This window comes from Neofelis nebulosa, chromosome 3 (assembly GCF_028018385.1).
Source record: "Neofelis nebulosa isolate mNeoNeb1 chromosome 3, mNeoNeb1.pri, whole genome shotgun sequence".
Taxonomy (NCBI): domain Eukaryota; kingdom Metazoa; phylum Chordata; class Mammalia; order Carnivora; family Felidae; genus Neofelis; species Neofelis nebulosa.
In genome coordinates, this window is record NC_080784.1 from 124,093,614 (window position 1) to 124,214,527 (window position 120,914).

General features: G+C 38.7%; 2 protein-coding genes, 1 long non-coding RNA gene and 1 pseudogene across 5 annotated transcripts; 3 read left to right on the top strand and 1 right to left on the bottom strand.

Annotated features, from left to right (window-relative positions):
• The first annotated feature begins 6,277 nt into the window (after positions 1-6,277).
• On the top strand, positions 6,278-7,380 carry LOC131507293 (uncharacterized). Its single transcript, XR_009259431.1, has 2 exons — positions 6,278-6,968; positions 7,022-7,380. It is a non-coding gene; the product is annotated as an uncharacterized LOC131507293 (long non-coding RNA).
• A 13,667-nt stretch (positions 7,381-21,047) lies between these two features.
• On the top strand, positions 21,048-36,742 carry ADH5 (alcohol dehydrogenase 5 (class III), chi polypeptide). The gene is made up of 9 exons (XM_058721838.1): positions 21,048-21,175; positions 25,574-25,675; positions 27,271-27,412; positions 27,925-28,012; positions 31,694-31,913; positions 32,065-32,325; positions 33,238-33,373; positions 35,974-36,112; positions 36,432-36,742. Exons 1-9 carry the CDS (start codon positions 21,164-21,166, stop codon positions 36,454-36,456), a joined length of 1,125 nt encoding a protein of 374 aa, XP_058577821.1. The 5' UTR covers positions 21,048-21,163; the 3' UTR covers positions 36,457-36,742.
• A 4,489-nt stretch (positions 36,743-41,231) lies between these two features.
• On the bottom strand, positions 41,232-103,864 carry METAP1 (methionyl aminopeptidase 1). Of its 3 annotated transcripts, none has more exons than XM_058721839.1 (11): positions 103,600-103,859; positions 74,827-74,878; positions 67,720-67,832; positions 66,713-66,773; positions 65,459-65,550; positions 64,233-64,316; positions 61,696-61,834; positions 60,054-60,185; positions 56,804-56,947; positions 52,210-52,275; positions 41,232-47,368 (listed from the first exon to the last, which is right to left on the bottom strand). In XM_058721839.1, exons 1-11 carry the CDS (start codon positions 103,711-103,713, stop codon positions 47,205-47,207), a joined length of 1,161 nt encoding a protein of 386 aa, XP_058577822.1. In that variant the 5' UTR covers positions 103,714-103,859; the 3' UTR covers positions 41,232-47,204. The 3 variants fall into 3 exon arrangements, with proteins under 3 accessions (XP_058577822.1, XP_058577823.1, XP_058577824.1); XM_058721841.1 differs by lacking the exon at positions 41,232-47,368 and adding an exon at positions 48,870-49,017 and having other exon boundaries at positions 103,600-103,864; XM_058721840.1 differs by lacking the exon at positions 52,210-52,275 and having other exon boundaries at positions 103,600-103,864.
• LOC131507295 (small nuclear ribonucleoprotein G-like) lies at positions 71,322-71,698 on the top strand (annotated as a pseudogene).
• Positions 103,865-120,914: the final 17,050 nt, after the last annotated feature.

Below are 120,914 nucleotides of genomic sequence, written 5' to 3' on the forward strand. Positions count from 1 at the left end.
TCCCCTCCCCCATAGTCTTCTGTTAAGTTTCTCAGGATCCACATAAGAGTGAAAACATATGGTATCTGTCGTTCTCTGTATGGCTTATTTCACTTAGCATAACACTCTCCAGTTCCATCCATATTGCTACAAAGGGCCTTATTTCATTCTTTCTCATTGCCATGTAGTATTCCATTGTATATATAAACCACAATTTCTTGATCCATTCATCAGTTGATGGACATTTAGGCTCTTTCCATAATTTGGCTATTGTTGAAAGTGCTGCTATAAACATTGGGGTACAAGTGCCCCTATGCATCAGCACTCCTGTATCCCTTGGGTAAATTCCTAGCAGTGCTATTGCTGGGTCATAGGGTAGATCCATTTTTAATTTTTTGAGGAATCTCCACACTGTTTTCCAGAGTGGCTGCACCCCAGTTTGCATTCCCACCAACAGTGCAAGAGGGTTCCCATTACTCCACATCCTCACCAGCATCTATAGTCTCCTGATTTGTTCATTTTGGCCACTCTGACTGGCGTGAGGTGATATCTGAGTGTGGTTTTGATTTGTATTTCCCTGATGAGGAGCGACGTTGAGCATCTTTTCATGTGCCTGCTGGCCATCTATGTCTTCTTTAGAGAACTGTCTATTCATGTTTTCTGCCCATTTCTTCACTGGGTTATTTGTTTTTCAGGTGTGGAGTTTGGTGGGTTCTTTATCGATTTTGGATACTAGCCTTTGTCCAATATGTCATTTGCAAATATCTTTTCCCATTCCGTTCATTGCCTTTTAGTTTTGTTGATTGTTTCCTTCGCAGTGCAGAAGCTTTTTATCTTCATGAGGTCCCAATAGTTCATTTTTGCTTTTTTTTTTTTTTAATTTTTTTTTTAACGTTTATTTATTTTTGAGACAGAGACAGAGCGTGAACGGGGGAGGGTCACAGAAAGAAGGAGACACAGAATCCGAAACAGGCTCCAGGCTCTGAGCTGTCAGCAGAGAGCCCAACGCGGGGCTCGAACCCACGGACCGTGAGATCATGACCTGAGCCGAAGTCGGACGCTTAACCGACTGAGCCACCCAGGCGCCCCTCATTTTTGCTTTTAATTCCCTTGCCTTTGGAGATGTGTCAAGTAAGAAATTGCTGCAGCTGAGGTCAGAGAGGTCTTTTCCTGCTTTCTCCCCTAGGGTTTTGATGGTCTCCTGTCTCACATTCAGGTCCTTTATCCATTTTGAGTTTATTTTTGTGAATGGTGTGAGAAAGTGGTCTAGTTTCATTCTTTTGCATGTTGCTGTCCAGCTCTCCCAGCACCATTTGTTAAAGAGACTGTCTTTTTTTCATTGGATATTCTTTCCTGCTTTGTCAAAGATTAGTTGGCCATACTTTTGTGGGTCCAATTCTGGGTTCTCTATTCTATTCCATTGGTCTATGTGTCTGTTTTTGTGCCAATACCATGCTGTCTCGATGATGACAGCTTTGTAGTAGAGGCTAAAGTCTGGGATTGTGATGCCTCCCGCTTTGGTCTTCTTCTTCAAAATTACTTTGGCTATTCGGGGCCTTTTGTGGTTCCATATGAATTTTAGGATTGCTTGTTCTAGCCTCGAGAAGAATGCTGGTGCAATTTTGACAGGGATTGCATTGAATGTGTAGATAGCTTTGGGTAGTATTGACATTTTGACAATATTTATTCTTCCAATCCATGAGCATGGAATGTTTGTCCATTTCTTTGTATCTTCTTCAATTTCCTTCATAAATTTTCTATAGTTTTCAGCATACAGATCTTGTACATCTTTGGTTAGGTTTATTCCTAGGTATTTTATGCTTCTTGGTGCAACTGTGAATGGGATCAGTTTCTTTATTTGTCTTTCTGTTGCTTCATTATTAGTGTATAAGAATGCAACTGATTTCTGTACATTGATTTTTTATCCTGTGACTTTGCTGAATTCATGTATCAGTTCTAACAGATGGTGGAGTCTACCGGGTTTTCCATATATAATATCATGTCCTCTGCAAAAAGCGAAAGCTTGACTTCATCTTTGCCAATTTTGATGCCTTTGATTTCTTTTTGTTGTCTTATTGCTGATGCTAGAACTTCCAACACTACGTTAAACAATAGCGGTGAGAGTGAACATCCCTATCGTGTTCCTGATCTCAGGGGGAAAGCTCTCAGTTTTTCCCCAGTGAGGATGATATTAGCTTTGGGCTTTTCATAAATGGCTTTTAAGATGTTTAAGTATGTTCCTTCTATCCCAACTTTCTCGAGGGTTTTTATTAAGAAAGGATGCTGAATTTTGTCAAATGCTTTTTCTGCATCAATTGACAGGATCATATGGTTCTTATCTTTTCTTTTATTAATGTGATGTATTACACTGATTGATTTGCGAATGTTGAACCAGCCCTGCAGCCCGGGAATGAATCCCACTTGATCATGGTGAATAGTTCTTTTTATATGCTGTTGAATTCGATTTGCTAGTATCTTGTTGAGAATTTCTACATCCATATTCATCAGGGATCTTGGCCTGTAGTTCTCTTTTTTTACTGGGTCTCTGTCTGGTTTAGGAATCAAAGTAATGCTGGCTTCATAGAATGAGTCTGGAAGTTTTCCTTCCAATTTTTTGGAACAGCTTGAGAAAGATAGATATTATCTCTGCTTTAAATGTCTGGTAGAATTCCCCAGGGAAGCCAGCTGGTCCTGGACTCTTATTTGTTGGGAGATATTTGATAACTGATTCAATTTCTTTGCTGGTTATGGGTCTGTTCAAGTTTTCTATTTCTTCCTATTTGAGTTTTAGAAGTGGGTGGGTACTTAGGAATTTGTCCATTTCTTCCAGGTTGTCCAGTTTGTTGGCATATAATCTTTCATAGTATTCCCTGATAATTGCTTGTATTTCTGAGGGATTGGTTGTAATAATTTCATTTTCTTTCATAATTTTTTCTATTTGGGTCATCCCCCTTTTCTTTTTGAGAAGCCTGGCTAGAGGTTTATCAATTTTGTTTATTTTTTCAAAAAACCAACTCTTGGGAGGGGCGCCTGGGTGGCGCAGTCGGTTAGGCGTCCGACTTCAGCCAGGTCACGATCTCGCGGTCTGTGAGTTCGAGCCCCGCGTCAGGCTCTGAGCCGACGGCTCGGAGCCTGGAGCCTGTTTCCGATTCTGTGTCTCCCTCTTTCTCTGCCCCTCCCCCATTCATGCTCTGTCTCTCTCTGTCCCAAAAATAAATAAAAAACGTTGAAAAAAAAAAAAAAAAAAAAAAAAAAACCAACTCTTGGTTTCGTTGATCTGCTCTACAGTTTTTTTAGATTCTATATTGTTTATTTCTGCTCTGATCTTTATTATTTCTCTTCTTCTGCTGGGTTTGGGGTGTCTTTGCTGTTCTGCTTCTAGTTCCTTTAGATGTGCTGTTAGATTTTGTATTTGGGATTTTTCTTGTTTCTTGAGATAGGCCTGGATTGCAATGTATTTTCCTCTCGGGACTGCCTTTGCTGCATCCCAAAGCATTCGGATTGTTGTATTTTCATTTTCGTTTGTTTCCATATATTTTTTAATTTCTTCTCTAATTGCCTGGTTGACCCATTCATTCTTAGTAGGGTGTTCTTTAACCTCCATGCTTTTGGAGGTTTTCCAGACTTTCTCCTATGGTTGATTTCAAGCTTCATAGCATTGTCATCTGAAAGCGTGCATGGTATGATCTCAATTCTTTTATACTTATGAAGGGCTGTTTTGTGACCCAGTATGTGATCTATCTTGGAGAATGTTCCATGTGCACTTGAGAAGAAAGTATATTCTGTTGCTTTGGGATGCAGAGTTCTAAATATATCTGTCAAGTCCATCTGATCCAGTGTATTATTCGGGGCCCTTGTTTCTTTATTGATCCTGTGTCTAGGTGATCTATCCATTGTTGTAAGTGGAGTATTAAAGTCCCCTGCAATTACCACATTCTTATCAATAAGGTTGCTTATGTTTATGAATGTTTTGTATATTTGGGGGCTCCCGTATTCGGCGCATAGACACTTATAATTGTTAGCTGTTCCTGATGGATAGACCCTGTAATTATTATATAATGCCCTTCTTCATCTCTTGTTACAGCCTTTAATTTAAAGTCTAGTTTGTCTGATAGAAATATAGCTACTCAGCTTTCTTTTGACTTGCAGTAGCATGATAGAGAGTTCTCCATCCCCTCACTTTCAATCTGAAGGTGTCCTCAGGTCTAAAATGAGTCTCTTGTAGACAGCAAATAGATGGGTCTTGTTTTTTGATCCATTCTGATACTTTGTGTGTTTTGGTTGGAGCATTTAGTCCATTTACATTCAGTGTTATTATAGAAAGATATGGGTTTAGAGTCAGTGTGATGTCTGTAGGTTTCATGCTTGTAGTGATGTCTCTGGTACTTTGTGGTCCTTGCAACATTTCACTCACAGAGTCCTCCTTAGGATCCTTGTAGGGTTGGTTTAGTGGTGACGAATTCCTTCAGTTTTTGTTTGTTTGGGAAGACCTTTATCTCTCCTTCTATTCTGAATGACAGACTTGCTGGATAAAGGATTCTCGCCTGCATATTTTTTCTGTTCATCACATTGAAGATTTCCTGCCATTCCTTTCTGGCCTGCCAAGTTTCAGTAGATAGGTAGCAGACCTACTATTCTTATATATCTACCTTTGTAAGTTAGAGCCTGTTTATCCCTAGCTGCTTTCAGAATTTTCTCTTTATCCTTGTATTTTGCCAGTTTCACTATGATATGTCATGCAGAAGATTGATTCAAGTTATGTCTGAAGGGAGTTCTCTGTGCCTCTTGGATTTCAATGCCTTTTTCCTTCCCCAGATCAGGGAAGTTCTTCGCTATGATTTCTTCAAGTACACCTTCAGCCCCTTTCTCTCTCTTCTTCTTCTTCTTCTGGAATTCCTATGATACAGATATTGTTCTGTTTGAGTGCATCACTTAGTTCTCTATTTCTCCCCTCATACTCCTGGATTTTTTATCTTTTTCTCAGCTTCCTCTTTTTCCATAATTTTATCTTCTAATTCACCTATTCTCTCCTCTGCCTCTTCGATCTGTGCTATGGTCACCTCCATTTTATGTTGCACCTCATTTATAGCATTTTTTAGCTCTTCATGACTATTTCTTAGTACCTTGATCTCTGTAGCAATAGATTCTCTGCTGTCCTCTATGCTTTTTTCAAGCCCAGCAATTAATTTTATGACTATTATTCCAAATTCTTGTTCCATTATATTGTTTAAATCGTTTTTGATCAATTCGTTAGCCGTTGCTACTTCTTGGAGTTTCTTTTGTAGAGAATTCTTCCATTTCGTCATTTTGGGTAGTCCCTGCAGTAGCTCCAAACTGCAGGGCACTTCCCTTGTGCTGTCTGGAGTAACTTGTGTTGGTGGGCGGGGCTGCAGCCAGACCCTATGTCTGCCTCCAGCCCACTGCTGGGGCCACAGTCAGACTGATGTGTACCTTATCTTCCCCTCTCCCAAGGGCAGGACTCACCCTGGAGTGGTGTGGCCCCTGTCTGGGCTACTTGCACACTGCCATGCTTGTGGTACTGCTTCGATGGGATGTGGTCAAAGGCGTATTAGCCAGGGTGGATCCTCAAAGTGCACAGGGGCTGGAAGGGCAGGCTTAGCTAGCTTTGCCATCAGTGTTCCCCTGTGGGAGGGGTCCTGGCAGCACCAGAAGGGAAGAAGGCCTGTCGGAGGGATGGATCCACAGAAGCACAGCATTAGGCATTTGCGTGGTGCAAGCAAGTTCGGTGACGGGAACTGGTTCCCTTTGGAATTTCAGCTGGGGGATGGGACAGGGAAATGGCACTTGCCAGCGCTTTTGTTCCCCCACAGAGCTGAGCTCTGTCTTCCAGGGCTCAACAACTCTCCCTCCTGGTTTTGTCTCGCCCTCACCGCTCTCCTAGAGCAGAGCTGTTGACTTTTAACATTCCAGATGTTAAGTCCCACTGGCTGTCAGAACTCACGCAGTCTGGCCCCTCCACTTTTGCAAGTCAGACTCGGGGGCTCTGCCTTGCCAGACGGGCTGCCCCTCCACCGCCTCGACTCCCTCCCGCCAGTCAGTGTAGCGCGCACCGCCTCTCTGCCCTTCCTACCCTCTTCCGTGGGCTTCTTGTCGACACTTGGCTCCGGAGAGTCCGTTCTGCTAGTCTTCTGGCAGTTTTCTGGGTCATTTAGGTAGATGTGGGTGGAATCTAAGTGATCAGCAGGATGAGGTGAGCCCAGAGTCCTCCTATGCCGCCATCTTGCCAGGTTTCCTCTGCACTAAGTATTTTTAATAATCAATGAAAGTGGCAAACAGCAAAGTACCTATAATAAAGTAACGTAGTAAGTAAAAAGTTACAAGATATAACAGACAATAAGATTTATATAGGCTTTTGAGGCAAAAGAAGGGAAAAAAGAAGATTTCTATGAAAAGCAAAATGAGCGTTTTCAAACAATTATAGTCATAGATGCTACAATGGACACGTTAAGGATAAGACAGATAATAATTTTGTGAGTAACAAAGACTAGGTATTGGTTCAGCATAATTCCTGAAACTCACTAGTTTTATTTTTAAATGTTTACCATGCTGAAGTCTGAGAAAAGATAAACTTTTCTGAAGCTCTGGCTGAGGAGGGTGATATTATCTCAAAGTAGAAACTTACATTCCTGCTTACTTAAGATTCTCTTTTCTTAGAAATGGAAGCCAGTTAATCTGTCTGTAAATGCTTCCTCTGTTGGCATTGTGGGGAGTAGGGCACACCCCACAGGTGACTCCCTTTTTCCCTGTGTCAGCTGTGTTCTGTCTCCTCATCCCCTTGCCTCCTGCCCTCAATCATTCCGCAGCCTAGCTTGAGACCCACCTCTTTTTCAGCACTTGGCAGCCACAGAGCTGTTTTCCTTCCCTGATCTCCTTCAGTTCTTACTGTCTTTATAGAAATCTTAACACGTGTTGCTTCCATTGTTAATTTTTCAAGTATATATTTGTAAACTGCTTGAAGACAGAACAATGTTTGAATTAACAATGTTAATTTTTCAAGTATATATTTGTAAACTTCTTGAAGACAGAACAATATCCCTCTGTTAGAGATGCTCAATAAATACACGGTGCTTGACATCCAAGTTTATCCTCACAAGTATCCAGTTTATATTAGCCCTTCTGAATGATATTTTTCCAAAACATTTTCTACACTCCTCTTACAATAGGGAAACACAAAGTTAATCCCAATAACTCAGACAGTCACTATGAGAATTAATTTTTATGCCAAGTTGTGACACAGTAATTTCTCTCCCTCCCTCCTTCCCTCTATCTCTGCAATCACTCCTGCAGTCAGTGGCCCCTGCCTCTATCAGTCTTCTAATTTTCCAAGTGTGGTTCTGTGATTTGGAAAACAAAACAAAATAAAAAGCAAAAAAAACTCAATTTTTCTTCACAAGGCTGTTAAAATTACTTACATTATATATTACAGAATCAGTGAAAGCCCAGAGTGATATGTATGAGGTTTAAAGCTTAACCTTGAGGACTACCTGGGTAGCTCAGTCAGTTAAGCCTATGATTTTGGATCAGGTCAAGATCTCACTGGTTCCTGAATTTGAGCCACACATTTGGGCACTCTGCTTTCAGTGCAGAGCCTATTTGGGATCATCAGTCCCCATCTCTCTCTCTCTCTCTCTCTCTCTCTCTCTCTGCACACCCCCCTGCTTACATGCCCACGTGTGCAGCAAAGGCCTTTCTTCTAATCCATGCATCAAGCTGAAACTCTTAATAAATGTAGTTACAGTATAATTCTTCGAAATGTACACCTAATGCCTAAGTTACCCAAACGTCTCTCTCTTAAAATGAGAAATGATGAATGATGGGGTACCTGGGTGACTCAGGCTGTGATCTCACGGTTCCTGAGATGGAGCTTTGCACCAGGCTCTGTGCAGACAGGCAGCACGTATTCCCTCTCTCTCTGACCCTCGCCTGCTTGTGCACACATGCACTATCTCAAACTAAATAAACTTTAAAAATGAGAAATGAATGCTGAATCTATATGATACTCCAGGAACAACCAAAATCATGTACAAGTAATGCATTTGGCAATGTGCAGAAAACTTCCATTTAAAAACTGCACACTAGAAAGACATAAAAAAAACAAACCTCCCAACTACTGACAATTGTCTCTCCTGAGGGCTCTCACATTCATTCTTCAATTTTAAATGTTACTTTTTAAAATAATAGGGGCACCACACAGTATTTCTAGGGTGGCAAGTTACTGAAACAAAACTGGAATGGAACTTGACCATCCCAAAGGGGGAAAAATTATTTTAAAGGTTTGGATTCTCTAACGTAGTAAGATATTCAGGTGTATTGTTTTAATGTTTTTGGGGGGCCTGAAATTATTACAAATCTTTAAGAATGCCTGTTAATAGAGTGAACAGTACTTGAATTTAAAAGGCAATACAATCACAGTCTGTTCTTCTGACAATAAAAAAAACAGTTTTAAGATATATTCACGGTCTCTTCAAGCATCTTAGACTATCGTTTCCTAAATGCTACTATAGCGCCCTCTGGTGTTTTCTAAACATTTTTCCCATCTACCAGATCCTATTTTCTTGGAGAAAATGGATTCAGGGAGAGAATAACAACTTTCACTTATATCATAGTTGACATTTTAAAAAGTACTTTCATGTGCATTATTCCATATGATTCTCCAGAATTTTCACTGGACCATAAATTCTTGAGGACAGGGACATTTTTCATATTCTTTGTGTGCCTTGCAGATAGCAGGCCCTCCAGCAATGTGCCATATGAGGTAGGCAGGGCAGAATTTACTAACCTCATTGAATAAACCCTGTGTTACAGGAAAAAGTAACACAAGATTATGAGAATGAAGATTATGAGAATCTTCATAAGCAAGTCAGAAAAAATCTTGAAGTTCAAGTTGAACATTACTTTAAGGATGTTGTAACAGGTAAAGGAGTAATCCCTATTAGGAGATACTTGCTGAAGAATTAAGAGGTAAAGTTCATGAGACTTGCATTTTTTTTTTCAAATAGTTCATCAAAAGGGCTCCTGGGTGGCTCAGTCAGTTAAGCATCCGACTTCCACTCAGGTCACAATCTCTCCCTTCCCAGCTTCAGCCCCGTGTTGGGCTCTGTGCTGACAGCTCGAAGCCTGGAGCCTGTTTCAGATTCTGTGTCTCCCACTCTCTCTGCCCCTTCCCCCACTCACACTCTCTTTCTGTCTCAAAAATAAACATTTAAAAAATTTGTTTTAATGGTTCATCAAAAAGTACGTGTGTGAAAAAGAAAGTAAATGTGACCAAAAAATGTTAATTGGTACACCTAGGTGAGAAACAGAGGTGTCCATTGTCCCGTTTTTCAAATTCTGAAATTGTAAAACTTTTCATATTAAAAGTTAGGTCCAGTAGGATGGATATTTTCCAATTCCAAATTAAATAATTAAATCACTTTTTAAAATTGTCTTACAGGTGGTCAGTGAACCCTAGGTTGAACACCCTCATAAGCCAATTTTTTTCTTATGGTTAAAGCTAAGATCTGCCTCCCTAGTTTGCTCTCTGGAGAATCAAAAAGTTTAGTCCCTCTGCCTGCCAACTGAAGACAGCTGGGATAATCCCTTTCTCCTCTACCACCATGTCCTCTTTCTTTCTAATTAAATAACTCTATACTTAAAGTCAATATTCCATATGCAGTATGAATAATATACCAGTAAATGCAAGCTGTATTCATATGTTCTTTATTAGTCTTCTCCATCATTGACAAATATTGAGCTGTATAAAATTCCTAAATATTTCCTCTCTGGAATTCTACTAAACCAGAATGCTATTATTCTATCACTTGAACCCAAAGATAGACCATTCATCTTCTCTGAAATTTCAAGGTCTTTTAAAAAGGAAATTATAAGTAAATAGGCATTTCATAATATAGAAGAAAAACTATACCCTCTATTTTACTGCTAATAACATTTTTTATCCTTTCTGCCAATAAACTTCTGTTTTATAGACCTACTTATAATGTAGCTAATAAAATTTGAGAACCTGACCTTAAAAATAAAAATGCTTTTTTTTTGTTCCTGCTGAACAGGGGTCTGAACAGCTGAATGTTCTTGCTGAACAGGCATCTGATTGCAGATATGAAAAAAATATAATAAAGTTATATGTTATAAGCTACTTTTAAAAATCTGATTTGATAAGGCATTAAATTAAAAAGGTTTCCAAAAGAGACTAACCAAAAAACTGACTCTTAACTACAGAGAAGAAACAGGTGGTTACCAGAGGGGAGTTCGGTGGGGGGCGAGGGGGGGGGCGGGGAATGGGTGAAATAGGTGAAGGGGATGAAGAGTACACTTATGTTGAACACTGAGTAATATACGGAAGTGTTGAACCACTATACCGTACACTTGAAACTAATACAACGCTGTATTACATTAACTACACTGGAATTAAGATTCTCAAGTCTATTTTCTCTGAAAAAATAATAATAAATTTTAAAAGTTGCCAAGAATATCTGTGGGTTCTCCTCAGCAATATGGAGATATGTGTGAATATTCACAACTATTACTAGAATGTCTTCTGGTTTTTTTGTTAACAAGAAATCCATTCTCAGTTAATGTTATTTGAACTAAAATGTCTTGTAAGACTCCAAAGAATTTAGGGGCACCTGGGTGGCTCAGTTGGTTGAGTGTCCAACTTCGGCTCAGGTCATGATCTCAGTTCATGAGGTCAAGCCCCCATTGGGCTCTGTGCTGACAGCTCAGAGCCTGGAGCCTGTTTCAGATTCTGTGTCTCCCTCTCTCTCTGCCCTTCCCCGCTCATGCTCTCTTTCTCTCAAAAATAAAAAAAACATTAAAATTTCTTTTTTAACTTTTAAAATGTTGCCTTGTCCTGTGAAAATAACCTCAAAGAGGAATCTGCAATTCTGAGCATCTTATAGCCAAGACTTTGACCTGGTAATAATTTGTAAGTGATATCTCTGTATCTCTAAGCAGTCTTTTAATTTTTCTGCCAAATTAAAAGAGAATCCTTAGCACATTCCTTTTCTCCCCCATGCACAATGTGGAATCATGAACTATTCCATAATAATGGAATAATGGAGTAACTACGCCTTTCTTATATTTACTTTTTTTTTAACCTGAGAATCTGAATCTATGTTTCATTTATATTAATAAATCCATGGATGATGGCACAAGTAGAAAAATAGTAGACAGGGAAAACAATGCTAAGTCCAGAATAAGGGTTGATCCCATTGAGAACAAATTCCTGCTCCCTGCTTGATGAAAGGAACCCAACGCAATCAACCTGTCACAGAATAGCTGTCTAATCCCCCTTAGGTATTATTATACCCTATTGGGGACCCAGGATTGTTGGGCATTGCTATCAATCTGAACATTCAGCAGGGCAGAGCCAGAACCCACTTGGTAAGGAATGTTTATGCTGTTGGGCCTATGCCCTCTATGGGCATTACATTTATAAGCCCGCTGAGCAAGCACTTGGGGGACTTGCTGAACGGTATCACCAGGCTGTGTCACCTTGTTCACCTGGTAATTGATAATCTCTTCCAAAATCAGATCTTTTGGTGAGATTCACATGGAGCATAAATTTTGTCACACACAGTGCCCAATATAAAAGGCCCAGCCACATACCTCTTCTTCAGGCTTCCTTATTACCAATCTAACAATCTCATTCCTTCAAAGACCCTGACCATGTGACCAAATCATTAATTACCACCTATCAATCAATGTAGATCCATACCTCAGGCCATTTCATTCTTGACAAAGAGGACTTAAAGAGATATAATATACTCCCACAAGATTTCCCAAATCTACCTCTACCAACTGCCAGAATATTGTGCAGAGTATTGTAAACCATGCTGAAATTCTCTTCCTCCTCTATAAACTGATTATATAGGGGTAGAAGTGCAAAAGGAGTGTGAGTCAATTTCTCAGGATCTGCTTGGATCCAGTCCTATAGACACACATCTGCTTGATAATGCTATCCTCCTGGGTGTATCCAACCTTATAATTCTATACATCCAATAATAACCAGGTCATGGTGAGAAACTCAGCATGATCACCTAGCATCTCATAGTTAGGCATCTTCCATCACAAGCAGGACTGAAGAGAGCATGACTTTGCTCTAAAATACTTGGTTCTCCACCATAATTCTACTACTGGAGCTTGCATAGGTTCCATGCAACATCCTGACACAGAAACTTTTTTTTTTTTTTTAATTAATTAATTAATTAATTTATTTATTTTTTAATATATGAAATTTACTGTCAAATTGGTTTCCATACAACACCCAGTGCTCATCCGAAAAGGTGCCCTCCTCAATACCCATCACCCACCCTCTCCTCCCTCCCACCCCCCATCAACCCTCAGTTTGTTCTCAGTTTTTAACAGTCTCTTATGCTTTGGCTCTCTCCCACTCTAACCTCTTTTTTTTTTTTCCTTCCCCTCCCCCATGGGTTTCTGTTACGTTTCTCAGGATCCACATAAGAGTGAAACCATATGGTATCTGTCTTTCTGTGTATGGCTTATTTCACTTAGCATCACACTCTCCAGTTCCATCCACGTTGCTACAAAAGGCCATATTTCATTCTTTCTCATTGCCACGTAGTATTCCATTGTGTATATAAACCACAATTTCTTTATCCATTCATCAGTTGAAATCAGGAGACTATAGATGCTGACACAGAAACTTAAAAAACATACAGTACATAAAAGAAAAGCATCAAGCTTGCTTTCATAGTGGTCTAGACCAGCTGGAGTTCTCTTGCTCTAGGTTCTACTCAAAGCTGGCACATTTTAGGTCATTCCATAAATAGGTGAGAGCTGCCCAAAGATGGTGTTGCCAACACTGGTTTCCAAATCATTAGCCATTCCTCACTTCCTTACAAAAATAACCCCAATTTCATCCAAGAAACAGGCAATAATGAGCTCAGGGAAGGTGGGAGTCTCCCTTAGCCCCAGGAATTAAACTATGAATGGTCTAATCCCCTTCTCCTTTGCTAGTGACAGATTTGGGGAAGACATATGACTCTGTTCTAGTGAGACATAAGGGGAAGTCTGCTAGAGGGCTTTGGAGAGTGATTTCTCTTTTGATTTAAAAATAAAAAAAAGAAAAGGAGGGTAAAGTGAAGACATTTCCCTTCCTACCTTTGGATATTGTCATATAAGGACATGAGAGGCTGGAATGTAGCAGCCATCTTACAACCATGATGGGGAAAACAAGAGAACAGCAGAGCAGCTAAACTAAAGCCCTGACATTATTGAGCAACAGAATTTACCATTCTCTTTCATTAAACTGTCAGCACTTTTAGAAACAACCATCTACCTCCTCCAGCTTTCAATGACTTGTGCACTTTGATACACTTCTATGGCAAAATCTGTGTAGTCCCCAAGGCTTTGCCTCCCATACGTACTTCATTCCAGAAAATCAGAATTGATTTTTTTAATTAACTGTTCATCCCTGCATACCTAGAGACACTCTGCTCATTAGAGTCAACTGAATTTTCACTGCTTTAAGCCTCAACTAGGTCAGGTAATTAATCCCAGATTAACCCACTGATGGTCTGTTTTCGTGCAAAATTCCTGGTACTGTTTTTGACTGATTTCATAGGCAAATCACAGAAATCAATTCTGACTAATTTAAGATGATAAAAAAATTTTATTTAAAAGATATTGGTTAGGGGGCGCCTGGGTGGCTCAGTTGGTTGAGCGTCCGGCTTCAGCTCAGGTCATGATCTCACAGTCTGTGAGTTCACACCCCACATCGGGTTCTGTGCTGACAGCTCAGAGCCTGGAGCCTGCTTCAGATTCTGTGTCCCCTCCTCTCTCTGCCCCTCCCCTGCTCATGCTCTGTCTCAAAAATAAATAAAAACATTTAAAAAAATTTTTTTAATAAAAAAATAAAACATAAAAAAGATAGTGGTTAGGTCACAGTATTATCAAGAGGACCTGAAAACACTTTCAGAGATATATAGCTTGACATTTAGGTCCAAGCCTATGCAGATCACCATTTTCCTTTTCCTCAGGCTCCAGATGTTACAGACTGAACCACAATACCACCCCTAGGCACAGGACACCACCACTGGCTTGGCTGCCATTGCCGCCCCAGAAAGTTAAAACTGCAGTGGGGAAAGAATGAGAGGTTTGCTTCTTTGCACATTCATGCTCCATTTCTCCCACCACTTGCCAGCTACTGCTTCAAGCCCCTTCCATTGCCCAGACTTGAAGGGAGGAAAAATTTGGAGAAATAAGCTATATGCTACACGGCCAATAAGTACTATTGCAATCTGATACTGTTACTCTTTGGATGCAGCACCTTCTAGATACTGGATTCCTTCTTGAGTGGGGATTTTCTGTGGGTTTTGCAAAGAACTCTCTACCCCAGTGGGGACCTCCTACCTGCAATTCCCTTATAGGTTGGATTTTTCCCACAACCAGCCAACTAAAACTCTGCCTTCAGCCCTTGACTTCCACCAGGGTCACCCACCCTCTCCAGGTGGATCTCTTTGGTGAGGTTTCTTTTAAGATTATCTACAACTGTATCCCTTCGCAGGGTCCACATTTGCTCCATGGGAAAACCCACTGTGTGTCTAACTTCACTAAACTCTGCTCTACTTCATTCTGCCACCAAACAGATTGCTCTAGCCAGCCTCTAGCCTGACTTTTTTTAATTATTATTATTAAAAATGTCCCAGACAGGGGCGCCTGGGTGGCTCAGTTGGTTGGGCACCAGACTTTGGCTTGGGTCATGATCTCATGGTTCACGAGTTCTAGCCCCACACTGGGCTCTGTGCTCACAGCTCAGAGCCTGGAGCCTGCTTTAGATTCTGTGTCTTCCTCTCTCTACCCCCTCCCCCTCGTGAATTCTCTCTCTCCCTCTCTCTCTCTCTCTTTCAAAAATAAATAAATAATTTTTTTAAATGTTCCAGACAGAAACTCTGGAGGCTCTGGAAAACCTGACAGGCTGGAGAAATACAAGGTATAATTTCATGATTAAGTATAATAGAAAATTAAAAGGGCATTTTTTATATTATCTCAGTTTTGACCAAGAACTCCAAGGCTCAGGGCATGTGGGTGGTTCAGTCCATTAAGCAGTCAACTCTGGATTTTAGTTCAGGTCATGATCTCACAGTTCATGGGTTCAAGCCCCATGTTGGCCTGCTTGGGATCCTTGCTCCCTCTCTCTGCTCCTCCCCCCTCAAAATAAACAAATAAACTCCCCTCTACCTGGTCAGGTTATTTCCAATCTAGTCTACATGAGCAAATTCCCTAATGAAACTGAGGGCCTCTGACTCCACTTTATATCAATTTTTCCTTTCCATAGAAAATAGTTACGGCTTACACATCTACTTGTAACTCTTTAACATACTTTATTTTTAGAAGTTTTAGGGTTCACAGCAAACCTGAATGGAGTTCCAATGTACCTACTGCCCCCCCCCCCACACACACACACACACACAACCTGCCCCACTATCAACATGTCCCACCACACTGGTACATTTGGTACAACTGATAACACTGACACATCATCATCACCGAAAGTCCATACTTTATGTTAGGGTTGATTTTGGGTTTGTATATTCTATGGGTTTTCACAAATGTACAATGACATGTATCTACCATTATAGTATCATACACAGTAATTTCTTAATTACTTCTTATCTATTAAAAATCTTCTCTATTCTACCTATTCACCCTCCCTCCCCCAACCCCTAGCAACTACTGATTTTTTTTTACTGTACCCATAGTTTTGTCTGTTTCAGAATGTTATATTGTTTGAATCATACAGTATGCAGCCTTTTCAGATTGACTTCTTTCATTTAGTAATATGCATTTAAGATTCCTCTATGTCTTTTCAGCCCTCGACAATATTACACTGTCTAGATGAACCACAGTTTATTCAACCATTCACTTACTAAAGGATATTTGGTTGAATCTAAGTTTTGGAAATTATGAATAAAGCTCCTATACATAGCCATGTGAAAGTTTTGGCAATTATGAATAAAATTGCTATAAGATTTGTGCAAACATAAGGTTTCAACTCATTTGGGTAAATACCAAGGAACATGATTGCTGGATAGTACGGTAAGAATATGTTCACTTTTGTAAGAAACTGTCAAACTGTCTTCCAAAGTGACCATATCATTTTGCATTGCCACCAACAATGAATGAGAGTTCTTGTTGCATTTGGTATTGTTTTGTATTTTGGCCATTTGAACAGGTATGCAGTAGTACCTTCTTGTCTTGATTTGCAATTCCCTAATGAGATGTTGAATACTTTTTCATACTTAATTGCCATACATACATCTGTGACGAGGAAATTGTTCAAATCTTTTGCCCATTTTTCAACTGGGTTGTTAGTTTTCTTATTGAGTTTTAAGAGTTCTTTGTATATTTTGGAAAACCATCCTTTACAAATATTCCTTGCAAATATTTTCTTCCAGTCTGTGGCCTGTCCTATTCTCTTGACAATATCTTTCACAGAATATAAGTTTATTTTCATGAAGTCCAGCTTATCAGCTATTCCTTTTATGGATCATACCTTTATATTTATTATATTTAAATATCATTGCCATACACGGTCATCCAAATTTTCTATGTTACCTTGTAGGACTTTTATAGTTTTACATTTACATTCACATCTATGATTAGTTTTGAGTTAATTTCTGTGAGGGATGAAGGTCTGTATCTAGAATCATTTTTTTGCATGTATATGTCCAGTTGTTCTGGAATCATTTTTGAATATACTATTTCCTGTATTGTGTATTGTATATTTTTTTTGCTATGTCATCAAAAACCATTCACTATATTTATGTGGGTCTATTTCTGGACCCTCTATTCTGTTTTATTGATCTATTTATCTATTTTTGCTGATAGCACACTGTCTCAATGATAGCTTTATAGTAAGTGTTGAAGGTGGGTAGTATGAGTCCTCCAACTTTGCTCTTCTTCTTCAATACCGTGTTGACTTATTCTGGATCTTTAGCCTCTCCATATAAACTTTAGAGTCAGTTAGTTGATATCTACAAAATAACTTGCTGGAATTTTAACTGGGATTGTGCTGAATCTATAGATCAAGTAGGAAAAAACAGACATATTGACAATATTGAGTCTTTCTATCCAATCTCTCACTTATTCAATTCTTGTTTGATTTCTTTCATCAATTTTATAGTTTTCCCCATATAAATATTGTACATATTTTGTTAGGTTTACACCTCAGTATTTCATTTTTTCACAAGCTAATATAAATGGTATTGTTTTTAATTTCAAATTCCACTTGTTCATTGCTGGTATATAGGAAAGTAATTGACTTTTGCATATTACCTTGTATCCTACAAACCTGCTATAATCACTTATCAGTTCTAGGAGCTTTATGTGGATTCTTTGAGATTTTCTACATAGGCAATCATGTCAATTGTAAAGAAAGACACTTTTCTTTCTTCCTTGTCAATAACTATACCTTTTATTTTATTTTCTTGTCTTACTGCATCAGCTAGGACTTCCAGTAGATATTGAAAGGGAATGGTGAGAGAAGACATACTTGCCATGTGGCTGATCTTAGCAAGAAAGCTTCTAGTTTCTCTTTATGAGTATATTGTTACTTGTATATTTGCTGTAGATGTTATTTATCAAGCTGAGGATGTTATCTTCTATTCCAAGTTTCCTAAGAGTTTTTACCATGAATAGGTGTTAGATTTTTTCAGATGCTTTTTCTACATCTACTGTTATGATCATGGTTTTTCTTCTTTAGCCTGTTGGTGACAGATCATGTTAACGGATTTTCAAATGTTGAGCCAGCCTTGTATATCTCAACCAAATCCCACATGGTCATGCCATATAACTCTTTGTATAAGTTGTTGGATTCAATTTGATATCCTTTTGTTGAGGATTTTTGCACCTAGGTTTATGATATTGGTCTGCAGTTTTTTCTTGTAATGGCTTTGTCGAAATTTGGTATCAGGGTAATGCTGGCCTCAAAGAAGTAATGAATAAATATCCATCTTCTTCTACCTCTATCTTCTTGAAGAGATGGTAGATAACTGGCATATTTTCTTCCTTAAACAGTTGGTAGAATTCACCAGTGAACCCATCTGAGCCTGGTGCTTTCTGTTTTAGAAGGTTATTAATTACTGATTCAATGTCTTTAATAGATATAAGCCTATTCAAATGGCTTCATTTTCTTTTTGAGTTTTAAGCAGATTGTGTCTTTCAAAGAATTGTCCATTTTACCCAGGTTATCAATTTTGTGGACATATAGTTGTTCATAGTATTACTTTATTGCCCTTTGGATGCCCATGGGATCTGTAGTGATGTCCCTTTTTCACTTCTCATGTTAGTAATTTGTGCTCCTCTTTTATTCTTAATTAGCCTGGTGAGAGGCTTACCAGTTTCATCCATTCAAAGAATCAGCTTTTGGTTTAGTTGAGTTTCTCAACTGATTCCCGTTTTCAATTTCATCAATTTCTACTCTAAATTTTATTATTTTTCTCCTACTTACTTTGGATTTTATATGTTCTTCTTTTCCTACTTTCCTAATGTTGAATGTTAGATGATTAATTTTAAATCTTTCTTTTCCAATATATACATTCAAAGCTATAAATTAGCACTGCTATGCCTATTAGCACTGCTTTCTCTATATGCCACAGATTTTTTGTGTTTTCATTTCCATTAGGTTCAAGAAAGGAGCCAAAAAAAAATTTCCTTGCCTTCCTTCCCAACTGAGCAGCTTGCCCAAGACCCTGTTTCAACTCTAGTAGCTAAAGCCTATTTATAGGCCAAGTCCTGCACACTCCCTGAAGTCAAAAATGTGTGAGGACCCCCCTATGAGTAGATCTCTCTAGCGTAACTCCCAGACTTAATCCACACTAAGCCACCAGCAATTCATCAATTACACTTCACATTTTCCAAAGCCAATACTGGTTCCCCCAAAGGTAAGTTTCTTCTCCAATAAGTTGTGATTCTCTGCACCCATTTGACTCTCCAATTCTGGGGTTATTAGCTTGCTCTGTGATCTCAATTCTCTGACAGATCTAAGAAAGAGTTTTTGATTTCTCATTTGTTCAGCTTTTTACTTGTTAGGATGGAGTGACAACTTTCAACCTCCTTACATGCCAGAATAGAAACTAGCAAACTAACAAGGCACTACAAAAATGCAAATGTTTCCTCCCAAAAGATAGACAACATATCAACATTTGGGAAAAGAACATTAACTCTCTGTTAAAAGCTTTCTTTCACTAAAAAAAAAAAAAAACCACGCTTGCTACATTCCAAGCAGACATTCTATCACAACAAATGCCTGGAATCAAAAAAGAGAACAGTCCTCTTAAGAAAATTCAAGTGTTCCATAAGGTTGTTTTGAGATCTGTATAGTGGAATAGCAAAAAATAAGGATGTAGAGATAAGCAGGAACCATGTTATGTATGAACCTGACTGGCCCAGCTAGCATCTGGATTTTATCCCTCTCTCAGCCCTTGAAGATTTTTAAATAGTCGAATGACATTTATTTCCTTATAATCCACAGCACTCAAAAACTATAAAAGGTGAAAGGAAATGGCATGAATTCATGTATGTTTCAGAAAGATCACTAAGGGGGCATTAGTTGGAAATGCATTACATTCAGGGGCCTAAAAACAAAAACATCAGATAGGAGGCTTTTTTCAGAAATCCTGTTAAGACATAATGAGACCCTGAACTAAGGCAGCAGCAACAGTTGTGGGGGGCGGGGGACACAAAATGTGAGAGGTATTTTGAGTTTGGTGCCAGATTGAATGCAGGTGCTAAGGAATGCAGGGACAGGGAGAAGTGATTTCCAGGTTTCTGGCTGGGACAAGTAGGTGGATGGTGGGGACACAGAAAGATAGAAGAGTTCCTTTAAGGAGAAAAGATGACAAATGAAGACATATCTAGTAAGCAGTTGTATGCCCAAGCCTGGAGTTCACCACAGCCATCCTTGTTCATAACCTAGAAGCTGTTCTTAAATAAAAAGAAGTTAAAATTCAGAATGTAGATGAGAGGGTGGAGTGAAGGGAAAGATAATAGGCAGAATTTTTTTTAATGTTTACTTTTGAGAGAGAGAGACAGGCAGAGCATGAGCGGGGGAGGGGCAGAGGCGGCGGTGGGGTGGTTGGCATAGACTCCGAAGCAGATTCCAGGCTTTGAGCTGCATACACAGAGCCCAAAGCGGGGCTAGGACTCACCAACCATGAAATCATGACCGGAGTGGAAGTCAGACCCTTAGCCCACTGAGCCACCCTGGCGCCCCTGGACATAATTTTTTTACATCACCAGCCCTTAGGACTGAGCAGAAAGAGCCAGGAAAAAGACTGAGAAGCAGAGAAAGAGTGGTCTGGTAGACCTATCTTAAAATAATTCAGCATCCACAATAATCAGAGTTTAAGAGTAAACTGACAAATATTCCCCTCTTCCCTCTCTCTCCACTCTGGCCACTCCTAAACCACACCATATCAAACACGTTCACTTTCTGGAGGCTTTTCGTTCACTAGTACTCCTTGCAGGTTTCTTCCTGTGTTCTACCAACCTCTAAAAATCCTACTCACCCTTCAAAAGCAGCTGGAATAGTGCCTTTAGAAGTTTCCCGAATGGGTACCTCCATCGTCTCCCCTTTATCATTCTTCTCCCAACTCAGTTTTCCCATCATTGGAGAGTCCTTTGAAGGGCTCGATCTTACTCGTGCCCTCAAGTCACAGCGCACACAGTGTAGAAGGCGCACAGAATGGTGCAGTCCTCTTTCTCACGTGCTTCCAGTTAAATTCCTGGTCCCTCACCTTCCACATGTGTGCTTCATAAGCCTTATCTACGCTGCCTGGGCTAACGTTACACGGGGAAAACCCCTTCCTGACACAGATGTTTTGCATCCAGCCGGCAGGTTTCTGCCACAAAGCCGCCGCCCTCCAGCCTGGCGCAAACCCCTCCAGCTTTGGAGGCGACACCACGTGGGCGCGAGCTACAACGCCAGCGGCGTCACACTTCAGGCACTTCCCTTCGCGCCAGACTGGCCTAGCGAGCGCTGTATTCACGCTCCGCCCCCCGGAGCAGGCGGCGGCGGGACCACGCTGAGAGCACGCCCCGCCCACGCCGCGCCCCCCTGCGCTGGGCGCACGTCCCGCCCACATCCCCAGCCCCGTGCGCCCCACCCCGGATGTCCACCCCTCACTGACCGGAGTCCGAGGACATGGCGAACCAGGTAGGGTTGGCTGTGCAGCGCGACCGGGCCCAGGGAAGAGGAGAAAGGAAAAATTGGGATGGAACCCGGTCGCTTGACTGCGCGGGGCCTCGGCCCGTAGGCTGATATCAGCTGCCGGATCTGAAACGGTGCCTCGGGCAAGCTGCTCTGCGGGAAGGAAGGGAGAGAGTCTTTGGGCTCCTTACTTGAAAGGTTTCGAGGCTTTTGGGGCAGCCCGAGGGGGGAGGGGGCGGTAGAAAAGGTTTAAGAGCGTTCACGCTTTGTGTTTGCAAAAATAAGTAACTTGCACGGAGTCATCTTCCTGGTAGCAGAACTACAGCCAGAGCCCGTCCTCCTAACCCTTAGGTTGTTGTGTTTCATGACTATAATTGTTAATTGAATAATTATGGTGCCACTAAATGTATTTGGCGAAGGCTCTTGGGTCCCTTTCAGTAGTAACATTTTTGAGCACTTAAGGCACCAGAACTTTCCTCTTTTAATCCTACCGTGACGCTTCTGCGAGTATTGTCCCCATTTTGCACACCAAAAATTGAGATTTAAGAGGTTGGTCGACCTTAGTGGTCACATTAAGATAGTGAGCCAGGCCTGTCCCTTTGCAAGGAACTGTACCAGGTTCCTGAAATATACTTTAGACAGTAAAGAAAGGCAGAAATGCACGAGTAACGTGAATAATCAGGCTAAAGTTGCTTAGTGTTTTAATGTTTTGCAAACTTTAGAAAGATTTATGACATTAAATGTTGAGGTTGAAAAGAAATGGTAAACGCTAAACGATCTTTCATACTTAACAAACTGGCAAGTTGTTTTTCTTTATAACGAAGTGCCTTTATTTGGAGAAGGTGAAAAATTATCCTGTGATCATATTTGAAGTAGGGCAAAGTAGATTTAGGGTGGAGCTTTGTTTTAGAATTGTCATTAAAAGGAAAAAAATCTCTCAAGCATTCCTTAAAATAGGGGAAGGGAGTATAAAAACCTAGATTATTGGGGCACCTGGGTGGCTCAGTCAGTTAAGCATCTGACTCTTGGTTTGGGCTCAGGTCCTCATCTCACCGTTGGTGGGATTGAGCCCTACCTGTAGCTCCACGCTGCCAGGATGGAGCCTGCTTGGGATCCTGTCTCTCCCCTCTCTTTGCCCCTCTTCTCATGAGCTCTTTCCCAAAATAAATAAAATTTAAAACAAAATTTTTTTCTAATTTAAAAAGAACTTAGATTATGGATGAATTAGGGGCACCTGGGTAGCTGAGTCGGGTGAACATCTGACTTGATTTCAGCTCAGGTCATGATCCCAGGGTCAAGGGATCAAGTCCCCATTGGGCTTCCTCACTGAACATGGAGCCTGCATAAGATTCTCTGTATCCCTCTTCCCCCTTACTAAAAAAAAAAAAAAAAAAATTATGGATGAATTATATTTATTCTTGTTGCCTAAATTCTCTAGAATATGTGACTATTTTGAATTTGACCTTGTGATTTTGTTTTGAGATTTATGGTCAGTTGAGGTGAAAACATTCTAATGCAATGTCTGCATATTTTTACCATAAGATTTAGTATCTACCCTTTAATTTTAAAAATAATAATTTCCAGCCTCACCAATTTACACAAGCCACTCAGCTCTCTATATAGTTCAACTCTGCTTTTCCTCCACTCTTTGTTCTAGTTCTAATGAATACTATTTGTTTCTGCAAAGCTACAGTATGCCAAGCACTATATTAGTGAGTTTTTATTCATTTTCATTTACTCCTCACAATAGCTTTTTATATTTGTAGGTGTTTAATTACTATGATTTGTAACTAACTTTTTCTCATCCTTGGGTATCCTAGTTAAAAGTGAAGTTTTTTCAAACCCACCAATGAAAGTTAACACTCTTTCTCCACTTTGTGCCTCTCCCTTTAACTTACCCTTTTTGTAAGTGTTGACTTTCAGGTCTGTCTCCTATAAACCCAGCAGTTTGCATCCTTTATTCTGTCAACACGTTTCATAAGCATTTTGTGAACTGCTCAAAACTTTTGGGGGTGGGGGGAATGCAAAATAGGTGACAGGGATTAAGAGGTCAAACTCACAGATATAAAATAAAGATGTCATGGGGGTATAAAGTACAACATAGAGAATAAAGTCAATAATATAGTAATAACTGTATGGTGGACAGATGATAACTAGACCTATCATGGTAATCATTTCTTAATGTATATAAACATCAGATTGATATGTTGTCCACCTGAAACTAATACAATATTGTATATTAACTATGCTTCAATAAAAAAATTTTTTTTTTACCTTTCCTCATTACACCTGATGCTCTAGTAAAGGAGGCCTAGTACTAAATTCTAGTACTGACTAGAATTTCTAAGTCAATGCTATGCTTGAAGTTAGCATTTCTAGCTAATTAGCTTGGAATTTTTTTTCTAGTAGCCACATTAAAATTGGGTTAAAAATGAATAATAAAAAATAAAATTGATTAAAATTTAATCCATTATACAGTAATCCCTCCCTTATCCGCAGTTTCACTTTCCACGGGTTCTGTTACCTGCAGTCATTTGCAGTTCAGAAGCAGGTAATCTTCCTTCTGACCTATTGTCAGAAGGTCATTAGTAGCCTAACACTACATCACAATGCCTACGTCCCTCACTTCACTTCATCTCACCAGGTAGGCATTTTATCATCTCACATCAGCAGAAGAAGGAGTACATACATATAATGCAATAAGATTTTGAGAGAGAGACTATTCACATAACTTACTACAATATAATTCAGTTAATTTACTGTTTCTGATTTATAAATTAAACTTTATCATAGATATATTTGCATAGGAAAAACATATATATAGTTTCAGACATCCACGGGAGTCTGAGAATGTATCCTTTACAGATAAAGAGGAATTACTGTATTCAAATTACTGCCTTGACATGTAATTAATACTTTTTAAGTATTGAAATACTTTTACTTTTTTTTTTTTTTTTTAACTATGTCTTCATAATCTGTGTATCTTTTACACTTACAGTTTATATCAGTTCAGCTTGAAAGGCACACATGGCAAGGGGCAATTGTATTATGTAGCACAGTTAAAAGGGGTAGATAACAGTAATTTTTTAAGTTTATTTTGAGAGAAAAAATGTGAGTAGGGAAGGGGACAGAGAGAGAGGGAGGGAGAGTGAGAATACCAAGCAGGCTCCACACTGTCAGCACAGAGCCCGACGTGGGACTCAATCCCATGAACCATGGAATCATGACCTGAGCAGACATCAGGGAGTCAGATGCTTAACCGACTGAACCACCCAGGTGCCCCTAAATACAGTGTTTTAAAATTCTCCCATTCTGATCCTCCTTATGCTCCTTCCCACCTTGCAGTTTTGCACTAAACAGTGTTAACTTAAACCAGCTTTAGTAAAGGAATACCATAGGGTACGTGTTAAGCATTCAGAACCCTTGGATCCTATGGCAGACCTACTGAATCAGATTGTCTTAGAACCTGTATTTTTTTTTTAAAGTATTTATTTTGAGAGAGAGAGAGGGAGAGCAAGTATCCCAAGCAGGCTCCATGCTGTCTGCCTGACGTGGGGCTCAAACTCAGGAACCATGAGATCATGACCTGAGCCAAAATCAAGTGTCTGACACTTATCCGACTGAGCCACCTAGATGCTCCAGAACCTGTATTGCTCTTAACTTTTTTAAATATTTATTTTTATTTAGGGACAGAGCACAAGTGGGGGTGGGGAAGTGAGAGAGGGAGACACAGAATCCGAAGCAGGCTCCAGGCTCTGAGCTGTCAGCACAGAGCCCGACGCGAGGCTCGAACCCACAAACCACAAGACCATGACCTGAGCTAAAGTTGTACACTCACCCGACTGAGCCACCCAGGTGCCCCCAGAACCCGTATTTTTAACGTACTCCTAGAAGGTCGTTAAATATTTGACTAATAAAACTTAACCAAAAGAGGCTTTTACAACTGACCATGTAGTCATCTGAATTAAATTTTTTTAGTGAACATTACTTATATGAAATCTAAAAACATGCAAGGGGTGCCTGGGTGGCTCAGTTGGTTAAGCATCCAACTCTTGACATTGGCTCAGGTCATGATCTAATGTTTGGTAGGTTCAAGCCCCACATCGGGCTCTGCACTGAGAGTGTGGAGCCTGCTTGAGATTCTCGCTCTCCCTCTCTCTCTGCCCCTCCCCTGTTCACGCACACTTGCTCTCCATGTCTCTCTCAAAAAAAAAAAAAAAAAAAAATTTAATTTTAAACTAATAATCTTAAAAACATGAAAAATAATTCTCCATATCACTTAGAGGTTATGGTTTTTGTGATTCTGCGATATGTTTTCTAAGATTAGTAGTCAGGATCTAAATAAGTAGTTGATTATTAGTGCAGGAGGATAAACAACTTGCTCTCTTTTTTCCCTGATCTCAGGTTATCAAGTGCAAGGCTGCAGTTGCCTGGGAGGCAGGAAAACCTCTCTCTATAGAGGAGGTAGAGGTGGCACCCCCAAAGGCTCATGAAGTGCGAATTAAGGTAATGATATATTGAGGGCACTGGAAAAGGAGACTTACAATGAGGTCTCTGGATAGATGAATCCTCTGTGGATAAATCCCCAAGGACAGCGTTAAAGAGGAAGTATTGAAAGTCCTCCAACCTGGGAATCACAACATCCTCCTCTTACTTTACCTGCTTCACTTTTGCAGCACTCCTGTCCCTCTTTTTAGCTTTTGATGGTGAGCTAAGCAGTCTTCCCCATGGATCACTGGATAACTGCACTCTTTCTTCTGTAGCCTGTGTTTAAGATGACTTTATAGGATGCTCCCCCTTTCTGCCAAGCCCATAATTTAAAATGTATGATGACACATTAGAAACAAAAGAAATGGTCTTCAGTTTTGTTAGCGGAGGTTTCAAATAAGATTTGGGAAGAGGTTCCTGATTTGATTGGAACAACAAGCAAGTGAAGTCCGCTTGCTTGGAGAGCTTTAAAATGTACTGACCCTTGCAGGCAAGAGCAGGGTTCAGGGGATTCATTAGTCTAGTGCTTCTCGGCCTCTGCTGTGTCAGAGAAATGAAGTTACCCTTGGAGAGAACAGTATTGCACAAGGCAGCCAACTGGATATTTATAGCATTCTACACTTGTTTTGATGTAAAATTAATACTTTAAAGTAGTAACCGTTGAATGAAACTAACATCCTAGAAAAAAATAAGCTCTTTTTTGCTGTGAATTAGAGTATCCTTTCCCCATCCTACCTCCAAACAAATGCTCATGCTCCCAGGGATCAAATAGCAGGTTGCAGAGCCCAGGGCCAAATAATTTCTTAAGATCTTTTGCAACCCAGACTTATGACAGTTTATATGTTTTTCTTTAAGTTCAGAAATGAACCTGATTGTGATTTTGCCACTGAAAAAGAAAATGTGTCCTGGGATATACTAAGATGAACTGTATGGGGCGCACTGTCTTCCCTGGGAAACAAAACAAATGGCAAAGAATGTTACCTTGAGAGCAGGTACATGGGTGAGAGACAAAGAAGCATAAATATAAACACTCCAAGACTTCCTTTCTGTGCGTTAAATGGTTTGGAAAGATAACCTACTTAAAAGCCAGATAAGAATAAAAGGCTGTTTAAGTAGTAATTGTGTGTGGCTGCTAAAAAGGGAGTTGGTTTCACTAAAAGCTCTGAATTTTGGCCCTAATAAGCAGGCACGCATATTTCTGCAGTAGTCCATACCTTCTTAGGAGTCACATTTGCCAACAGTCACAAGGATCCCAGCAGTGAAATGGGCTCCTCCCGCTTTGTACACAGGTCATGTTCTCTCCACACCTGTAGGCACAGTGCCCATAAAATCACCTTGTTCACCTTCTTTTGCTAGCATGCACTGAAAAGGGATAGATGTACCATGTGTCTTTGCATATAAACACACCATTACTTTTATGTATCACTAAAAAAATGCTGCCAATTCCAATTGTTAAGATACCACAGATTGTAAACACTTGCTGATTTTAAAGATTAAAATATGAAACAAATGTATCTTAGAATCAATGAAATGTGGTATTGAAAATGCCTTTCCTTTGACCTGTATCTCTCTGGATTGCAAGCAAACACCCTTAAATGCTCTTGATCTGCTAGATTATCGCCACTGCAGTTTGCCACACCGATGCCTATACCCTGAGTGGGGCTGATCCTGAGGGGAGTTTTCCAGTGATCTTGGGACATGAAGGGGCTGGGATCGTGGAAAGTGTTGGCGAAGGAGTTACTACCCTGAAGGCAGGTAAGGAGGATATCTGAACCACTCTTAATTTTATAATTTCAATTTATTTCTACAAGGAAATTATTTTTATACATTGTTTCTTTCACAAACAAGTTATCACCTGAGTCATTTTTCAGGAAGAATTTTATTCCTTATCTAGGAAGCACAAATATTTGAGAGTTTTTTTTCTTTCTGATTTTGCAAGCTACTGTCATCTAAAACTAAGTATATTTCCAAAGCCAGTTTGGACCAATTAAACAAGAATTTTTAAAGATTTCATCGGTGAGTCAGTATTTTAAAGCCCATGACCTTGTTCTCCAAGTACAGTTTAAGAGCTTTATTTCAATAAAAATTTTGAAACTTGTGTTTTTTGCATAGTCAGGCAGTGTCTGAATGATGTTATGTAGGTAAAGTTCTGAGTTGAAGTTAACTTTGCAAAGCCACATGAGGAGTGGGGATTTTCAGAGGCTGATGTATCCATTTAGAAACAGATGTCACCTATTCAGAATAACGTCTTTGCATTTGTTTCCCAGGCGATACTGTCATCCCACTCTACATCCCACAGTGTGGAGAATGCAAATTTTGTCTAAACCCTAAGACAAACCTTTGCCAGAAGATAAGGTTAGTACCTTTGTTATTTGGTCCTTAAAATAATAAGTAATTGTGTGGCAGTCTATACAGAGCATTCTCCATGAATTATTTCATTCCAGTTTTATGGCAGCCTATCATTGGTATCCCCGTTTTCATAGATGAAAAAATGAAGATTCAAATTAAGTGGTGTGCCCAATATCATCAGCTATTAGATAAAACAGAATTTTCTGAACCCATTCTTCTTCCATAACATTTGTCTAAACTTGCCAAAACGTATATTAAGGAGGGACATGCTTAAGAAATTAAATAGAAGCTTTTTTATGAGCCATTTTATTATCCATGAAATCAAAGTAGTGAAACCCATAAGGTTACTAGGAAGACTACAAGAGATAACGTAACCCCTTGACACAGAAAAGCTAGTTACTTTATTGTAATAAGGTAACAGCACTTAACTATTTCTTTGAGGCAATTTAAGATGTTGTATTCCCCTTTTTACTGAGGTAAAACATATGTAATAAAGTGCTATAAACCTTAAGTGTACAGCTCAATGAATTGTTATGTATATACACACCTAATGGTTATAACCACCCAGATCAACGTAGAGAACCATTCCAGCACCCTACAAAGTCATTCATATCCCTTGCGCTTCAGTACCTGCCTCTCTCAAAGGGAACCACTATTCTGATATCTTTCACTACAGGACTTCATATAAATAGAATCACATACTGTGTGCTCTTTTGTTTGGTTTCCTCATAATGTCTGTGAAATGTGTTTAAGTTGCTCTGTGAATCACCTCTTTTTTATCATTCCAAATATACATCCATTTATCTCTATCCATTCCCCTGCTGATGGACATTTAAGTTGCTGAAATGTTTGGGGCTGTTGTGATTCACGCTGCTGTGCACATTCCTATTCATAGCTCTTAGTGAATATGTGACTACTTTCTCTTGGGTATTTTCCTAGGATTGGAATTGCTGGATGCAATATTGTGATTTCATTCAGATAACCAGATACATATTTCTCATATGTATTGGGGTCTTCTGCCATGGTTTCTGGCTCATAGCTATTAAAATTTAGTAGAATTTCCTGTGATGTGGGCTATAAAAGTGCCTTTGTTATGTTAATGAAGGGGACTTTTGGAAAGCCCTTAGGTAACCTAGGGGTGGCCTGACCTTTGGTAAGGAAAAGGAGGCGTGGAAGTTGAATCAGTCGATGGCCAGTGACTTAGTCAGTCATGGCTATAATGAAGCTTTCATAAAATCCCAAAAGGACTGGGTTCAGAGAGCTTTGGGGCTGGTGAACACGTGTAGATTGAGGAGAGTGACATACCTGGAGAGGGCATGGAAACTCCTCAGCCTTTCCCCATACTTTATCTTACGCATCTCTTCATCTAGCTGTTGATTCATATCCTTTATCGTATCCTTCAATAACTTAAAGAGCACCTGGGTAACTCAGTTGAGCGTCCAACTCTTGATTTCAGCTCAGGTCATGATCCTGGGGTCATGGGATCAAGCCCTGCACTGGGGCTCTGTGCTGGGTGTGGAGCCTGCTTAAGATTCTCTCACCCTCCCTCTGTCCCTCGCTTGTGCTCGCTCTTTGTCTCTAAAATTAAATAAGTAAATAAAAACTGGCATCTATGTGGCTCAGTCGGTTAAACCTCCAGCTCCTGATTTCGGCTCAGGTCATGATCTCACGTTTTGTGAGTTCAAACCCTGCATCAGGCTCTGCACTAACAGCATGGAGCCTGCTTGGGATTCTCTCTCTCTCTTTTTCCACCTCCCATGCTCTCACTTGCTCTCAAAATGAATAAATAAACTTTTAAAAATAATAACATAGGTGTTTCCATGAGTTCTGCGAGCCATTCTAGGACATTAAAAGAACCTGAGGAAGAAAATCTTTGAAAACTCCAATCTGTAGCCATTGGGGTCAGAAGCACTGGTAACAGTTTCTGCCTTGCAGCTGGCATCTGAAGTGAAAGGTAGGGGGCAGTCTTCTAGGACTGAGTCCTTAACCTGTGGGATCTGATGCTGTCTCCAGGTGGCTAGTGTCAGAATTGAGTTGAATTGCCAGACACCTTGCTGGTGTCCAAGAATTGCTTAATGTTACATATAAGGGAACACACCCCCGCACACACATTAGAGCTGGGTCCATGACTTAGAAGATTGGGTCATACATAAAAGATCGTGTGTTCTTGAATTTGTTTTCTAGTGCCATTGACAAAATTCTATTTTTGGGAAACAAGATGTCATTCACTATATAACAGAAGTCCAGTTAATTTTGGCAAAGCTAGAACCAAAATCTCATTTTGAAAGGTAATTTCAAACGCAGTCTAACAACTTGGGACATATCAAGTATAATAATGGTATTGGCCTTTTTGTGGCTGCCTGTAGCCTTTCAGAGGGACAAGTCCTTTCAGAGCATGAAATGTATCCCACATCACCTTTTGTTCAAGAAACTCCTCTGAGGTAGAAGTGATTTCTTGCATTAAGGAAGGGTGAACAAACTTAAGTTGCTCTTAAAGATACAACAGTTATCTGTGGTAGAGCTTTGTCACAGATTTGTTTTTTGTTTCTGGTCATATTTTTTTCTCAAAGGAAATGTATTTACTCTTGAGTCTAGAGGCAGTCTATTTTCATGTGTGTATTTATTTATTCCTGTTTATTCCAAAGGATTAGCCTAAGAACGAACATCAAATTATAGTGCATTATTTTGAAAAATAATAAATATTTAATAAGCACTCTGTGCCAGGCACAATGTTAATGCCTTCCATAACACCTCATTTGATTTTATAGCAATCTTTGAGATATGATTGTTTCTCCATTTTTTAGTGAGGAAACTAAGCCACAGAGGTTAATTAACTGGCCCGCGATCACACAGGATTTGACCCAAGTGTGTCTGACTTTAGGACCTGCACTCCTAAGCAAGACATTACATTACTTATTTAGAATATCAAAAACAATTTTTGATACTATTTATCATACCAGTTGCTTTTGTGAGCTTTTTTCTTTTCCTTTATCTTTTATTAGTGTTACCAACTACACAGGCAACAAAGTTATAGAGAAAGAAGAGATAACCTGAATCCTTGAGGATTGTTAGCCTTTTAACAAAGCCTCCTGAAAGATCTAAATCAGCCAGTTTGGCTATTTTCATCACCTAATCTGCATAATTGCTCATTATCTCTGTGTAGATTCTGGTTTGGGCTGTATGCTCTAAGAAGTTATATTTGCTCATAGTTTTTTCATGGATTTTTTTTTTTTTTAATGTTTGTTTTGAGAGAGCACACAGAGAAGGTGCAGAGAGCCTCACACGGGGCTTCAACTCACATATTGTGAGATCATGACCTAAGCCAAAATCAAGAGTCCGACACTTAACTGACTGAGCCACCCAGGCGCGCCGGTGATGGAATTTTCAAATTATTTCATCTGATCCATAAGTTGTATCTGTTAAATTTTATCTCAATACCCTGACAACAAGATCCAGAAGGATATTGAATGTTGGAAAAGATATGTAGGATTATAAGTCTTTTGTAAGGTTTTCTAATAAGGCATTGCTGAAAGGTGCTAAATTATTAATAAATACAGTAGAAATCTGACTTTGGGGCTTAGCACACTTTCCTGTCTACCTGTCATATTTAAAACTGTTTTTTTTTTTTCCTATGGGTTTTGAAAAACCTGATTTTACCCTGCCTTTCTCCTTTTTTATTTTCTTTAGAGTTACTCAAGGGAAAGGATTAATGCCAGATGGTACTAGCAGATTTACTTGCAAAGGAAAGACAATTTTACATTACATGGGAACCAGCACATTTTCGGAGTATACAGTTGTGGCTGATATCTCTGTTGCTAAAATTGATCCTTTAGCACCTTTGGATAAAGTCTGCCTTCTGGGTTGTGGAATTTCAACTGGTTATGGTGCTGCTGTGAACACTGCCAAGGTAAGAGATTGGCCCGGGTTTTAGCTTCCGCTTTCTAGTTTGATACATTGGAGCTTTGCTGGAATAGTGAAATTGGCCCAGTGTGTTAGAAACCTAGTGATTTCCTTGACTCTCGTGCAATGAGTGCCTTACAAACTATGTTCATTATTAGGTGGAGCCTGGCTCTACTTGTGCCATCTTTGGCCTAGGAGGAGTTGGATTGGCGGTTATCATGGGCTGTAAGGTGGCTGGTGCATCCCGGATCATTGGTGTGGACATCAATAAAGATAAATTCGCACGGGCCAAGGAGTTTGGAGCCTCTGAATGTATTAACCCCCAAGACTTCAGTAAACCCATCCAGGAAGTGCTCGTTGAAATGACTGACGGGGGAGTGGACTACTCCTTTGAGTGCATTGGTAACGTGAAAGTCATGGTAAGTTTTAGCTTCATTCCTTTTTTTTCTCTAGCTTACTTTATTGTAAGACTAGAGTACGAAATACATATACAGAATAGCTGGTAATCGACTGTTTATATTGCTGGTAAGTCTCCCAGTCAGCAGAAGGCTATTAGTTAAATTTGGGGGAGTCAAAAGTTAATGTGACTTTTCGACTGGGTAGGGGGTCAGCTTCCCAACCCTTGTGTGTTTTTCAGGGGTCAACTGTATATCTGCTTTACTAACCTTGAGCAACAGCTTCTCTACACCTCAGTTTCCTCAGGTGCAAAATGCACCTACTTGACATAAAGTCAATCCTCTGCAAAATAGTACTATTCTCCACCTTGCTTCCTTTATTAAAGTCTTTAGAATTTTTAACTAGGATTTACTTTTAAAACTAGACAGGAGGGCGCCTGGGTGGCGCAGTCGGTTAAGCGTCCGACTTCAGCCAGGTCACGATCTCGCGGTCCGTGAGTTCGAGCCCCGCGTCAGGCTCTGGGCTGATGGCTCAGAGCCTGGAGCCTGTTTCCGATTCTGTGTCTCCCTCTCTCTCTGCCCCTTCCCCGTTCATGCTCTGTCTCTCTCTGTCCCAAAAATAAATAAAAAACGTTGAAAAAAAAAAAAATTAAAAAAAAAAAAAAAAAAAAAACTAGACAGGAAATAAAAGCTTTAAATTCTTTCATTTTGTGTTAGTATTTAGCCAGATTAATACATTTTTTAATTACCTTATTAAAACTTGAATAAAATTACATTGACTAAGTATTCAGTTTGATCTTTTTGTTGTCATTTTTTGTTTTAAAAAAAAAAAAAGCTCTGTGCCGCCACCCTTCCCCCAAAAGTTACTTACTGGGGAAGCAGAGATGGCCGGCACAATGCACTAACTCCTGTGATTTGGTCCTCTCTTTCCTGCAGAGAGCAGCGCTAGAGGCCTGCCACAAAGGCTGGGGAGTCAGCGTGGTGGTTGGAGTAGCTGCTTCGGGTGAAGAGATCGCCACTCGCCCGTTTCAGCTGGTAACAGGCCGCACGTGGAAAGGCACTGCCTTTGGAGGTAAGTTAATGGGTGAGCACATTTTCTCTTTTGTCATTTCCATCAGCAGAATTTTAATCCCAGGCTGATTTTTTGTTTTAAGAATTTTCATGGGCTACCTTCATCATTAAGTTGTTGCATAGCTATTTTAATAGGAGGGCTTCACATTCAGTCAGTATTTACCCCTGGGGCTGGGGAGATACTCAACTTCCTCTGAAGCAGGAGACCCGCTTTTTACACACAAAAAATCAGTATCCTGTTAATGAGGAAATAGTTGGGGGTTAGGGCAGAAGTTAGAAGTAGGTTCCAGGGATACAAATAGCATTGTCAGCCACACTCATGTTATGGACTTAAAGAGGTTATCGGCATTTGTGCTCATTTTCCAGAGTGTCTGGTTGTCGCTGGATGTAATAATACCTCTCATCTAAATAGTACTGATTTCAGTAGTAACCAATACAAAGTCTTCAACTGAAAGTACTGTATTAGACAAAACTTTATAACAGAAATGAAAAGCTGCCAGACTGATCATTTTTCCCCTTTTGTGATCCTAAAAAACACATGGTGGTTTGGGGTTGCCTAACTACTGATAGAACGCTGAGAAACAGTTTCCATCTGTTTTGCTAGTTGCTCAGCTAGGAGGCACAGATCATGCCTGTATATTCCAACAAGTGTGAATGAATGAAATCTAAAGTTTTTGTAGGTTTTTTTAAAAAGTATATTTCTCGCCATCCTCTTAGGGAAAAAATCACTTAGCGTGAATTTTCAATAATCTGAACTTAACAAGGTGTTTCTTAAGATCCCCTGTCATGCCAGGTTTTTTGAAGGCCAGAGGAAAAGATCAAGAGGGTATGAGGGGGTTTGGCCGAAGTTTCTGCCTTTATACTATAGAATTCACCATAAAAAATGTCATGCAGACTAACCTCGCCTTTCCAACGAGCTGTACGCCTCACTTGAGTATATCAGAACAGACTTTTAAAGCCACACATCCTCTCAGGTCCTTAGCTGTATTTGAAAGGACATTTTAAGCCTGGGAGACTGAGCCAGGGGGTTGATTATAACCTCTCACCGAAGCCTCATCACCCCAGCACATGCTAGTTGGGAAAGAAGCTGGAGTATTGAGGTGTGATGGGTGTTGTTAAAATATGACCCACAGATGTAAATAGAAGTTTTGGACTAACAAATAGAGGTGGCTGTACTTGTCTCTGTTACCGGGGATTTAAAGAAGGGGGCACCTGGCTAGTTCAGTTGGTAGCGTATGTGACTCTTGGTCTCGGGCTTGTGAGTTCAAGCCCCACACTGGTCATGGAGCATACTTAAATTAAATAAATAATACTTTTTTTAAAAAAAAGGAGAAAGGAAAAGTCCTACGATTTGTAAGAGAAAAATAATTAGTAGAGGATATAAGGAGGGAGATTTGGAAAAGGCTCAAAAGAGGTTTGAAATGAGCTACAAAGTGTCCCTGGTGTAAAAGGTGGGAAGGTGTCTTTGTTGATTTATTGCTTCTTTCCATACAAGTGAAAGATCGAAGCACCAATTTTGTTTAAAATCTTATATAGTTAAGAATTTCCCACTTTTGTTTTCAGTTTCACGGTTTCTGGTGTGAGATGCTATCCCTAATTTCATTGTTGAATTTAAAACCAAAGAAATAAGAGGTGCCTGGGTGGCTCGGTTGGTTAAGCATCCGGCTCTTGGTTTCTGCTCAGGTCGTGATCTCACAACTCGTGAGTTCAAGCCCTGCATCGGGCTCTGTGCTGACAGTGAGGAGCCTGCTTGGAATTCCCTCTCTCCCTCTGTCTCTGCCCCTTCCCCACTCAAACTCACTCTTTCTCTCTCTCTGTCTCTCAAATGAATAAATAAACTTAAAAAAAAAAAAAAAAAAGCTTTAAAACCAAAGAAATAAAGTCCTGTATTACGTCAGGTTTGTTCTTCCTTAAATGTCATAATTATAGAGTCTATGCTGTTGTGGAGCCAAATAAGTTTGTTCTAAGACTTCAGAGTTCTATCCTGGTATCTTAGAAGTCTCACTTGGCTAAAACCTTAATAAGATTTTAGTAAATCTTAACACAGAAAAATGAAAATACTCAAAAGGCATTTACTGTTTTTTTAACTAAAGATGTACATTAAATTCTTCTTTCTCTGTATGCTAATTTTGAAGTTTTTCAGTCCTCTTTAATTGATGAGAAAATCAGGGGTTTTTTTTCTTTTTAATTTAAATTTTAGTTAACATACAGTGCAGTATTGGTTTCAGGAATAGAATTTAGCAATTCATCACTTAGATACAACACCTAGCATTCATCACAAGTCCCTCCTTAGTATCCATTAACCATCTAGTCCATCTCCCACCCAGATCCCTCCACCTTCAGTTTGTTCTGGTGGTTAAGAGTCTCTTGTGGTTTGTTTCCCTCTCTTTTTCCCTCCTTCTTCCCGAATGTTCATCTGTTTTGTTTCTTAAATTCCACATATGAGTGAAATTATATATTTGTCTTTCTCTGATTGACTTATTTCATTTAACATAATACATTCTAGCTCCAAAAATTTATTCTCTTAAATGTCTGTCACCCACTAAGTAAAAAGCATACTGCAAAGATTTGTTGGAAGAATACATGTGTGATTTCTTTTAGGATGGAAGAGTGTGGAAAGTGTCCCAAAGTTAGTATCCGAATATATGTCCAAAAAGATAAAAGTTGATGAATTTGTGACTCACAATCTGCCTTTTGACCAAATTAATGAAGCCTTTGAACTGATGCATGCAGGAAAGAGGTAAGCTTCCTCGTTAGCTATATATTATAAAATGTAATGACTTGGGGTTTATGGAGAAGGGTAAAAAAATACTTTTAGTGGTCTTAAAAGATATCATTTAGGGGCACCTGGGTGGCTCAGTCAAAGCGTCTTGACTTTGGCTCAGATCATGATCTCATGGTTTGGGAGTTTGAGCCCCACATCTGCTGTTACCACAGAGTCCACTTTGGATCCTCTGTGCCCCTTTTCTCTCTCTCTCTCTCTCTCTCTCTCAAAAATAAACATTTAAAAAAAAAAAAAGATATCACTGAAAACTGTTTATTGCTTTCTTCTCTTACAGCATTCGAACTGTTGTAAAACTTTAAATTCAACAGAGAAAATATGTCCATCCTTTCACCTAAATCTTGTGGTCCAACTGGAACAACCAGACAAGCAGGGAGAAGCTCTTCCATGATCAGTCTCTTAGACCTTCTCTACTACTACTTCTAGAGTAACCTATTCTAGGGAGTGATATTTTGTGTATAATTCATACATCTCTAATCAAGGACAAAGCTGATACAGTCCTAAATTAGCTTTCTGAACTCTCCTTCACATGAATAATTGCTAGCTTATTAAGAAACAGTCTAACATAATAAAAGTAATTTCCGCATATGTGTGAAGTTGTGATCTGTTTTATGCTGAATTCATTCTCATGGTTCCCGTACTTTTTATCTTCATTCTTTAAAAGAAAGCCAGAGAAAAAAATAAAAAAATAAATAAAGGAAAGCCAGAGGAAACAGGGCAGTGGTGAGTATCTTAACCTTGCCTTCTTCCATCCTCGGTAACTTGTGTTTAACTTTTAACGGTCTCTGGCCCGCTTACTAAAGAACATTTCTCGGGGCACCTGGGTGGCTCAGTCAGTTAAGCGTCCGACTTCAGCTGAGCTCATGATCTCACCGTTGGTGAGTTCAAGCCAGGCTCTGTGCTGACAGCTCAGAGCCTGGAGCCTGTTTCGGATTCTGTGTCTCCCTTTCTCTATGCCCCTCCCTCACTCTCTCTCTCTCAAAAATAAACATTTAAAAAATAAAAAATAACATTTCCCTCACCATCAGTGGCAAAGTTCATGAGAACCCAGGGCTGTCTCTGTGAGATTACATTCTTGAGAACAGATAACCATGTCTTGTTCAAACTTAAGAGACCCACCCCCCACAATTCCTAGTATGGCATCTGGCCCACAGTGGGCACTAAACATCATTGATGAAGCTACCCTCTGTGCTTAAGTAGGTGTATGTGTGTAGGTGGTGGCTCTATGAATTCTCTCAAGCATAGGAAAAATACATACTGAATTGCAAAGTTCCCAGCTGCTTTTTCAAATCTTAACATTTTACCATCTCTAGACCACCACATTGCCTTTCGTCTCCAGAAGTTTTTTGTGAAATACCTGTTTACATCCTTTCCTCACCACCCAGAATTTGGTGTTTTTCACTCATACATGTTGTCACACTTACTATATGTATCCATTAACTGTCTCTAGTCTTCGGCATTGAAAACCTGATAACTGTCCTATTGTGCAGCTTTCATTTTTTACTCATTGTGATTAATCCATGTGATGCTCTCATTCACTAATTTTAATACTGTGCATTAGTATTCACTTATATGAACTACCATAATTTACCTGCTGCCCAAATGATGGCCTAACGCTATTTCCAAAGCTGTTTCTATATTGCTGACGACACTGGTGAAACATTCTTGTACATCCTTCTCATGCTCACTGTGTTAGTAATCCTCATTACTTAGGATGTGTAGTTGGCCCTTGAACAACATAGGTTTGAACTGCACAGATTTCACTTATATATGGGTTTTTTACAGTATGGTTCTGTAAATGTATTTTATGATTATCTTCACTTTTTTTTCTCTAGCTTATTTTGTTGTAAGAATACCACTTAAAATATGTATGTGTTAATCAACTGTTATCAGTAAGGCTTCCGGTCAACAGTAAGCCATTAGTAACGTTTTGGGGGAGTCAGAAGTAATACGTGAATTTCAGATGCATGGAGGGTCAGCATACCTAGTCCCTGCATTGTTCAAGAGCCAACTGTATATCCTAGGATAAGCACATCTGTACTAGAAACTGCCAACATCGTTCCTCAGAATGGTTGGAAATCTTTACAAATTCAATGAGTGTGAAATGATACTTCATTACTTCAGTTTGCATTTCCCTCAGTTACTAAAGTACTATCATACGTCTGTATTTCCTTTTTTGCGAAGTATCTATTTACATCCTTTGTTCATTTTTCTGTTGGATTATCTTTTTCTGAGTAATTTTTAGGTGTTCTTGTAGATGCCAGTCCTTCCACCAGTTTTATGTTTTAATATATTTTATATTTTTATTTTAATATCAAATCTATCAGTCTTTTTGTGGTGCTGTTAAGTAACATTTAGGATTTTCTTTTATTCTGAGCAATATAAAGCAGCAAACAAAAAATGCTTTCTCTTCCATCCAGGTAATCCATTGACATTGAAAAAAAATAAACAAAAGCAACATATCCAAGAGTTAGAAAATTCAATTACAGAAAATTATATAAGAGCAACACAACATTCCCCTCCCACAAAAAAAAAAAAAAAAAAAAATGGTTGACTCCTAGAAAGTTTATGTATCTTCCCAGAAGTTTCAATTCACGGAATAGCACATATACATATCCTTTAAAACTACACAAAGGAATACTATTAACATTATTTTGCGCTCTTTTGGTTTTTCCACATGATAGTGTATTGCAGACTGCTGTTCTGTCAACACATCGGATATGCCACGCACATAGTTCTTTTGGTTGGATTGAAGCCATGTGTTTTTTTGTTATTTTAAAAATACTTTTGGGGCGCCTGGGTGGCTAGTTAAGCTTCTGACTTCAGCTCAGGTCATGATTTCATGGTTCATGAGTTCGAGCCCCGCATTGGGGCTCTCTGCTGACATCTCAGAGCCTGGAGCCTGCTTCAAATTCATTCTCTCTCTCTCTCTCTCTCTCTCTCTCTCTCTCTCTCTCTCTCCCCCTCTCTCCCTCCCTCCCTCTCTCCCCCCCCAACTCACACACTCTCTCAAAAATAAACGTTAAAAATAAAAATACTTTTGATTGATACGGCTTAATTGCTCCTGTAAGTGCTTGTGTTTCTGAGAGAGCACTATTTAGTTGACTTAAAAATAGAAAGGTAGCAATTATGGTCATGACCTCTCCTTTTTGGATACCTAGTGCCATTTGTAGAACCAGGTATTGCAACCTAGCTTCTCTCCCATTTTACCTTGGGGGCTGGAGATGCACTAGGGGTCCAAATGGCCCCAAATTACTGTTCTGAGAAAACTGGAAGAAAAAATTAAAACTAGCTTCTACCAAAGCTCTGGAAATAGGCTTTTAACTGTTTTTTAGCCTTAGCCTTCCAGGAACAAAATCTGTCACCTTGAGCAATCACACTAAGAAAATGGACAAGTAGTGTGATAATGTAGGAGAGCTAATAATTCTCTAAAAAGTTTTTTCCATCATTAGTTTTCTTCTCATATATGAGGTATATACATGAATGAGATGGCATTTTTATGCCCACCTACATGAAAAAGTAAAGCCGTTTTAACATAAAATAATGGGGGCACCTGGATGGCTCAGTCAGTTAAGCATCTGACTCTTGGTTTTGGCTCAGGTCATACCTCATAGCTTCATGAGTTCAAGCCTCGCATCAGGCTCTGTGCTAGCAGCGTGAAGCCTGCTTCGGAGTCTCCCTCTGCCCCTCCCTGACTCACTCTGTCTCTGTCTCTCTCAAATTAACAACAAAACCTTAAAAATGATTGCTTTATTTTTAAAAAATAATAAAATATCAAAACAATGTAACTCCAACTTTTGTAGCTGGCCAATGAGGGCGTTAAGTTTATATGATCCTTACTATAAAGATTCTTGGATCATGGGACTATAAAGCCTTTTCAAGATCCTTTTAATATATCCTCTTGGATGACATCTAGGATGTTGTGTATAATGTTTTTGTTTTTGGAAGAAATAGCATATACAGTTTTTGGAAGAAAGTATAGATAAAACAGGGCTAAAAGCTACTCACTATATGCACATCAGCAAGCCTATCCTGGTTATCCAAAGTTAGGAGGTCTACCACCTGAAAAGTATTGTTGGGAATTTAAGTATCTTTAAACTGCTTTCTTGGACAGATACATAATTTTAACACACAATGGCTAACCCACTATATACTTCATGAAAGTTAGTAAAATGTATTTTTAACTTAAGTACCTAAAATTTTACAGTATTAGGAACTAATTTTAAGCAACTTTTTACAGAAAATTTTTCCTGTACCTAGTTAGCACTTTTCAAATCTTGCTTGCATATTGTGCTATTCTGTTTAACCTGACTGATGTTCACTGGAGTAAGACAGTCCATTTGCAGACATGTCTGGGAACAAGTTCTTTATTACATGCAGAGAACATATAAAGTAGGAACCTAGGGAATGATGAGGTTTGGGGGGACGGAGATGGAAAAACTGCATTACATCCCAAACTGTCACAGTGAACCATTCATGTGTGTACAACTTACATCAAACAAAAAACACTCCAAAAAATATACATAATGCTATTTCTTTCCATTTATCCCATTTGAATGCAAACTTATAGTCAGTAAATTCTCAAAACGTGTTTTGATTTGGAAAAGAGGGAACATGTTTCCCATGCACAGAATGCTTCAGAACATTTTCTGCCTGGCTACCAATCTGCCAATTAGGCTGGTGATCAAAGTCCTGAAGTAACTGACAATTCTTTGGGCCTAGAGACACTGTGTGACCCAGGAAAAAAAAAACAACTGTAGATTGAGCCAATTTTGTTTCAATACACATGCCAGATTGGATTGTCAGCAAATACCCTTTAGAAAAAAGTATACCACATGGGGCGCCTGGGTGGCGCAGTCGGTTAAGCGTCCGACTTCAGCCAGGTCACGATCTCGCGGTCCCTGAGTTCGAGCCCCGCGTCAGGCTCTGGGCTGATGGCTCAGAGCCTGGAGCCTGTTTCCGATTCTGTGTCTCCCTCTCTCTCTGCCCCTCCCCCGTTCATGCTCTGTCTCTCTCTGTCCCAAAAATAAATTTAAAAAAAAAAAAAAAAAAGAAAAAAGTATACCACAAACACATCTGGAGAACATTTTATTATATTTAAAGAGATATTTAGATAATAAATGCATAGAACTAAGGGAATCATGTCTTTAAAGAAACAACTACAAAGTGAACAGGGCCATACAAAGTCCTCCATTATACAAATTTCTTTTGGTGGAACTTTATGGGCACTAAGTAGGTGGGATGGTTTTTAAAATGTGGACTGATTTTTATCAAAGTGGACATCATATCAGAATTCCTTGTGATGAGATAAATTTGCACAAGCCCCTTTCAAGAAAGGAGTGCTAGTCAACTACCTCCAGTTTAAAAATGGACTGAAGCTGGATATATTAAACCAGGATATATTAAGCAACATAAACAGTGAAAATGTGCTTTAAAGTAAGTATCTATTGCTCTTTCTCTAACATAGATCTTCAGACTAAAAGTTCTTATCCTTGGCTATTTTGTTTCCTCAGAATCAGATTGACTAATAAAGTAAAAATTCCGGCCTGAATTTTCTGTTGACCCCTGACCCAACTACTGAAATAAATTTGCTTTATAGTCACATTATATATAGAATAAAATAGTTGCTAATGGTATCATTCCACAAATAGGTCTCTCCATAGATAAGTATAGGGATTTGTCCTAGTCTTGCAACCAAATAAAAAACTGGAGAAATCAGAGCCCTGGGGTCCTGACTGTTGGTCCTGTGCTCTTCTCATGACACGAAAATACAAATGTACCTACAAGTTTTGGAAAAGTATTAGCACGTTTGTTCTTGAGGGTGAGGTGAGGAGGCCGAGGTAACATGAAAAGGGCTAAGCATCCAGGAGATGTAAGCGATGCCTCTACTAAAAGTTTTACAATGGTAAAAACGTTCTAGACATCAGTAAAAAATAATTACCAGAAGACTTTGAGCCGTAACAAACATATCACTGATACCTTTCCAGGAAGCCTTCTTCACTGCTCCACTGGACTTATTGGCACAGTTTGCTAAGACCCCAGCATTGACACATGTTGCAATATAACCACAGAATCGCTATAGACCGACAGCTGTGTTTTTGCTCCTCCACAGTCCCCAAAATGATGAGAGGCAGCCAAGGCCACCTTATTTCCTGCTTTCTTTTTCTCAAAATAACCAAATACAAAGCGCTATTTTTCTTTTTCATACTTAGCACCAAAAGGAAGAAGAGGTAAAGGAGAGGCTGCCACCAGAGGCTGCTTGCTCCTCAGGGTTCAAACGTGGGGGAGCCTGTGCTAAGCTAACCTTTCCTTGGGTGTTCATTTTTAAAATGAAACAACACATTAATAACTTTTAGGGTATTAGCAAAATGTAGCCTACATTGTGAAACAATCTGTTGCTAAGACAATAATGCCCAGATGTTTTTCTCTACTGGAAAATGGGCCACACATCTACATTACAAAGTGGTATCATGTGCTCCTCTTATAGCTCCAGAGTTTGGTAGAGGTCAAACACCAAATGTAGACAGAATCTTACCACACTATCTGAAACCTTTCCAATACTTCTAACTCCCAGATCACTATCCTTCCCATTCCTCTTACTGTACCTTTTGCCCCCAAGATGCACTGTATTGTCAAAAAGGAGCTCACAGTTTACGAAATTTAGGATACAGTAGGAATAAAATTACTTCAAGTAACAAACCAATAATCTATACTCCCGTAGTGAGACAGGTTTCAAGAATCACAAATTTTGCACTTAAGTTCACTGTTGGTAGTGATTTTGATACAGTAATTCTAAATTTTACATGTCTTACAGAATCCAGCAAATAAATATTAATGCTGTTCAGAACCAAAGTTCTCACCATAGGATAAAGCAGATATAAATATGAAACAGAAAAAGATGAGGAAGATTAGTGTTAGATTTGAAAGTATCAGAACGAATTCATGATTTATAAAAAGTACATTTCCTGGCTCTGTTCCCTGAAAGTGCCTGGCAACAAGGACACCCAGTAGCACCCAGATCCTCATTTCCAAATACCATTCCCCATGAAAAGGAACGAGGGCTCCTTGGAGAAACAGCCTGTCCCAGTGTGAGACAGGAAAGCTGTACAATAAACTTACAACATCTTGCTACAGCAAAAAGAAAGCGCTCAAAGACTGATAGGCGCAGGTCACAATGACACATGAATAAGCTTAAAGGTGCTTCTGCTGGCCAAATTTGGGACAATTACAGTAATTAAATAGAATTTTTAAGAATTGATGAGCCCACATTGACAACACTCAACGACTGTGGGTAAAAAAAAGGAGGGGGGAAAATGCTTCTTTGTAAAAGGGTGCCAGCTAATAAAATGTAAATGGAATGCTAGATTTCAGTCTCAATTTGCAGCCACCAATGTAATAAAATAATGGATTCTGGCAAGGATTATCAGTGCACGTTAATACCATTGAGTGAAAAGAATATCCAAATGGTCTTCAAGTATCTCCTCCCAGATTATTTGCTTCAGAAAAGAAAACTATTCTAGGGGCGCCTGGGTGGCTCGGTCGGTTAAGCGTCCGACTTCGGCTCAGGTCACGATCTCGCGGTCCGTGAGTTCGAGCCCCGCGTCGGGCTCTGTGCTGACAGCTCAGAGCCTGGGGCCTGTCTCAGATTCTGTGTCTCCCTCTCTCTGACCCTCCCCCATTCATGCTCGCTCTCTCTCTGTCTCAAAAATAAAATAAACATTAAAAAAAATTTTTTTAAAGAAAAGAAAACTATTCTTAAAATGGAAAGATCTGACAAAGCAAGTGATCAAACTTATATTGGCAATAATGTGACAGTAACATTGTGTCTCCTGATGTGATGTGACACAACGAATGAGACATACCACATACCATCAGTAGAGTCTTCTGCCAAAATATTTATCTTGAAATTTCTCATGAGAAACTCCCAGAGAAATACAGAAATTTATAAGCTAACTGGCCTGCTTTATTAAGTGTCAATTTCATAAAGCACTAAAAAAGGTAGAATTGTTCTAGAGTAAATAAGACTACAGATACAGGACAACCAAATGCATGGGTCTAGATCCTGGATTTAGAAAAGAGAGAAGCTTTAAAGAACATTTGGAAAAAAATTGAGACTCACATTTGAGTATATACTATACATTAGATAATTCTGTATCAATGTTAAATTCCTTGGGTGTGGTACTATGACAGTTCTTACTATGTAAGAAATGTCCTTACATCTTAACAGACAAGCTGCAATAATGTGAAGTATGATGCCATTTGTTTCAAAAGGAAGGTGCTTAAGAGAGAGATGTGGCAAAGTAATGATCGCTGAATACAGATAAGGGGTATATGATCATTTCCTTGTACTATACTTTCAACTTTTTTGTAAATCTGAAAATTTTCAAAATGCAAAGTTGGAAGTAAAAAACTTTTTTTTTTTTTTTTTTTTTTTTTTTTAAAAAACAGCTTACAGATACCATGAGGGTGCATTCTGGGGGCCTTAGCAAAAAGTAAAGCACCATGCCTGCAATATTAACCAAACACAAAGAAAAAAATAGTAGTTATAGGACAAAAGAATCAAGGTAAGAGGACAAATTCCTCAACCTCCTATTAAATTTCGACCCGTGGCAAGTGGTATTAAAGTGTCAGTGAATGGGTCCTAATGTACCTTAATCGACTACATCAGCAAAAGACATAAAATTTAAAGGCAAATGTTTCCCTGCTTCTAAATTATAATTCCAAGGGGGCTTAAGGACTGGCAGGAAAAACTGTATGTATTACTTTAAAAGCTGACACAAGGGGTGCCTGGGTGGCTCAATCGGTTTGGCATCCGACTTCGGCTCAGGTCATGATCTCACAGCTCAGGAGTTCGAGCCCCGCATCGGGTTCTGTGCTGACAGCTCAGAGCCTGGACCCTGCTTTGGATTCTGTGTCTCCCTCTCTCTGCTCTTCCCAGCTCATGCTCTCTCTCAAAAATAAACAAACATTAAAAAAATTAAGTTGACACAAAAAATAAAAAGTTAATACACTCTGAAAAGTTGGCAGAATAATGAAACGTGAAGCTTTCTCATCTAATAAACATTTTAAATTAGATATATACAATTAGACTAGAGCCCATACTGTTTTGAAATCTACCAAACCGAAAAAAGCATCATCACCAATGTTAACCTTTTTACAAAAAAATTATCCTATCAAGATATTTTTTCCTCAAGCTTATATTCTAATGATAGATATCAAAGAAGCCCACACTGTTAATTCTACCATCAGTACCTAAAATGATTCCCTAAATATTCAGCATTCTGTCTTGAAAGCTCTCAAAACTATGGTTGCATCTCAAATACTGCTGATAGGCTCTGGTGAACTAAACACAGTACTGAAATTATGTAGCCGTTAAACTCAAAAAACTCTTCACTCAAATGGTCATGAGTTTATTTTAGATTGTGAAATCAGCCACCCTACTCCCGCCACTTCCCTCTGAAACCCCAAACAAATGCAGCAAAGTTAATAACTACACGGGGGGGGGGGGGGGGGGGGGGGAGGGAATAATCGTTCAAACTTTTAATCTCCCTTTACACATTATATTAACATTCATATTGCAAGGCATTCCATTCACAAATATTACAGTTTGATAAAAAATTTCACACACATACCCCAAAAGTCTATACCAGATTCAGTCACTTCACTAAATCATTAAAATAATAAAAGTAATGAAAACATTATCATAATTCTTTTAAAGCAATAAAGGTCTGAGGCACTCTGGGAAAGATGTTCTCATATAACATGTCAGTGGTATCAAATTATCTTACAAGAAAGTTACCAGATACCCAGTAATCAAGTACACTCCAATGACAACGACTTTGATCTGATACGTGTTCCCTGGATACACTTCCATTTGGACTGAACTACTGAAAGGAACAAAGATATTGGGCAGCTGGGGTCATTTCTAATGAGGTTCCCAACCATGTCAAGGTAAAGTGTGTTTTCAACACACCACGGACAGCTGCATCTCTACTGCAAGGGAACAGTACAATCTTCAAAGAAGTTCCTTTCTCATCACTACCAGGTTTACTAAATGTCAGAAGCTAACAGCCCACCTGACTTACTCTGCTCACTGCCAAAAAGATTTCAGAACTGTCTCTTCCCATCAACCTCCACAGTGCAACCGTTCACCCTTCTCTGAATATCTCCAAGGTTTGCCCTTGAAATAAAATAGAGGGGAAGAAAGGGAGCTTTTTCCCTCCCATTTCGACCAGAAAGAGGTCTGAAAGAGCAATGTATCACAAAACGCTCATGCTCTGAAACAGCCAGCTATCATATGAAGCATGGCTATTTTTGCCAGAAACTAGATGTTTTTAAAACGTGACAACCCTTTTCCAAAGTGAATTTTGCCACAACCATTCACTGACAGAGTCCACACCGGAGAGGAAGTCTCACTGACCGAGTGCTTCCTTACACACAATTACAAGGGTAAATAAGTAGCATGGGGAAGGAGGGAGGCCAAATTCCCAACTGGGAAATAAATCACTGCAAACAATGGGTCCATTTATGACAGCATATAGCACTGGCAGGGCAGAATTAACACAAACCCAGGTCATATAGTGTTCAGGAATTACATACATGGAATTTAAAATGTATACATATATATTTCCATACATATATAATAAAAAAAAATCTGGAACAACATATGTTGCTAAAGTTTCAAGGATTCTCATCTTCCACATTCACCTGAAGAGCAGCTGGCTCTTGCTGGCCCAGTTGTGGCAGTGATAAAAGCAACTAGAAGCAGGTTTACGTAAAAAGTGCTCAAAGGCCAAGTGAGAAAACAGGGGTGCAGAGATTTCTGGAGGGAGAGGGGAATACTGAAAAGAGTTGAGAATGTTTCTTTTATTCTTCTCAGCTTTTTCAGACCCAAGTCAAGTTCTTGAGGACACACATCCAATGCTGTAGTCTTCCTTATCTATAGTCAAAACAAAACACGTAATAAAAATCTCCTCTTCCATTCTGTACTCTCAATAAAATGCATAGTACAGCCAGAAGGTATTACTGAGATGTGCCATCTCGGGAGAAATTAAAATTGGGACATGAAGTGAGGCCGCGTGCTATCAAGTCGCCGGGTCAGGATTTCACAGCCAGTGTCCGTGACCAGCAGGGTGTGCTCAAACTGAGCAGACCGCTTTCCGTCTCTCGTCACGGCGGTCCAACCGTCTGGCCAGGTTTCATCCTGCCATCCACCTTAAACAAACAAACAAAAACAATTTCTTAATTCTATCGCTCAGTTTTCTAAACAAACTCTCTAGATAAGTGTTTGCATATAGTCCTATATCCTTGGATATTACAGAAGCCAATTAGAAAATTCACTATTAAGACTCCAATTTACAAATGGTAGGCAGCTACATTCAAAAGAATGAAACTGGAAAAAAAAAGAATGAAACTGCATCACTTGCTTACATAGTAAGCAAATTACACAACACACAAAAATAAACTCAAAATTAAAGACTTGGGGGTGCCTGGGTGGCTCAGTCGGTTGAGCAGCTGACTTCAGCTCGGGTCATGATCTCGCGGTCTGTGAGTTCGAGCCCCGCGTCGGGCTCTGTGCTGACAGCTCAGAGCCTGAACCCTGTTTCAGATTCTGTGTCTCCCTCTCTCTGACCCTCCCCTGTTCATGCTCTGTCTCTCCCTGTCTCAAAAATAAATAAAAAATAAAAATAAAAAAGGTACAAAAAAAAAAAAAAAAAAAATTAAAGACTTGGAATTCCATGGAACTCCTTAAAGAAAACAGGCAGTAATCTCTTGGACATCAGCCTCACCAACATATTTATGAATCTGTCTCCTGAGGCAAGGAAAACAAAAGCAAAAATAAACTATCGGGACTACATCAAAAATAAAAAGCATTTGCACAGCAAAAGACGCCATCAACAAAACAGAAGGCAACCTACCGAATGCAAAAAGATATCTGCAAATGATAGATCTGATAAGGGGTTAATATCCAAATACATAAAGAATGTATATATACCTCAACACCAAAAACAAAAACAAAAACAAAGAATCCAATTAAAAATGAGGAGAGGACCTGAACATTTTTCCAAAGCAGACATAAGACACCTAACAGACACATGAAAAGATACTCAACATCACTAATAATCAGGGAGCTACAAATCAAAACTACAATGAGATTATCACCTCACAACAGGCAATAACATGTGTTGGTTGGTGAGGAAGTAGAGAAAAAGGGAACCCTTGGGGACTGCTAGTGTAAACTGGTGCAGCCACTGTGAGAAAAATTAAAAATAGAATTACCACACAATCCAGTATTTCCATTACTAGGAACTTACCCAAAGAAAACAAAAACACTCCTTCAAAAAGATATATGCACCCCTATGTTTACTGCAGCATTATGCAGAGTAGCCAAGATATGGAAGCAACTCTCAAGCGTCCACTGATAGATGAATGGATGAAGAAGATACGGCATGCACACACAACAAAGTATTACACAGCCACGAAAAAGGGTGAGATCATGCCATTTGCGACAACATGGATGGACCTAGAGGGTATTATGCTAAGTGAAATAAGTTAGACAGAAAAAGACAAATACTCTTATGATTTCACTTACATGTAGAACTTAAAAAACAAAACCAATGAACAATCAAACAGACTCTTAATTTTTTTTTTTTAACATTTATTTATTTTTGAGACAGAGACAGACAGCGAGCAGGGGAGGGGCAGAGAGAGAGGAAGACACATCTGAAACAGGCTCCAGGCTGCTCTGAGCTGTTAGCACAGAGCCTCATGCGGGGCTGGAACTCACAAACTATGAGATCATGACTTGAGCCAAAGTTAGATGCTTAATTGACTGAGCCACCCAGGTACCCCTGCGAAAGACTCTTAAATAGAGAGAACAAGCAAGTGGTTGCCAGAAGGGAGGTATATGGGGCGGGGTGGGGGGGGCGTGAAATTAGGGAATTAAGAGGTACAAACTTCCAGTTATAAAATAAATCACAGAAATGAAAAGTAGAGCATAGAGAATACAGTCAATAAAATTGAGAGGTGGTGACTACAGTTATCACGATAAGCACTGGGTAATACATAGTACTGTCAAATCAGTATATTTAATCTATACCTAGAACTAATACAATATTGTACATCAATTATACCTCAGTAATAACAATAATAATACTCCTATTTATACTTCAACTGTTTTAGTTTTTCCTCCAACTTAATTTTGGTTTTTAGTCCAATTAAGTAATGATGATATTTTAAATTTCCTTGGGTGTGTTACAACTTCACATTTTTTATGCCTCCCGAATACCAAATCAAGATGGTATTTCCAAAATAAAGGCACTGGGTATCATTTTAGAAAACATATTGATACAGCTAGGGGCGCCTGGGTGGCGCAGTCGGTTAAGCTTCCGACTTCAGCCAGGTCACGATCTCGCGGTCCGTGAGTTCGAGCCCCGCGTCAGGCTCTGGGCTGATGGCTCGGAGCCTGGAGCCTGTTTCCGATTCTGTGTCTCCCTCTCTCTCTGCCCCTCCCCCGTTCATGCTCTGTCTCTCTCTGTCCCAAAAATAAATAAAAAACGTTGAAAAAAAAAAAAAATTAAAAAAAAATAAAAAGAAAAAAAAAAAAAGAAAACATATTGATACAGCTCATTATAAAACTATGAGTTAAACACTGAATTAATAAATTTAGCTCTTTCCTGGTACAACTTTGGCATAAACTACAGCCAATATGTATTGTAAAGGAAATCATCTTTTTACACTTTTATTACAGCATTTTTTTAAATGTTTATTTATTTTTAAGAGAGAGACAGAGAGAGAGAAAGAATGCAAGCAGGGAAGGGGCAGAGACAGAGAGGAAGAGAATCCCAAGCAGGCTCTTCTCTGTCAGGACAGAGCCTAACATGGGACTCGATGTCACGAACCATGACCTGAGCCAAAATCAAGAGTCAGACGCTTAATCGAGTGAGCCACCCGGGCGCCCCTATAGCATTTAATTTCTAATATGATTTTTAAATGGCAGGCACACAGATGGTGACAAGAGATTCTACTCTGAAATTTTTGACCACACTCCTCTAGTAACCAGAAAAAAAGGGGCTAAGAGAAAGAAATAGGATTGGTGAAAGAATTTTAAAAAATTAGAATGAGGCAAAATAGATAGGGAGGGGCTAAAAAAGAAAGGAAACAAAGGGACAGTGAAAAAAGCCCCAGGACAGTGAAAGAAACCACTCTAGAGAAAGAGAGAAGGAGGGGAGGCAGAGGTAAAATGAGAAAATTATGCAATTCTGGATACTACTATAGAAGTGTGTTTATAGAGACTTTCTTGTCTCCAAATTAGATGTCAAAAAAAAATCAATACAGCCTTCATTTTGAGTAATCTTTACCAAAGATTAGGTCTCACTGACTCACACAAATCCTAGAACACATATATAAACTGCAGTGAAGTAACCTACTTTTACAATACTAAATCCCAGCCTAAAAAGAAAATATGAGGTAGCTTAAAGAAAGTTAATTCATGCTTTGTCAAACATGTAAAGATGACTATAACTGGGTATTTTCTTATGTAATGAATAACCTTTTCACAACTGGATTAAAGACATAATACTTATCTAACTTTACTGCGAACTGCTTACAAAAGGTTCTTTACCAATGTCAAGTCAAACATATCTGGATCCTATTCTGAGAAAATTCAAATTCTTCTTTGGATTTGAAACTTTCCACTCCAGAGCTAGGATTTAGCCTACCTGAGTTACACTGAAGTATGTATGCTATAATATGATGATTATCTGAACAGGCTCTATGAAAAGTTATTTGCTTATTCTTGGAAATACCACACTGTGTCTCACCAACCAGGTGCCAGTTAATGAAAACAGGTATGTAACCAAAACTACACTTTCTTCTCAGGGTCTTGCTTTTTTCTGCTAATATACCTCCCGCCTCAGACTGGTTCCACATGATCAGAACTTAATTCTTATTCCATGACAACCACAAAAACAGTACCTTGCATGTTTACAGCCCTTAAAAGGACACAAGGTATTTTGTGCTAATGTAAGTCGTCTCAATTCTTAATAGCTGCCCTGGGGAGCTGGCAGGTTAAAGACTGTAATTCCACTTTACAGAAAAGGCAACAAAGGATCAGGTTATAAGAAGGCAGCCTGTAGGCTGAATTTAGTGACTCACTTCTAAGGAAGGCAATCTGACAGAAGTAATGGGATGTCACTGCCAAGATCAGGTTATAAAAAAGACAGGAAGGATCCAGAGAGGAGGTATCCTTTAATGTAGGCCCCAGGACACACCAGCCCCACTACTATAGCCTCACTGCGTCCCCTAATCCCAACAGAGGACTGGCTGAGAAGAAAGGTGAAGAGAATATCCGACCATCTGAGCGACAAGCTCTAATCATGACACTGGGTCTTTATCAATGCTATGAGCCTGCCACGGGGAACAGTGACAGTGAGGACATAAAACTGCCAGCGTAAAGTATGTCTGTGCTGTGCTTTGTCCACAAGAGCTAAATAATGCCACCTGATGACCTGAGCGCAGACCCTGAGCAGGCAGAACAGCTCATGAGTTTGGTCTAAGTCAGCTGCCACGTAACTAGCTAGATGACTTCAGACGAGTTACTTACCTGCTTCAAGGATCAGTTTGCTGTTCTGTATGATGGGGATAGCACCTACCTCGTAAGTTGTGGAGAAGCAAATCATACACCCGTGTCTGCCTCGAAGTGAGTGGCTCTACTTCTTTTTCCCTCCCCCTGGACACCCATCAAAAAGCTACACAGGCTTAATGGAGGCTCCTGTTATTACAACACACCCTTTGACAGAATCTTTTATGGAAAGGGACCGGGATTCAAGTACTCCAGCATCTGACAGCAGAATTACCAGACAGAATGCACTGCTTTCTTGCCAGCCCTTACAGTTTTCAGTTCTCTACATGATACTGAATTGAGCTTGAGATGCGACTGGGAGTGGAAATGAACCAAAAAGAAAATAAACAGAGCAGACTACTGATCCGATCATGAGTGACCAAAAGTAAATTAAAATTCAATTCAAGAACATTATAGCATCCTTTTTTCTCACCTTCACAAATCATTGGCTCAATTGTAAATACATGGCCAGCTTTCATCACTCCAACTGCTTTATTTTCTGAAATTAAAGAAAAAAAAATTCTCAAAACCCAGCTAAAAACCAGCAGCATACTGCTGAACAGCTCCCTTGTCAGAGTACACAACTTACATTCCTATCAGTGATTCTTAAATTCCTCTCTCCTTTCCCAATTCCCCCTTCTTAAAGGGGATCATTCAACAAACAGGTATTTTGCAGATATCCACCTGCTGTGGGGCAGATACTGTCCTAGGCATATTTTAGTCTGCTTCTATTTTCTCTAGGAAAACACAGAGATGTTTGCAAAGTGATTTCAGATGTAGTTATCACTTCTATGAAATGAAAAGTACCACCATTTATGTTATACCAGGAGTAGAGTTGAAATCATGCAACCAAGCAGAGTTCCATTACTCACCCAGATATTTAAAGGAAAACAACAGATGTTCCAGATTATGCCGGAAGCCTCGCACCTTTTGGGCGGGTGTGTGGATGTGGGGTGAGGGGGGAGCAGGCACACAGCCCACAGAAACAATGGCACGATTCTCGTGAGGCTTTTATGTTGCCTTCTTTTTCTTATCTTCAAAAAGGAACAAAGCCTCTATGTATGAACCTACTTTTTTTTAATGATGATAAAACTATCCCTTTTTATCTGAAAACAGAAATTCCATTTTCTCCCCCAAATACTTTTTTAGCTTTTTGTTCACTAATATGAGAGTATTTTTCAGGACCATCATGAAAGACACAACGATGAGTTCAAGTATTCAAACTGGTCATCCTCCAAAAAAGGCCAAAAGGTAAAAACAGGGATGGACATTTTTAGATAATCTCAGACAAAAATGGAGAATCAGTTTAAAGTTCCAATTAAAAAACAAAAAAACAAAAAACTGATGTGAGCGTCAGTAAACAAATGACTGCATTTGCTCTGCTCAACCACCAGATGGCAACACCACTGGCTTTCAGGGTTTCTTGGTAAGGCTGGTCTTGGAGATGGTGGCTTTGGTAATGAATGACACGTGTCCAGAGGCTGAATCCACTAAACGCCATCTAGATGTGATCTAATCTCACCTGCACATTTATATTCCTACACATCCTTCCTTGTGAAAAGCCATCATGCTGCTTTTCACTCTCTTACGTGTTGCCAAAATACACGCACTGCAGATTCCAAATCTGGACTTTCTAAATCATCCTAAAATCTGAGAGGCAAAAAACAATGACTTATTATTTCTAAGAACTTTCTTTCCTAATGACCTGCAACTTACTACATATAAAGAATTGGTCATATTCCCCTGGGGATATGTATTTTTTTTTTTTTTTACTGTCAAAAGGGTAGCAGTGTGATGTCACAGAAAGAAAAAGGATAAAGGAATCTGGAACCAAGCTGTCCCACTGCTGCAGCACTGGAAGCATGTAGCCTCCGAGAGCACTTGCCAAGTGGCTAGTCAGAATGATGTCAACTGTTCAGTGTAAAATACATGCCGATTTCAAAGATGAAATATATATCTCAATCATTTTTACAATGGTTAAATGCTGAAATGCTAATTTTGTGAATGCAATGCATTACATAAAATATATCATTCAAGTTAATTCCACCTATTTATTTTTTTTTACTGACCACTAGAAATTTTTAAATTACATAGGCACCTCACAAGGTATTACTATTGGACAGTGATGAAACAGAGACTCAAAGTTCCACTCCCTTCTTCTGTCACTGACTCATTATTCTAGAAGTTACCACTCCTACTCAACTTGACTCATGGTTTCAGTTTCTCCATGTACCTCACTCAGCAAACATACATTATCTGATTGACCACACGACTGCAGACAGTACGCTAAGTCCTTCTGTAAAAAGCTGTACCCGCTCTACCATCTACCTCACAGATTATTTAACATACATTCCAAACGTAGGGTATTATCATTACCTCTCAGCCCTAATGACTTAAATAAAAGGAAATCAATTCTAACAAGGACTTCTCTAACACAGAAGGCGTGGAGGAAGTTACACAACAGTTTCCTAGTTCCACCTTCAGCTGGTTAGGAATATGGGGTTACAAGCCAAAGCAGGGATCATTTACACATTTCAAAAGGTCTCAGCTGCACAAAGACTCAGCAGTTTCCTTTTACACTTCCCTAAAGTGATCACAACATATTTTAATATATATATAAACCTGACTGAAACTGGACTTTCCATAAATGTATCAAACATATGAAATCAAGTATACCTGGCCCTTGCTTCTTTTTTCAGAACTGTTTTTTTATTTCTAATTAAATGGTTTTATGTATTTTACGGACACGATCATCACTGACCCATGTCCCCTTCTCCCATAAATTCTATCTTCTTCCATCTCTTTATATAATCCATATCTAAACCTGAGTCTGTCATTTGTCAATTCAGTAAGTAAAGGGAATTTTTTTCACCCCCCGCCCCCGCACACACTTTTTACACAAACATACACACACTCATGTATTCCTGTAATCAGAGTAGCCACTTCCATTCTGTTAATGGAATGCACATCAGATTACAGGGCTTACCAGGAAGGAATTAAGTTGGCTACTTATTTTCTGTTGCTAATTTTTATTTCAAGCACAATTCACAGCTTATATAAAGAAAACTTTGTGCTCTGCTAATAAATGTTTGCTGATATGTACCAAATGCTGTGCTCCAAACTACTTCTCCAGCTTCTCCCATTGAGAGGTTTCTCACTCCTTTCCCTTTTCTTCACAACTACTGACATCTAGAATCTTACCACCTCACACCTCGACTACGGCAACAAGTGTGCATCAGGCTGGCTAGACTAGCTCACACCTGCAATACACTCTAGACAACACTGCCAAATTTGTCTTCCCAAAATAGCAACTTCACCTTGTCATTCTTCTGCACGAAAATGTTTCCGATAATCCCAGCAAATAAAGTCAAATATCCTTGGTCTGGCACTGCCTCCTGCTGTATTATTAATATATAGTACTCAGCCCTAGCTCATCATGTCTCTGTTCACTCTCAACTTGAAACATCTATTCATGCTTCCTCTCCACCTGGAATTTCTTCCTCATCTCCACCAAGCCAAAATTTCAACCATTCTTTTTTTCTCCCACAGGAACTACACCAAACTGCTTTGGTCCTTACCAGGCAGCACAAAGTATGGGAATCAAGATTGCCTCTAGAAGGACAAAACCCAGGTACCACTCCTAGTCTTGGTATTTATTTACTAGTCTGTGTGAACCTGAGTAAATGAAGTACTTTTCTAAGCACAGAATCTGCATTTATTTCTTTATTTTGTTTATTTATTTATTTAGCAGAATCTGCTCTTTAAAATAGGGCTAAGAAATTATTCAGTTGTGATGATCAAATGAAATAATGTATATCCATCATTATCATCATCATCATCATCATCCTAAAAGTTAACACTAATTGCTTTCCATTTTCTATCTCACTTAATCCTAGTAACAATTCTAGGGTAAGTGCCACTCCCTACTGTTGTTCAAGATGAGAAAACTTAAGCACAAGAAATTATGTGAAAGTGCCTACACAGCAATAACTCACATATATTTGTTAAATTCCTTCTTAGGTCGCTTACTGTGGACAGCTTTCATTTCTAGCACTAAATAAACAGACTTATTCCTGCATGCCTTATTTCTCCAAGAGAAAAGGTTTCTGGAAGACATTAATTGTCCCACACTTCCTTTCTTATTCTATCAGATAGCACTCAACTTGAAGAAAAAGGTACTTCATCTATCTCCTTTATTTATACCAACAAATAGTACAGTATCTGGTATATACTACAAAATAAAACCAAGCCAAACCAATTTCATTTAAGGAATCAAAAAAGTGACAGCAGAGAATGCCTGGTGACTCAGTCTGACTTCAGCTCAGGTCATGATCTCATGGTTCATGAGTTCAAGCCCCACATCGAACTCGCTGGGTCAGCGCAGAGCCTGCTTCAGATTCTCTGTCTCCCTCTCTGTCTGCTCCCCACCCGCTCATGGGTGCACACTCTCTCCTTCTAAAAAATGAATACACATTAAAAAAAAAAAAAAAAAAAAGAATAGTGATAGCTGGACCCATGGCAGAGGCTGGTGACCAAAATTAGGTTACTTCTCTGAGAGTCCTCAGCTAGATTACACTTCCCAATCTCCTTTTCAGTTTAGTGTAGCCATGTGACTGAATTCCCACCAATGAAAAGTAAATGTAAGTGATCTATGCCAATTTCAGGCTGGTTCATTAAAACCTCCCAAAGATACCCCGCTCCATGCTTTTCCCCCTCCTCCCAGTATCTACAGATTAGAAGAATAACTCCCAAAGTGATCTTGAAAGGTATAGGTTGGCAATGACAGAACCTGGGTCACAGAATAACTGCCGTATCACCACCACCCCAATAGTGACCAAACACGTTTTGGACTGTTAGGTGAGCAAGATAACAAATGTGTATTGTGTATGAGCACATATACATTTTGAGGGTCCATTTATAACAGTTAACAGAAAAATAAATACAAAATAGTAGGTCCTGTTAAATGTTTGAATAAATACTTGTTAAATAAATGGTTAGCAAACAGCAAATCTTTGGGTAGTACTTACTGGCATAATGGGGTACATTAGGGGCTGTATGAAAAAGCTTGTGGATTCCATGCCCACAATAGCTTCGAACAACTGAAAACCCATTTGCTTGGGCATGCTTCTGAATAATGTTTCCCAATTCTCTGTATCGAACACCAGGTTTCACTGGAAGGAAAAAAGAGGACTCATGACAAAGTAATAGTAAGTGACACTTACTGCCAATTACTATCTATGTGCCTGGAACCTTTCCAAATGCTTTATATGCCTACATTACATGCCTACACATAAACATGTACTCATATGCCTATACATAAACATGTTCCTCACAAAACTTTCAGATGAGGAAACCAAGGGAAACAGATACTACGCTGCCAATAAATAGCAAAGTTGAGATTCAAACTAGTAGCACCTGTACTTCCTCCTTCGGTGCAGAAAGGGACACATGTGCAGTACTAAGAGGTTGAGAGACATACCTTTCGCTTTCTAAATAGACAAAAGAAAGGGGCGCCCAGGTGGCTCAGCCCACTGGGCATCCCAACTTCGGCTCACCACTGGTGGGTTCGAGCCCCACATCGAGCTCTGTGCTGACAGCTCAGAGCCTAGAGCCTGGGATTCTGTATCTCCCTCTCTGACCCTCCCCGGCTCATACTCTGTCTCTCTCTCTCCCAAAAATAAACATTAAAAAAAATTTTTAAATAGACAAAAGAATGGAAAACAGGCATCTCTTTCTCTCCTTCTCTAAGGTCAAGTGTGCTATCCTATTAAAGCGAGCAGAAGAAGTAAAGTAGGAAAGAGCACCAGGACAAAAAGCAATGTCCAGAAAGTAACTTGGACTTATCCTTAGTTTCAGAGTGATCAAGTTCTCAAAGGATTACTTCCCCTGGGCTTCTTTCCCCATAAAAGTGATCCTCAAATTACTCACAGTTGCCTCTGAAGACAGTCCTGAGGATAGGGTATAGAAAGATACTTCTCACTATATACTTCCTGCTCTGCTTAATTTTTATGACTTTTGCCACTATAAACCAAAACAAACAAAGTGGTTCTTGTTGTTGTTATGGCTGTCCCAGCACTGAGACCCCCAAGCTGGGCGCTGCCCAGACTCCCAGAGAACCTAGTCATGGTTCTGGTGCTCCAACTCCCTACAGTCTCCTAACTCTGCCTCCCTGATTTTCAACCTGTAGTTCCAGTACAACGTATCACCTCCAGCCAATCAAATCTCTGGGCAAACAGCTCCAGGAATTATTTCAATTAATATGTACTTGTTCTTAACTCTATGTTCCAGCTTGACTGTTTTCAGGGGTGGGAAGTTAATAATGTTGAGGAACAAGGCTGACTTGCATAATGATTTGCTTGCATTCCCATCCAAGCCTTCTTATCAGCCCCAGTCACGGGGGAGCAAAGCAAAACTTTAACCCATTTTGTGCAATATACAACAACAAAAAATCCCTGTTCAAAAATAATGAGAATAAAAGACAGGAGATTTCTCCCTAATTCTCAAACTAGAGGCAATTCTCATCCCAAGGATGCACTTCATAAGTACCTGGAGATGCTTTTAGTTTTCACCACTAGGAGGGCCGGTGCAAACTGGAATCTAGTGGGTAAAGACCAAGAATGTGGCTAAGCATCCTACAATGCACAGGACAGGCCCTACAATAAAGAATTACCAGACTCAAAACAATTTAATGTGTAGATTGAGAAGCCCAATTCTAAAAGGAAAATTTTAACAACAGTCAAGCTCTACTGCTCTATACCATGTTGAGCAGCCAAGCCAGTAGAAAATAAGGGGCAAGAATGATACATACAAAGGTATTAATAGCACTTTCCAGAGTTCTATCCTGGCTACTGTGACAAAGACTTTGGTATCTGGTAGTTTCTTGATAAGTTCTATTCCTGTGTCTTTGTAAAACAACATTTCAGCTCTCTGGTTATTTCCATCAACTCACAGAAGAGCAAAAAGGATATAAACATCAAAGATACTACCTGGCAGAAACCCTAAAAATTGTTTTAAACTACAACTTCCAAAAATGAGAAACTAAACACTAAAGAATATTAGCTTTTACATAATCAACACAGATACTTGAAAGTATCACATTTTCATTTTTCATTCCTCTAACTTTATTAGTAAAAATGTCATCATTTTCCATGCATGTTAAAATGGACTCAAAAAAATAAAAATAACAGATCTATGTTATCAGAGATAACTATGTGTTTGTCAAAGAATGTGGTCCTGTCCAATACTGTGTTGATGATATATCAGGTTTATTGTGGGGGAAAGGAAGGTGAATACAGATAATATACTGAACAATATAGCTAAAATGTCATGTGATTCAACCTAAAAAGTTGTTTGAATTCCAACTGTCCTTTTAGTAACAGTCTGCTAACATTCGCAACAAGCCATTCTTTCTCCTCCTAAGACATACTATAAACAACAACAACAACAAAATCTGTATGAGCTATCTGAGTGGACAAAGACAGCCTGAGAAAAATCCTACAGAAATATACCTGTACTCAAAGATATTATTCACTACAATAGCAAGACATCTAGAAAACACCAAATTCTAGTAGGGGAATACTTGTAGAAATTTTTATAGTATGAAATATAATATATAGCCATTAAAAGAAGGGGGTAGATCTATGCATGCAAGTACATGTTAATTGGGAAAAATCACAAAGACCCTACTGGGAAAACATACAAATTACAGAATACTACAAATATTATAACTCCAATTAACCTAACTAAACACATACACATAAATATATGTGGTATGTGTATGTCCATCTGTTAATGTACAGGGGAGAAAAAAAACCTATATGTTAAAAGCAGATACCTCTGGGAAAAAAAGATATAAAAAGGAAAGAGGTAAGTATAAAGGAAGATCGTTCATTTTTCTCTCATAATCTAGCATTAATTTTTCTTATAATGAGAACATAATATGAAAGAATTAACATGTAGGAAAAAAACTGCACTTAAGAACTACACATTTCTATACACTTATCATGTTATACATATAATATACATTCCTCCTCATTTATCGGTCAAAGAAAAGAAAGATAAATCACAGAAGAGATAAAGGGTGATAAGCAATCATCTGGTCCACCTCATCAAGGGATCCCCAAATCACCCGTATACCCATCACTGCTAAAACCCACGCTAACTCAGGCAGGATAGAGGCAAAGCTGGAAAGGGCAAGGAAAGAACTGTGGAGCGACGAGCCATCTGAAGCCCATCAACACGTAACAGCTCTAGAGGGTGCCCAGCACTGCCACTCACCTGCGTCAATGGCTTGCATCAGGCACTCATACGTGGTCTGAACCAGTTTCCGTGCTCCCTCGTCCACATCTCCGACAAAAAACGTCTCATTCAAGTCCCCATGGTAGCCATTGCGATAAAGAGTGATGTCCACTGTAAAACAATGTACAAATATATAGACCATATTTTTGTTTCAAAATAGAAGACATTTCTCCAACATGACAGCATCAAGCAACTTAATGAGAAAGACAATTTCTGCATTCTCAAACTAGACACTAATGGATATACAGTTATCGCCTGAAAGACATTCCTTGTCTGTAATGCAACTAAACTCACTGTGGCGGAAAAGGATGTGGTCACGCAGCACAAGCCAGATGGTGGTCTTTTATACTTACAGTACTAATTAGATCATTTATGTCAGAAGAAATGTATTGAGGATACATTCACACAAGATCAATAAGCAATTAATAACATTAAATGGAGGACTATGCTATGTTTTGACATTAAACAGAAAATACTGCTTTCACTTACTGTCTAACGTGTTTTTTTCTCTTCCTAGTGAATCACTAAATAAAAAAACTTACACTGTTCTACACTTATTTTTTTCAAAAACTCATTTGCTTTCACTTATTTGTGAATATTCACCCTTCCCTTTGTCAACATATTGAATACATACAGACTACTAACATACAACTGTAATACACTAAATGTATGTTAAATGAGTTTTTTTAAACCATGAATTTTGACCAACCTACAGTATCACGATATAGGTGTGTTGGCTAGCACGACACGTACATGCCTGAAAAACCTCACACATTATGTAATAAATGTGTAAAAATAAAATAACAGGTTTGTATGAAAAATAATAATTAAAAATAACAGGGTATGTATGAAAAACAGGGTTGGGCAAAAGCCATGGCACTTTGTAAACAGATACCTTAACTAAAAAATAACAACCGAACAAGAAGTGTTGGCCGTCTCCACTATCACTCCCAGTCAGCATCATAGGCAAAGCATCCCCTGCAGCCTTACCACTTGGGGCTCATGCTTCCTCATCTGACAGGTAAGCGTTTGAAGGTTTCTGATTACTAACAAGACCAAGGTCATCAATATTAAAAATACCATCTAGGGATGTCTTCTTCATCGGTATTTCTTTTTATCGCAGCTCCTTCCTCTGCACTTGCAGCGTCCCCAGATAGTTTAACACAGTGGCCCCTGTAGCCACTTTCTGAATTTCTTACATCAAGGAAGGCATTTCTGTAGGATTTTACCTTTTTTCTTAAGATCTTCATATATTACTAAAAATTTTTCATTCTCTGTAAGAAAAGCCTGCCCTGATCTCTTCAACACCATTAGTGGACTAAAAGAAAAGGCAGGGAGGAGGAGTGAATCCCACCTGAATCAACATTACTTCCACATTTCACTGACATCTTCCACGATTTGTCAATCACAATCATGCTGTGCCAAACATATCATACTAGAAGTACTGAAAATCATAAAAAATGTTTCCACAGATTTAAGATTTCTTTAAAATTTTAAATACAAAAAAGGGATAAGTTAAAGACAGGAAGCAAGGAAAGAAAACACAAGTCACTATCAGACTCCCAAAACCTTGTTATTGCTTTGCTCGTGGTGACAAAAGTCATGCTTACACATTTCTTACCGTTAACAATATCACCTTCTTGCAAGGGCCGTCTGTCTGGAATCCCGTGGCATATCACTTCATTCACTGAAGTACAACAAGACTTTGGGAAATTATAATAATTCAGGGGAGAGGGATAACAATTTCTTGCAATACATGCCTATAAGAAATTAAAATACAGAGAAAATAGTTTGGAATGTGCAAAAGAAAAAAATCTGTATGCAATTAACCAGATTTAAAAATTTTTTAAATGTGAAAAAAACTGTTGTACAGATGCTCCTAATGAACTTATTTAATATATCATTTTAGAAAAAGTAATAAATATTATCTTAAACAATATACATCAGACTGTAGACAAACCAATTTACTGGTAAGTGCAAAAGTAAAGCAAGTTCACATATTATAACTATTTCCAAGTACACACAAATGTTACTATATGAAGATTCTAGTTTGGAATTAACTACTCTTTATTAAAAATATATTATTTAAAATAAAAAGATAATATCTAAAGCAAATATTAAATGTACTTTTAATGTAATTATATCTTATAACCAGCTTATATATATCCTTATAACCAAAAATGGAATACCAGCATAATTAAGAGATGACAAAGTACTTCCTGATACATTTTAATCACTACATTCACATGGAACAACAAGGGAACCTCTAAGAAAATGGTCTGGTTTTCCTTAACAAGTCTTATTTTACTTGGATGTTTTTACACAGTGGGAGTTACAACATATATAATTTCTGTTTCCATACTACCACACAGTCTTCAGACCAATAAATACTTGCATATAATATGATTTGTGAAATATACCATAATTTTACTGGCAATTCCACTACTATTAGAAATTTAAATGAAGTTTCCTCAATTACAAAAAATATTACAACCAGTAACTATATGGCTGTCACTTTTCCCTTATTTGATGATATGCTTCTCACAGCCAGTATAAATAGTTTAGAGCACATAGCAAATTGTTTTGACTAAAAATGTCAACTCCATCATTTACAAGTTGTGTAACATTGGGCAGTTAACCTCTGCCTCAGTTTCCCTATCTATACAACAGAGAGGACAGTGGTATCTAGCTCATGGAGTTGTTGCAGACATTAAATGAGTTAGTGAAAAAGCACCTGGCCTATAGCAAGCGTGCAATATGCTACTACTGCATACTACATATTTTATAACATAGGGAAGAATTCCCCAAAATCAGAATTTATAAATTTTGAATAAAAAATTTTATAAACGTTTTTTACTGCTCAAGAAACATCATCAAATTCCGTTTCAAAAAGGTCGTTCAATTTACAGTAGCACAACCATGCAAAAAGAGTACCAGCTTGGGGTGCCTGAGTGGCTGGCACTCAGTGGCTGGTTAAACGTCCGACTCTTGGTTTTTGGCTCAGGTCATGATCTCCTAGTCCGTGAGTTCGAGTCCTGCATCAGGCTGTCTGCTATCAGCACAGAGCCCACTTTGGATCCTCTGTCCGCGCCCCCCCCACCCCTCCACTCCGCGCTCTCTCTCTTCTCAAAAATAAACATTTAAAAAAATTTTTACAGAGTACCAGCTTCATCTCCACAGAGACTGTGGAAATAAACGTCTTTAAAATACTTAACTAATTCAATAGGTCTTCATGATTTGTGTTTGATTACCAGAGCAGGTTTAATTAGTTTACCATATAATTTATTAACTAGTTTTGCTCTTGTCTTATGAACAAGATATTCATATAACGCGTGCACTCATGTATGCCAGGGTTTCAAGGTCTCTCCGTGAAGGATAGGCAATCTACCCCTATATCATATTTAGTACAAACATTTACCTGTTTACTGCCTTGTCATTGTAGAGATGAAAGGGAACATTTTGGGGTGCCTGGCTGGCTCAGTCAGAAGAGCATGCGACTCTTGATCTCAGGTTCATGAGTTCGAGCCTCGTGATGGGTGTAGTGTTTACTTAAAAAAATCAATTTTTAAAAGGAGGGGGCATTGTTCCTACTAATCTAGTTTCAGAAGTTGTATTCTTTTTTTATTTCAGAATATTTAATGTACATAGTGGCATGATTTATTTAAAGCACTAACAAAATTAATAATTTTATAAAAGTTAAAAATGTGAGGTTTTAGAAACAAAATATTTCAAGCTCACCTCAGACCTCAATGCCACAGATGGTTAAAAATGGTAATAATGACTATTCAATATTTTCTTTTAAAAGATTTTTAATTTTTTTTTGTGCATTTATTTTTGATACAGACAGAGCACAAGTGGGGGAGGGGGAGAGAGGAGGAGACATAGAATCCGAAGCAGGCTCCAGGCTCCAGGCTGTCAGCACAGAGCCCGACACGGGGCTCCAACTCACAAACTGCGAGATCATGACCTGAGCCAAAGTCGGACGCTCAACCAATTGAGCCACCCAGGTACCCCTGTTCAATATTTTCTATACTGAAAGAAAGTAAAATTTTGCTTTCAAATTAGCCATTAGAACTTTCAGAATTTCTAATTTTTTAGAAGCCTAAAGCATCTAATAAGGTGAAAAACATTTTCAAAGCATAAAAGTCAAGTTCTTACTAAGTGTACAGCATGATCTATTTCTTCAGTAGTTACACCAGGTTTAATCATGCCAGCAGCAATGTCCAATACTTCCCTAGCAAGCTGTAAAAGAGAAACATTTAATACATTCAAGAAGAAATGAAATAGAAACAGAAATCTGTACCCTTTGTACTATCTCAGATTTTGTGAGAAATCTGCAAAATGAATTTCACCCTGAATACTATAATCTTGAATTTTCATTTTAAAGCTATTTGTATTTCTAATGCCCATCGATAAATATGTGTGTAAAAATATGTAAATAAAATCAGGCTAACCAGCTTAATAAGTAAGCATGACTGAGTTCCATGTGAAAATGCATATCCTAAGGAATCTAAACAATAATCAATCGATGGAAGTTAAGTCTTCTCACATTTCTATACTTCCTAGGTACAGCAGCCTCCTGTTATCTGCAGGGGATATGCTCCAAGACCTCCTGGATGCCTGAAACCACAGACAGTTCCAAAACCGACACATACTGTTTTTCCTATACATATAAACCGATGATAAAATTTAATTTATAAATTAAGGATAGTAAGAAATTGACAACAGTAATAATAAAACAGAACAATTATAACAACATATACTCTCATAAAAGTTCTGTGAATGTGATCTCTCTCTCTCTGAAAATATCTTACTGTACTGTACTCACCCTTCTTGTGATGTGAGATAAAATGCCTACATGAGGAGATGAAGTGAAATGAATGGTGTAGGCTCTGTAATGTGGCATTAGGCTACTACTGATCTTCTGACAATATGTCAGAATGAAGATCACCTGGGTACAGACCGTGGCTGACTACAGGTAACTGAAACCGTGGAAAGCAAAACCACAGATAAGGGTGGGCCACTGAGTTTCACAATAGAGGCTTTTATTTAACTTTATATAAAACCTCAACTTTGCCCTATGTTACGATGACTCGTGAAAATAAAATGACAAAATATGAAAACTTGGTTCAATTAAAAAAAAAAACACAAGGATCAAAAAATGGACTGCCAACTTGCCATAGTACTTTTCAAAAAGGCTAAGTAGAAAAGAACCGTTGCATAAAATTATATGCTAACAATAGTTTAATGAAAAGTATGACTAGCCATAGTCTTACAATGTGACATTTGCTACCTTTGTAAATCAGCAAATCACTGACTTCATGTCTAGAAACTTCAAGCCCATTTCCATCTATCTTATCTCATGGGGAAAAAATAACTCTTACCCTACATACAAGTCGCATCCCTTCTATGTCTTCAGATGAGAGTAATTTAATTTGAGAAGTACCTTTAAGAGCCTGTTCAGATTCAGACATTCCTGGAAAAGAAAATCAATAAGAAAGCCAAAATGAAGGTAAAAATGTAGTATTTATTAGCATAATGATCTTCCCAATGACATAATAATAGTCAAGTCTCATTGTTTCACACAAGAGTACCCCATAACTTAGGAGGGTCCAAGTCAGATATTTTAAAGAGATATTCTCAACATGAAAAGGAAATTTGCCCCTCACCACCCAAAATAAATAAATAAATAAACTTAAAAAAAAAAAAAAAAAAAAGAGCACCTACAAGTCATTATAAAAAAACTCCTCCTCTAACTGGCAGGAAGCAACTTGTGCTACATATTACCTATCTTCCCCGGGCATCTCACTATCGGTATCTATAAACCAGAGAAGACCACGGAACCCACCTCAGGGGTGGTCAGGGTAGTAACAGGAGGAAGGAACACATGTAAACAGCTTAGCACAATGCCTGACACACAGTCATGAAAAAATACATATCAGTTATAGAATCATCATCATCGTCATCACCACTATTTCTATTACCGTTACAGCCCAGAGTCTTTAGTTAGGCATTCATTCGAGGCCCCCACAATCTATTTTTTATCTAAATAGACACTACATAAAGTAGAGGACACATTAAAATCAAAACAAGTTTTTGGGGCACCCGGGTGGCTCAGTCAATTGAGCGTCTGACTTCGGCTCAGGTCATAATCTCATGGCTCATGGGTTCAAGACCCATGTTGGGCTCTGTCCTGACAGTTCAGAGCCTAGAGCCTGCTTCAGATTTTGTGTCTCCCTCTCTCTCTGCCCCTCCCCTGCTCACACTCTGTCTCTCTGTCTCTGTCTCTCTCTCTCAAAAATAAACATTAAAAAGATTTTTAAAAAAATAAAAAAACAAAAACTAAATAAAATCAAAACAAATTTTTAATCTAAAATTTGATGTAACAACACAAAATACATTATGTTGAATGTAGCCTTTAACAGCTATATCAACAATGTTTTCAGAATTGGGCATATATCTAAGAGGAGGAAAGAATCTTTAACTCTCATAAATGTTCTAGTGTGTCTTGGAAAGACATGTTTACATTTACTGAAAAGCCAGCAATAAAAAATTTCTACAAAAAAGCACTCCTTTCCTTTGCAGTAATTACCAAGCCCACAAATTGAAAAATGTAGAATCGGCACAGCAGAATTTACCTAACGGGTGATCAGCATAATCTGGTCTTTGAATATAACTTGGCACTGGCCTTGTTGGCATCTAAAAACATCAGAGAGATTAGTTAAAACCAATTCAAATCTGAAAGTAACTTTCATTATTAAAATTTAATAACCAAGAAAATAAAAGTAGGGGAAAAACACTAAAGATATAAGTTCACTCATAGCATATAAATGAAAAACAAGTTTTAAATGACATCTTAAATATCGTATCTATTTCATGAAGACTAAGCTTTACTTTCCTAATGTTAACGCCACTCCCTTTCTTAGGATATTTAAGAAATATCCAGCAAGGATTTGAGACGACACACAGACAACATGGTGCCCAAGCAAAATGACAAACCAAAAACAATAATAAAATGTATTGAAGTAAACATATATCACTATGCTCCTGGTCATTATCCCTGAAGGCAGGATTAAAGAGACTTTCTTATGTTTTTGTTATTTGTCCAAATTTTAAAAATTAAAGGTACATTCCTTTTATAAAAAGAAAAACATCAATAAAGAGAATTTAAATATTTGAGGATGGCAGACAGATTTCAACTTAATTCCTATGTTATTAAGATTCTTGAGGTCCACCTGCCAAGAACATAGAAAGAACATAGGAAGGGGTAGGAGTGGCAGAAAAGCCATACGTAAATTAAGGTGGAAATATATTCCACTTTAAAAAAAAAAAAAAAAATGGAAAATAGAAATATACTACCACTGTGCTGGCCAGAAAATATCTACTCTACCTCATTCTTTTTTTAAGATTAAAGAATTTTTAATCCGTTCACCTAAGATGTTTTCTTTTCTCCTTTGTCCAGGACTGTCAATTATCCTAAAATCCAAATAATATATCATAAAAGCTAACGAGCTAGAATGCAAATTTCATCCTGATTACGTGATTCATAATTAGAATGTAAAACACATGTACCATTTCTAGGAAACTGAAAATTCTTAACATTAGTTTAAAAGAATGCAAAATTTTTATTACCTTATTTACTCACCAGTGGATAATGTGGTCTGAGTTTACCAGTATATCGATAGCCTGCCCACGGATCAGTGTTAATATCACCTTCTAGAGTCCAGGAAGACACTTCTCGCTTGGCCTTTTCATCTTCTGGGAGGTGGATGGATGAGAAAAAGAGAAAGAAATGCTTCAGTGGTCAAGCTACTGAGCACCAGCATACTTTAACCATCACTTGTTTGGAAACCAAGCCACAGAGACCAGGTATAAAAATCTAGCAAACTTCCACCCTAATCTAAATCACCAAAGCTTCTGCTTCCCTGCTATGTTCATAACCCTATGACTCTTCAAAGATCCAAACGTCTTGGGAGAAAAGGCCCAAGCTAAACATATTCTAAGTTTTTACACGAAATTGAATAGGAAGAGCTCCCAGAACTCCCTTTTCAAAAAAAATGCTAAATGTATTCTCTCTACAATGTCAATTTATAGGAAGACCATTTATTGAAATGTAAAATCTAAACCTAGGCAAAACTTCCCAACTGAGAGCGATACTATAAATGGATTCTGTGCTCTTACTAAAACAACAGAGTCTAAAAAATTCCACAGCAAATTTAAAATAAAAAAATTCCCACTTAGCTGATGAACAGCTTTCAGATCAATATTTCAAAATGCTTTGAAAATTTTATAGTCATCATTTGCCTTTTTTCAGGAGGGGGGTAATAGGATGTAGTGAGAAAGTCAAAGATAAGAGGGGGGAAATATCAATAGAAAATTACTGAAAACTCATTAGAAAAAGTAAGAATCACACACACACACACACACACACTCACTCATTCCTACTAATGTTATATTTACTGAAATGCACCTAAGAATTCTTTTCACATGGAACAGACCCTCAATGGTGTCTTATGTCCGCACCCTGACTGCATCTCTTATCCATCAAGTAAAATAAAACTAACCTAAGACTTTAAGGGCACCTGGATGGCTCAGTTGGTTAAGCATCCAACTTTGGCTCAGGTCATGATCTCACAGTTCATGAGTTCAAGCCCCACATCAGGCTCCATGCGGAAAACTCAGAGCCTGGAGCCTGCTTCAGATTCTGTGTCTCCCTCTCTCTCTGCCCCTCCCCTGCTTCTGCTCTGTCTCTCTCTCTCTAAAATAAATAAACATTAAAAAAAATTAAAAGAAAAACTAACCTAAGACTTTACACAGCAGGAATTCAAATCCCTCCTACACCAAGTATCAACCTATACACTTCCCAACTCACACTGATCTTCTCTTGATTACTGTTATCATTGACTTGAAAAATCAGACTTCAAATAATTTCTGCAGTGTACAAGAAAAATAAAACTGCCCCCCCCACACACACACGCTATCTAAAATATGAGACTCACACAATGTTAAGCTAGAAAGGAACAGTGAAATGGGTAAGGGGGTCCAAAGGTACAGACTTCCAGCTATAAGATAAGTGCGTGCTAGGGGTGTAAAGTATAGCATGGTGACTACAGCTAACAACAAAAAGACAACTGAGACTAATTTACTCATCAATTTACAGATGAGGAAACTGAGGTGATGTGGCTCACAGGAGCAGAGACGTGGGAATGCTGGTTCTCAGTCCAGTAGCCTCTGCAGAGAGCCCTTCGTCAACTTGGGATTGCAAGACTATTGAGGCACAACAGACTAGAATGCAAAAATATAGCCAGTCTTGGGGCACCTGGGTGGCTCAGTTGGTTAAGTGTCTGACGTTGGTTCAGGTCATGATCTCGTGGTTCATGGGTTAGAGTCCCACATCAGGCTCTGTGCTGACAGCTCAGAGCCTGAAGCCCACTTTGGATTCTGTGTCCCCCTCTCTTTCTGCCCCTCCCCCACTTGTGCACTCTCTCGCTCTCTCTCTTTCCCTTGCTCTCCCAGAAAAAAAAAAATGAATAACCTTAAAAATATATATATAGCCAGTCTGTTCACATTACTTTGGAAGAAAATTCAATAATATTACAAATAAAATAAAATAAAAGAATAAGACTAGAAAATAAGAATAGCAAAGGACGATGCCTGGGTGGCTCAGTTGGTTGAGAGTCAGATTCTTGATTTTGGCTCAGGTAATAATCCCAGGACTGTGGGATCAAAGCCCTATGTTGACTGTATGCTAAGTGTGGAGCTTGCTTGACATTCTCTTTCTCTCTCTCTCTCTCTCTCTCTCTCTCTCTCCCCCTTCCTCCCTCTGCCCCTCTCCCCTGCTCACACTCTCTCATTCTCTTAAAAAAAAAAAAAAAAAAAAAAAAAAAAAAACAGAATAGCAAAGGAAAAGAAAAGTTCTATCATGCTATTGAATTTTAGATCTTTCTCCCCTCTGGAGTTCAAGAAAGCCACTGTGAATGTGAATGTCAACAGGAAAACTGTTTCCCAACCCAAGATAAAAATGGACTCCACTCATTGCCCCTAGGGTCAAATATTACAGAAAACAGTTCAAAATACAGGCCAATGATGCCTGCTTCAGCCATGAATTGCATCAAGTGCTTCATCTGAAATATGAACTTCCAGAATCATTTTCACCTAAACCCAGACAGAACAGCAATCAAGATGCAGGCTTTCTGGTCTGACACACTTCTGGGGAAGGAGGAGGGAGAAGGAAGGGCATAAGATCTTTCAAAGCTTCCTGCTGATCTGCATTCAGACCCTTCCACAATCTATTGTCAAAAGAAAATTAAAAGCAGACCTCCAACAAATATAACTCAAAGCTATCTAAACAAGTAAAGATTGAAATATGGCAATTTCTTTTCTCTATGTAGAATTTACCTAGGGAAATTTACACTTCGAAAGTAAGTTAATTTACATTTTAGGCCCTCAATTTGAGGACACGTGGGTGGCTCAGGTTATAATCTCACAGTTGGTGAGTTAAAGTCCCACACTGGGTGAGCACAAACCCTGCTTCAGGTGAGCTCCAGCCCTGCTTCACTGCTTCAGGTTAAAAAAAAAAAAAAAAACACGAGCCCTGGGTGAGCCCTGCTTCTCTCTCTCTCTCTCTCTCTCCCTCTCTCTCTCTCTTTCTCTCATAATAAAGAAAGAAAGAGAGAGAGAGAGAGAGAGAAAGAAAGAATGAATGAACGAATGAATCAATTTGATCTCAGCCTTAAATCCTACAAACATTAACAGACACCTAGTAAGTATGAATCTTATGGAGTTTTGTAACAAAATTACATACTAATTGGTCTCTGTCAAAAGAATGAAAGCACAGGACGGTGTAAATAAAGATCTGTAAATAAAGCTGTCTTTGAAACATCATAATGCAAAAGGGCCAGGTACACTGCAGGCAGTGTCGAAGAGTACCTGATATGTGCAAGGTCTGGCCCAAAGTACATCATACCCACCAGGCCTCATTCTTTAAACAGTTCTGTGCAGGCTGTGTCTTCCAGCCAGCTGATAACAAAGAACTACATGTGTCTTACATATGCCTGGAACAGGACTTTCTAATCACAATCCTGACTCCGTTCTTCCAGAGATGATTATTAAATAATTGCTGAGCATTTACTAGGCATTGTACATATGCCAAGCACTTTATATGGATCTGATCATTTAATTCTCACAACAAACCTATAATTTCATCATTTTGGAGATAAGGCTTAAAAGTAATCCATGCTCGAGTGTGAAGGACTCCACGAATCCCGTTTGGAGGCATCTTTGAGCTCGCCAAGCAAGCATGATGGGCAAAGCTCACCCTCCCAAGTTGAAAAAATTTATGGACAAGAAATTATCATTGAAATTAAATGGTGACAGACATGTCCAAGGAATACTGCGGGGGTTCAATCCCTTTATGAATCTTGTGATAGATGAATGTGTGGAGACGGCAACTAGTGGGAACAGAACAATATTGGAATGGTGGTAATTCGAGGAAATAGTGTCATCATGTTAGAAGCCTTGGAACGAGTATAAACAATGGGTGTGTTCACCAGAAGAAACCAACTGCCCTCACATGTCCCCTCCATAGCACCTGTTTTACTACAATATAAAAATCAGGTCATGCATTTTCATATTGAACTTTTTTTGTTAAATAAACTTCTTTAATAGTCAAAAAACAAAAAAACAAAAACAAAACAAAAAAAAAGTAATCTGTGCTCACAAAGCTTGGTGGAAGTAGTTCTCTGAATTATCACATAACACCTTCTCTCTGCAATCCAAAAATCAAGCTTGCTAGTTTCGAGGAGTAGAGGAAGAGAATAAATAGTGTAAAGTTTTTTGTTTTTTAAATAGAGTTTTCATATCATATTTCTGGCTATTCAAGAGATACCTGTAAAACATTCCTACCTTTTACTCTAGGCAAAGGTGACAAACACACTGAATGTATCAGTAATAAAGTAAAAACAATGATAATCTAAAACATACTATATTATTATTAAGATGTAAAGTGCTACAACTTTTATAGGTCAGACTGAAAGCCAATGCTACTGCCTACATTCTGACAGGAGATACACATTGGACACTGTGTACTCAAGCCAGCATGTCAGCATTACATGCCTTTTTTTTTTTAATGTTTACTTATTTTTGAAAGACAGAGAGGAGGTGGGGGAGGGGCAGAGAGAGAAGGAGACAGAATCTGAAGCAGACTCCAGGCTCTGAGCTGTCAGCACAGAGACTGTCGTGGGGCTGGAACCCATAAATTCTGAGCTGAAGTCAGACGCTTCACCGAATGAGCCACCCAGGCACCCCTTTAAGGGCTTTGCAATCTAAGTGATCGTCTTCACTAGGACACATAAAAAATAAATACTCCATTGACTCATTTCTTTAACTGGCACTTGAAATTTTCCTAAGGTCTTATTAGCTTCTGCAATCAAAACAACTCCAGGTCCAGATGGCTTCACTGGTAAATTCTACCAAATATTTACAGAAGAAATAATACCAGTTCTACACAATCTCTTCTAGAAAAGAGGAGGGAACATCTCCCATTTTATGAGTCTGGGATTACTCTGATGCCAAAACTAGGCAAAAATATTAACAGCAAATGTCAGACCAATATCTGCACCAACATAAATATAAATCAGGCCTCCTTAATTAGAGATCAGTACACATTACAGTTAAAAAAAAGAAAAGAAAAGAAGGGCACCTGGTGGCTCAGTCGGTTAAGCATCTGACTTGGACTCAGGTCATGATCTCACAGTTTATGAGTTTGAGCCTCGCGTCGAGCTCTGTGCTGACAGCTCAGAGCTTGGAGCCTGCCTCAGATGCTGTGTCTCCCTCTCTGCCCCTTCCCCAGTCATTCTCCCCCACCCTCAAAAATAAAATAAACATGAAAAAAAAAATTTTTTGAAGAAAAGAAAAGTTACTGCTTCCTATGTTAGTTCATTATTGTTTCTTTGAACACGGTGTGATCTGTAATATGCTTGGCTCCTTGCCAGTCCAACATTCTTTTCCCCCGATCCCTTTTCCAGCTATTCCTCTTAGCCCTGGATGTTAACCTTCCCCTACACCATTCCCTCCTCCAGAATAGTCATCCTCAATGGTATAGTCAGGGTCAATTTAATAGTGTGTAAAAGACACAGGGCTGGCCAGCCGAGAGCGGTCTCCATCCAACAGCATAACATAGCCCAAAGGGATCAAGAATAGTGCTCACCCCTAAGAAAATCCATCTCCAAAAAATCCAGGAGGGCACCATTTAAAAGAAGGCACCATGTGTAAACACCAGAGCTATAAGTAAAACGCAAACGGTCTCAGTCCGAGGCAGTAATAATTATGTTCTTTTTACTTAGGGAACATGAGCTATTTAATTCTCTTGGAGTGTAGGTCATAATAGCCCTTATTTCCTGTAGGAATCCAATATTAACGAAACACACACACTTCAACAAGTTAACATATGCATGGGGTAGAGACCCATTCTCAGCTTTTTTACTAACATACTGTTTCACCTCAACCTTTCCCTTCCCTATGCTTTAACTTCCTGGATATAAAATGTTAATAACTGGCTCAAAAGAGCTCTAACAATATCTAACACATCAGACATACAATACTTAATGTGTGACTTAAGTTACATATTAAATAAAAGTAAATGGCATTTTTAAACCAACCTCTATACTGTACTTTGATCTTAAGTAACAAACCCTGTCATTTATGCTTTCTTAAACTCTTATGTATTCATAATCGTATTTCCTCATTTCTAACCACAATTCCTCCCACAATAACCTAACATTTCCATTAAATGTAGACTTCACTTATAGAACCACAGAAAATAAGTCTTTTTAAATTTTAATTTCCCTTTCCTTCAAATGGTGGTTGAACTGACCTCAGTGAGGTTTTAAGATATAAATATATACATATGTATATACATACATATATGAAATAATCTATCTACTTTATTAAACCAGCAAATTCCTAAAAAATATACAGTTAGATGAATAAAAAATACCAAGAGCATTAAGACGAAACTTAAGATGGATGAAGACTGTCTGCCAAGCCTTCATCCATTAGGATGGCAATGCTTTAAGACCAGAAAGCCCTTGTCAATTTTCAGGTAACTGTTACAAATTGTCTTAAGCCCTTAAGCCAGCCCACTAATGAAATGAATTTACAGGATGAGTAAGTAAGCCAAAGCAAGAAAGGGCATGTGAGTTGGCAACAGATCCATGCGGCTGACAGCAATAGCTAAGAAGCAGCTAATCGTTTCACTTTGTTGTGTCTCACAAAGTAACTTTAAAAAGGAAAATTGAGTATCTAGCTGCAAGTAATAAAACATCAAAAAACAAAGTAATAAAATTTTGAAATAGCAATCAAATTGAAACTAAACAAAAACAAGAGGTCTGGCTAAATTTAGAACCCAGACAGCTCATGTGCACCTGCCTACAACACTGCTACAATGGAAAGAGGGTGCCAAAAAATTAGGACATTCTCAGGTACTGCTCAAGAAAAACCATCTATCCTAGCAACCATCTCATGTTTTCATGTTACATACAGGATTAACAAAGACAGTACTCAGCCACATTTTATTTGCATGTTTATGCACCACAAAGAATAAAAAATTTTAAAATATGTGCTAATTCTAGAACATATAGGGATTACACGTTCAGAACATTCACATATACACTTTCAGAACTGGAAGACTTCTAGTCTTCTGCAAAAAGCCTCTTCTAAAACGATTAACACAGAGATGTGTAATTTTACTTACTTGCTTTCTTATGCAGTAACTTGTGAGTTGCCCAACTTCCTTTAAAACATTCCTAAAAGAGCAAACATGAAAATTAGTGTCAGACCTTCCTTAATCAGAAACATCTTAAGGAATACTGTATGTAAGATACAGTTACTGGAAACTCTGCAAAAATCTAAATCAGTTGAGTTTACTATATTCAGTATTTAGGAAAGCTTAAGAAATGATGATATCTATTTAAAAGTTCACTTCAAAAACCATCCTAAACTTGAGAGTACTTCAAATAAGCAAGAAACATCAGCCTATATTATAAATAGTAGTCATAGTCAGGGCGCCTGGGTGGCTCAGTTGGATGAGAGTCCGACTTCGGCTCAGGTCATGATCTCACGGTTTGTTAGTTCGAGCCCCGCGTCAGGCTCTGTGCTGACAGCTCAGCCTGGAGCCTGCTTCGGATTCTGTGTCTCCCTCTCTCTCTGCCCCTCTCCCAATCATTCCCTGTCTCTCTCTCTCTCTCTCTCAAAAATAAATAAACATTAAAAAAAAATAGTCATAGTTATATTTCAATTTTATGTCACCAAATTATTTTTAAGCATTTGAAAAGAACCATGACCCATGTCATACACTGGAGGGATTGGGGGGGGGGGGGGGACACACAAGGAAAATTTTGCAGATTTTTCCATTATTTATAGTTTGATTCCTAGTTAGTTGTAGCCTCATTGTTTTCTACACACTGACAATCCTACACTGTAAGTTCAGTAAGGGAAGGGACATTGTCAAGTTTACCATCACATGCCCAGAGGCAACCGTAGTGGCTGGTACACAGTGGAGATTCAGTGCGTACTTGCTGATTGATCAGAATGGATGAATGATGTGAAAGACTGGACTTTTCACTTAGGAAAAAAGTTCATAGGACATATTTCAGACACCAATAGGAAATACTATATTGGGAAAATGAACTCAAGTAATAAATTGAATTCAAATAATGAACTCAAGTAATAAATCAGAAAAATGAATTCAACCATAGATCTTATTTATGCTTTGATTTTTATAGTATTTCCCTCAAAGAGTTTAAAATCACTCAAACAAATCAGTACAAATACTAAGAGAATTCAGAAACTCCTACAAATGTTTTGACTTTGCAAACATAAAAGAGTAAGTAATGGATAAGAAAAAGCTATGACAAAAGTAGAAAGCCTCCCTAGGACTATGTAGTAATTAAACTACATGACACCAGTGTCGCTAAAGCTACTCTCCCTAAAGGTTGTCCATGGGCTCTGAGGGGTTAGTTTCTCCCTCCAGGGCCAGGATGTTCACTACTTCTCCTTTCCTCTCCTTGTACCCTACACAGCCTGTAACTGTTTGCATTCAGAAAACCCAGGTCAGAGGCACCTGGGTGGCTCAGTCAGTTAAGCATCTAACTTCAGCTCAGGTCATGATCTCAGGGTTCGTGAGTTCAAGCCTCACATCAGGCCCTGTGCTTATGATAGGGAGACTATCCTGGATTACACAAGTAGGCCCTAAATACCATCATCATGAGTATCCTTATAAAAGAGAGGCAAAGAGAGGTTCACCCACACAGGAAAAAAGGTAACATGGCCAGAAGGGTAGAGATTGGAGAAATGTCGTAGAGCCTCTGCAGGGAGCATGGCCCCACCATCACCTTGATTTAGACTCAGTGAAACTGATTTTGGACTTCCACCTCCAGAACTATGAAAGAATACTCTGCTGTTGTTTTATGCCAATATGTGGCAATTTGTTAACAGCAGCCACAGGAAACTAAGACAGTAAATAACAAGACACCAGGGCACAGCAAAAGAATGAATCCAATCCACTACTAATTGAGGGTGAAGGATCAATTACAGTCTTCTTGAAGCTTTTTTTGCTTACATGTACTTATTCATGGGGTCAACTCCCAATTATGCATGGTGATTTTTATTTATGTTTTAAAATGTTTTTATACTTATTTATTTGAGAGACAGAGACAGAGAGAGAGAGAGAGAGAGAGAGAGAGAAAAGGAATGAGCCAGGGAGGGAAAGAGAGACAGGGAGACACAGAACTCAAAGCAGGCTCCAGGCTCTGAGCTGCCAGCACAGTTCGACACCGGGCTCGAACTCACAAACCATGAGATCATGACCTGAGCCAAAGTCGGACACTAACCAACTGAGCCACCCAGGCGCCCCTTTGCATGGTAATTTTTAAATGGGATGAGCAAAGGCACATGACTTATTTTAAGAAACTTAATTTCAGTCAGCAATTTCAACCTCTTCTTTTCCACCCCTTTCCAAATTATTCATCATCATGGATAAGACTGACAAGAGGGAGGAGACAGATTGGAGTTTCACTTGTTTTTCCCTCCTCCCACCCTAGCTGGTAACAAAGATGTTTATGGCAGTAAGACATTCAGCAAGGAAAAGTTCAGGGACGAGGAAAGAAAGGAGTGAGGCATTCAGGGTGGGTCCTAGAATACCAGTCTAAAAGTCGGCCAGGCCTAGAAGCAAAATCCCACCATGGCTGCATGCTAGGTGCACCAATGTTTTTCTTCAGTTCAAGACCTTGACTCCAATGTTTCCTTAAACCAGACAAACCATCTGCATGCTAAATATGCTTGGTACAATTTTCAATTCATTTTCATTATGCCAGCTTAGAATAAATCAACTGAATGTCTGCTCAATGAGAACAATATATTGCTAAAGTGGCTTACACATCTCCTAGGAACAAATAGAACCACTATTGCAGCACTTCTATAAATAGACTTCCCTGAAAAAAATTAAGGACAGATTCTTGTCCCAACACATACGCCCCCTTCTCCAAAATCCTAAGGTACTCCAATTGTTACGTAAGCACAAGCACAGTTTGTGCCCTCAGCCTGGCTATCCCTCTTCCTGCCATCACTGAAATTAGGACATAAGAAGGCAGAAAACCATCAAAAAATGAGAAGAAAATGTCAAGAACAATACAGAAGAGACTTCTGGACAGAGCAGGGTTATCAAAGGTGACCCTGTAGATACTCTTCAGCTCTACAAGCCTAGGATTCCATCTTACAAGTAATTATGGAAGACATTACAAGTTCTCAAAAGCTTAAAAATGTGACAGTAGAAATGATGATCTCAAAGTTAACCTCTCCCAAAAGCAGACTGAAATGACAAAAAGTTGAAAATAACAAGATGGTATTTGTGAAACAAAGGACTTGCAACCAACAAGTCTGGGGCACCTGGCTGATTCAGTCAGTAGAGCATGCGACTCTACCTCGGGGTTTTAAGTCCGAGCCCCATAATGGTGTAGAAAATTACTTACAAATAAAAAAATTTTTAAAAATCTTAAAAAAAAAAAAACAAGTCTAACATCTGAATAATAAAATTTCAGAAAGAAAAGGGTGAGGAGAAATCAAAGAAATAAGTTTTCCATAACTGAAAGACAGGAGTTTCCAGACTGAAAAGACCCCCGAAGAATAAAACGCAACTTGCCCAAGGATACAATATGAAATTTCTCAACACTGAGATAAGATCCAATAAGCTTCCAGAGAAGGGGGGAGAGGGGGGCATAAATATGCAAAAGATTATGAATCCCATGGCAACAGACTTTTCAACACTGGAAGCTGAACGAAAATGGAGAATATAAAAATTCTGAGAAAACAATTTCCAAACTAGAATTCCAAACCCAGCCAAACTGAAAATCAAGTGTCAGGGTATATAACAAGACATTTTCAGAATCTCAAAAATCTACCTCCTGTGCCATCTTTCTCAGGAAGCTATTGGAGGAGACAGTGCATAAAACATGAGAACTAACCAAGAAAGAGGATGATGTGATACAGACAAAAGAGAAGTAAAGGGCGATGCTTGAAGAGGGATATAAGGAGGACTGCTCCGAAGCAAGCCCAGGGAACAAGTTATGGCTGGAGGTCAGAGAGTTCCCAGATAAAACCGATTACATGCCAAATGTATTTAACAGTACTGAGAGGAATTCTATGAAATTGTAGAAGAGTCTGGGAATGAATCAGTAAACGACCAAAGGATACTGTTAAAAGAACGGGAAAGAGGGAGGCCTGGCTGGCTCAGTCGGTGGAGCTGTGACTCTTCATCTCAGAGTTGTGAGTTCCAGCCCCAAGTTGGGGGTAGAGCTTCCTTAGAAAGAAAAAAAAAATGGATAATAGGGGGCACTGGACTGGCTCAGTCAGAAGAACAACATGTGACTCTTGACCTCAGGGCCATGAGTTTGAGTCCCATGTTGAGTGTAGAGACTATAGATAGATAGATAGAATGGGATATAGAGGAAAGCAGGGAGGGGATTTGTAAGTTACAAACATTTGTCTAGGTATGTGAAATAATTTGAATAACCAACTAAAAAGTTACAAAAAGTTATTTTAATTAATTATGGACATTTTGCCTCCATGATGTTGAGACAGTAAACATAAACCCAATCAAGAAACATCTAAATTACTTTATTGTGAGTTAAGCTTCTATACAAAATATTTTAAAACATATATAGTGCTAAAAAAATCTCTAAAGCTTAAAGTATGAATAAAATCAATATCAATATTTTATCAATAAAATCAAAATCAATATAAAAAATCAATAGGTAACTTTAGAAAGAAAACACAGACTTTTAAAACTAGGAGAAATTTACAATTTTACAGAAGATGAATTCAAGGGGCATATGGGTGGCTCTCTCAGTTAAGTGTCCAACTCTTAATTTTGGTTCAAGTCATGATCTTGCAGTCATGAGATCGAACCCCGCATCAGGCTCTGTGCTGGTAATGGAGCCTGCTTAAAATTCCCTCTCTCCTTCTGCCCTTCCTCTGCTCACGCTCTCTCCTAAAAAAAGAGAGAGACAGAGAGAGAGAGATGAAACCAAGTGATCTCCCACACTCAATAGGACTTCTATCACACTGTAATATATGTTACATAAAACTATGAGAGAGATTTTTTAAATGCTATTATATAGATAACCATTTTTCAAATGAATTTTATTTTCTACAATGTAATAATTTAAAATGCTTGCTCACTGCCATATATATATATGTCTAGATATTCAAATGCGGTTTAAAATTAAAAAGTAAACATCTTCTATGTCTAATGATACCATCTAGGTTGAATACCCACTGTATCAATTCCTTTAGTGTGATACTTAACTTTTTTTAGATCACTGAATCTTTTGAGAATCTTGGGAAAGCAATCATTCCCCTCCACAGAAAAAAACAAATCCATGCACATATAAACTCATGCACACAATTCTACTCATTTATTCATATAAATACAGAATGCACATTATGACCAAAGCACTTGCAAGGTGCTAGGCATTCAGCAGTGAACAATATAGGCCTGTTCTAGACAAATATTACACGGCTAATTACACAATTACACAGTTTAAGTCATAAGGGCTAAAAAGAAAAAGTACATGGTGCCATTAAAAGAGGAAGAAGACAAAAGCTAAAGATATAGTCAGGGATCAGATTAGGTTAAGGATTCTGGTCTACTCTAATAACAGAAAGCCATTAAAGAGTTTTAAACCAAGGAATAACCTGAAAAAGACTGAATTCCTGGCATCCCTGATCTCCATCAAACCCAAAATCAAAACCCCTTTTTCTAAATAATAGCTTAAAGAATGGTCTTAAGAACTGGTTTTTAATATAGGCAGTCCTTGCTTTGCATAGTAGTAGAGCCATTAAAAATGACCAGGACAAGCTATAACCATACAAAGAATCTTGTAAGAAATTGTAAGAAATTACAATTGTTCCATGACCTTTAAAATTTTTTGATAAAACATTAAAAAAAAACTCTGTCAGTTATAAATATATAGAGAACTGGGGGGTGAAGGAATAAAAGTAACACTTATGTACACTGTAATACTGAGAATTAGAGTGTTTTGTTTCTTTATTTAAAAACTTAGCAAGGGGCGCCTGGCTATCTCAGTTGATCTCAGGTCATGAGTTCGAGCCCTACACTGAGTGTGCAGAGACTGCTTAAATAAATAAATAAAATTTTAAAAAATTAAAAAATAAAAACTCATCAAGACTAATTTGAACAACGTTTAGCCTTCTTCCCACTGATAACTTATGAAACGGAGTGAGCATCTTTTTGTGCTTGGCAAATTATCCCTCTCCTTTCTAGATGTGGAGTAGCTTCCAAATTTTATCCTTTGCACTTTCAAAACCTCTGAGACTTCCTTTAAAGTTTTTGTTGGTTATCGTTTCCCCTGAGACACTGTCATTCTTTTCAGCGCAACCAGTTTCCTCATTTGTGTCAACAAGCTGGTCTCACAGAGGTGCTCTGACTACTCGTCTCAAGTTTCTAGAATGGTGAGCTATGCCAACATTCCCATGGTCAGCTACTTTTTCTACAACCCCATTTATGTTCTATTTAGATTTCACTTTCAGCATTATCATTTACCATTTCTTTGCTGCACTTTCATCTTTGTTGACAGATTCCTTCTTTCAATTACATTTGTAAAATATCACAGAAGTTCTCACTGAAAGACAAGAAAGCACCACGACTACAGGCTTTGCTGTCTGTCTGGATGAGAACTGAATGACGGATGCACAGCGACCAATCACTGACAGGTTTTGAAAGAAGGGAGTGACTGGTCACCAATCAAGATGCACACCTGTGATTTACATAGTGCTCCTAGGACTGAAGAATTAGCCCTCAAGTGTGTACTTTATGTAATTACTCTGTGATGTTAGGAGACTTGGTTTCGTTTAACTAAACTATGGTAACTAAACTCATGCGTATCAAAACTGCAAAGTAAGATCTGCCTTTAGGGGGCACCTGGCTGGCTCAGTTGGCAGAGCGTGTGACCTGAGTTCAAGCCCCTCATTGTGCAAAGAGCTTACTTAAAAAAACAAAAAAAAACAAAAAAAATCTGCCTTTATATAGTTGGCACTCTCATACAACCTATTTATAAAACCTTTCTAAATGGGTTAAGTGAACAAAAACGCTTCTGCATCACTCAACATCTTTTTTTACCCTCACAGAAGCTGACACACATTTCCGTAAGTTAAAAAAAATCTCTATCCCAACTGATTCATTTAGAGAACACAGAAGTTTACATACCAATTTTAATGGGGGCAGGAGGGAGGGGTACGTACCAATCTGAACAAGAAAGGGTAGGGGAAGAACTATCAGAGAGGAGAGGTAAAAGAAGCATTTAAAATGTTGCCAAAAATTTAGTATATTCACCTAATTTTTTAATACTAAAAAAAATACTGCCTACTTATTACTAAGGATAATTCATAATTCATAAAGGGTTTCTAAGTAGGGACAACTCAAAACCCACAAGGCTTTCTAAAACATTCCTTTTCAAAACTAAGGTTAGGGCAGTGGCTAAAATCATGGACTTTGAAATCAGACAGACTTGTATCCTAGCTTGGTCACTTATTAAGCTGTGATACTGGAGAAAAAAAAAATCTTAGTATCTCTTCAGTTCCACTTTCCTCAACTGTTATGTTGGGAAAACAATTAGGTTAAATGTGTGGCCAATAAGTGTTCAATTCTAATTGTCATCCATTTTACTTTTTCAAGCAATTTAAATTTTAACGTTGAAAAGATGATGCACCTACATATCTATCTTTAACATGTTGTCAACCCTGGCCCAAATTCCTGGCTTGTGAAAACTGATGGCAATTAGGCAGCTATTGCTTACTGTGAGCTTTGTATCTGACTAGCATCATTACTGCCCACAGAAGCTGCACAGTGGGGAAGGGGATGCAACCCAAAGTTCAAATTTGCTCCTAACACGCAGACCATCAGAGAACCCAGCCTACTGGCTCAAGGTGTCTGAGTACAACCTGGGACCAATCTCTGGCAGAATACTAAGCTATGCAACCCTTAGAAAGCCAGGCCACGAAGACAGAGTGCTCCAGGAGAAATCCTCTAATTTTGGTTCAAGAATCAGAGTTCGTGAGTTTGAGCCCCGCGTCAGGCTCTGTGCTGATGGCTCAGAGCCTGGAGCCTGCTTCAGATTCTGTGTCTCCCTCTCTCTCTGCTCCTCCCCTGATCATACGCTGTCTCTCTCTCTCAAAAATAAATAAAGATTAAAAAAAAAACAAATCAGGACAGGGAACTCCTAATGCTCAAAGAGCATGGGTATCCACCTTCTCTCTCTTCTATCCTCTCACACCCCAGACCCCAAAGTGATCCTGAGGTGGCCATCTACTACATGAGTTTGTAGGAGCCAAAGTTCTGACGAAGGGGCATTTTCCTTCTCTGATCAGTGCAGAGAGGGTGGGATTAAACCCTACTGCCTTTTTTTTTTTTTTTGCCTCTGCCCTCTCGCCATTTGACCACAGATACAGGCACAGTCATGAAGTGTGCAGCAAAGCAGGTAACTAAACCGCAGCTTACTGGCCAGAAGACCAAAAAAGAGAATTCCCAAAGAACCAGAAAGTACCTGCAAGTTGTTCCAGAAAGGGAACTTACGGAAAGTTGTCCATAATACAATAAACTGATGCTTGTGAGAAAAGAACTAATCGAAAATCCATCATCCAAGTCTCAGACCAAGCACTGGGTCAGAAGGCAGGTAAGAACTCATAGCCTGAATCTAACTAGATTAATAGCCTGCTAAAACAAAAATATCAACATTCTCCATAGGATCTAAACAAGACTCAAGATCTCATAATATTCAAAATCTCCAGGATACAATCTAAAATTATTTGACATATATTGGGATGCTTGGGTGGTTCAGTCAGTTAAGCATCTGACTCTTGATTTCAGCTCAGGTCATGACCTCATGGTTCATGGGTTTGAGCCCCACATCAGGCTCTGTGCTGACAGTGCAGAGTCTGCTTGAGATTCTCTCTCTACCCCCATTCATTCACTTTGTCTTTCTCTCAAAATAAATGTTGAAAACTTTTTTTAAAAACTATTTGACATAGGGGCACCTGGGTGGCTCAGTGGGCTGAGCGTCTGACTTCAGCTCAGGTCATGATCTCAAGGTCTGTGGGCTCGAGCCCCGCCTCAGGCTCTGTGCTGACAGCTCAGAGCCTGGAGCCTCCTTCCGATCCTGGGTCTCCCTCTCTCTCTCTGCCCCTCCCCACTCACACTCTGTCTCTCTATCCTTCAAAAATAAACATTAAAAAAAAAATTTTTTTTAATTCAACAAGGCATGAAAAATAAATATAAAAGGCATACAGACAGGGAAGGCAGGAAGAGGGAGAGAGAGAGGGAGAGAGAGGAGAGAGGGAGAGAGAGGAGAGAGGGAGAGAGAGGAGAGAGAGAGATAGAGGGAGAGGGAGAAAGAGGGAGAGAGAAGGAGAGAGGGGGAGGGAAAGAGAGAGGAAGGAAGGAGGGAAGGAAGGATCCTCTTTCAAAGATGACATAATTATCTATATAAAAATACAGCAGCACCTGGGTGGCTCAGTTGGTTGAGCGTCCAGCTCTTGATTTTGGCTCAACACTAAGCATGAAGGCTGCTTAAGATTTTCTTTCTTCTCTCTCTCTCTCTCTCTCTCTCTCTCTCTCTCTCTCTCCCCCCCCCCCCCCCGGCCCCCGCTCCTCTCTTCTCTCCTTCTGCCCCTCTCCCCCGGCTCAGGCTCTTTCTCTCTCAAATAAAAAAAAAATACAAATAAATAAAAAAAATTAGAAATACAAAGGAAAAAACTCCCAGAAGTAAAATATCAGGGTTACAAATACAGAGTCAACACACAAAAACCCACTGTATTTCTATATACTGGCAGTATATAACTGGAAAATGACACAAGAGCAATACCATTAAAAACCACTCCTCCCAAAATTAAATAATATAAAAGTAACAAAACATGAACAGCAGCTATAGGCTGAAAACTAGTTAATAATAAGAGATCAAATATGACCTAAATAAGTAGAGAGGTATCTTGTATGCACAGAGTGGAAAACTCAACATCTGAAAGATGTCAATTCTCCCCAAATTCATTTATAAGTTTTAAGCAATTCCAATCAGGATTTTTCTTTTAGACATAAAAAAGTACAATTCTAAAATTTATATAAAAATGCAAACAAACTAGAATTGCTCAAACAATTTTGAAAAAGAAGAAAAGAATTGGAGGACTCTTACACTTTTTCTCACATTCAGGAAATAATTTTTCTATTTCTACTCTAAAAATATTAGAGACTCATGCTGAAACCTATGAAATTCATTTTCGGCATCCATAGAAGCAATTTTTTGTATTTGATGTAATGATTTGATGTATTACTATATTAATAGCTTTTCCTATTATTTCATGATTTCTAACTCCCTGAAATAAACTAGCTGACTATGGTAGATTATTCCTTTTTATACTGCACAATACAACTTCACAGTATTTGTTTTGCAAAGTTGTGGGCATTTTAAGTCTCTCAGTATGCATTGTTGGTATTTCTTAATTCAGGGTTTTCCTGCTGCCCTGTCTTCCCTTTCCTGTCTAACTACCATTTCAATATTAATACCAACCCTTATTATTACTGGTCAACAGGTAATAGGGAAGCTGTCATAGCTTCTCTGCTTCAGAGTCTTGTCTCAAAAACACAAATTCCTGCCATCTTAATGAATAGAAAGGACCAGGTGGCAAAAATCTAGAGGAAGGTTTCTGTCAAGCTGAGTTAGGAGGATCACTGTCCATTAGAGATAAAGGCCTGTCAAGCCTCCAGTCAACATTTGTTGATTGGAACTACCATTTGTTGAGAGCCTTTTTTGTGTGTGTGACAGGCACCTTACATGCATTATCTCACTCAGACCTCACACTTATCCTAGGAATCGGATATTAAGATTCCCATTTTACAGATGGGGAAACTAAAACAGGAAAGGATTAAATAACTTGAACCAGCTCAAACAGCTGTTGGGCTTTCAGGTTCCAAGGTCCACTCTTTCTATGCAGCTACAAAGCTCACAGGGCAGGGCTCTGAAGAAGCGACAGCTCAGTAAAGGGGAAATAAGATGGGGCACCTGAATGGCTCAGTTGGTTAAGCAACTGACTCTTAATTTCCACTCAGGTCATGATCTCGAGGTTCATGAGTTCGAGACCCTCGTTGGACCTGGCACTGACCTCACAAAGCCTGCTTGGGATCCTCTCTCTGCCCCTCCCACCACTCGCACATGCGCACTGCACTCACTCTCTCTTGCTCTCTCTCTCAAAATAAACATTAAAAAAAAAAAAAAGAGTTCTCTGAGACAGGAGCAGGGAGCTGGTGCCACTCCCACCTGTGCCCAACTCTAAATGTATCTTTCAAAGCAATTAAGCTTAAATAATCATATGCCCTCCTCTGCTCCATTCAAACCTTACCTTTCTTCAAGAGTACAGAAGATAATAATAAATGATTTTAAATACCATCTGTCCCTCAGTGGGAACTGACATTTCTAACTGCCTCTACAATTCACTTAATAATCTATTCCACTGTGATCTGTACCACTGATTTGATTCTGAGGTAAACTTTGAATAAACTAAAAGCAGCATAAATTTTTTAAAGGGATCATATTTCAAAATCCTTCTCCATCCTCACTTCATGGTGGGCAAAGTAAAACAACCCAAAATAATATATAAAGATCAACATTTAAAATACCCCTTAAGCATTCATGGAAAATTATTTTTTCATATCTGTTTTAAAAAGTCACAAGCTATGCAGTAATTACCAAGATTTAAAAATAATCATGCTTGACTCTGCTTCAGCAAAGAACACTTACAACAAGAACATACTCCTGGAAAAACACAACACGTTTTACATTTTTCAGACTACTTGGTATTCTAAAGAAGCTTATGATGCACTGGAGATCAACTCTGTCCCACATCGATTTTTCTCCCAACTGTATTTTCAATGTAGCCATCATCAGCTAACATTTTGAAATTTCACACATTCACTGAAAAGTAGCTCTCCACCAAATAGCCTTCTACTTTCCTCAAAGGATTTCAGAGTGCTTTATATTTAGTTCATGAAACTTACATCAAATCCCAATTTTTTAATAAGAGGACTAATAGGATTATTCTCATTAAATAAACTGGGAACTATCTCATGAAACAGCTTAATTAGCTAAAGGCTTGTATTTCAAGATATCTGAAGATTCAAGAAAATATTCCTAAGAAACACCTCTCACCTGTATAAGTGCACCCACCTTCCCCTTACTTGCTGAGGCCATGAAGCAACCTGGTCATGACCTTCAAAAATCACTGAGGACGTCAAGAACATTCTCACATCTCCTAGTAACTCTTGATGACTGAACAGTGTTCCTTCCCTAAACCACAATCTCCCTCTTTCTCTTCTCCCATTCGTTATCAGCCAAGGACCACCCAAAGCCCCGAGTGACTGCCCATTTCCTTAAAAACCAACCTCTGAATGCTTAAGTTGGCAATCTTTCCCTGCTCATCTCTGAGAAATGTACCAATGACCTAATTAAAACTAGACTTAAAGTTCCCCAAACACACGTCCCTTTCCTTTGCACAACCTGGTCTATGTGCTCCTGACACTCACCTTTACATCTGAGTTCTCAGAAGCCTTACCTATCCCTTCAGGTCTATTTCAAATGCTACCTTCCCTATATAAATGTCCACCACACCCCACCCCACCGCCAAGCCTAACAGGTCACCTGTACTTATTTGGTGCTTGTTTGAGAGCACTTTGCTCACTGCTTTAGTCTCCACCTATTTAACAGCACCAAAGCACTGTGTATTGATTACCTCTTATAACTAGTTGTGTAAACCTTTAGTTTTCACCCCAAGAGAAGGTATTTTTTCTTTAGCACCAGCAAAAGTCTACCAGTTTTAGGAGCTGCTATGAGAGAGTATGGTTCTTAATCCTGGCTACATAAAAGAAACACCTGGAAAGCTTTTCTTTTCTGAGGATAGGCTACATAGGGGATTCTTATTTATTTCCAGGATTGTGAATCTCTGGAGAGCAATAAAGTACCAACAGAATTAAGAGACCTGTGTTTTCATTTCACTGCTAGAACAAGTCTTTTCCTATTTTATTCTTCTTATCTAGTTAATCCCAATATCCCCACCCTATTTTAGGCTCTACTGACATGTCAAATTACCAAAACAGCTTCCCAAATGGTATCCCTACCAGAACCCTCTCCTCTCTCCAATCTTTTCTGATTCCAAACCACAAACCATCCTACAAGTAGTTGCTAGAATTAACATTAAATGGTTTTCCTAATGTGAACACCTACCTACTCCTGCCTCCTTAAGAACCTGTATTATCTTGTTCTTTTCTGCCCTCTCAAAACTAAAATCAATTCATGTTGATAAGGGTCTGAGTAAACAGACACACCATTCAGTGTTAATGAGTCTTGAATGATCAACTGATACCAAGAAGGCTCCATGTATCAAATATAACATGTATATAAATATACAACACATATATATATTCCCACACAGAAAAATACCATTTGAGCCAGTAATTCCACTTCCCTCCAAAAAATTTATATATTTAAGTATAATTGATATACAGTTATATTAGTTTCAGGTGAACAACATACTGATGCAACAATTCTATACATTACTCAGTGCTCATCATAATATCCACTTCCAAAAATTTAGCCAAGGAAAATAACCTGACAAACAAGCAAACATGCAATTTAAGGCTCACTGCAGTATTGTTTATAATTGTGAAAAGCTAAAGAGAGTTTAGATATCCATCAATATAATATGGTTTAAATTCTGATTCAACCATGCAAATAAATCCTACATCATTATTAAAAGTAATGGAAATAACCTTACTTACAAGCATACAAAGAATTCTACAATGTTTTAGTGTTAAAAAAAAAAAGTAAATTAGAAGGAAAACTGGAAAAATCCACAAATGTGTGGAAATTAAACAATGTACTCTCCTTTTTTAATGTTTTTAATTTTGAGAGACAGAGCATGAGTGGGGGAGGGGCATAAAGAGAGGGAGACAGAGCATCCAAAGCAGACTCCACGCTGAGAGCAGCTAGCCCAATGTGGGCAGAACCCTCAAACCGCAGGATCATGACCTGAGCCAAAGTTGGACACTCAACCAACTGAACCATCCAGGCACCCCTAAACAATGTGCTCTTAAACAATCAATGGATCAAAGAGAATGACACAAAGAAAATTACCAAATACCTTGAGACAAATGAGAACAAAACACAACATACCAAAATTTATGGGATGCAGGATAAGTGAAGTTTATAGCTATAAATTCATACATTAAAAAGGAAAAAAGATCTCAAATTAATAACACTAACTTTACACCTCAGGGAACTTTAAAAAAGAACATACCTAATCTAAAGCTAGCAGAAGAAAGCAAATGATAAAGATTACAACAGATTAATAAAAGATAAAAAACAATGGTGGGGGGTAAGAATGAACACAACTAAGAGTGGAATATTTTTTAAAAGATCAACAAAATTGACAAACCCTTAGCTACTTAGAAAAAAAGAGAGAAAACTCAACTAACAATAAAGAGGGTAAATTCTCAGTGCGTTCATTCTACAAAGCCAGTGATATCCTGATACCAAAGCCAGACAAAAGACACCACAACAAATCTACAAACCAATATCCCTGATTAATATTGATGCAGGGGCGTCTGGGTGGCTCAATCAGTTGAGCATCCGACTTCGGCTCAGGTCACGATCTCATGACTCCTGAGTTCAAGCCCCACATCGGGCTCTGCGCTGACAGCTCAGAGCCTGGAGCCTGCTTCTGAATCTGTGTCTCCCTCTCTCTCTGCCCCCAACCTACTCACATTCTGTCTCTGTCTCTCTCAAAAATAAATAAAAAACATTTAAAAAAATAAAAATAAAAATAAATATATTGATGCAAAAATCCTCAACAAAACATTAGCAAACCAAATCCAACAACACATTTTAAAAATTATACACCATGATGACATGGGTTCCTGGAATGCAAGGATGGTTCAACACACACAAAGTCAACTGATCAGTATATAAAATTCAACACTACATTAACAGAATGAAGGACAAAAATCAAAGTCATTATCAATTGATGCAGGAAAAACATTTGACAAGAGTCAACACGCTTTCAATGATAAAAACACTTAAGTTAGGAACAGAAGAAACTAACCTCAACATAATAAAAGCCAACAGCTAACATCACAGTCAATGGAAAAAGAGTGAAAGCTTTTCCTCTAAGACCAGAAATAACTCAAGGATGCCCACTCTCACCACTGCTATTCAACACAGTATTGGAATTCTTAGCCAGAGCAATTAAGCAAGAAAGAGAAATAAAGGGCTTCCAACTAGAAAGGAAAAGCAAAATTATCTTAGTTCACAGATGACATAATCTTATATGTAGAAAACTTCTTAAAGATTCTAAAGTGAAAAACTATTAGAACTAATACGCAAAATCAGTAAAGTTGAAGGATACAAAATCAACATGCAACAATGTTTCTATACACTAACAGTGAATAATCTGAAAAGGAAATTAACAACTCCATTTATAACATCAAAAAGAATAAAATACCTAGAAATAAATCTAACAAGGCAAGGGACTTATACACAGAAAATTACAAAACAGTGCTGAAATTAAAGGCACATACAAATGGAAAGCAGTCCTGTTTATGGATTGAAAGACTTAATACTGTTAAGATGTCAGTACTACCCAAAGCAATCTACAGATTCAACAAAATCACTATTAAAATCTCAAAAACTTATTTTGCAGAAATGAAGAGTCGTCCTAACATTCATATGGAATCTAAAGGGACCCCAAACAACCAAAACAATTAGTTTTAATAAGAACCAACTCAGAAGACTGACACTTCTACAAAGTGTCATACTACATGCTACATACATACAGCATACTACAAAGCTACAATAATCAAAACAGTATGATACTGCCATTAAGACAAATATAGAGACAACTGGAATAGAATGGAGTCCAGAAATAAACCCCCAGATATATAGTTAAATGACCTTATTAGAGTACCAACACCACTCAATATGGAAAGGACAGTCCCTTCAATAAATGGTGTTAGGAAAACTAGAGATCCACATGCAAAAGATGAAGTTGGACCCTTATCTTACACCATATATAAAAATTAACTCAAAACTGGTTAAAGAAGTAAACATAAGGCCCAAAACCATAAAACTCAGGGGAAAAGCTTCATGACATTAGATACAATGATTTCTTGCATGTGACACCAAAAAGAAAAGGCAACACAAGCAAAAATAAAGTGGGACTACATCAAACATTAAGACTTTTGCTCATCAAAGGACACAATCAAAGGTGAAGAGGCAACCTATGGAATGGTAAAAAAGATATGCAAATCATGTATCTGATAAGGGGTGAATATCCAGAATATACAAAGACTCCTACAACCCAACTAGAAAAAAATCACATAACCTGATTTAAAAAATGGGCAAAGGACTTCAACAGACATTTCTCCAACAATGATTTTAAAAAAATAAATAAAAAGGCCAATAAGCATCTGAAAAGATGCTCAATATCACTAGTCATCAGAGAAATATAAATCAAAACCCAATGACATATCATCACACACCCACTAGGATAAGCTACTATCAAAAAAAACCTGAAAATACTGGCAGGGATTTGGAGAAGCTGGGATGTTTGTGTACTGTTGGTGGAACTGTAAACTACTATGTAAACCATACTGGGATAATGTAGCTGCTATAGAAAACAGTATGATGGTTCCTCAAAAAATGAACATATAACTAGTTAAAGATCCAGCAATGCCTCTTCGACATATATATACAAAAGAATTGAAAGCAGGGTCAAAGAGACATTTGGACAGCACATTCATCAGCAGCACTGTTCTCAATAGCCAAGAGATGGGAGCAACCCAAATGTCTACCAAAGGATGAACAGACAAACAAAATGTGGTACATACACACAATGGAACACTCTGCAGCCATAAAAAGGAACTAAATCCTGTCACTTGCTACACCATGGATGAACCTTAAGGACACTATGTTAAGTGAAATAAGCCAGTCACAAAAGGACAAATACTATGTGATTCCACTTGTATGAAGTATCTAAAATATTCAAATTCATGTATAAAGAAAGCACAATGGTGGGTAGCTAGGCTAGAAGAAGGGAGTAAAGGAGAGTTGTTATTTAACGGGTTTCAGTTCTGCAAAATGAAACATTTCTGGAGATCTGCTCAACAACAATGTAGTAGATATACTTAACACTACCAAAATTGTACACTTAAAAATGGTGACAGTGGTCGTTTGTGGGTTTTTTTACAATAAGAAAAAAAAGACATAACTTTAAAAAAAGTTAAGGGGCACCTGGGTGGCTCAGTCACTTAAGACCGACTCTTGATTTCAGCTCAGGTCATGATCTCATGGTTCATAGCATCAAGCCCCATGTCAGAATCCCTGTTTGGGATTCTCTCTCCCTCTCTCTCCGTCCCTCCCCCTGACTCATGCACGCTCTCTTTCAGAATAAATTTAAGGGGGAAAAAAAAAAAAGGGTTAAGTTCTACAACTGAATAGCTCTATGTAAGAGCAATGACCTCATTTTTGTTTTGAAAAAATAAAAACAGCTGACATTTGAGCATGTACTATATGCCAAGCACAGATTTAGACACTTACCATGTATCAATGCTGTTAATCCTACAACTCTAAGAGGTAGGTAATATTATCATCCCATTTTACAGATGAGAAAACTGAGACACAGACAGATTAATTAACATGTCCAAAAAACATAAAGCCAGGTTTTAAATGCAGGCCCTCTTGAGGTACTATCTATGTTCTTAACTTCTATGCAATACAAATATAAAAGTCTGGAAAGATAATTAACCAGAGTGTTAACATTCTTCTAGGTATCATCATGATGGACTTTTTACTTTACATGCTTCTATTAAATTTATGCAAAGATCATGTACTGCTTTTTGCAATGAAAACCAAAAGGAGATATTTACATTTTCAAAAATATGCTTAAGGGAACAGCAAGGTCTCTGTCCCTACTAACTACCCCTACTCTTCACTACAGTAAAGCTACTCTATTTGCTATGACACAACACCTTCTCAGCTTGCATCTCTACTTCCATAAGTTCATCCTTCCCCTGGAAAGAATGTCCTCTCCTACACCCTAATGCACACCTTCTGATTCACTTTTCCACTTTCAGTTATTTCTGTAATTTATCAAAATCCAGTTCTTAACTCACCTCCTTCAGGTCTTCTAGGACCTGTCCTTACCTATAGCATTTTTTCACCTATTTAGTGTACTCCTTTAGAAAGACTGCCCTGTAGAGGTTTTATTTATGTCCCTCATATGGTCATCAGCAAAATTTCCCGAAGATCTTACTACTCCTTTTCCTAGAGACAAGGACACTCCAGGAGCATGAAACATACTTAAAGCACCCAGATCTGGATTTCTAAAGACATTCCTACCAAAAACAAGAGCTCCTTAGAGACAGGACTGATTCTATGTCTGGGATAGGGAAATTACAAGGTAAATCTGATTTGTCTTGTAGCAGAAAGCCAGGAAGCAATCAGAGACTAATGAAGGAAGGTCAAAAAGCTACAGAAGTCACTTTGAAAGTGGTACCACTGACTGAATCTGAGACAATTTGAACATCAAAAAGAGTAAGGACTGTAACCTATTTTAATGTTTAATGAAGGGGGAAAAAATTCAAAGGTCCCTATACTGAAAAATGTGAAAACTCCAACAAACATTTGTGACCGTTTAAAGTGACCGATGCATTACCGTTACATGTCTTTTTAGTAGGAATATTATAGTACGTTTTTAGGTGGAACATAATTTATTAGCCAGTTGATAAAGATAAACTCTTCCTTACAAGAAAAAAAAATCAGCTATTAAATGCCAGAATGCAGTGGGGAGGGGAATCACCATTTGCAACCCCTATTGGAATAATTATCAGACAAGCATCATTAATGGATACTAAAACCACTAGGAGAAAGCATGTTGAAAAAAAGCATATTCTCATAGTGCCAGAGGATCACCCCACAGATTACACAGTCATTGCTAAGTGAAAAATGTGTTTACAGTGGTGATCTGGTAGCACTTTAACAAAGAGATCAAGTTTAGTGGTGGGACAACCCGGTGTTTTGTGCCTCCTGATGTGATACAATACAAGGCACACAGCATCACCCAGGAGTCTTTTCAAGGGAATCTTGACATATTCCAATTAGGCCTCTGGACCTAATATCTGGCTTAAGGAAAATACAGGGGATAAAAGAACAACTTAAAGACACTATAAGGAAATAATAAAAAAATCAAGAATGTGTGATACTCTATAAGACAACTGAGTAGTCTCTGTAAAAGTCAGCATCATGAAATAAAGATGAGAGAACTCTTCCAAATTCAAAGAGGCTGAGAGGACAATCAAATGCTATTTGTGAGCTTTGATAGGATTTTGATTCCAAAAATAACAAAAAGCAAAACATACAACTATTAAAGACGTGCTTAGCGAATAACTGAGAAATATGAACAGGCTGGACTATTAGACGACATTAGGGAATCCTTGTCAATTTTCTTAAATGTAATCATGGCACTGTAGTTAAGAAAGAAAAACATCCTTGTCGTTAGAGAACGCATGCTGAATAGTTAATGGCTGTGGTGTCATGTTGTCTGTGACTTATTCTCAAATGTTTCAACAAATGCATACAAAAATGCAATATACACACAAGCAGGCACAAAGCAAGCAAGGCACAACATTAATTTAGGTGATGAGTATACTGCAATTAGTTATAATATTCATCTTTAGGTTTTTCTATGGTTTGAAACTGTTCGAAATAAAAAACTAGGGAACTTAAAATTGTAAAATAAAGGAAAAAATAATTATTTGTCTCTAACTTTCACTTAGCACCTCCTTGTTATTTTTCTTTCTTTTTTTTTTAAAAAAAAAACTTTTTTTAATGTTTATTTATTTATTTTTGAGAGTGACAGAGAGTGAGAAGGGGAGGGGCAGAGAAAGAGGGAGACAGAATCCCAAGCAGGCTCCGTGCTGTCAGCACAGAGCTCAATGTGGGGCTTGAACCCATGAACCATGAGATCATGACCTGAGCCAAAACAAAGAGATGGATGCTTAATGAACTGAGCCACCCGGGCGCCCCTCCTTGTTATTTTTCTTAAGAGAAGTATACTTGCATATAATATTAGTTTCATGTGCACAACACAATGATTCAATCACTTGTCTTTTTTAAAGTACTTCCTGTTTGTACAAGTAACTATTAAGTCCCTGGAGACAGTTAAATTTTTTCAGGTTTACAAACATACAAATAACCCAATGAATGTTGTTATTCAGAAGTAACACAAAAGACCAGATTGACAAAAACCAAAATGTCTGTTAATTTCAAGTCCTAGCTAGGATATAGAACAATATAAAGTTTTGGATGATGGGAGGAGAAGTACAAGCGCATTGAAAAACAATTTGGCACCATCAAAATAAAGCTAAACACATACGTATCCTATGACTCAAGAATTTTTCTCCTGGGTATATACCCAGGAGAAACTCTTGCACACAGGCACCAAGAGCTAGGTACAAGACTATTTAAAGCAGCACTGTTTACAATAACAAAAACTTAGAACAACCCAAATTTCCATTAACAAAGAAATGAATAAACTATGATATATGAATTCATTGGAATACCATAGAGAATGAAAATGAATGAGCTAGAGCTACACACAACACGAATCAATCTTAAGAACTTAATGTTAAACGAAGAAAGCAAGTTGCACAAGAAAACTAGCAGTGATTTCATTTACAAAATTTTCAAAAACATCAAAAGTAAACAATGCATTATCTAAGGAATCAAACATATGGGAAAGCAAATGAATGATAAACACAAAATTCAGGATATGTAGTACCTCTTGTGTGAGGAAAGCATCGGAGCCTTCTGGTTTTACTTGTTTTACTAGTAATGTTCTTTTTAATAACTTAAGTGCTTAGGCATTTACCATGTCTTTTTTTTTTCTTTTTAGATTCTATGGATGATTTACCAGTAGTTTTTAATTCTACTCAAAATCTAACGAAAACAATTTAGCAAAGAAAAAAAAAGATAATACTTATATATAGATCCTGACTTTAAGGTACATAAAACCTCAATTCAAAAACAATACTAAATTATTCACACAATAACTGCATTTATATTTTTCTCTGCATTTCCTTAGTAGTGAACAATGCAAAGTTATCAGTATTCAAATAATCAAACCTATCAGTAGTACCAATTAGCAAAATAACCAGGAATAAAATAAATCCCTTCACCCAAAAAGTCACGTCCCATTTGAGGGAGGGAGGGGGAAGCCAAGGCAGGTCTAATGGCACTTACATTTACCTATTTTACTGAGTGATTTAACGTCATAGCTTGATGGATAAGACAAAGTAGCCTTCGGAATGTGATATAAAAGGTTGCCCTTTTGTACCTTTCATCAAGGGAAAATCATTAAAGACAGGTTTACAATATGGAGAAGTCTCTGTCTCCTCTTACTTTATTAAGGAAATTGCTACAGTCACAATTTATCTTTTTTACCCTAACCACTAGAGGCCTGAGCTATGACCCAGATAAATGGGACACTAGCAGACCCCAGCTAACAGCGTTTTTAAGAATGCTTTCCAACAGACATGGCACAGCTCTAGTGTATCAGGAAGAAGTCCCTACTGAATTTTATGGTAAAACAGGTAAGTTACTGGAGACAAAAACAGGAGAGAATTTTTTTTTAAGTGTCAATATAATTTTCCTTGTTGTAGGTAAAATGTTGAATAGCAGACCTCTAGAGCTTATTCTAGAGGGGTGTGTGTTTGTGTGTGTGTGTGTGTGTGTGTGTGACTGAAACTTAATGCCTGATTAGCACCTTCCACTTCTCCCTCCTCCCAGCCCCTGGCAGCTACCATTATATTCTTTGATTCTATGAATTTGACTATTTTAGATACCTCATGTAAGTAGAATCATGTAGTGTCTGTTAACTGGCTTGTATCAGTTAATATAATGTCATGGCACACTGCAGACTCTCATTTTTTAAGGCTGCATAGTATTCCACTATGTGTATATGCCACATTTTATTTATCCATTCACCCACCCATGGACACTCTGGTTGTTTCCACAACTTAGCTATTGGGAACAGCGAGTGCTACAAGAGAACTTACTTGCAATATATAACTCGGGGGAAGAATTACACGGTCCCTCTCCCAGGTTTAACTATAGCTGCCAAACACGTTGAGACAAGAAGACACAGCTTACAGAGTGTGTTGAATTGCTCTTTATTCAAAGCCACACACAAGACTGATACTAATCAAAGAAATCAAAAGAAAAAGGTGTAATTGTTGAGCTAGGAGTACTACCTGCCCAAGCATGAATAAGCAAATGCTTCATGTTGAAACTGTGAGGTCAGGAGAGGTTCATGATCAAGCAGAAAGGGTAGTAATTATATTTATACTCCATTACATTAAATCTTTGATATGCAGAGATTCACAATAGTTGCTTTACAGAGTATGCCTGCCTATATTATATCTACTAAATGGGTTTGCTATTAATACCAAGGACAATTCCTCAGTAATTAATACAGGAGTTACCATGCCATTGCTTTTCCCTCCTAACATCTAGAGCTAAGCATGCGCTTAGCTATGTGCTTATGTGTCTGTCACGCCACCCCTGCCAATTTTACTAAGACCAAACTAAAAATTTTGTATGCCAAATAATTTTTTGTATGTCAAAAAGACTCACCAAAAAAAAAAAAAAAAAAGAAAAAAGAAAAAAAGCGACCAAAACATCTATCCACAAACTGTATGAACAATATAAGATCACATCTACTACCAACAGCCCTTCAATCTCTAAAAAATTCATTAAAGACTTGTTCCACTTTTGATTATCTACCAAATGCTGCTTAAAAAAAAAAAAAAAAAGTTTATTTTTTTGAGAGAGAGACAGAGTGTGAGTTGAGGGACAGAGAGAGAGGGAGACACAGACTCCAAAGCAGGCTCCAGGCTCTGAGCTGTCAGCACAGAGGCCGACATGGGGCTCGAACCCACGAGCTGCGAGATCATGACAGGAGCCAAAGTCAGACACTTAACCGACTGAGCCACCCAGGTGCCCCAGAGGCTTGCTTTTTATAAGTTCTACTGGAATATAAGTATAACTCATGCCAAAATGCCAACACGTTTGTTTATAATATAAGCATGTGAATAAAAAGATCTCCACTGGGGCATCTGGGTGGTTCAGTCGATTAAGCATCTTGACTTTGACTCAAGTCATGATCTTATGGTTCATGAGTTCGAGCCCGACACTGGTGGGTCCTATCAGCGCAGAGCGTGCCTGGGCTTCTCTGTCTCTCTGTCCCTCTCAAAATAAATAAATAAATAAGCTTTAAAAAAAAAAAAAAAAAAAAGATCCCCACTGACCACCACAAAGTCTGCAAACCAACAATGATCTTTATAAGATCGATGAGCTTCATAAGAAGCTCTGATAGTTATACCCAATCACCTAACTTACAGCAGTTATCTAGGCGTGGTATGACATAATGTGAGGAATGTAAAGATAATCCCTATAAAATACAATATGGTAATATCTCCATCAATGATGAAGATGAGTTCCAGAACTACACTGCATTATCAGGAACTTTGATACAAAAGGAGAAAGAATTTCAGAGGACAGGGTTGCATTTCAAAGATGCTGTATGTTGGAAGGGCAATTCCTTCCTTCCTTTCCAACTCCAACCCACAAGAGGCTCAGCTACTCAACTTTCTTCCTGGAGACCCAGTTCATCACCTTACTTTGCCACTGCTTCTTTGAAAGAATCTACTGCAAGACTTTGTTCAAAATGTTCATAAACAGACAGGAGCACATGTGTGGGGGGTAGGCAAAATGGATGAAGGGGAGTGGGAGATACAGGCTCCCAGTCATGGAATGAATAAGGCATGGGAATAAAAGACACAGCACAGGAAACGTAGTCAGTGATATTGTAATAGTGCCGTATAGTGACAGATGGTAGCTATATTTGTGGTAAGCACAGCCTAAAGGTACAGAGATGTTGAATCACTGTTATACACCTGAAACTAATGTCACATTGTGTGTCAACACTCAAACTAAAAAATTTAAAATAAAATAATAATGATGATAAGGTTCTAAATATTCTGAGAATTACTAAAATGTGACAGAGACACCAAGTAAGCTAAATGGGGCCAAGAAACTTGCTTGACACAGGGTTGCCACAAACGTTCAATTTAAACAAAAAACACAGTATCTGTAAAGCACAATAAAGCAAGCACAATACAATTAGGTATACCTATATATACCTCCATTTCTAGCTTTTCTTTAATTTCTCTCAGCACTGGTACACACTTTTTTTAGTGTAGAGATCTTTCATTGCTTTTATTAGATTTTCCCTAGTTATTTGATTTCTTTGGGTCCTACTGTAAATAACATTATTTTATAATTTTACTTTTTGATAGCTATTATGGAGAATAAAAATTGTTTTACGGCACCTGGGTGTCTCAGTCTTCATTTCGGCTCAAGTCATGATCTCATGGCTCATGAGATCAAGCCCTGTGTCAGGCTTTACGCTGGCACTGCAGAGCCTGCTTGAGATTTTCTCTCTCTCTCTCCTTCTCTCTCCTCCCCCACTTACGCACACACTTTCTTTCTCTCTCAAATAAACGTTTTTTTAAAAATTGTTTTCATAATTAAAAAAATATTTTTTCATTAACAAATGATACTTCTTCCTAAACATTTTTAAACCTTCCTCATAACTAAGTGTAAGGGTATTAGATGTGAGGCAATATGCATAATAAAACCACTCACTGAACACTGTGCTAAGCACTTTGCACGCTCTTATTCACCTTCCCCTCAGCTCCATGAAGAGGATACACCATTAGCCCTCTACTACAAATTTAAGAGAGAACTTAGCCAAGAACATAGCAGCAAAGATTTAACCCTAGGTCAGACTATATACCCAGTCTCTTTCCACTCACACTATACTATCTTTTAGTTATTGTATCTTATAAATGATTGGAAATCACTCATGTCTTCTCAGCTGATCCTTTAACTACACACAAGGTAGCATCTGCCCTGGGCTGATATTCACTAAGGGCAAGAATGCTCTTTGCTTTCCTTCTCAGGCCCATCAACCTCTCTTCTTTCAGTTAATAAACTAAGTGCCTATAGTGTACAAGGTAGAGAAAATGAAAATAAGTAAAGCACAGCCTCCATCTTCAAAATATTCTTACAGACTCCTAGGAAGTAAAAGTAAACTCCTATACTACTATTGAAACTACTAAACTACTGGGGCGCCTCAGTGGCTCAGTTGGTTAGGCATCCAACTCTGGATTTCGGCTCATATCATGATTTCACAGGGTTGTGGGTTTAAGCCCAGCATCGGGCTCTGTGGTGACACTGTGGAGCCTGCTTGGGATTCCCTCCCTCTCCCTCTCTCTCTGTTCCTTCCCCACTTGTGCTCTCTCTCTCCCCCTCAAAATAAAGAAACATAAAAAAAATTAAAATAAAAAATAAACTACTATTAAATAAAAATGGACATGCATCTATAAGGAAATACCATCAAACATCAGAAACTCCTGAAAAGCTTGATTTTCAAGTAAAACAGATTTTACTCATTTAAAGGACCAAAACTTTTCTTAAAATTAAGCATTTTAGGGGTGCCTGGGTGGCTCAGTCACTTAACCATCCAACTTCAGCTCAGGTCATGATCTCACAGTTCATCGGGCTCTGTGCTGACAGCTTGGATTCTGGAGCCTGCTTCAGATTCTGTGTTCCCCTCTCTCTCTGTCCCTGCTCTGCTCTTGCTCTCTCTCTATATATCTCTGTCTCTATCTAAAAATAAATAATAAACATTAAAAAAAAATTTTAAGACAAAAAAAATTAAGCATCTTAGGAGTGCCTGGCAGGCTCAGTCAGAGGAGCACGTGACTCTTGAGATCAGGGTTGTAAGTCTGAGCCCCACATTAGGTGTAGAGATTACTAAAAATAAATAAACTTAAAAAAAATTTAAGCATCTCAGATAAAAATATTTCTACCTTAAGCATAAAACACAGTATAACACTAAGACCTAACATCGGAAAAAAAAAAAAAAAAAGTTAGGGAGGGAGCCAAACCACAAGAGACTCTTAAAAACTGAAAATAGGGGAGCCTGGATGGCTCAGTTGGTTGAGCTACCGACTTCGGCTCAGGTCATGATCTCACACTCTGTAAGTTCGAGCCCCACGTCGGGCTCTGTGCTGACAGCTCAGGGCCTGGAGCCTGCTTTGGATTCTGTGTCTCCCTCTCTCTCTGCCCCTCCCCCACTCATGCTCTGTTTGTCTCTCAGAAATATACATTAAAAAAAAAAAAACCTGAGAATAAACTGAGGGTTGATGGGGGGTGGGAGGGAGGGGAAAGTGGGTGATGGGCATTGAGGAGGGCACCTTTTGGGATGAGCACTGAGTGTTGTATGGAAACCAACTGGACAATAAATTTCATATTAAAAAAAACCTAACATCGATTAAATTTACCAATGTGCAAAATGTTTTACATACTCTTAGTATTTACTGAAGACTGAACCCTGTACTATTAATGGCCCCATTTTAAAAGGATGTAACAGAAAATAAAGAAGCTATATTATTTGCCCAAAGTCACATGGCTAGTAAATGATTAAGTCATGATTCAAATGCAGCCTCTCTATGCAGCCCTGTGATACACTTATGATTGATTCAAACACTCACTGCCCACCTACTGCATACAGAGCATCATGTTGAGAAATAAGAGGGCAGTGAACGAGACAGCTTATTCATGAAACTCACCTTCCAATTAAAAAACAGATAAATAAGAAAATAAATGAGAAAATTACAGATTGTATAAAGTATTATAAAGGAAATAAAGAAGGGGATGTGAGGAAGTAACTGGAAAAGAAAGGCTTACTTCTGTTATGGCCTCTTGTAGTCTTGCTCTCAGCTTGTTTCTACACAAGCTGGCCAGACAGCCAGGCTGGCGACCAGAGAAGCAGACAGAAGACAGACCACTCCTAGTGAAGATGATCAGAGAAGTGGCAAGGAGAAGCCCTAGTTTCATGTTTTCATAACTGTGTTGGCATTTTTCCACAAACCTTAATAAGCCAATGTTCTGTCTATTGAATAATACCGTGCCTAAGAGAACATCACCTATGCTGGATGAGTACAGTTTCACAGTACCTTTCTAAAATCTCAACAGGTAAGTGTGTGTACACATTAACTCATTAGGCATTACAAAATGCCACCTAATCTTAAACGCAATGAAAACCACATTATTCCACACAAAGATGGTACATAATTTCCAAAAGCAAATTATTGGGTTTTTGTTTCGTTTTGTTTTAAATCCAGGTCCCACATAGGCTTCAACAAATGAGAATTTGAAAATTATTTCTAAGAAACAAAAGGACTCATACCAGGTTTAGCATGCTGAGTAGTCCTAATGCTATTTTTAGAAAGAGCAACTCTTCTCATGTGCAACTTTTTCCAAATGGTATTAACAAGGTCAAGGATCATATCCTATCTAAAAACATGACCTATACAATATAGCTAGGATCTCTCATAATGGCTTATGCACAAGTGTTGTGACCTGAAGGATTTGTTTATTTTACATACATCTTTAGGTTTACATAGTTTATATTGAAGATATTCATATTCTTGTATTTACTGTTCTTATATATTTGTTTCTATTCCATTCATTGATATTTTTTATATGGCAGTGTTGCACTGCACTGACAGCCTCTAAAACCAAAAAAAGTGCTTCACGTTTTACCAACATTTCCATTTACTGGATAATTTGAGCTCCAGAACAACCTTGTGAAATATGTTAAGTGAAAGTATCACCTTTCCCTCCGCACAGTGGGAGCTCAGAAAGGTTAGGTAACTTGACTAGTTCAAGACTGCACTGTAATTGGCAAGGACAGGGCCCTGCCCAGGCCTTCAGACTCTTTGTTCATGCTCTTCTCCCCACAGGACGCTACTAATTTAAACCTGAACTTTCACGTGTCTCTCTTCAACAAATCTGGACTGTAACTACGAGCCTTACCACTGCTACCCTGCCAATACTCTGTTCCAATGCAACCGGAACACTAGTACTCTTCAGTAAACATAAACACCGGCACACGTTTCTGTTAAGACCCCATTCAGTGCTGGGTTTGCTCCACTGCACAAAACTTACTAAAATACACCACGGCCTTAAAGCATAACCCTTAATGGAACTGACTTTTTCCCTTAGTGGGAAATTCAGTAAATGAGAACGGTGACTCATAACGCTAACTTACGGTTTTCTAAATTAATAATTTTGGGTGCCAAAGCAAAAGAATGAATTACAGACCCCTCTCTATCCCCACGTCCAAAGTTGCTTAAGTGTCAAAGCGCGGTAGTAAAACACAAGGACACAGGTGGGGCTGGAGCTAACATTCCTTCTCTCTGCGACCCCCACCACCCCCAGGCAACCCAGTCCTCAAAACCGAGCGGGTGTCTTCCGACCTCCAATCCCGCCGGGACCAGAGTGACTCCCAGCTCCGCAGCCCCCTGTGACCACGATCAGAGTCCTGCCGGGAGCTGTGGAGACAAGCCAGAGGGGCGTGCCCCCTCCCCGGGGCGTCCCCACCTGTCTCGGGTAGCCCGCACACCTGGTAGCCCCAGCACCGGCAGGAGATGCGCGGCGGGAACCCGCCCCTAAACGCGGCGCCTTAGGACCTCCGAGCTACCCGGGACAAGTCCGCTTCCGCCCCCAGCCCACATGGCCGCTGCAGACCGCACCCGCGTCGAAGGGGCCCAGGCTCTCCGGAGGCGGGAGGGGGCGGCGGCGCTGCGGCTGGGGGTAGGAGGAAGCGCGGCAGGCGCGCCCGGGGGGTGGAAGAGGAGGAGCGCGTCCCGACCCGCCGCGAGGGCAGGCACAGAGGAAAGGAAGTCCGCCAGCGGCGGCGGCGCCGTGGGAGAGCAGGCGTCTACCTGGGAGCAGAAGTACGAGCCTTGGATGCCCAGCTTGATGCAGGTGGGACACTGGAGCTTGGCCTCGCTGCTGCAGCCGTCCGTCTCGCACACCCGCGTCTCCACAGCCGCCATGCTGCCTGGCTGCTGGAGGAGCGCCTCACTGAGGAAGAGGAGGAGGAGGAGGAGAGAGGGCAGGGGAGGGGACAGAGGCCGAGCCGGGGGAGGAGCTCGGCCTGCGGGGCCTGGGCGCGGAAGCAGAAGGAGCGCCGGGCCGGCCCAGACCACGCTGCGCGCCCCGCCCCCGCCCCGCGCGCGCAACTGGCGCCCCGCCCCGTGGCCTTCGCCCCGCCCCCGCCCGTGGCCCCCGCCTCCCGGCGCCAGTCGTGCACGTGGGGGCTGTGAGGGAGTCTGTCGGAGACCTCCTGCTCCGCGGGGTCCCACGTCTGTCCCCGGGTAGTGCGACCTCCTGGCGCCCGGCGGCGAAGGGCGCAAAGGGAGAGGCCCTCACGTCTTGCGCTGTCTGTACCTAGGGAGACAGCGCCCCGGCCGTGCCTTACTGAATGTCCCCCACACTCACAGGCAGTTGGAAAGAGCGCCGCGCTCCTCTGCGTTGGTTCACCCGGCAGCTCCTTGGAAAAGGAAAGTAATTCTCTCTTTTAGAGTACTGTTTCTCACCGATAGTGTCTGCTCTGAGGCCTAAGGACCGCCACTCAGTCATTCACAAAAAGAGGAGCCAGAGAGCTGTCAGAAGATGGGCTGAGATTTGCATCAGGCCTCCCTCGTGGAATGATTTTCCACGATTTTTTTTCGTGGATTTTTTTTCACACTACCCCCCCCCCCATTCGCAGCGTACAATGTTAGTAATAGTGACACAACTACTAGATATTCAATAAAACAATGATTTTTTGTATTATCCCAGTTGATTGTTTGAAAGGTGAGTAGGGAAGAATTGTTCTAATGTTGAAGCACCGGAGTTGAAAGGAGCTTCAGAGGTCATCTGATGTAAACTTGTTGCCTAAATTTCTTCAACTACATCCCAGGTCTGCCATTTTCTAACTTGTGCTTAAATACCTCCTGTCACTGGAAAGGGAGAGGAACTAATATTTATTGATCATCAGCTAAGCGCTGTGTACTTCGTGTTATCTAATCCATATTTTTTTAAACTTACATACTTAATAGACGAAAAAACTCATGTTACTTTTATTTTTATTAAGTGTTGCTGTATAAGCAATACAAATAAATAATGTAATAATATCTAATACATTTTAAAATGTTACACGTGAGCAAAAATCAACGATTTATGTGTGTATAGATGCGTATGACATACATATATGTATATATAAAATAATTTTTAACAAAAACAAAGACCATCTTTAGTTACTTGCTTTCTTCAGTTATTACATTACAAACTTCCTTTATTGTCCTTAAATATAGTATAATTTATTATTGATTTAATTATGATTTAGTAATTTAATTATGATAAAATTTACCACATAATTTAATGTCTGCATAATATCCTATTGTATGGGTAATTCACTGAACAAAGCTCACTAACAATAGACATTTAAGTTATATTTAATTGTTATATATTATGAACAAGGCTTCACTGAATACCCTTTTAGCTAGAACTTTGCATACATTCTTATTTACCTAGGATATGTTGTTAAAAGTGGAATTGCCTCATCAAAGGATTGTCACTTTATTTTTTATGATACAGTTTGTCAAATTTTCCCTTAAAAGTGTATACAAATTTACACTCTAGTCAGAACTATACTGACATATTATTTCCTGAGACTTTGCTAGTGCTGATTATTATCTTATTTTTAATGACTATCATTTTGATAAATGGAAAATGGTATCTTTTTTTTTTTTTATTTGATAATGAGGCTGGACATTTTTTCTCTGATTATCACCATTTGCATGTCTTCCTGTATGTGTTTGCTTTCATTTGTTAAATTTTCCTTTTGCAGAACAATACTTAAAATTAAAAACTAAAAAAAAACGAGACACAAATTGGCCATAATACTATCACCTGAACACCTCAATGTTTCATTTGTCCTTGTTCCCTCAATCTTTATCCACATGCATCTTCAGCATTTACATATTTGCAATTATTGATAGAATTTTTTATTCTGCATTTTCACATAATACTATGCCATGGATTAATCTCAGATTTAGGAAAAACACTAAGTTCTATTCCTTTTCAACATGCCAGCTCTTTTATGTGTTTGAGACTGTCAGGTCTTATGGTTTGTCAGTCTTACAGCATCCCCTTCCATCTGTAGTAAGTTTAGATCCCTTGCAATCTTTCTCCATCTAATCTGGAGGAATTCAAGTTTGTTCCCTAATGGGTTGTGTCCAGATGAAGCTAATCAAATAGAGGAAGAGGAATTATTGAAAACTCTAGTCCAAAAGACCCTCAGGGTTCTTCTCAGGCATGGGGAGACCGGAAACTCTTCTGCTTTTGCTAGCTGTCTGCTCTGGAGTCCGCTGTGTCCTTGCACCTTTAGGAAAGCAATGCCGTGGGGCAATTAAGAGCACAGATGTTGATTAAGATAGGCAGACCTGGGTTGAAACCTCTGCCTCCCAACTCTCCTCCCTTAGTCATGTTCCCATGAGCAACTTATTTAACCTCATTTCCCATATCTGAAAAATACAAGCTAGAGTACCTACCCATAGAGTTTTATGATAGTTAAATCAAATAGATTTTGTGAAGTGCTTTGGAGCTCCATTAGCAATACTTAGTTAGCTTTGCCATCAAGTCCTCCTTCCTTGGTCCTTCTCACACCACCACACCAGCCTCAAACAGGCTGTTGAGTGAGAGAAACTTCCTAAGATCACCTTATCTTATTCTCAAGATAATCATCCATATTCCTTTTATTTAAACATAAAAAAGTGACAATATATGAGAGGTTTTACAAAATTATGTCTGTCAGAGTCCATGTTTTATTCTTCTCTTCCTTTTGAGATTTTAACCGTTTCTGTTTTAATTCCTATGTGCAAAGTTCAGCCAACCCACATCCAGGAGGAAGAATGCGCTTCAGAATCGCAGCTGAGAATTTGGCATTTATCAAGAGTCCTTTGGGGGCACATGAGTGGCTCAGTCAGTTAAGTGCCCAACTCTTGATTTCAGCTCAGGTCATGATCTCAGGCAAAGCCTGCTTGGGATTCTCTCTCTCCTCTCTTTCTCCCTCTGCCTCTCTCTCTCTCTCTGTCTCTCTCTCTCTCTCTCTCTCTCTCTCAATAAATAAATAAATAAATAAATAAATAAATAAATAAATAAACTTAAAAAAAAAACAAGAGTCCTTTGGCCTTGGAAAGCACTTATTTCCCAGGACTTCTGCATAGAGAGAAGCATTTTTGATATCATGTTTAAGCATATGTTCAAACTATCTGTCCAACTAGCTACAATATTTCCAGTGTCCATGGACATTTCAAATCAACATAGCCAAAAAGAAACAATTATCTTCTATTTACCCACTTTTGCCCTTCAAATCTTCTTTTTCTCCTGAATTCCCTGTCTTCCTTTGTGACATCCTCTATCTACTCTTTTCTTCCAAGTTAAAAATTAGGCCCCTTCTCTCTCAAACCCCCACATCAAATGAATCACTCAGTTTCATAGACTTTATCCTCTAAATATTTTTTTAGGGGTGTCTGGGTGGCCCCGTCAGTTAAGCGTCCAACTTCAGCTCAGGTCATGAGCTTGAGATTTGTGAGTTCAAGCCCCACATCAGGCTCTGAGCTGACAGCTTGGAACCTGGAGCCTGCTTCAGATTCTGTTTCCCCCTCTGTCTCTGTTCCTCCCCTGTCACGCTCTGTCTCTCTCTCAAAAAAATAATAATAAAAACATTTATAAATAAATAAATAATTTTTTTATTTTAATATGTTCTCTCTTCTTATGGCTGCAGCTTTAGTTTAGGCCATTTTAAGCCTTTGCTTAGACTGTTACAGTAGCTTCTTAACTGCCTTTAATCCATTGAATCTACCCTGCCATCAAGCTGATTGTTCTCAGAGATAAATCTGATCATGCCTTTCCCCTGTTTAAAATCCTTTGCTAATATGGGGCTTGTAGAGCTGGAGCCAGGGTCAAAAGGTGGCCAGACCCTCCCTGCAGAGTTGGTGGTAAGGAAACAGGACTAAGGAGATCTGTGGACCACCAAGGTCAAAGCTAAGGACACAGCCAAGGAGATAAGGGGCTTGGTACATAAAAATGAAATGAGCAAATACATAACTAAATTAAGGATAATGAGAGACAAGTTTATCACTGTCTGAGGGAGTTACAAATATGAAAAGGATGAAGGCTAGGATGAATCATGTGGTATTATATTGGAATTGGAAATATTGATGTGATGGGCTCCTGGGTGACTCAGTTAAGTGTCTGTCTCTTGATATCCACTCAGGTTGTGATCTTCTGGTTGTGAGATCAAGCCCCACATTGGGGTGGGGGTCAGGGGGAGGTCAGCATGGAGCCTGCTTGGAATTCTCTTTCCCTCTCTGCCCCTCCCCCTCTCTCACATACATGCCCTCTCTCTGTGTCTCTCTCTTTCTCAAAATAAATAAACATTAAGGGGCATCTGTGTGGTTCAGTCAGTTAAGTGTCTGACTTCTGCTCAGGTGAGGTCACGATCTCACACTTCATGAGTTCGAGCCCTGTATGGAGTTCTGTGCTGACAGCTCAGAGCCTGGAGCCTGCTTTGAATTCTATGTCTCCCTCTCTCTCTGTTCCTCCCCCACTCACACTCTCTCTCTCTCTGTCTCAAAAATAAAGATCACACTGTCTCTCTCTCAAAAATAAATAAAAATCAAAAAAATTTTAATAATTAAACATTTTTAAAAATATATTGATGTGAACTCAAGGTTTTGCATAATAGATAATATAGACATGCATATACGTGTGTGTGTGTGCGTGTGTGTGTGTATAGTTCTGACCACTAAATGGAACTATAGGCAATGAGCACACCTAATTTTCAGATCTTTGTTTCTAAATACTTTTCTCCAATAAAAGGGATCAGATGTCCTTGGGGAGCTGGCTCATTCCAAAACCAGAGCAGGGAAAGTACAAGTCTGGAAAGTCAAATTGTACCAGAACATAAGGTAGAACACAAAAATTATGGTGACTATAGAAAGGACATGGTAGCCAAGTTGAAGCAGCTCCCACTGGCCAAATTGAATACAATGTGAACCAGAATAAATAGTGATAGTATCAGATTATAACCCACTGAAAAAAGATAATATTCCATGAGGCTATATTGCTAAAAAGACATAAACAAACAAATGAGGGACAAAAGTAAGCTCTTATTTACAATAGAATATCAACTAAGAAATTGCAAGAAAGCTGAGAGCTTTTATTCTAAGATCAAGAACAAGACAAGAATGTCCATGCTCACCACTTTTATTCAGCTTAGCACTAGAAATCCTTGCTATAGCAATCAGACTAGAAAAATAAATAAAAGGCACCTAAATTGGTAAGGAAGAAGTAAAACTTTACAATTTGCAGATAACATGATATTGTATATGGGAAACCCTAAAGGCTCTACCAAAAAACTATTAGAATTGATAAATGAATTCAGTAAAGTTGCAGGATACAAAATTAATATACAGAAATATGCTGCATTTCTATATACTAATAACAAAGTAGCAGAAAGAGAAATTAAGAAATTAAGTCCCATTACAGTTGTACCAAAAAGAATAAAATAACTAGGAATAAACTTAACCAATGAGGTGACTGACCTATAGTCTGAAAACTCTAAGACACTGGTGAAAGAAATTGAACATGACACAAACAAATGGAAATCTATTCCATGCTCATGGACTGGAAGAATTAACATCACTAAAATGCCCATTCTACCTAAAGCAATCTACACATTCAATGCAATCACTATCAAAATACCAGTAGTATTATTCACAGAACTAGAACAAATCCCGAAATTTGCATAGAACAACAAAAGACATCAAATTGTCAAAGCAATCTTGAGAAACTGATGGTATCACAATCCCAGACTTCAAGATACACTACAAAGCTATAGTAATCAAAACAGTATGATACTGGCACAAAAATAGACACAGATCAATGGAACAGGATAGAAAGTCCAGAAATAAACCCACACCTATATGGTTAATTAATCTATAGCAAAGGAGGCAAGAATATACAATGGGGCAAAGACAGTCTCTTCAACAAATGGTGTTGGAAAAACTGTATAGCTATATGCAAAATAATGAAACTGGACCACTTTCTTACACCAGACACAAAACACGATATGGATTAGACCAAAATGTGAGACCTGAAACTATAAAACTAAAAGAAAACATAGTAATCTCTTGGACATCAGCCTCATGAACATATTTATGGATATATCTCCTCACGCAAGGGAAACAAAAGCCAAAATAAAAGATTGGGACTACACCAAAATAAAAAGCTTTTGCACACCAAAAGAAACTATCAACAAAATAGGCAATTTACTGAATGAGAGAAGATATTTGCATGTACCTGATAAGGGGTTAATACCCAAAATATATAAAGAATGTATACAACTCAACACACACATTCAAACACACACACACACACACACACACACACATACATTCACACACACACACACACACACACACAAACCTAACTAAAAAATGGGTAGGGGCATCCAGGTGGCTCAGTCAGTTGAGCATCCGACTTCAGCTCAGGTCATGATCTCGCAGTTCATGGGTTCAAGCCTGATGTTGGGCTCTGTGCTAACAGCTCAGAGCCTGGAGCCTGCTTTGGATTCACTGTCTCCCTCTGTCTCCGTCCTTCACCCACTCATTCTCTCTCCTTCTTCTTCTTCTTCTTCTTCTTCTTCTTCTTCTTCTTCTTCTTCTCTCTCTCTCTCTCTCAAAAATAAACATTAAAATAATTTTAATGGGCAGAGAATCTGAATAGACATTTTTGCAAAGAGAAGTACAGATGGCCAACAGGCACAATAAAAGATGCTCAACATCACTAATCAGGGAATGCAAATCAAAACCACAATGAGATATCACCTCATACCTGTCAGAATGGCTAAAATGAAAAAGACAAGAAATAACAAGTGTTGGCAAGGATGTGGAGAAAAAGAAAACCTTATACACTATTGGTGGGGATGCAAATTGGTGCAGCCACCGTATGGAGAAAACTGTATGGTGGTTCCTCAAAAAATTAAAAAGAGAAGTACTACACACACCAGTAATTCCACTACTGTGTATTTACCCAAAGAAAACAAAAACACTAATTCAAAAATATATGCACTCCTATGTTTATTGCAGCACTACTTAACAATAGCCAAAATATGGAAACAACCCAAGTGTCCATTAACAGATGAATGGATAAAGAAGATGGTATGTATATACACTGGGATATTGCTCAGCCATAAAAAAGAATGAAATCTTGGGGCACCTGGCTGGCTCAGTCAGTCTGGCGTCCGACTTCGACTCAGGTCTTGATCTCACAGTTTGTGAGTTTGAGACCTGTTTCATGTTCTGTGCTGACAGCTCAAAGCCTGGAGCCTGCTTCGTATTCTGTGTCTCCTCCTCTCTCTGCCCACCCATGCTCATGCTCTGTCTCTCTCTCTCAATAATAAAATAAACGTTAAAAAAAATTTTTTTAAAGAATGAAATCTTGCCATTTACAACATAGATGGACCTAGAAGATATTACGGTAAGTGAAATAAGCCAGAGAAAGACAAATACTGTTAGTTATATGTGGAATCTAGAAAACAAAATAAATGAATAAACAAACAAACAGCAGGAATACAGAGAATAAACCGATGGTTGCCAGACAGGAGATTGGTAGGGGAATGGGTAAAATAGGTGAAGGGGAATGGGAAGTACAGGCTTCCAGTTATAGAATGAATAAGTCATGGGGATGAAAGGTATAGCATAAGGAATATAGTCAAAAGTATTGACTATACCTATTTGGTATTCAATGATAGCTACATGGGTAGCTACACTTGTGATAAGCATAACAGGATGTATAGAGCTGTCAAATCACTAAGTTTTACATGTGAAACTAATGTAACATTGTGTGTCAACTATACTTCAATTAAAAAAATAAAACTAGGAAAAAACTAATTTGGAAAGAATGATGGAGTTAGAAAATCACCATTTGGCAATCATTATAGCAATAATTTATTCAGGTAATAGTCATCAAAAAATGCTAAAAAAAATGTATGCTTTCACTGGGTGAAAGTTTCTTAAGTAACAGGGTATTTACATAGTCTCAGTGTAACTCCCTACAAAATATTTATCATTTAAAAAGGCAAAATAGGGGCGTCTGGGTGGCTCAGTCAGTTGAGTGTCCAACTCTTGATTTCCGCGCAGGTCATGATCTCATGGTCCTGGGATTCAGCCCTTCGTCAGGCTCCACACTGAGCATTGAGCCTACTTGGATTCTCTGTCTTCCTCTCTCTCAAAATAAATAAGTACATATGTTAAAAAATTAAAAATTAAATAAATATAAAAAGCAAAATAATAACTTCACAGTGAGAACCTTGTAGATACTGTCTTAACAGTGTTTTCTAAGTTAAAATCACCAGTAATGAGACAAATTGACTTTGTGCACCTCCTGATATGAAACTCTGAGAACACAATTTGTCTTCTGTGGTGTTCAGAAATGCATAATTGATTCTAACCATGAAGAAACAGTCAACCCCAAATGGAAAACAATCTACAATATATATGACCTGTAATCTGCAAAATGTCAATATCCCAAAGACAGAGAAAGATTTGAGGAACTCTTCCAGATCAAAAGAGACTAAAGAGACATGACAACTTGAATCTGGGTTAGATTTTGGATGAAAAGAAAAAAATGATTTTGCTAAAAGGAAAATATAAAGATTGTATTGTAGCCTTAAGAATTCCCTGGTTTTATGGCAATCCTGCTCAGTATGAGAGGAACCGCAAGTTCAGACATTTGGTGTATGTGTTTGCCTCAGAAGCCAATGGGACGAAGCTACCATCTGTGAGATTATGGACTGTTCAACCTCTAAGTCGGGATCCCACTCATCGCAGCACCACAGCTCTTCTGTTGGCCTCAGATAGTTGGTTCCCTGCCTTCCCCACTGGCAAGCCCTCACCTGTGTGCCAAGTGTCTTGGTGTGCCCCACCACACATTGGGATCAGGTTCTGTGCAGAGAGCCCCTCGTCCTGGGAAATGGGGCATAGCTAGAAAGGGGAAAATAAAAAAGGAATTCCCTCGTTTTCCTTTCTTGATAAAAGCCCTCAAGAAAGTAGGGATAAAAGGAACATACCTCAAGATCATGAAGCCCGTATATGAAAGACCCACAGCTAATATTATCTTCAGTGAAGAAAAACTGAGAGCTTTCCCCCCAAAGTCAGAAACACAACAGGGATGTCCACTCTCACCACTATTACTCAACATAGTGTTGGAAGTCCTAGCCTCAGCAATCAGACAACAAAAAGAAAACAAGGCATCCAAATCAGCAAGGAAGAAATCAAACTTTCCCTCTTTGCAGACGAAATGATACTCCACATGGAAAACCCAAAAGTCTCCACCCCAAAAAATGCTAGAACTGATACATTAATTCAGCAAAGTCGCAGGATACAAAATCAATGTACTCAAATTGGTTGCATTTCATTGGGATTCTCTTTTCATCCTACTCAAGCTCTAACAGTAGATATAAAGTGGGTCTCCCCCTAAATGGGATGGTCAGGAACGGGGTGTCAGAGCCCCAGCAAGATGACAACAACATCTCTGCACAGTGACGGTCCCACCTGGGGTGTCATGACCAGAGCTGGGCGAGAAGGACATACCCATAGAGGGACAGGCTGGCAAGGAGAGTCAACCCTAGAGTATGTTGAGGAGGATGCCTGTACAGGACAGCAGCTTAGCATGACAAGTCAGAGTCTAATGGAGATGAGGTAGGCATCACTCCAGAGAGGCAGCCCGACATGGGTAGTCAGAGCCTGAATGCTGGAGGAGATCCATAGGGAAAGGGGGGAAGTGTGTGGTGTCTGAGCCTGAATTGGGTAAGGAAGTCATACAAGTGAAGGGGAAGACTGATGTGGGGTGTTGGAGCCCATGTGTGTTAAGAAGAAAATGTGTACACAGGAGGGCAGCAGCAACAATGGGATTGGTCAGGGCACCTGGGTTGCTCAGTTGGTTAAGCGTCCGACTTCAGCTCCGGTCATGATCTCATAGTTTGTGGTTTTGAGCCCTGCATGGGGCTCTGTGCTGATAGCTCAGAGCCTGTAGCCTGCTTTGGATTCTGTGTGTCCCTCTCTCTCTGCCCCTCCCCTGCTCATGCTCTGTCTCTCTCTGTGTCTCTCTCTCTGTCAAAAATAAATAAAACATTTATAATAATAATAATAATAAAACAATGAAGATTGGTTGTGTACGCAGGATCCAACAAATAAATATGTTAAAGATAATTGAAGCCAGTTTTCTCTCTGTCATAGAAGGCAGTTTCAAATATGGAAAGGTGGAAAACTAAAAGAAATGCCGTGGTGTTGAATGAAATTGAAGGAAATGTTGTGAGCTATGGTTTTCAATATATATTGATGGATATAGACATAAATATACATTTAAATGTAAGTATATTTGTGCATGTAAATATACACATTCCCCAGCTCTATCCACTGAGTGAGGCTGAGACCTGCATCATCCCAATAGCAAGGATCATACTGGTGCCAGATCCTGGCTTCTAAATATCAGCCTGCTAAAGAGGAACCAAAATAATAAGAATTATAGATTATAGCCAATTAAATAAGTAGGAGATAATGAATCATACTTCTAAAAAATGATAAATGAATAAATTGAGTTTGTTAATAGAATATTTACATGGTTTCAAATATTTCACCAAATTAATATTTCAATAATAATAAAGGAGGAAAAGTAACTTCAGAGTTGACAAGCCCAGCAGATGCCTTCTTAATCAAGTAATCATATCAAATATCACCAGCAAAGGAACAAATCAAAAGAGTGTTCCACCTGAGAGGATGCAATGAGAATGTATGTCTCTTCTAAAGATGCGTAACCTGCATCTGATCATGAAGAAACATCAAACCAAAACTGAGGAATATTATATAGACAACTGCCTTGATATCAAAATTTAAAGTTATAAAAATAAAGGAAAGACTAAAGAACTGTTTTAAACAAAAGGAGACTAAAGATACATGACAGTTAAAAACAGCTCACGGTTCTGAAATGGATCCTTTTGCTCTAAAGGACATTATTTGCACATCTGGTGAAATTTGAGTGGGTTTGCTGATTGGATAGTAGTAATGTACCAATGGTAACTTTCTGATCTTTATGGTAGTGTGTGGTTATGTAGGAGAATGTCCTCATTGTAGGAAATGCACTCTGAAGTATTGGGAGGTGATGGGACATCAGGTGGGCAATTTTCTCTGGAATGGTTAAAGAAAAATAACATTTGCATCATAATTACGGCTTTTCTCTGGGATTGTTTCAAGAAAGGCAGCCTCATCATATGCAAAGTTTTATAAAATATTTTAGGTATGCTACTTAAATTTTCTAATGCATAGTACAATAAACTCTAACTATAATTAAAAACAAAGTAAGTATTGTGAAAATTGACTTACTTTCAGGTGATAGTTTGGCCCTGATTTAATTTTTGCATGTACATATTTTAATTCTGCTAGAAAGTGTTTTTTACTATTAATATTAGCAATGTACATACTTGTGTGTTTTTTATGTGTATATGTGCACAGAGTAACCAAAACAAGCACAATGGGATCACACAAATGCACATTTCAGATAAAACATATCTCTGTGCTTGTGGCGCCTGGGCGGCTCAGTTGGTTAAGTGTCTAACTCTTAGTTTCAGCTCAGGTCATGATCTCACGGTCTGTGAGATCGAGCTCCATGTCAGGCTCTGCACTGACAGTGCGGAACCTGCTTGGATTTCTCTCTCTCCCTCTCTCTGCCCCTCCCCTGCACACTCTCTTTCTCTCTAAATAAATAAATAAATAAATAAGCATTAAAAAAGCCATATCCCTGTGCTTATCTACACTATCCATGTGTTCATTAGATAATGGATGTGGTAAATTCTATCTCCAATAATAGTTTTTACTCAAGAAATACAATAGAATTAGCATGTTATATTGTGACCTACCATACCCTAAGCACTATTCTACATTATCGGGATACAACAGACAACATAGACTTTGTATTCTTGAAGGTTCTGACAAGAATCAGATAAATAAATGTCAGGGGCACATAACTGCTTTCATGGAAAACACAGAACTGTGTGTTACTGGCTTATAGGCAGACATATCAATTAATTGAATAGAATTGAGAGTCCAAAATAAATCCATATATTTGTTTTCCAAAAAATGGAAGCCACACAAATATCCATTAACTGATGAATGAATTTTTTTTAAAATGTGTTATAACCATGTGACAGAATATTACTCAGTCATAAAAAAGGAATGGCAGGGGCACCTAGGTGGTTCAGTCAGTTGAACGCTTGACTCTTGATTTCCCCTGGGGTTGTGATCTCACGATTCATGGGATCGAGCTCCACATGGGACTCTCTCCTCTCTCTCTCAAAATAAATAAATATAAATGGATACTAGTGATGGCTGTTCAACCTTGTAAATATACCAAAAACCACTCAACTGTATAATTGAAATTATGAATTTTATGATATATGAATTATATCTCAGTTTTTTTTAAGTTAATTTGAAACAAAAAAGGAAAAGAGAGGAAAGATGTAAAGACTGATACATGGAGGTACTTCTGAAAAGACTTTAAAGTTATCATTCTAATTGATCTTGGTTTTTAGGGTTTCTTTTTAAAAACCAGCGGATAGCCTTGTTTTTGTTCCTTTGAAAGTGATTTCCCTCCCTCAGAATACTTTTAAAATTTCCTTCTTTGCCTTTGATATTCAATAGCTTTGCTGTGATGTGCCTAGACATGATTTTCTTTGTATTTATCCTGCCTGTAGTCTATTGCTTACTGGTTCTGTGGCTTGATATCTCTTGTTAGATTTTGAAAATTCTTAGTATCTCTCATTACACATATGTTAAAAGTAAACTTCAATTACACATATATTCAATTTATCTTCCATGTCTAGTGTGACTCTTAGGTTCTTTTTTACATTTTCTGCCCTTTTTCTTCTCCAAATTTCTGTCTGAATATTTTAGACAACAAGCCAACCCTTGTGTTAGGAGACCAAAATGTTATTTGGTGGTCTTTTCTGCTGATCTTAAGTTACACAAGAAAATAATTCTCTTATCTCCTGCCAAGAAGTTGTATATATTTGACTGCCTCAATTCCCAGAAAAGAGTCTTTCACTTTATTCTCATCAGCTCCTGGAGTCACTACTTCCTGTGGTCCAGATTTCATATTTTCATTCCCATTTTATTTAATATTCTGAGTTAGAATATGTATTTTATTTTTTACTGTTTCTTTGTTGAAGCTTTGAGTAGAAGAGAAAATAAATGTATTTGGTCATAGTCCCATGTTTAACAGGAAGTCATGTATATAATACTATTCATTGCTGCCAGTATGCCATTGAACAGCATTCTCAGAAATTTCTTTTGTTTTTAATATTTATTTTTAAGAGACAGAGAGAGAAATCATGGAAGCATGAGAGCAGGAGAGGGGCAGAGAAAGAGGGGGGACAGAGGATCTGAAGCGGGTTCTGCCAGAGAGTCCGATGTGGGGCTTGAACTCATGAACCATGAGATCATGACCAGAGCCCAACTCAGACACTTAACTGACTAAGCCACCCAGGCATCCCCAGAACTTTCTTTCTTTCTTTTTTTTTTTAATGTTTATTTGTTTATTTATTTTGAGAGAGAGAGAGAGAGAGAATATGAACAAGGGGGGGCAGAAAAACAGAGAGAGAGAGAGAGAGAGAGAGAGAGAGAGAGAGAGAGAGAGAGAGAGAATCCCAAGCAGGCTCCATGCTCGGTGCAGAGCCTGATGTGGGGCTCATACCCACAAACCGTGAGATCATGATCTGAGATGAAATCAAGAGTCAGACACCTGGGGAGCCTGGGTGGCTCAGTCGGTTAAGCGTCCAGCTTTGGCTTAGGTCATGATCTCATCGTTCATGGGTTCCAGCCCTGTGTCGGGCTCTGTGGTGATAGCTCAGAGCCTGGAGCCGGCTTTGAATTCTGTGTCTCCCTCTCTCTCTGCCCCTCCCCTGCTCATGTTCTGTCTTTATTTCTCTCTCTGTCTCAAAAATAAAAACAAACATTAGAAAAAAAAGAGAGAGAGAGACAGTTAACCAACTGAGATATCAAGGTGCCCCTTCCCCAGAACTTTGTGATGGTACATGATGGTGGTGTCCTTTTTTTAAAGGTCTTTAAATATGATTTCCCTTCTGAGAAGAAAGCCTACATAAATAATCTAAAATTAAAAAGTAAAAATATGTTCTATGCAGAAAGATATTCACAGTAGTATATTTTATGAAAGTTAAAACTTACATCAACCTAAATATCTAATGATTTGGGACTAGATAAATAATTTACATACCCTACATTTAACAGAAAATTGTATGGCTTTTTAAAATTTTTTGTAAATATATGTATTAAATTAGAGAAATGGTATTATTAGAGAAAAGGGCAGGATAAAAAAATAATTGTATACATACAGAAACTCAAAACAGAAGCAGAAAAAAGTGTAGAGGAAACATACTGAAATATTGAAAATACCTATCTTTACACCGTTGAACAATGACAAATAGGTTTTTTTTTTCTCTATACATTTCTGTATTTTCCAGTATCCTTAATGAATCTGTTCCCTTGGAGGGGAAAAGCTATTTTAAAAAGAAGAAACATTTCTTTAATTTATACAATATGCTATTTATAACATGCTATTTATAATAATATGCTATTTATAATAATATGACAGACACACCATTTGTCCAAACTTTCCTATTTCTTTTTAATTCATTCCAAGTTCTAGATTTCAGTTCAGTTATAAAGGCGGGGATTTTTCAACATTCATTTCTAAAAAATAATATCTGAGAAAACATGCTGAACTCACAAGCCTAGCAAACTCCTAGGATCATCTTCTCTACGTTTCATAGAAAACACAGGTTTCACATATATAAGTCAGCCAGAATTAATTGACTCAAATTCTGTGCTAATATAACTCTACAATGCAATGCCTCAGATAAATATCAACCAAGCACCACAAAGTTTAATTTGAAATATGTGTTCCACGTTACAGTCTGGTTTCCCTCAATACTGTTTAACAAATTAAAATGTCAAATGGCATCATCTGCTAACCCTTTGAGGCAGCAAGAGATACTGAAGAGTTGCTTAAATTTATTTCTGCTGACATATTCTTCAATGTATTACAAGACTGTTCTAAGATTGATTACACATACAAGTTGAACTAAATGATTTTTTTTAAAGTGGGTTTGGAGATATGTAAAATCAGCACCATTCTGGTTTTCTGTCTTGAGTGCCTGTGATAAATTTAAAAGAAGTGAAATCTTTGAGTGATTAGAGACAGACAAAAATCCATAAATTGTGGGAAATGTGACATATACATTAACACCAAAGCCATGTTGCAGATTCTGAACTTACTCATTTGAACTGTGGGTGGAAGTAACATGTCATCTACAGGCTAGCAGGATCCAAATGATGGAGATTCGATTACCCATGTAACATTTATATACAAGGCAATAGCCTTTTTTTTTTTTTTTTTTTTTTTTTTGGCAATAGCCTTTTATACTCTGTTTATGTTTGTGGCAATCCTTGTAGCAAAGAGAGACTCCAGGAAAGAAGCAAGGGGAAGTACAATTCTTTTACATCTTTCATTTGGGCTCAAATTACACAGAATGGTTTGTCCCACCTTCCAGGTAAATGGTAGGAAAGACAACTAACTACATTTCACCAAACCAGTTTGGAAATGAAGGACCAGCATCTGTTTGTTTTATAAATTTGTCAGCTTCTTTTCTGATAGCTTAGCCAAGTTTCTTCCAAGGCCCTCTACAGCTGCCCTTTGGCACTGCTTGGTGGTACACTCACTCAACATGAAACAAGCTTACTGATTACTATTGCTTCCTTTCTTAGGAAGCAAATGGTCCTTCTCTATTGTGCTTTCTAGTTACTCTATTTGCATAGCTTTATGTCTCTCAAAGGAACACACAGCACGTAGCATATAAATCAGGAATTTTATAGTATCCATTCATGGACCTTGATTTATGGCAGGACTCCATTTCAGCCCCATTCTGGGCATGAATGAAAGCAGTGCAAGAGGTGAGATCTACAGAAGCTCACAGAGAAGTCTCAAAGGAGAGGTCAGACATGCTACCAAGGTCAGAATGCCTTTGTGAGAATGCCACTTCATCCAGCTGTGAGTACAGCTGCTGTGTGAGAATGGCCAGTGCAACAGTGTGATGCTACTTAATCAAGTGTCTTGATAATTCAAAAAATGTCAATGTGCAACCTGGGATTGCATAAGCTATCTACTTTGCTTTAGTCCAATCTCATAACTATCAAAATGAAGAATGTAACTGAATAATGCAATTCGGTTCTCTTTCCTTGTCTTATGATTAAACCATATTTCTTCTCAAACACTTGGTGCATTTAGGCAAGTTTTTTCAATAACAGTCTTTATGGGGACACTTGGCTGGCTCAGTTGGAAGAGCATGCTACTCTTGATCTTGGGGTTATGAGTTCAAGCCCCACGTTGGGTGTAGAGATTATTAAAAAAATAAACTTAAAAAAATAATAATAGTCTTTTTTTTTCTAGGGGAGTTAATCTCCAACTATAATTTTGGATTCATCTATTTCTCCTTGCAGTTCTAGCCTTGCATGTTTTGATGTTCTGTAAAGTGTATACACATTAAGGATTGTCTTGGAGAGTTAACCTCTAGCATTATTTAAAATTTTTTTTAACGTTTATTTATTTTTGAGACAGAGAGAGACAGAGCATGAACAGGGGAGGGGCAGAGAGAGAGGGAGACACAGAATCTGAAACAGGCTCCAGGCTCTGAGCTGTCAGCACAGAGCCCGACGCGGGGCTCGAACTCACGGACCGTGAGATCATGACCTGAGCCGAAGTTGGACGCCCAACCGACCAAGCCACCCAGGCGCCCCAATAATAGTCTTAACAATGAGAATATAAGGATTCCTAAATAATTTTATATTTATTACTGTTTTCTCCATGTATTCTGATATTTTTTACATAGATGAACAGCATAGGGGTGCCTGGGTGGCTCAATCAGTTAAGCATCTGACTTCGGCTCAGGTCCTGATCTCACCGTCTGTGAATTCTAGTCCTGCACTGAGCTCTGTGCTGACAGCTTGGATTCTGAAGCCTACTTCTCATTCTGTGTCTCCCTCTCTCCCTGCCCCTCCCCTACTCGTGCTCTGTCTCT

What these genes read in the sequence shown, in the direction of transcription:
- ADH5 (XM_058721838.1), top strand. An exon ending in CTCATGAAGTGCGAATTAAG is followed by an intron (nt 25,676 to 27,270) that starts GTAATGATATAT and finishes TTGATCTGCTAG; the next exon opens with ATTATCGCCACTGCAGTTTG. An exon ending in CTGCTGTGAACACTGCCAAG is followed by an intron (nt 31,914 to 32,064) that starts GTAAGAGATTGG and finishes GTTCATTATTAG; the next exon opens with GTGGAGCCTGGCTCTACTTG.
- METAP1 (XM_058721839.1), bottom strand. Translation starts at nt 103,713, where the DNA reads ATGGCGGCTGTGGAGACGCGGGTGTGCGAGACGGACGGCTGCAGCAGC. An exon ending in GTTACTGCATAAGAAAGCAA is followed by an intron (nt 67,833 to 74,826) that starts GTAAGTAAAATT and finishes TCCACCTCCCAG; the next exon opens with AAGATGAAAAGGCCAAGCGA. An exon ending in TAATGTACCCCATTATGCCA is followed by an intron (nt 52,276 to 56,803) that starts GTAAGTACTACC and finishes CTTTAATTTCAG; the next exon opens with AAAATAAAGCAGTTGGAGTG.